This window comes from Falco cherrug, chromosome 11, assembly GCF_023634085.1.
Source record: "Falco cherrug isolate bFalChe1 chromosome 11, bFalChe1.pri, whole genome shotgun sequence".
Taxonomy (NCBI): domain Eukaryota; kingdom Metazoa; phylum Chordata; class Aves; order Falconiformes; family Falconidae; genus Falco; species Falco cherrug.
In genome coordinates, this window is record NC_073707.1 from 5,488,093 (window position 1) to 5,604,156 (window position 116,064).

The 116,064-nt window shown below is 46.2% G+C and overlaps 1 protein-coding gene across 2 annotated transcripts; it reads right to left on the reverse strand.

The window, feature by feature from the left end:
* Positions 1–39,035: 39,035 nt before the first annotated feature.
* RYK (receptor like tyrosine kinase) lies at positions 39,036–104,350 on the reverse strand. 2 transcript variants are annotated; one of them, XM_055723727.1, is made up of 15 exons: positions 103,899–104,350; positions 85,129–85,250; positions 83,256–83,355; positions 81,961–82,095; positions 79,635–79,691; positions 78,048–78,192; positions 74,101–74,202; positions 71,027–71,160; positions 67,652–67,738; positions 53,450–53,519; positions 51,309–51,441; positions 49,475–49,584; positions 45,640–45,799; positions 41,763–41,899; positions 39,036–40,088 (listed from the first exon to the last, which is right to left on the reverse strand). In XM_055723727.1, exons 1-15 carry the CDS (start codon positions 104,206–104,208, stop codon positions 39,977–39,979), a joined length of 1,914 nt encoding a protein of 637 aa, XP_055579702.1. In that variant the 5' UTR covers positions 104,209–104,350; the 3' UTR covers positions 39,036–39,976. The 2 variants fall into 2 exon arrangements, with proteins under 2 accessions (XP_055579702.1, XP_055579703.1); XM_055723728.1 differs by having other exon boundaries at positions 71,027–71,152; positions 74,102–74,202; positions 103,899–104,349.
* Between the last annotated feature and the right edge of the window lie 11,714 nt (positions 104,351–116,064).

The following is a 116,064-nucleotide window of genomic DNA, read 5'->3' on the forward strand; positions in this document are numbered from 1 at the left end:
GCAGCTCCACGAGGTTCCCTGTGGCCAGTGCAGGTGCTTTGTCTCACAGCAGAAGCAAAGGGCTGTCCTGAGCAGGCTCTGGCCACCTAGATGGGACCTTCAGAGAGCACTACTGACATCTCCCAAGCTTTTATCCCACTGGAAGAGAAGTTCCAGCCTTTGGACACAAATTCAGCTCTAGCTTTCTTACACCAACATCGCTTTTAAAAAATTACAGACCTTAGACAACAGATTGTCCAACAGCAGTAACAAAATGAGATGCACATGAGAAAACAGGGGACTCTGCCTCTTCTTGAGGATTCTCTGATGCGTTTTCATTCCCAGAGGGTAACAGCCTTGGCAAGGAACGGTTTGGCCTGCAGATGAGTGCACAGGAGGAAAATGATTTATGGTGGTGCTGACAAGGAGAGGAGAGTTGGGTTTCAAATTTTTCTCATCGTGCTTTGTTAGGGCAATACGGTTGATGTTAAGCGCCTGGCAGGAGAGATCACACGTTGACAGGGCTTGGTTCGTTTTACACAGCTCCTGGGGCTGCATGTCTTTTTCAGCCTTTGAAATGAGCTCCTCCTACAGCAGTCATGCTCTCCTGGCCAAGACATCAGCTGGAAGGAGAAGACCTTGCTGCTGCTGAGCAGGAACCAGCTACTTCAACCAGCAAAGCTGAATCAGGCCCGCAGCTCTCTATGTACACCACCAGTCCATCCTCTACCCCACCATCTTCCCTCATCCACAACAAGCCATCAGTTGAAGCCTGCCCACCAGGTGAGTTCCCCGTGGGCAGACCAAACTTGCACCGGTGTAGCTATGCAGGAACTGAGGCAGGTCCCTTTTTGCTGCCAGGGGATGCTCACCTCATTTGCAGAACATCAGAACCCTCAAAAGCTGCTTTTCACATGCTGGGGAGGAGAGTGGGTCAAATTCTTTCAACATGACCACAGCTCTTCTCTTTCCTCACACCCTGCTCCTTACTCCTTTCTAGCAATCAGTGGGTTGATGCTTTCATGGGGCGAGGACCAGACTAGCTCTGCTTTACCACCTGGCTCCAATCTGGCAGGGACTGAAGCATCTCAGTTTTCCTCCATGGTATCCCCAACCAATTCTTTTCAAGGATTCCTTGCCTGCTGGGCTTTAACAGGTGCTGTGTACCCACCAGCGCTGAATCATAGAATATCTTGAGTTGGAAGGGACACATAAGGATCATCAAGTCCAACTGAGACTCAACTGGGACGGTCTTCCTGGTCCCTGGGAAGACTAGATGAAGAGACACTGCATCCCAGCATGGAAGATGGTTTCCCGGTGTGCAGTGCACACACAGGAGGGGAGTCCCTGTTACGTTTGAAGCTGGATGAGCAGATCTTTCTTAAAAGAAGGTACTTCCTTCCCAGCAGCCTCCCTATCAGTGACTCAGGACTGAGACTTGGACTGCTCCAGTCAGTATTGCATTTCACACAGACCTGCTTGAAGCATCATCCATGGTGTGGAGCCAGTCAGCCCCGGTCCCTAGGGAACGATGGGCCACGGAATTCACGTTCCTGTCTTGGAGCTGGCCAAATGTAAACTGTGTGGTCAGACATCTCAAGGAACCTGGTTCCTGCGAGGTCAGACGTTATTTCCCCAGATTCAAAGGTGTGGATCCAGAAGACTCAGCTTCTTTCCAAACTCTTTGGTAGCTTCATGTGATCCAGCAATAGCAGGGAAGCCCACAGCAGCAAGCCTGTATGTCTCCCCAGTTCGGGAAATCCTCTACATTGGATAAAAGTAGAAGCTGGAGAAGAGACTGGACCTCAGGACCACCTGGCTCAGCAGAAGAAGGGAGCGAGATGTGATCCAAGCAAACTTCTGGTCTTTTCAGACATAGCAGCAATGAAGATCCTACCACCACCATCAGCCATGGGAAGAGATGTGAGGATGGACAGACACTTCGAGAGACACATGACCTTGGGAAGACCTGAGGAGGCTCTGCAAGACAGAGGAAGGGACAGAAGCAGGGTCAGAGCCCTACATACAGCTCATAAAACGAAAAGCCCTAGAGATTATTGCCCGAGATGTGCTGGGTCTCCTGCTTTGTGGGTGGTGCTGTCGCAAGCAGGATTAGGAAGGGAGCGAAAGGTGATCCTTGTATTTACTTGGGGACCTCACGCACCTTAAAAACAAACTTCCTGGAGCCACGCAAGTCCCCAGTTTTCACCAGCACCAGGACAGCACAAGCCTCTGCAGAAGCAAGCACAAAGCCCCCAGGCTCCTGGAGGGTTTCAGACTTGCAAGTACAAGCGTTGCTCTGGGAATGCAGATTAAAAACACCCACGTTCCCTGCCGCATTACTAGAGCCAGTCCCTGGGGTTGCAGACCAGCACGCCTAACCCTCCCCCAGAAACCCCATTTATTCTCCACAGGGCTGGTGGTTTGGCACCATGGGGGACAAGGACCAAAGGGGATGGGGTGGCAGCACGCACCAGCGGTTCCTGCCAATGCCTGTGGTTGCAAAGGAAATTACAGACCATGACAGGCTGGATTTAATTTACCAGCAACATATATTTGATCTGGAGCAGAAATACTGGTCAGAGGAAGGTACACAGCCATACCTGAAGAACAGGCTTGGCTGGCTCACAGCCCAGCCTGCTCTGGGGATGGAGAGCGAGGGCAAGGTGCTTTGCCCTCACCCACAGAGGTGGTCCAGCCCTCGGGGAAGGGGCATCAAGGTCACCACGGTAGAGTGACATGTACATAGGAGCTTTTGGGATGAGCAACACTTGAGCACCAGCATGGGACATGACACCACTTACTGTCCAGCCAAGGCCACCACCAGCCCTGCGGGGAAGCAAGCCGCACCCAGAGATTAGGAGTGAGGTCAAGGCAGGATGGGAGAGCAGGTAATTTATATTGAAGATGATGGCAGAGGTGTGTGTCAGCATTAAACCATCCCTCCCATGGTTGGCTGCCCACAACCAGCCAACTTGCAGAGGGTATTTGCGCTGGTGACTAATAAATACATTAAGCAACTCTGTTGTGCTCTTCATCCCCTACGCAAACCCAGTCAATCAAACCTCCTGCAGGGCAATGGCAGGAGAAAGGCTCGTTCTGGGGGAATAAGTGGGGAGGCAAGGGCAAGCGATGCAGGCGGCCGCTGCGCCACGGGGCTGTTGCAGAGCCTGGGAACTACGAGTCTGTGATTTTGGTGGGCTGAGTCTTCAAAAAGAGCGGAGAGTAAAGCAAAAAGCACGGGAGCTTTCAAGAGTGCTATAAGCGAACAGGGTAGCAAAGGAAATGCTTTTAAACGAGCCCTGGTGCTACTTTATGTCACTTCTCTTAAACAGCCACCTTCTTTCCCTCGGCCTTTTCAGTTCTAAGTAAGTCTTGTTTGTTATGAGGCCACTTGAGTCTTGCCATCAACTGAATCCCTTTTTAAATTTAAATCCTTTTTATACCAAAGGCTCTTTGGTTAAGCTGGAGATGACTCGGTTTGGGTGGAACCAGCCAGCTTTCCTTTCTCCATCACACCTTTTCCACTTCTCTGTAACATCTCTTGGAGATGCCAGCCCCCAGGTCACATCTGGGGCCTTTTGCTCAGCAGGTTCCAGAGAAGAAACTCTGACACTCCTGGTAAAAGCAGGAGGTGGGAGATTGGAATTAAGATTATTTATTCCAGCCCCTCCCCAGCTAGTCATTTGCATGACATTTGCATGCACAATAAATGCTGCCCCACCATAAACAAGAGCAATCGCAGGCATGGCAGGTGATGTGCATCACTCACTGCAACGTGGGTGCTGTGAATAGCAGGGGTCAGCACCCAGCAGGGCTGTGCCAGCAAGGACCCTGCAACCCTCACACCCTCCAGCCACCCCTGTAAAGCCTTCCTGGCACTCCCCGGGTACAGTATTCAAAGTAACCAGATGTTTGTAGTTGGGCCAGAGCCCTGGCCTTTGCTGCAGGATGTGTTCCACAAGCCCAGAACAAAGACAGTCCTTGCCTCGAAGGATTTGCAATCTAAAGCATCAGTATCCTGTAGTAAAAGCAATTAAATGAGGCAGACAAGGATCTGACTGTGCCATTCAAAGCAGAAATGTATTTCCTTGAAATTGCTTCAAGTGATCATGAGACAGTCTAATTTAACTCTGCCCACTGCCAATATACTTTACAGTTGGTAAATATTTTAGGAACGGTGCCCCTAAGCAAGGCTTGTGCAGCCTGAAAAGGCAGAGTGTCAAATATTTTTTGTAAAAATCCTTAACCCTGATTACTCCATGGGCCTACATACCCAGGAGAGACAGACTTTTCCAGGCTTCTCCTGTGCCTTGATATTGGTTGCAGGGCAAATCTGTTATTTCACACCAAAAAGGTTGCATCCAGCAGCACCAAAACCTGCCGCTGCTTGTAGGGATGTTGTTAAATCCCTGGCTGCAGGTCTGCAAAGGTGCTGTCCCAAGAGGTAAGGGTCAGATATGTGACTGAATCAGACCTTGAGCAGCAAAAGGAGGGTCCTGTCCAGCAGGACATCCCACTCCCTGGCTGCTGGCAGGTGGCACATCCCAGCACAGGGGAGAAGGTAGTGACATCTCAGCATCACTTACCCCAACAGCTGCTCTCCGCTGGGTGCAAGCTGGAAGCGCTGGCCTCCCCAGCAAGAGCGCCAAGGGACAGCCCGTGTTTCAGCCTCCTCCTGCTGTTGCGAAGGTCCAACCGTGAGCAACGCGGCACCCTCTGATCTTGTTCACTCCTGGTGACGAGTCTCTGCTCTTTGACAGATCAACATGGTGAGAGTCCCCACAAAAGCCCCAGGATGGGGTGGAAGGGCTGAGGTGGCTTTCATGGTTTCAGAGATGGGGAGACCCATGTACCCACATCTGTCACATCCCACCAGAAACCTTCACCTCCTCAAAGAGCTGATGCTTGTCAGATATATTGACCTTTTACCTTGGAAATGATTTTATTTAGCTGTTCTTTGACCTCTAAAGGACATCAGAGTGTTCTGGCAGCCACCATTCAAATGGAAATTAAAAAAACCCCAACACTTAAGTACACAAAAGCTTTTATGAATATTACTCTACTACATGAAAGGAGCTAGTCCAAACATTGTACGGTGGTCATAGCTCTGGTTTGATCCCTCCTGAAGTTGTGGTAAGGACAGTTAAACCACAAAGTTTGGATGCTTGTCCACTTCCCTCTGGAAAAAAGGTTAAACTAAATTAAAAGAGGATAAAAGAGAGTGAGTTCAGCACATCTCATTCCTAATATCTGGCCACAACACTGTACTCATTACCCTGCAAGTCCTGAAGCTCTTGGGGACTCTTAAATGTGGAGTGAGAGTTATGTGTTTGCAAGGAACATGGTTCAGTCTCCACTAATATGCAGCAAAATATTTTTATTGTACTATATATTGATTCATTTAATGACTATGGCAACAAGAGTGCCAACACAGTTGCATAATCATCCGATATTTTTTTTCCAGCTACTTCTAAGTTTCATAAAAACTCCTTGTTTGGTTTGAAATCTTCCAGATTTCCCCGATACTGTGCGAGCGTGTGCGTGTGGTTTGGCTTCGCTGCGTAAGAGGCGGCCCACTAAATAAAACAGCCTGAATTTCAATAAGCAGCAAACCAAAAACAAACCAATAAAACCTGTTCTCCTCACATTCGGCGTGAGGCAGAGGCGGCTGTGAGTAAGATGCTGAGATTTGGCAGCCACCAGCCCCTGCTGACATGTGTTTTGTAGAGCTCTACTGGAAATTGGTTTTGACAGATGCATTTTTGCATGCCCAAAGCAGTTCAGATCTCTCCATTCCCCTCCTCCTCCTCCACAGAGGCTTTCCCAGACAAGACCACTGCCTCACGCTCCTGACGTCCCCACGCAAAATACCTTTGCAGGGTGCCTCTTCCCACCGGCATCGATATTTAGCGGCTAGAAGCCCGAAGTCAAGGTGAAGGCTTGGCCGTACCTTGCTGCTGGCAGCTCTGGCCCCATCCCAGGTTGCAGAAGATGACCCAGGCGTCAGCCAGGGCAGGATGGAAAGCTGCAATGTCCGCTGTACAAAAAGCGCTGGGGACTCTCTGTTTGGAGAAGCTGGAATAAAAACAGCGAGAAGGTTTTTGATCATGACAAGATCCTCTCCTAGCTCTGAATGTGCGGTAGGGAAGGGCTGATTTTGAGCTGGTATCAGCGTCAACCATTTCAAGTCGAAATGTATTTGTTTTCCTTGGAACAGGCAGGTTGAACTGGAACAATGGCTGGAACTGACACTTTGCAAGGAAAGATTTTGTTTCATCTTGAAAGGCTGAAACACCTAGAAATATTTTCCAATGGAAATGACATTTTGTTTCTGCTGATGCACATGGGAACCATCCCATTAGAGTTTCCATCCTCCGCCAGCCGCTCCTGCTTCAGCAGGAGGGACCCAAGGAGTCACCGAACACACCCACGGCACAGACCGAGAGTGATGGAGAGCTCATCCAGCCATCACGTCCAAGGTGACAAACAGCAATCCAAGCAGTCACCATGGTCACAGCTAATGAAAACACCCTTTTTAATGAGGAAAATGGAGGGGCGAGACATCCAGTGAGATCCGTTTTGGTCCACATGAGCAAATTATGAGGGCCATAAGACCTTGAGGGAACGCAAACAGATAAATTATTCACTTATAATCTAAATGGGCTATGAGCAAGAAAACCTACGCACTAAAATGCAACAAGACATCTCAATTCATAAAACAGGTGGAGAGCAGACCTGGGAATAATTTTTAAAGCTCTTGATTTCTACCTGATGGGAGGACACTGCCCCTTTGCATCTCCTCCACAGGCTGCCAGAGGTGGCGAGGGCAGCAGCAGGTCCCTGTGAGCGCTGTGCCCAGGGGCCCTGGTGGGAGGCTGCTGAAGGTGGGAAGATCCTTGGCTTCATTTTTGTGCAGGTACCAGAGGAGCACTGGAAAGGAGTCAAGAATCCTGTCAGTTTTCCATAAAGAAGTGGGGGCACAGGGGAATTAAAAGGGAGTAATTTGAAAAATCTGAGTGCTGCTTTGTTGTCGTCTCAGTTTCTCATACCTGGAGAGCCTGAGGAACCTCAGATCTCTCCCATCTCAAATCCAGCCAAAAAGCCCTATTCTTGAAAAGCTTCCTCCACAGAAGAAAGTTCCAGTCTCAGATTGGCTGCAACATTTCCCTTTCACAATTTCAAAACATTTCCTTTAGATCATGGCTTTTCTAGTACTATGGGATTAGCTCACATTCCTAAACAATCATTTCAGAGCGAAGTAATCTGCCACTGTTTCCTTTCAACAATGGGTTGATGACTGAAACTTTTTTTTTTTTCCACATTCTAAATTAACGTGAAAAGTTTTGGGTTTGAAACAAAACGTGCCTTTTTTTTTTTTTTTTTTTTTTAAATAGTCAAACAGGTTGGAAACAGGATCCTTTCTTTCCTGTTGTCCTTTATTGTGTGAGGACACCAAGCTGGGGAGATGCTCGGGGTCTATTTGCAACAAGTTCAAAACCAGCCTGGTCACGCAGCCCGCGCTCCCCTGCCTTTAGCCACCACTTCAACCCACTTGGATGCTCTGAGTGAGCATCCCTCTGATACAGCCCTCTGAGCATGTGTGACCCCAGGGAGAGAGGGTCAGAGCTGGGGTTGCAGGAGTGGTGGACCTGAGCCTTAGTGTGCTGCAGTCCCCAGCGTGCTCATGGCAAACCAGAGACATAGGGCACAGCAGGGCTCATTTTCCTGCTTTCATTTTCAGGTTCTAACCACGTGACCAAGGTTTTGGCCAGCATCTGAAGTTCTTGGTACCCCTAAGAAGAAGGTGCCCTGAGTCTTCCCCGAAAACTACGCCATCCACAATGAGTACGGTCAGGCTCCGACATCCCTCCCAGAACAGCCTGATGGAGAATGCGCTTTTGCTCCCAGGCCACCTCGTGACTCGTGGACCGCTGTCTCTGCTGAGACAGGAGTGACTCACCCACCGCATCCTTGGACCAAGTCCAGCCAACGCAGTCCTCCACCTCACAGGATTCAGCACTACGAGGCCAGCTTAGATTTAACGTCAGCAGAGAAACCTGGCTATTTATAGCTGCTCCGAGGAAAGTTACGATCATTGATTGACATACAACCAGGAGAGCAGAGCATCAAGAAATAAACACATCTGGTGAAGAGCTGTCAGCTCTGGCGATCCCTGCAGCATGCCTTCCCGTGTGGCTGGTGCTTGTTTCAGAGCCACCCCGTCAGATGCCTGATTGATTTCTCAGCCAGGTATGCCTCCGCCATAGCTGCTTAACTTCACCCTAGAAAACAAGACAAGTATTTATTTTTTTACAGGGCTATCAGTAAATTGTTCTGACAGCCGTGATGGAACACTCCTACATGAAAGAGCTCCTTTGACCGAGACAGATACCATGTTCCTGATAGGGCTGAATTTTCTCACCTTAGAAATCACTTGTTTTGAAGCAGGAACATTGTGTTCCTGTACCTGACAGCTGTAGCTGGACGTCAGGTAGAGGACCTGCCATGAGGTTTCAATCCCAGAGCAAAAGGCATGGCTGAGATCTCACTGGTAGGAGCTGTACTGGTTGGCTGCAGAGAGAACCTGCTCCAGCCTTCTTTGTCATCCCAACACAGAGCTGGGAACTTGAGGAACTGTAAGGGGAGGTAAGCTTCAACGTAAAAAGGATGTGGTCAACGGTGGTCCAGTGAAGATCACCCAAAGTCAACCACTTCAAGAGTGAGCTGGCAGCTCAGGGAGCAAGCTACTTTTTTTTGTTGTTTCCCTTGGAAGTGGCATTTTATATAGTTTCCCTGCACCCTGAACAAAAGGAGAGGTACAGGAGGAGGAGAAGAAATTTTCTTCTTTAGAGAAGAAACTCTCTTGAGCTCCTCGCCTGAAGGGAGGACCATGCACCACCGCTGTATGGGTGGGATGGCAGAGGCCAACGCTTGCGCTGGGGTGGGTGGTCAGCATTCAGAATTGCACAGTCCTTCTGCAGTTCCCTTCTCTCTTCAGAGCTCCTCATGGACCTGGTGTTAAGGAAGAGTAGCTTCATCTGACGGGTTGGTCAATGCCTGTTAAGGACGACGGAAATACACACGGACACCAACGTGCTCTGGGGGCCAGCTGCTGAGCCCTCCACAAACAGCCTTTGGGACGATGTCAGTGGGGGCTGTCAAGCCATCCCTTCCTGAGGGCTGTCCTCCTGCCGGTGAGGAACCACTGAAGTCCACTCAGCCCAGACGCCCCTTCCTCCGTGATGCCCAAGAGACACCAGAAACCCTGCACCCTTGTGCTCCCCTCGGCACCGCGAAAGGAAAAGCCCTGACTCACACCAAACGGTGTGCTATCCTTGAGAGTTCACCAATTTCACAGTGAGGGATCATTTCCTCAATGCCTGTTCCTGTTGTTTGACCCCTGGCTTCGCTGTTCTTTCTTTTGCAAGGGCAGCCGTTGGTCCAGGTCACACCAGTGAGAAATGTCAAACCGGTTCTGGGAACCGCTTCCTGAAACACAGCTCCCCGCATTATCTTGCACCGGCACGCTTCTGAAATGGCCTCTTGACTGGAAACATTCAACTGGGAAGAGAAACGGGTCATCCCATCCCACTCCTGCCTCCTCCCTGCTCCTTTGGGGAACCACTGGAGGAAACAGAACCCTGCCCCTCGCAGACAGGATGACCAGCGGTGGGATGGGGTTGTTCTGCATGCGGTCATCACATGATGCTCGTCTCACCACAGCACCAAAGAGCGGACAACAGTGTTCCTCGTGTGACTTTTTATTCCAAATTTAAAACAGGACACAATAAGACTTCAAAGACAAAAGTAGTGGTTTAAAGTTTAGAATAGACCGAGAGGCACCATCAACACTTCCCCTTCCAGCAACAGTGCTCCATGGCCAGGAGGAAGCAAACAAAACAGGAGAAGCAGCCAAGGGCAGCTGTAGGTTGCTGAGAAGATAGCCAAGGAAAGAAGAGATGATGATGTCTGTCCCGTGGAGACTCTCCAGACAATGACTGACTCATCGCTCATAGGCGGTATCTCTGGGCTTGGGACGTCTCCCCTGCTAGACCAAGTGAGGCAGGGGCTGCAGCATAGCTGGGATAGGTGGAGCCCAGTAACTGTTCCTCTCGCATGACTCAGGCTGTAAGGCTACCTCCTCCCACCCCCAGGGGCCCTTGCATTTGGGATCTTCCAGGGACCCCAGCTGCCCTCTGATGGCTCCTGATGCCAAGAGAAGATCAAAGGCACCTGGAGACACATCTCCTTTTCCAGTCCCACCAGGAGATTTGCTCCCAGGTGACCAATGCTGACTCAGTCTGGGCACAAAAGAAGCAACAGCGGTGGGAGGGGAAGATGCCGCAAGGAATTAAGACTAAGGCAGCCCCCCTCTACGCCCACAAACAGCAACTGGGTGGAGATGTCACTTGGTCCATCCAAGCAGCAGCAAGCAGGTTCATAACTCATCCAAATGAAGAAAAACTAACTCTTGCAGAGGTGGCTGGCGCTGACTGCTGGCCAGGAGCGTACACTCAGATTAACATCCCAGCTGAAAGAGCAGGGGAAAGTGTCCGCTGGTTCTGGTCCATGGAGCATCAGCCGGCCACCGCGTGCCCGGTGCCAGCCCTGGTGCGTGCTGAGCTCCAGTCCAGCCCCAGGCACCCACTTCTGCTCCATTCCTGCCCACCAGGGAGGACAGTGGGGCTGTGCAGGCAAGCTCGGGGCCAGAACACACAGTGCCATTGAAAACCAGCAGCTCCCCTCCAGCCTTCTCATCCCCACCGCCTGTCAAAGGCGCTCTGCGATTTTTCAGGGCAGCGATGGAGCCAGTCAGCACTAATCCTGACCCACTCCTGGGCTGCTTCGAAACCCACGCCTTTCAGAGGAACGCACGGCTGGTCCGCTGTGCCTGCCTTTGTCCCTGTGACGCTCAGCACAAGATCCTAATCCCACCCAGCAGAAGAGCAATGGCCTTCAGGGCGGGGAGACACCCCAAGCAGTGGCAGGTGCTGCTGGCACAATGCAAAGAGCTGTGGGATACAGAAGGACCGAAGAGCTGTGGCTCAAAGCTTGACCCAGGCTGGGAGGCACCGTTTTTCGTTCGGATTCAGTGCCCTGCCTTGAACGGTGCTGCCCCTCCAAGAAGTGGGGGAAGACCCACGGACAGGCACACCTTCCAGTCTAGTGCTGACTTGTCCTGTCAGCCAGGAACTCTCAGAGAAGACACCAAGGGTGCGATACAAAGCTGGGCATAAGCAGAAACCAAACGGGCCTTAACAGTTAATTAAATCTGGAGGAAAGAGGGGGAAAGCTTACAGCCTGGTGTGAACACAACCCATTGAATAAGCACCTGCGATGGGTACAGGCAGCAGCTTGCCTGCGCTGCAGGTGGTGCCATCCAGACGGACAAAGCAGCTGGCCTTCCCTGCGGTGGGGTGCCCTGGCCTGCCGTGTAACGGCCAAGAAACAGATGTTTGGGAAAGTAAGTATTATATCCCTGATACAAGAAACCGAGCATCCTCCTCACAGGTCTTCAACACGAGAGGTGTTGAAAGGGGCAGGGGTTCGAGCTGCCCTCCCCTTCTCACGGAGGACTTGGCTCCCCAGGCAAGGACCCCACGGCCGTCTCCTGCCTCCTCCAGCCCGCACCCCCGGACACAGCCCGCACTGCATCAGCGCAGGCTTGGTTCAGCCAGGATGTTTCACAAGAGAGCCCGCCAGCACTGAAACGGGAGAAATCATTCTGTAAACAGCCTGCTGTTTGCATCCCCAGCTGGAAGCTGGCCCGGGACTCCTCGTTCCGCAGTGCAGACCTCCATCGCCAGAGATAAGAGGCTCAGCCACTCGTAGAGCGCTGAGCAACAGCCAACGTCTCTCCTGGAAGGACCAGCCATGGGAACCTCATCTTCAGCACCCAAATCCCTTCAGGAGGGCAGTGGGTCATGCCCCCTAACGTGCCTGTGGTGAGAAAGGCATCACCCTGGCACCAGCCGCGAGAGCTGGGGGGCTGCACTTCTCCCACCTGTGTCCCTGTAGGTTGTTCCCCTCCAGGAGCCCGTGGCCACCTCCCTGGGTGCTTCTGGGTATGGCTGAGCTCTCCTGCAGGTAAAGGACAATCTTGCAGGGCAAGAGGTGCGGGGCTGGGGTCACACTGAGCGTAGGCTGTTCCAACAGCCTCTGGAACAGTTTAAAGATGCTTAACAGGGAGGGTTTGGTGCAGCTGCAGCTGCCTGGGGCCGCGCAGGTGGGTTGGGGATGCTGTGCCTTGGTTGCCAGCTTGATCTTGCAAGCACTGCTGGGTGTCGCATGTCAACAGCACGGACATAAAGACCTGGAGTCTTATCTGGGGTTTGATTTAGTATGCTTGATAAGATCCTTCTACAAGCAATTTGTCATTCATTGCACAACAATGTACCCTGGCAAATCCAGCCCCTCTCCTGCCCCTGCCATACTGGCCAGGAGCACAAGACCTCTCCGGTGGGTTTCCGTGACAGCGTTTCCCCCTGCAGCACACAGTCCCTTTCCATCTACGAGACAACACGACTTCACAGAAGCAGCATCTTCTTATGGCACAGAGAAAACCTGACATATACAGGGTGAGAAGATGGAAAGAAGAGCAGTAGCTCATTGCAGCAGAGCCTTCCCCACCGCGCAGTGCCAAGTCTCAGATGTTTCTTACCCTCTTTCGCAACCTCCACCCCAGGAAGCCTCACCTGTACTGCTGGCATTTCTCCACTCCAAGTGCCAGGTCAGGGTCTTACTTCAAGCCTTCCCAGAGTAACTCCCCTTTTTCTTGGGCCAGGTGACACTGGGACATCTCTCACCATCTCCTGCAGCCTGCGGAGTCCAAGAAGAAAGGTAAACAGGACACTCGTCAGGCTCAAACAGAGGGTGTGTGCCCTTCATCAAAAATGTCTTTGGAAAGGATGACTGGAATGCTGGTATGGTTTCCTCTGTTTGTCTGACGGGGGAATTTCCCCTTATCGCTGACAGGGTTTGGACCAGGACCAGATGAAGAGGTGGCTGTACGCTGCCAGGTTGGTTAACACAGCTGGAAGTATACATCTGGGTGCTGGGTTTTATTTACTCCCACCAATACGTGTGTACAATAAACACTCGTGAGAAGGGTGCTCCTCGGTGAGGATTCAGCACTCGTGATGGAAATCAGTGATTGCAGCAGAGACCCAAACCAAGCATGCACCCAGGTAAAAGCGGGTCCAAAGAGGCATCGTTTTGCCACCAAATTTAACTCCCCAATTAAATGGGAATGCGCTGGGCTCCAGCACAATGGAAAATAGCAGAAATGAGACCAAAAAACAGGCAGAACTTAAGGAACACAGTGTGAGCACACACACCTTGGAAACAAGTGCCACAGATGCAAAGAGAGGGATGGAAATGGAAACCAGTGACCCAGTAGCACAGCAAGTGAGGACCAAGGATCTACCACTACAGCCACGTTCATGCCAGCCTGACGGTGCAGACAGCATAACAGACACCAGAGGGGAAATCCCATCTGTCCCCCAGCAGGACATCCCACGGGTTTCCACAACCAGGGTGGGCACCTCCCATGCCTACGTGCAGTGGGGCTCCAGCACCTTCTGGTCCTGCCTCCCAGTGGTGGCCGGTGGTGGCCTCATCCAGAAACATGATCCTGGACCCGGTTTGGCCTGATGCTGCCTGTATCCTACCCAGCTGGTCCGACTCCAGGCAAACGGGGAATGCACAGGGGGTGCACAAGGGCGTGCGGTCCTGACGTAGAGATGGAGCGATAGGGATGTCACCGTGTTTTCGGTTAAGCATTGCGCACTGGGCAATTATTATGCCTCGCTGTTTGAAATGTTCATTTCACGCGTGTCTTGAGCTTTGCCTGCCAGAGCAGAAATCCCACTAACGCCAGGCGGTTATCTGTGCTGCCACTATCACAGACCGCGGGCAAATCACCTCCCCATCCTTCCTCCACTTACCGAACAGGTCAGGGCCGGGAAGACGCACAGGGATGCGATAAGAAACGCCTGCACGCCGTTAGCAGGGGCGGAGATGCAGACTCCCCTGCTGCTGCTGCAATCTTGCCTCTGCCACCAGCAGTGGCCCCAGCAGCCACGGGTCACCATAGGAATCTGGCATCCCCAAAGGACCGGGGCTGAGATGCTGCCGCCTCTAGGAAGTGAGGGACTGGAAGAAATCCCAGCATTATTTTTTGCTTTGGGAGGAAAAATGAAAACACATCATGGAGACGGGCTATTTTAAACTCACTCCAGCCTCTCTTGCCAAGTCTGGAAAGTCACTGTGTAGCCCAGAGGGTCTGGTGGTCCTTTCTTTTCTGTGGCAGATGGAAATGAGTGCAGTGCGAGTAGGATATTTTCCCTGCTTCATTGTTTTCAAGCCATTTTAGAAGCTAAGCAAATTTCCAAATAGACGGGTGGATTGGCATCACCTTAATGAGAACTAATTAAACATAATTATTTAGCCGGTTGAAAATATTTGTGCTCCACCAGGAACACCCTGCAGTTGACTATTAAAAGGCAGGAAGAAAGAACTTTTTCCAAACCAGGTTTTCACGTTGGTTACCCTGATGGCCAGAGCTTCTCACCGAGGCTTTTTGTGTGTTGTCCCTTAAAGAAATCAGGTTGGCAAAGAGTCTGTACAACCAACCTGAGCCTTGAATTTCTGGGGGTACGGACCTCCCTTCAGCACCCAGTTTTTCAGTTTTAGGAAACAGGCAGGCAGGTGAGTGAGGGGTGCACCTTTTGTTGTCCCCCACCTTTTGTTTTTTCCCTGAAAGCTGCTGGATTTGGGGGTGGAGGAGGGCTGTTTTAGGGTAAATTGGTTGCTCCCAAAATGCATTCTCTGCTAGAAAAAACTCCAAAGCCATGCAGGCATACAAACAATGCAATGGAGTAATTTTGACTAAGTCGGTAAGTCTTATCAGATGATCTCAGTTTATAGGGAAGGCCATTTCTCAGAAGCAAACGGCAAGGGAGATGTCGGCCCCTGGCCTGGAGAAATGGATGAGCGCTGAGGTAAGCTATTAGTTATTAGGAGGATTAAGCAGCTTGGTTTGCAGTGAATTTGTACTTATATACATTACTTTCCTCCTCTGCATCCCACAGCTCTGCCTCTGTTTCCCTGCAATCCCCGTCGTGACAGCAGGGACATGGCAGCATGCCACCGGCAATACTTGGTGGCCCAGGCAGCAAACGATGGGGAGATCCTCCTCACCCCTCTCTCCTTGGGATGCTTCTGCATCTCTTCCATCTGCTCAGTCGCTCTGTTTTGGGGAGCTGAATTATCCCTGAACCCTCTGCAACTCGATCAAGGGGATCTCTTGGCATCCCGCGTTCCAGACGGGCAGGGCAAGTGTGGCACACTGGGGTCAGTGCTGGCCAGCCTGGCAGCTCCGGCAGAAGAGAGGGGAAACTGCCTGCGCACGCCCTGGGGCTGCCCAAAACGGGGGGAGCCATGAGCAGAAAGGCTGGGCTGGGTTCTCAGTGCCAGCTGTGCTCTTTCCAGAACTGAAACAACAAGAAGAAGGAATTGCACGTTGCAAAAGGACTGAGGCACGCAGGCAGAGCGCACCAGCGAGCACCCCGGCCTTGGGCAGGCTTTGCCTAGCAAGACGCCTGGGACCGGTGTGAACAACAGTGAAGCCAAAACGCACAGATCCTCAGATCTCAGGCTCTGCACAGTCCACCCTCCATGGAAAAAAATACAATTTTTAATGAAAAAAAAAAAAAAAATCTCCAGGTCGCCACCCCTCCGACATGTGGGGCTGGTTTGGGACAGGACCTGCTGTAGCCCCACCTTCCGCAGAGATCTCCGGTCACACCAGTCCCCTTCTCCCCAAGGCCACCTACACCCCATCCCACGGCCCTTGCAGCCACTGCCTCCCCCCGCCCGTCCCCTCTCACCCCAGGCACAGACCCCCTCTCAGGGCAACAGAAGCCAGGCAAACCATGGCTGATGCCCTCAGTTCCCTCCTTCTCTGTTCCCAGAGAATTCACAACCACCACGCACATGTGAAGCCTCGTCTTCCTTGGCCGTTGCTTAGAGCAAAGAGGTACCGCTGCCTGCGGAGGGAAGGAGCCGATGCTCCAGCCCGGGCACCCCCTCTCCCCAATCCCAGCTGCTCTCCCTCCCCAGTTGCTGCTCCGAAGGCTTTCAGCTGCCCTGACTCCCTTATTGGCTGCTGGATGAGCTTACGCAAGACTTCACGCAGGCTTGCTTCTGATGAAGCCCTATTAAAACTAGATAAAATAACCAAAAATAATCAGGTTTCTAACTCTATTACAAAAGATAACAACTTCCAATCTGGCTGTCAAAGGCTTTCAGTCCCTTCTCCAGTCTGGCCGCAGTATCCTTGAAAGGTGAGGGAGCTCCTGAGGGAACAGCCAAGCCAAACCTCCTCCTGGGCTCTGCCCATCACCTCTGGGCAACAAGCAGCCCTTAAGCAAAACTGGCATCTTATTCCCAGTACAGACCTGCACCAGGTACCCCGTAAATCTGGGGGTGCTGGCCCTCATGGCCAACCGGGCAGTTGCTAGTGGCTGGCAAAGCAGAACATCCTTTTTCCACCACACCTCAGCCGTTAGGAAGAAGCTCTCCGAACCAGGACGGGATCGACAAACAGGGACCCGGGTCCCACCGCGCACCCAGCCCAGCACCTCTTCTGAGCTGCACGCACCAGGTCCTCACCGCGGGCCCTCCATCAGCGGTGCTGCCCAGCACCGGCCACCCACCTGCTGAGGAAATCTCTCCGAGGGCAGGTGGGGCTTGGCCAGCCACCACGTGTTGCCTGCCCTGGCAAGCACCCTCCGTGCCTGTGCCCTCCATCCCAGCCACCCACCCACTCTCAACACCTCCTGTCTCCTGGGGCCAGCAAAGCAATGGGAGCTCCTTAGTGAACAGTCGAGGGCATCTCAGAGCTTTTGGGCAGACAGCATTTCACAGAGGGGTTTGGGACCACCGGTCCCTGGCCACCAGGGAGATTGCATCTGCCACTGTGACTCAGAGAGAAAGCCAGATCCTGATAAGACCCGGGTGTTCAACAGTGGAAGCGATTCAGCCATCCTCCCTCCCGCGTGAGTGCCACGCCAAGCCTGGCAGCCCTCCTGGGGCAGGCGCAGGCTCAGCCCTGACCCAGGCTGGGGGCTGTTTTGGAAAGGAAACGCTCCAGAACCCCTTCAGCCTCCGCAATCCTGCCTGCACCAGCAGCAAGTTACCCTCTGCAGCGTTCAAGGGGGTCGCAAAAGATGAGCCAAAAAGAAAACCTGAAGCACAGATCCCACTTCGTAATGGGCTCACAGGGATTCAAGAGGAGGCTATACAAATTCACAGAGGAAGAGGTAATTGCCACAGCTTTGCAGCTGGGGAAGAACACCATGGTCTGTGAAGAATGTCTTGGAAGGGAGCGTAGGATAAGGTGGGACAGGCAGGAGGACCTCGGTTGACCTTCCACACTTCCCCTGTGGGTAACATGGTGATCTCACGAGGTTGCAGCCAGGAAAAGAGGCGTTAGCTGTCATTCCCATGCCAAGACCAAGTGTGTAAATACCACAGCCTTGCCCCTAAAATCCAGGAGAAAGGATGTAAAAAAAAAAAACACCCAAAAAAACAAAAAACCAAAACAAACCAGACCAACTGATCCCTTGCTTGCATGTGAAAACACCTATCTGATCCCATTGTCACCCTCCTCTCCTGTGCACTCCTGGTTGCATCTTTCCAACATGATCACTCAGTTCCCTGTATCATCTTCCCTGATGCTTCAGATGAGCACAGATTGCTTAAGTCATGGATAAACCACGGCACTTACCAACATTATCAGAGCAGTGGGACCAGGTCCATAGAAGCAAGCAACATCTTTTATTAATATTTCTAAACAAAACATCACCTCTCCTCTTCTCTTAAGCCTTGTCTTGCTAAAGGTGTGCATGTAACTTCCCATACGTCTTCCCAGCTTGGTTTCTAGGGAAGGTTCTTGCACACTTATGGTAATTTCCTCCTATTTGTTAATTATGCCAAGATATTCATCAAACTGTTTGCTGAACGGTCAGAACTGGTCATGGGTCTCCGAAGCAGACTGGGCAGCTGGAGCGTGTCCTACATCCAGCATTCATCCCCCGGCTACAGAAACGTGCACGCATGAAGCCTCGGCGGGCACGTTAGCCAGAAGGTATCGCTGGGTTATTAGCTAGAAAATGTTGGGAGTGCCACTGACCCCCAGGGTGCCGGGTGAGGCACCGGGCTGGGCAAGAGAAGGTGACACACCAGAGGCTGCCATGGCCTCGTGCTGTCTTTCTTAGGGCTATGAACTCACATGCTGTTTTTCTTGATGCCTCCCTGTTTTAAGAAAAGTGATCAAAGGAGGTTTTTTGGTGGTCAAGCGCAGTTTTTAGGTCTATGAAGAAAAACTTGGAGTTATGCAGTCTGAACGTACCCTCTGGACCAGAAACTCAAGCAAGAGAAACTCCATGCATACTTCTGGATGCCTCATTTGTTGGGGGAGGGCTGAATCACAGGATTTGACTAATCACATCGAGGAATCCAGCTTTCTACAAAAAAAACGCACCATGGCACAATCACCGTTATTTTCCCTCCCAAGGAATAGTCAATATATTTCTCTGGAGATCTGAAAACTCAAATGCTTTGCTAAAACTCTTGCCTGGTGGATATCATCCAACTTTCAGTTTCCAAAGCCTCACAAATACATAGTCAGGAAGGAACACAGACCCACGCCAGTGGTGCAAACATAACGAAAAGGCAACCTAAGTCAAGACATTAAGTAATCCGCTCCAATGGCTACTTACATGCTTTCACACTCTCTAGGGGTGTGGGGCAAAAGGAAAGAAAACAACTTGGTTTGAGAAGTCAAAGCAGCAAATTACAGAGTCCTTTGGCCCTCCTGGCCATGGGCTTTCAGCTCTATGCACAGACCCAAAACGGCGTTCAGGGTTTCCACATCCCAGGTATGACCCAGGTTGAGCTTCAGGACAATTTCCACCAAGTTGCTTTCTAAGCCAGGAAAGAAAAAAAAAAAAAAAATCCCTTCAAAGCTACTTATGGTAACCCCTGGCTTCCTTCTCTTTTGTCTCCTCACTCCCCAGTTTGTTTTTATTTTTTTTAGTGAAAAACATCGAAGGGCATTAAACTAGTCCTGCCAAGCAGCCAAGCCCAGGGAGCAGAGCAGCTTGTGCCAGAGAGGTGGCTGCCACCGAGCAGCCGGGCGAGAGTAATTTCCCTTGCGGGAAGGGTTGACTGCATTGACCGAAGACCTCAAGCTGCTTGGGAGCACAAGTGCTGCGGCAGAGCGGACAGGATTTCCAGCTCAGAGAACAATTGCCATCAGGATGTGTTCTTAAGGTCACAAGTGGAAGCAGAAGCGTCAGCAGCTCAGCCTAGGAGCCGTGGTCTCCATGCCAAGACTCCCCAGAGAGCCTTTTCCAGGCTCTAAAGCTAAGCAAGGCTTTGCAAGACAGACACACAGGAGCTGGACCCAGACTGTTCCTGCAAGCAGCAACAACGGGTGCTCAGCCTTCCCCAGAGCGGCATGGGCAGTGTGGTCACCCTTTATATCTGCTGATGCATGGAGGAAGGATCAGTCCATAGCAGACCGAGGGTGTTGCTCAAACTTATTCTCCAGGAGAAACACAACAGGGCTGAGCATAAGATGGCCAATGCCAAAAGCAACTTGGGCACAGCTCCCAGGGAGTACCCCGAAATGCCCCCCTGAGGCAGGACAGCAACGTCCCACAGCTGGCACAACCTGGACAGGGCTGAACAGCTTCTTTAATGAGATTATAAAGGACAGGACAAAACCAGACCTCTGCTCTAGGCCTTGAGACAAGAACAAGAGCAGAGCAGCAGTAGAGACAACGTGCAGCCGCCCGGGCCAGCAGTCTCAGCTGGCGGGAGGGGACCAGAGAGGCAGGTGAGATGCTTCCAGTGCACATACGGACCCTCAGCACGGGCAGGAGAAGGGAACCAAGGAGCGCTTCCCAGCGAGCTGAACGTGGAAGGTGGCATTTTTGCCCCCCATCAGGGATGTTGCCCAACCAGGCAGACCTGGGTGTGAGTCAGGCAGCAGCTCCCAGGGCTGGGCCATACTGCTGACGGGCAGCATCCCTCAGAGCTGTGTCCCCCTCTGCATTTCTTCTTCTTCTCCCCCCTCTCCCTCTGTGGTTTCAGCGCGATGTTTTTCTGCTAAGCCTGCAAGCACACGTATGCGGAGACTTGCCCATTCCTCCCCAAAAAGCCCCCAGAGCCATGGGATTGACGTCAGCCGAGTGCCAGCTGTCAAACAATGGAGATTAAGGCTTGGCAGGCAGCACCCAGCCATGCGAGCACGTGTGCCTCCCCGGGCAGGTGAGCAACATTCCCCGCCGAGCAGGAACAGGCACATTGCATCAACCCAGCTGCCTGCACCTGGACACAAGACCTAACCTGAGCTTCAGCGGGGGCCAAGTCATGCCCAGGCAGCCGATGGGGCTCGGCGGACCCCCCGTGTGTGCCCAGCAGGACCCCCCCAGGGCAAGGGCACCCCTTGCCCCACGCAGGGCTGGGAAGCAGCAGAGCCCTGGCGCTGGTGGCTCGTGGCTCCAGCCCACGTAGAAGGTTAGCCTGCATGCCAAGAGATGCACAGTGCCGGGAACAGGCCCGGGGCACGATCCCTCCCTGTTCTGCCCAGGGCAGGGACGGAGGCGATGACATGCTGCCTCTTGCCGAGGTGTGGCTCAGCCCAAGCCAAGTCCTCACTCCACAGAAACCTCGAGAGGTTCAGCCCCAGGGTTAGACGGGGGCTTCTCCTGGGGCAGACGGACATCTGCAGGACACACGGTCCTGACCCGCGGCAAGAGCCTGGGCATCAGGGAGGGCATGGGACACAGCCAGGCTGGCACCAGCTTTGGGGAGCAGCTGGACCTTGGGAATGGGATGGGAGCTGCTCCTAGTTGTCATGCTTGACCGTCCCATGGTCCCGGCTTTGCACACTAACCCTCCCGGTCTGGCCACTGGCACACGGTGCCTCGCTGCCAGCAGAGCTGCCAGGACCTGCCTTTTGCCAAAACAAAGGCAAGAGGACCGCAAACACAGAGGTCACCCAGCACTGCCTATGGTAACTCCCTTCCTCACCACTTGGCTCCCAGGCTGGGCTCGACCTGGACACAGCTGGGGCTGGGAGCCCTCAGCAGACAGGCAGAAACATCCCCGTAACCAGAGCTGAGCCCAAACTGAAAAGCAGAGCACCAGCCTTCCTCCCAACCAACCAAGCAAACCCAGGAGGGCACCTGAGGTTGAAGGAACACCATCTACCATGCCCAGAGATATGAACACACCAGGATTTGACAGTTCCAGCATGAACTACAAATCCTGCTGGGCTCGTGCCCTGCTTGCTGGGAAGATCTCCCAGCCTGGCGTGTCTGCAGCACAGGAGGTGTGCCCGCTCCTGCTCCAGGAGCCCGCTGACAAGCTGAGTCTCACCAGATGCACGAGGAAAGCATCTGGCTCATCCAGGCAAGACCAACATCGCTGCCTGGGGACAAGAGCACAGTGTCCAGATCTTGCCCCCTCCCCCAGGCTGGGAACCCCCAGACCCCTGGGGCAGCAGCAGGACAGCGAGGCTGCGGTGTCCCCTTGCTTGCACTGGCCAGGGCTCCCATAACTCAGGCTGCCCAAGGGAACATCCTTTGATGAGGTCCTGCCACTAATGATGGTGACACTGCGAAGTGACACAGGCTGGCCCATGCTTCCCCAGGGAAGAGGAGGAGGGGAGGGCAGTGGGGCAGAACCCAGGGCAGCTCAGCTGGACCAAATCCAGAGCATCCTGCCCCAAAGCCCCCAAAAGCTCTGAGGAAGGAGGACATGGCCTTGAAGAAGCAGCCCTGAACGCTACGGCACCCTCCCACCTCAGGGTTTAACGAGGCACACAGCTTGGAAGAGCCACCGGTCAGTGGCTCGCTGCTCTCCATGAGTCGGCTCAGCTGATCTGTGGGTCTCGGGGGGTGCACACCACTCCCATGCTTGCCTTCTCCACACCTGTCCTGGGCCCTGGAGCTGGGGAGGTCAGACCCAATCCAGACTGGCCATGTTTGCTGGGGTCCCTGCCCTACAGCCCCGCTGAGGTGGGCTCCAGGAGATCTACCGAGAGCAGAAGGCAGAGGTGGCCCAGGGCAGGAGCTGCTCCAGGGCCAGCAGGCTGGGAGGGACAGCAGTTTCTCATGGGCTCTGTTGACTTCTGCTCCCCAAGACCAGTCCCTGGTCTGGTGGGATTTGAGAGGCCCCTACCCTGCGATGCTGCACCTTCTCATGCCCTTCAAGCCAGACCTCCTGGCACGCTTTGCCTTTCACCCAACGTTATCACAGGGCCTGGCCCAGCATGGCCGGATGGGAGGGGAGCAGATGGCCTGTTCAAGTCCTTCCCATTTGTTCTCCCTCAAGACACACTCAAAGGAAAACCCTTGAGGTCACCGTTCTATTTTCATCAGGCAAGGGCATCTAGCACGACTTGCGTTAGGAGGGGCTGCACTGAAGGCAACCACTCAAGGAGAAAGGTCTGACCAGAGGCTCAGATGGAAGAAGCAACCCAAAGTCAGGACAACCACAACTCACCCACCTGCATGGAGTATCTGCCCACGGCTGATGGGATACCCTAAATGCTCTGCACCACCTCCACCAAGAGGAACACCCCACCCCCCCACCCCCCCCAAACAAAACCAAACCCCCCCCTAACCCCCCCGTCTCTGCCCTCTGCGACCCATCCCGGCAGACCGCTCACCAGCGGTCACGGCTCTGCCTGTGCCGGCGGAGATGGTGCTGGAGTGACTCACACACGGGTGGCCTTGCAAGCAGCTCTGCTGTGCCCCAGACACCTCAGCCTTGTGTGCACCCACAGGCCAGGCTGCCTCTGCCACCCCGCAGGCGGTGGCCCATGGCACCGCAGCATGCGCAGGCAGGCAGGCAGCCAAACCTCAGCCAGCTCCGCTCCCCCACCGCGCTGTCACCACCGCGCCAGATTGCTCTGCAGAGTGTTAAGCTGGCAGTTTTGACACCGCAGACCTTTGTCGTGTGCTTCTCAGTCAAGATGCTCCCAACCCACACCAGGAACAGCCCCAGGGCTTGGCTGAGAACCCATGTGAAGTGTCTGTATTCAGCCCCAGCTTCTGTAAGTGCCTGGTGGTGTGCTGCTCCTCTCCCAGGGCGCCAGTCCCACCAGCGTTACTGCGTCAGAGCTGATCTCTCCCACCAGGTTCCCCCCAGGAGGTGGGATGGCAACAGGGATGGACAATGTCACGAGTCAACAGCCAGGCCCTCCTCTCTGCAGGAACGTCACTAGGGCTGCTGGCCTCCGAAGCCTAGGGCGGGGGGAGGACAACAGCAGAAGAGCAGAGCTGCTAACACAGCTATAGCTGCCAGCTCCTTGCCCAGCCACAGAAGTAGTGCAAAGGAACACCAGGCATCTTCTGCTGAGGTACTAGTCCACCAGCAGAGCAGCAGATGACCCACCGATGAGATGTACAACAAGGACACCATCGCCAGCAGCACGGCAAGGTGGGCTGCTGCCAGAATTGGCCACAAGTGAGAAAACTCAACAGGGCCATAAGGGGGGGGTCCCAACAACAGCTACATAATGGGGGGGGGGGGGGGGGGGGGGGAATAAAAGGTGTGGGACCACCAGGCCTGCAGACCATGATACCTCTAGTGCAGGGAAGAGCAGCAGCTGCCACCAAAAGCCCAGGGCAAAATTTTTCAAAGCAAGATGCAGTGAACGGGCCAGCCCCTCGCCGAGGCAGAGCTGCAAGTAAGACCCGCTGCACCACAATGCAAAGCCCAGCTCTGTCCTCCCCGCTGGGCTTTGGGTCACTGCAAGGTCCTCAGCACCCCCGCAGAGCACCCACCCCACCACTGATGCCGAGAGAGGCCTTTCTGTGCCCGCACAGCTCCCTGGATGGAGATCCCTCCCTGTATAAAGACGGTACAGGGAGGGACCAGACCCTTACACAGCCGTTCAGTAAACACCAGGCTCCATCCCGGGGCGCGGTGCAGACAGGTGGCAGCCAGCCACTGAAACCCCGGGGCTGTGTCACTTGGGCCGGGACCTTTGCGGCTCCCCAGCCCTCCCTGTGTGTCCTCAGTGCTATCTGAATTTCCCCAGATCCAACTCCATGCTTCCCTCATGTTGCCCACGGGGTTTGCCATCTTTAAAAAAATATATCAAGTGTACATCAACAAGCGTTTTGTGCTGACCCAAGTTTTCCTCCAACTTCTCGGCTGAAGTTCTCCTGCTGGCCCCAGGAGATGGACCAATTTCAGCCCTTGCCAGGCCATACCAGCGCCACCTCCTCTGAAGCACCCGTGCAGAGCCCAAGCCTTCGCTAGACCCTCCTTCTCTAAGGGCACAGCTTTCCAGGAAAAAGCTTAACCAAAATCTGTGGTAACACTGACTTCAGCCCATTAAAAAAAATTTTAAAAAATCAGCATTTCCACTAAATGTACAGGGAGAGATGAAGGAAAGAGGAAGCAATACAGTTTGTTTTCATTCAGCCAGGACTTGCGCAAGAGTGATGTCTCTGTAGCTGTATAAAGCCCCCGTGCACAGCAGTGTCTCCGCGCTGTGAGCTCATGCTGGCCTTATCTTTGTCAGCAAATAATGGAACAGTTGCCAAACAATTTACCATGGAGGATGTTCTGCAGCTCTCCCTTATCCCTGAGCACAGAGTGAAACCATCCCGCTGACGTGAGCCCCATCTCCCTCCCGCTGGGACACCGGGAGAACACTGCATCTGGCACAGCGTGTGCCTCTCCAGGGTCACAGCAGGGAGGTCCCCCGGGCCCGGACTGGCGATGCCGTTGACATCTGCCAGCTCTTCCGAGCCCAGACCTGACCAGTCTCAGCGCTGCTAGGTGGGAGCATCCCTCTGCCCGAGGGAAAGCCGATGGCCTCTCTGCATGGCGGGGGCAGCTCAGAGAGATGCTAGGAGGGGACCACGTTTCCCACACTCCTTGCAGAGTGGGGACCGCCGTGCTGCCTCCTTGCAGACTGCCCCCACCAGCCCCACCGCTCTCGCAGATGTTTCTTGGGTTGTGTTCACAGCACAGGGGACTGCACCCAGCACGAGAGGCACAAAATGGTCCAGGACCCGACATGCAGAAGGTGCTGCTGCATCCTCACTGCTCTGCTCCTGATGGTCCTGGAGCGGCCCTGGATGCAGCAGCAAGGACAGGTTACTCAGTGCTGTGCTGGAAGCCTGGGGGACATTACGGAAGCAAAACATCTCTGGGGACTCTCACATCTGTGCCAGGGGCAGAGGGTAACGTAAAACAAGTTTCACTCCAGGTCGTGACAGTCCTGGGATCTCAGAAACCAGGTGCCTTCAACCAGTAAACCCTCTTGCCTGCTGTTACCTCAGATGCTGCCACCCAGGTGGTGCTTTGTTTGGCCAGGGCATGTGGCACCATTCTCCACGACCGATGGAACTTCCCTGTGGGCCACCGAAGGTATACCAGCTGCTCCCACCTCTCTCCAAGACCTGCCAAAGATTCAGACTGGTGAGCAAGCTGTTTTGTTTAGGAGGCCCTTACCATAAAGGTTACAGCTCCCATCCCTTTATTTTCTTTAGGCTGACCTCTGAGCATCACTAGCGCTTCCTTCTCTGACCACGTTAGCCACCTGCCTTTGTTTAAACAAGCAAGGCAACGCGGCTTTGCAGGGCTGGAGCCTGCCAGGCTGCCATGTGCCTCCCAAAGGGACAGCTGCTTGGCAGAAACTGCAAAGGGGAAGCAAGTGTTGAAGATATCAAGCAAGTTCATTTGCCTTTGGTGGCACTAATCCCTCTGCAGCAGGACCAGGATGAAGCCCAGCAGGGCAAAAGTGCCCTGCGTGGCCCCAGGGCAGCACAGAGCACAAGGTACACAAGGACCTGGGTATCCCTTCCTCCTGCCTGCTGCCCTCCCCAAAGAGAACCAAAGGGCTTCAAAAATTTTAGATCTCTTGGCAGGGGAATGACACATGACGCTAAGGGCCCACACAAGCAAAAAGCATTTACAGCTTATTTGACATATTTGCATGGCTCAATTACAAAATAATTTATCCCAAAAGATCCCTAATGAAGCAAATCATGGGGTGGGATGCCCACAGCCAAATCTTGCAGAGGATTCACAGAGTCACGAAGAAAAAGACAAGGAAAAGACACTGCTCTACAGCACCTCCCATCAGCCCTGCAGGATTCACACATCAGCTCCCCGCTGTACCCCTTGCTGGGTAACGTGCGTTCACAGCGGGGTGGGAGAAGGGGGAACCCTGTCCAGCCTTTTCTCCCCCTCCTTCACCTTTAGGGACCACTTGGAGCATCACCTGCCTACAGGCACAGCTGGGGAACAAGGGCTTTGCTTTACAAGGCACAGGGATGCTGCAGGGCATCCCTTTCCCATGGCACGTGCTCAGCTCAGCCCTCACCGCTGGCAGCAGCACAGCAAGCCTGAAGCATCCTAGGGGTGGATTTCCCAAAGGAGGAACTCCTGAAGCAGCTCCAAACGCGGCCTGACAGCAGAAATCCCCTGAGGGGAGAGCTTCAGGACAAACCACCCCCCTCCCAGGACATGTAATCCCCAAGGATAAGCATCATCTGCTGCTAGCAAGGAGACACACACAGATGCTTCTCCTCCTGTGGCTTTTGAGTTACACCTTGCAGCTCCTGGAAAGGCTGTAGGGTTTTGCAACAACAGACAGACACACCAGCTGAACGAAGTGGGTGGCCTGAGCAAGTGTCTTGCACAGGGAAAGAATGAAAATTTGAGATTGGGAAATTAAAGCATTCAAGACAAAAAAAAAACCCTCAAGTCCAAGCAATTAATCAACACTTAAAACCACTTCCTCCACCAAATGGTATCAAAAGATTACAGTATTTTTGCAGTTGAACACTGAGCAGCAACAATTTCCTGATTTCCTGTACTAGTGCTGTCCAAGCAACTGGGGCGAAGCTGAAGGATTTACATGTTACTGGTACATACTCCACGTGTGACTGAAAACACTTTTCCTTCAACATGGAAAAAAAAAAATTAAAGACTTTTTATGCCAGGGTGAAAATAAGACATCTCCCCTGTTAGAGCCCATTTGCTTTCCAGTTTTCAGTTCTTCAGGGCTAGAAACCTGCTGCAGTACCTTGAGATATGTTCACGTAAGGACAGGACTCCAAACCTTGGGATTTTAAAGAAAGCAGGATTTGAAGAAATGCTAAGAATGGTAATTTGGCAGTTTTATGCTTTGTAGCTTCCCCTCTGCTCTTGCAGAGCTCACAGGGACGCTGTGCTGGGCTGTCATGGGCAGTAACACCAGTTCACCAAGTGTGGGCTCTTGTCCCTGGAGCAACCTGGCCGTGCAGGGACAGGAGAGCCAGGAAACCCTCAGGCTTCTGAGCCTTAGAGACCTGCTAGGCATCCCCACCAGATGAAAGCAGCCCAAATTCACTTTTAAAGCAGTAAAAAGAGATGCTGCTCCTGGCTGAGGAGCAAGCAGGTGGGTTTCTGCCTGGGCCAGCACAGCAGGATGAACACGGACGAGGTGCTGTGCACACACCAGCCAGATACCAGCTTTGGGGACAGCCCAGCCACAGGCTTTTGGCCGGACAGCTGGGGAGCCCGGGGCCTGCACCAGCACAGGACAACATACAGCTGCTCCACACCACTGCTGACTACGGGGGTCCAACCACCAGGGCTCCTGCTGCACCCAGCTGGAGGCACATCTTCACCGATGCCAGCAGAGCAAGGGGACGAACAGTTTCTGCTCCAGGGAGCTGGAAGAAAATGTGAGCCCGTCACCAGTTAAAGTCAGATGAACTTTGCCAGGATGCAGGAACAAGATAAAACAGAAGTGGCAGCACTCAAGCTTCCTGCAGCTACACGGCATCTCATCAACGACTTGCAAAGAGGAAATATATTCATGGGAGGGACGACTGCCTAACGCGCCCTCCACCCACCTCTCTTTCCTATGGTTCCAAATTCCCCTGCTGGGATTCAGCGTCTATTGCGCAGACATGTTGAGAAATACGATATAATCCACTAAAACTGAAACACCAAACTGGTCTGTTCCAAAGCAAGCAGAGGTTTAGGGAGGGGATAGTGGTAAAAACATTACTGCTTTTTTAGTGATCACTATGTAAGGACAGAAATCTATAGGCAACCATGTAGTCTGGTACCACACTCAGAAGCGCCTAAGAATAAATGTAAAAATTGTTTTAATTAACTTAATTTTTTTCTTAAAAGCTCACAGATTTCAAGATTAGAGAAACACACCCAGAGTGGCTCTCGCTATCCAAAGGAACAAAGGATCTTTGAAAGAGTTATGTGTTTCTATAGACTCAGAGACAATATCCACAAGTCCCTTCTTGTTTCAAAACTTAGAGCTCTGCATGTACAACCAAGGTCATTAAGCTTTTTATTATTGTTGAAAGTGTTTTGTTTTGTTTTTAACTTGTTTGGGAGTCATACTTAAGCTTTCCAATACAGATAATTGTTCATGATGAGATGCACTCATTACATGAGTGTTACACAAGGAAAAAGGGCAATCCTAACGCAGCTCTGCAACCAGGTATTAGAAACAGCGTTTTAGTTTATCCCCAAAGACGTCGTGTACTTCCAGTGCTCCATGAAAACATCAGGCCACTCCTCAGCAGGAAACAGCGTGAGGTGTTGTGCAGAAAGGATCGGGGGGTGGGGGGGGTGGGGGGTGGGGGGAAGGCATCACATTTGCTTACCCTGCTAGGTAAATCTCCAGTTCAACCGCACCAGGAACTGTGTGCACATCTACGGCCCCCAGCCCTTGCAAAATGGGCAACTTAGATATCCAGAGCTCTTCACACTCAAGAGGGGGCCATGCTCACAGCCTCCTATGCTACAGCTGCTCCAGGGCAAAGGAGATGAGAAGGCAAGTTCAGAGCAAAAAAGAACAAAACAAAACAAAAAAAAAAACCAACAGAAAAAGATAATTCTTCACTCAATAGCTGAGCTGCAGAGCTCCTCGCTCCAGAATGTTGAGGATGTTAAACACACACAGGGTTTCAAGAGAAGATTGGACAAGAGAAATTAATGTCTTAGTAAACAGAAGTGTCATTTGGCTTGGAAAATCATGCAAGCTGGAAAGGGCTGGATGCTGCAAGAGGTCTCAAAAGGATGTGTTGCACAAGCCTGCCCTGCTCTTCCTCCTCTCCATACATCTGCTTTGACCAGGGTTGAGGAGAAGACCAGGACCCTTGATCTGCCCCAGTATGGCTGTTCCGAAATCTCTAACTGGGGCGGTAATTTTTAACATACAAGGGAATGGGACTGTATTCCTTAACTTCCTACAAGGAACAGAACAACAGCCTTAACTTCAACATTTGCCCGAGACAAATACCAAAATTGTTAACAGGTCAGAGTGGAAAGGTGAATTTTTATCACTGAGCTCTCCCAAAAGAATCAGCCTTTTGCCAAGACTCTGTGCACATCCTGGCAGGGTTGATAGATTCATTTACTAAAGCCAAACAATAAAAAGAAGATGTTCCAAGGAAAGCATCAAAGCATCTGAAGAGGTGAGCTGGCATAACCCCCACTGGGAGGGTGGAAAAGACATGGCCCCACCAGCACCATCACTGAATTAAAATGCAAATTCACGCAGCAAATACAACACTAAGCATCTCCTCTGCAGGTCCACGAATCACGCTGGGGGTCCACTGTCACAACTGGAAGAAACAGTCTGCTACAGAGACGGTCCTAGCCTAAGTGAGCACACGTCTTAAGGTTTGTGACATCAATGTGAGGGCAGTTTGTTCTGACCCAGGGAAGCCCTGTGTTTCTAGGAAGAAGTGCTCACGTTGCTCCCAAGTACGCCCTTCTGGCTGAGTCTTTGGAGAGCACAACCAAAAAGCCAAGGCCCAAGCTGCGCGCACAGTCAGATGTTCTGCAAAGCTGGCACTGCGGAGAGAGAGACTGGGCAGCAGCCAACAGCATCCCAAGCTGCATCAGTGCAGAGGAGGCAAGCACACATCACCACAGATTCCCCGAGGCACAAGAACTCCCTGCAGAAACCCAAAATTGGCTCTGACATACAACAAAACTGTTTTCCCCAAATGCTGAGCAGAGCTGGAATTAACAGCTTTTTCCAGAACCCACGTTGTCATATTCCAACACTGCCAAAACAAAGCTAGGAACAGTCTCTGCAGAGAGGACCAAGATATCCCTGTTTAAAACAACATCGGAGAAGGAAAGGTGACTGACCTGAAGTAGCCTGACATTTAACCTGTGCCCCAAGAACAACAGCTACAAGCAGCTGAGATTGCTGCTGGACAGACTGACCCTGAGCGCCTCTTTTGATGGAGATGGCTGTGATTCACACCGAGCTGCTGCAATCCCCCACCGCAAACGGCATTTTCTGAGACCAGCTGGACCCGTAACTCAGCTGCCAGCGTCATCCTGCCTGGAGAGAGGACCAACTCAGATGAAAATAGTTTTACTAGCAAGTTTGTCAACAGGTTTTCATCATCCCAGTGTGTTGTTATAACAAGCTCAAGGGCAACTGTCTCTCATCTCGAGTCCCTCTAATAACCCGCTCCTTTGTTTTGGAAGCAAAATTTGGCAGTTAATTTATGATGGCACCCTATGGAAGGGCCACTTGGAGATGCAGTACAGGTTTCCCCCTCCAGCTACTCCCAAAGAAGCCATCAGCAATTCCCTCTTCACATTTTTTTCGCCCCTGTGCCATTACCAATTAACAAATAACTCTGACTAGAAGCTGGGAGCAACTACTGGTTTTCTTCTTTTTTTCCTTTGCACAACACCCTTGTGACACAGGCTGGTGCTTTCTGAAGGGGAAACCAAGGTCTCAGGAGTTTGAGGGAGCTCTTTAATGTGGCAGAAGTGTGGAACAGAGCAGTTAAATGAATCTAGGCGTCTAAACCACGGGTTCTGTCATTTTTCTCCCCTCTGCCCTTTTGCCGAAGGCAGACGCTGATTTCTACTGTTCCCCATCCCTGAGTAGCAATTTCATTGCTGATGCCCTTTGCTATGTCAGCTCTACCCTTAGACGTTGGCTGTACCGTCCAGGCTGCCTTGATACCCCACCAACCCCCCCTGCTCTTATCACCCTTCAGCAAGGCAGCCTCAACCACACGTTTCTTTATTATGTAAAATGAAATAATTTTTACACAACCTTGCCCTTAGTGACTGATGCTTCTTGGGAGCCTGAATATTGCAACACAGGGAACACGGCTTGTCCATCAGCTGCCAGCACTTTGTTCCTTCTCAAAATCCTCCTCTTCAAAGAAAACTGAAGGTTTAAAGCTAGCGAAACTAAAACCAGCGCTACTCTGCCTGAAACCCTCCCTCAGGGCTCACGGAGCAGACACCACCAGTCTGAGCACAATGAAGCACACAACATGTGCGTCACGAGCGGGGCCGGAGGGGTGCTGCTCTCCTCCCGGGCAGCAGCAGCCCTGCCTCCCCCCTGCCCGCACCTCCCGGCTGCAGATGCTCCCAGTTCGGGGCAGGGCACCCTGCTGCTCGCTCCCAGTGCCCCTGCTGCTCCCCGTGCCCACCCTGCGCTCCCTCTGCCCGCTGCTGTGGCCCCACCGCAGCACCACCGAAGGCCTCTGGTGGAAGCAGCGATACCCACGCGGGAGCGTGATGTGCCCCCGAACGTCAGGAATACCCCGACCTGCTTTCACCTGTTGACGGCAAACCCCTGCCAGCTGAACACGGGCCTGCAGGGCCTGGATTTTAGCCCTCTGGCCAGCCCTCAGCCAGGCACGGAGTCCTGCAAACAGAACCTCAGGGCACGTTACCTTCTTGACAGTCCCTTTTTCATTAAATTGCTTTTGTTTTTACGCAGTTCCGCTTTTCAAACTTAACCGCCAAGTTCAGTTTGGGTTTTCAGTTGTGGGATTTTTCTACTGCTTGTTCCCCACCCCCGGGCCTTTGCTCTTTCGCACCAGCGAGGGCTCCAGACACAAGCGCCGTTTGGTGGCTGGTACACAGCAGCTCCCCAGGAATTTCACAGCTGGTCCTATGCGTGTCCAGGACCAAGATGAACTGGTTTCTTTCTGGGGGGTGTCCTGTCCAGCTGCTCCATGAAAACAGCAGCTTATGCATCAAAAGAGAAACTCCACACGTGATATTTACCCAACACAACAGACTGAAGCCTCCTGTCACACCAACAGACCTGTTCTCACCTGAAACTTGACTGTCTCACTGCTGCTGGTATCATCCTTCACTCACCATGCCCAGCAGATCAATATTCTCTTCCAAAGCCCGCATGCTGTCTCCTCACCTCCAGGCTTACTCCTAAATGTTCTGACATTTCTGCAAAGACAAGGGTAGCCGGTCCACTTCCCTATTCCTTTTAGCCCTTTTTCAGTCAAACACTGTCATTCAGTCTGTTCTTCAGCACTTCCCCGGGAGACGTTGCCAACATCTGTCCCATCTGCCTCACTAAGGACAGACAATTCAATTTCTTTTTCCTCCCAGAGCATGAATCACCCCCAGCACTGCACTTTTCCTGTCTGTGGGGTTCTCTTAGCTCAAAAACAAAGCTTGGAGAACAGTTTTATGGAAGTCTCACAGCTCAGCTCCATTTTGATCAAGAGGAAGGCCATCACCGAGGGGCAGCCTGCTTCTCTGCAGGCAAGGGGGGTTTGAAGAACCAAGAAGTGCCCACGGAAGCGTCAGACCAAGGCTGCCAGGCCAGAGGTGCAGGACACAGGGTCTGGGCATGCGGCTGAGCAGCCCTAAGCAGGGCCTCTAGGACCAGGTAAGCTTGAAGACAGCTTTTACATGTTAGCCACAGCATTTGACTTGCATTCTCCACAGGCTATCACATCTCAAGCATGTCCAGAAGAGATTCCTACTTGCTTTTGCCTGGGTTTTGCGGCAGAAATGCACTCAGCACCTGGGGCTTCACCTTCCCACCACTTCTCCGAGTCTATTCCAGAGGCTGAAGCACCACAGACATATTGAGGGCACCCCCATAACTTTCATCCCTAACCCTCATGCTTAGAGTGATCAGCGTTGGCTGGGCAAGCAAGCCTGGGGCCTGCATAGAAAGTGGCTTTAAAAAAAAGCATTAAAATATTGAAAATGCATCTTTGGAAGGTGTTGGACAGCTCCGAGATGATCCCCGAGCGGTCAGACTCTGCTACAGGTCTCTCCCCCTCCAGCTGCACAGTGCCACAACTTCTGCAGCTTTCAGCCTGCCAGGTCAGAGACAGCCCCGACCTGCGTGCCAGGGGGCTACCGAAACGCAAGGGGGCTTTCACCACCATCTAAAGAGGGGATCTGAGGAGGAAGGGGAGCCATTCCTGTGTCTGCAGGCAAGAAGGATTCCATCAGAAGTGAGCCTTCCAGCTGGAGGACAGGATGGATACAGGGGACGTGGCTGCACACCAAGTGACTCCCATCAGGCAAGGTGACAGGGAGACAGACACATCCTCACAACAGCTGCAGTATGTCTCTGGACATAGGTTTTCGCATACATCAGGACATAGGTCCAAGGCATTTCTGTTATCTGGACGATTAAATGAACTCCTCCACTTCAGTACTTCCCTTACAAACTACGGTTTCCACAAGATTAATCTTGTCTCACTAAGGAGCCCAAGCTCTCGGGTGGGGGGATCGCTCGCAGCCAGCGCCAGGGTTTCTGGTTGCTTGCTCAGTGTTTTGGCTCCACAGGGATGCAAGGCATAGAAAGAGTTCCTGCATCCTGGAGGGTTAAACCCAGAGAAAACCCAGCTTGTCGGGCCAAAAGCTATGGGGACAGTAACACAACAGGAGGCAAGAAAAGAGGCTGATCTAAAACTTATTACGCAAAAGAACTAGAATGAACTAAAGTGAAGTGCGTCTCATTTCAGCGGGAGAAAAAAAGGTGGAAGCTGAGTCTACAGATGAGACTGAGCTGAAGAAAAGGCTGGGGCGCAGGAGGGAAGGAGAGAAGGAGACAGGGTTATTTGATGCATCCAGCCTCTCCCACCCTAGGAATGCACAGAAGCCGACAGCTGAATCAGAAATACACTTGGGGTAATTATTTTGTTTAACTCTGCATATTTCTTGTGTTTCTTAGTGGAAAAATGTTTTGATTTGAAGCTTTTGTAAAAGCTGACACGTCTGGCTGCTTCAGCTGCTGTGCAGCCCTGAAAAGAGGATCTGCTATCTGGAGCATCAGAGTTGGAGCGAGAGCTGGTCCTCGAGTTGGTGAGCCACACTTGTTTATGCAAGTGAGAACAGTTTCTGTGCCATGAAAGGAACGAGACAGAACTAACGCTATTGCCTTTTCCAGCCAAGGGAAGCATGACAGCAAATGGTTTATAAAGGGAGACAGTGCAATCAAGGGAGCCCTCAGCTGCTGCAGTTCTGGTGGCGCTGGAGGACACCAAGATAAGCCAGCACGAGAGAGCACATACCAAACTTTCTCAGGTCCTAAACCTAGTATACTCAGCCCCAACCAGGCCAATAACTGACCCCAAAACCCACTGAATCTCACAACCAAACCTCGCCTTCTGCTACAGAGCTACTGCGCAGCAACACAAGCCTCCTCTTTTTATAAAGCTGGCAATAACTGACAGCAGCACTATACTGGACATGTTGCTCCAAGGCAAGATACAGTTAGAGATCAGGACAGGCAAGGTTCACTCCTTACAGGAATGAGATGAGCCATCAGAATAAAGCACATTCCCTCCACCCCCAAAATACTCCCTCCCTGTAATGCCATTTCAATCTAATATTTGCAAGGCGGCACCCCACAGAGAAGGTGCATTCCCCACATCCTTACCAGGGAGGAAGCAGCAATTACCAAAAGCATCACCACGTGGAGCACACAAATGGCTGCAGGGATGTCCTTATCTGGTTGTAAGAACCTGGATGCGCAAGGGTGTCAAAGCCTCACTCCCCCAGCAGCAGCACTGCAGATTTCAGCTGCCAGATCCGCTCCTTATCCGGCACTCTGTGGCTCTGGTAAGCTATTTGCATCAAACCTCATTCCTATCAGTTCTCAGCAGGCTGCTAGCCTCAGGAAGCAGCCCGCCCTTTTTCGTATTTTAATCAGATTTCATAGAATCATAGAATTTCTTCTATTTCTTCAAATGGTTTCTCACTAAAATGCCTGTGCTGAGATCAAAGGCTACTGCAGGACTCACCTCGCATCCTGCGATAACAACTCGTCAACACTAAGAGTTCACTTGACAAACAGAGATTTCTTATGCTAAGTTCACACAGCCTTGAACACACAGGGTCCTTGGGTCACAGATCATTTGCACTACAAGTCACATGGCATGCTGAAAAAATACAGCATGTGTTAGCCAGAAAACACACCAACTTCTGGGCTGCTTCCCAGAACACTACAGCAAGGCTCGCACAAACACCCATCACGCACGTTCATTTTCCTGTGTGTCAAGCGAGGGGGTTTTTAACACTGGCATTTGGGTTTGTGTGTGGCGTGTGTATCTGGCTGCTTTCAAAGGTAAGCATTTCAGAGCTGGCATCACGGGACTTGAGGACTGAAATGGAGAAGACAGCCAAATTTACACCTGGCCCCAAGTACGCAGATTTACCTGCAAGGAATGTACTCACGCAATATGAGGTTGATGCACTCATACCACTCCTTTCACAGAGGACTACTATTTATTTTTTTTTTTCTTTTTTTGTGTTTCTAATCCTCCTTTTCTTCAAAATGATTCATATCCATCAGCTACCACAAAAATGCTCAAAACTCAATACCATTACAGAAATTCCACAGTCTCGGCAATATTTCCACTTTCTTCTGAAAAGCACCAGCTGACTCAAGCCCTTTCCATATTTGCAGTTCAGAGCACACCACATGCGTGTCTTTCCAGAGCAAACAGTTGAAAGCCTTCTCACAAATCCTAGCCCAAAGGCTGTCAAACACTTTGGGGTGGGGTGCCAAGTTTTAGTGCCAAACTCCAGGGAAAAAAAATAATAATTAAACTTCAATAAAACAAGGTCACCTCTAGTAGAAACAAATGGCACCATCTTCACATGCTCATTTTGCCATGCCAGTCTCACCCTTCGCTGAAAGCGGTATCAATTACAGCGGGAAACAGAAGGACAACCTGAACATGAAGGCTGGCCAAGAAAAGCGCTTTGATCCTCCAAGACATCTCTTGAGTTACACGGAAAAACTGCCCATGGAGCAGCCATTCCCTCAGCATTGCTTTCCAGGTGCCATTCACACCCCTAATTCAGCACCCCCACAGCTCTCAACTCACCACTGCTGCCGAGTTCATTGCCTGCTCTCAGGCTTCTCTCTTACCATTTTTTCTCTCCATGATTTGATCCCCTCCTTCACTCCGGAGCCCCACTGCATCAGAAGCCCTTCCAACCAACTCTGACCTCTGCCTTCGAAGGGAGTCCCATGACACCCTGCACTTCAGCAATCTTCTCAGTAAGCCACCCAACTTAATGTTCAACACCTCTTGCCTTTCACCTCTTCCTGTCTACTTTTTTCTCCCAGCATCACTCTCCCAAGAAAAAAAAAAAAAAACGGGGACCCACAATCTTCCCTGTTTTCTCTCCTTCCTGTAACCACAGCTTTCTGTTCTTGACTTGCCTACCAATCGAGCTCCACCTAGCTCTCCCAATGGTCACTCCCACACAGTCTCCTTTACTGGTCTCCTCTGGCTTTTCCTTAATACAGGAGCAGCATAATTTCCAAAACCCACCTTTAGCACACATGGTTTGCTCATTTTTGTCTTTAAGCCCACCCAAGACAGCTACCGACAGCTGCTTCCCCAGCCCTCTCCACAACACCTCCCATTCACTTTCAGCATTGACACTCCAACTGAAATGGCTCTTGCAGAAGTCTCCAGTGACATTATTTTACAGAGAGTTCACAGCAAGGAGCTATCATGCTCCAGAGGGCTGGGAACAGAGAGGACTGATATATCCTCAGCCTGTTATTTTCCCCAGAAGTATGATTAGGGCTTTCTCAGCTGGTTTTTTCCCCTTTAACTCCTGTTTCCTGGCTCTCCCACATACAAAACATCTTTTCTATACGTCAGGTCCAAGGCTGTACCTCTCCACCAGCGCCTGTTACCTCCTATTCGAAGTCAGACATGTGGAAAAAAAGATTGAAGAAAGACTATTTGATATGTTTAGTATGGCCAAAACAGCCACTCTTCTCTCACCCTTTTCTTGTCAACACAAAACACGCCTCCACCCTAGTCTGCCAGTGGGGCTTATAAGCCTGAGGACTATCATCAACGTGCCCTTGATGCCTCTCCAGCATGAAAGAGTGCCATGAGCGTTTATTTGTATTCAGGTAGCAGGTACCAATCAAACCAAACTCCAACACTGAAATTTTTCTCTGTAGTTTAAGAGAAGAAGCTACTGATAATATTCTCCTTCCATAAAGTCTGTATTTTCAATCTTCTACTCAAATGACGGGCTCAAGAGCTTTCCTAAAAGGCCATGGAGCTAAGATATATCACAAGCAGCAGCAAAGCAAAGCAAAATGCCAGCATGAAAGCTATTTGCAATCTTAGGTATGATAAATTATTGGCAAGGCATCTACTTGAGGTAGCTCTGCTATCGGCAAAACGCCTGTCTTAGCTTTAACCCCTGTGGGTGAAGCATGTTCAAATGACAGCAGAATTTCCCAAACGGATAGCTTTATACTTTGAACACCACACTAAACCACTTCTCAGTTTCCACTGATGCATACACTCATCTGGGAGCAGACGAGAAAGACTACCGAAGGGAAAGCTGATGGAGTTTACCATTCCCACAGCTCACGCTGATTATTCCCACAGAGCAGCCTGAATTGCAGTACATCCCTAACCCACCCTAAGACCGTAGCGGTTAGATGTCACTTCAGATACCTATCAGACGTGAACGGATTTTGCAAGATACACACCTCGTATGCACATGGCTCTACCCTGGGAAGCACATACAATACACATACCATTTTCACCCTGGGCTGTTTTCCAATCTCAAGTACATCTTACAGCTATGACCTTTGTAGATCCCGTTATAACACTGACCTAGATATGACATAACACTGCCACTGATAGCTTTAACAACCAAGTCATCGTAGACAAGTACTGATGTTGGGTAGTTCCCCTGGGTCAGAAAGGAAAGCGACCACAGAAGTCCACACAACCAGCCTTGCTGCTACGCTCAAACTCAGTGACTCCAGAGCCAACCAAATGAAACCGGTTTCAGTTCATTCAAGCAAACACGGCCCATCAAAACATGCCCAAACTTGAGGCAGAAGGAAAATTTCCTTCGAGGATAAAGCAAGACTTGGTTCACTAGCCACAGATAACTAAAGCTGAAATACAGACAGGAAAGCTCCTGCACTTTGAGGGACACTCCGTTTTAGCTCAGCAATGCAAAGGGGCAGCCTGCAAGACTGTAAACAGACCGCACAAAGTTCTGCTTCACATGATACTGATCAGAATTAAAAGTCTTCAGCAAGGTTCAGAACTCTGGAAAGAACAAAAGCTGCACATCCGCATGACAGCCAAATCCAGGCAGACAACACAGCCAAATCCAGCTGCTCGTACTTGCAGACCAGAGTCTTCTAAAATGCTGCGATCGCTACAGAGCCTGTCAGGGCAAGGATCCCAAGCACGCAGTTGCACAAACACTTGAGGCTACACATGCTTTACTCCAAAGATGGCATGAGACAAAAGGCAATTTTTCACATTTCACGCTGTGCTGAAGTGCAACCCACCTCACGGAGCCACCACATAGAGGACGTAACCTACAGTTCACTTGGAGAACTGGAAGTTACTCTACAAGAAAACTTTGCTATATACAGAATATGAAAGTTATTGAGGCTGAATCAATGGATCACCACACATCTTCCTGAAATACCTTGTTCAGTCCTCTTAAGCAATGTTCAACTCAAAATAAGCTGGGGTGGAATGGATACTTGTGTTAAAGGTGGCAGCAGGACAATATAACAAGTCTCAGGCACTAGTTCTGCAGGGAGGGAGGCCCGCAATCCACCTTGTCTTCATGTCAACTCCAGCCCAACCACCACCACCACCAATCTGCACGTTCAATACACTGGGCAACGTGAGGGACCAAGCTTTCACATTAGATGTAATAGAAAAACATTCTTTACTCTGCAAGTGTCTTTACAAATATATATTTATATATTTAAGCCCATTTCAGGCCATAAAAGCCCATAAAAAACAACCAGTACCTTTTTGAACAAGAGAAACTGCGATCCAGAAGTCTGAGGTGAAAGACTCCCACACAAGGGCTGCTTTGGCGCTTCTCTGAAGGCCTCTATTAGCACATAAAACCATCTTAAAAATCACATCAGCCTTTTATCTGAAAGGAGGGGCACCATTTTTACCCCACCTTTTCTACTCTCTGTATGAGGTAAACTGGAATCACTTTTACATAATCACTTACTGCTTTGAAAAGGAGATATTGTATCCTGAAGACCAGCTTTTCCAGAAAACATTTGTGAATGGGTTAAAAAAGTAAGATGCCGCTTGTGGATCTAACCACAATGTGCTGTTGTCTCAAAATAGAAGAAGTTGATACTAAAAAGCTATTCCAGATACACACAAGTACAAACACTAGAGCTGGTCAGAAATATTCAGTTTCAACATTTTAAAAAGCAGGGAAATTTTTCTGCAGTGTGGCTTCTGCATTAATTTCCCCCATCCTCACTTTTCTACCAGTTCCATATACCCTTCAAAAGAATCACGTGTCTGTTGTAAGAGTGCAAAGTCCATCCAAATCTTGTGTTTTAAGTTCACTATCACTACACTTTAAAAATCCTGATGGCAAATAAAAAGGTCTCGATTTAACTTAGCAAAAGTGATATCTAGAAAATATTCAACATCAAGAGGTCTTACAAAAAACTTCAGACTACTAAGGCATTCTAAGGCACAGTTTTTGGAAGAAGTGCTTTCTCCCTTTGGTGTTGCTTTATACACATCACGTGTGTGAGTCCAAGTGATGCATGGAGCTGCAGACGTATGCCGTGCCTTCTCCCAATCAGTGAATTAAATCATCTTCTGCAGTTTCAGACGTAGGCTCCCAATGCTGCATGAAATTCAGTTAGACATTGCACCAGCTGCTGAAACTTGGGTCTTTCTTCAGGATCTAGGGCCCAACAGCAGGCCATCACAGCAAACCTGGAAGACATGGGAAGGTAAGCTAGGAGACCACAGTCCCAACCTGCAAGCGAAAAACAGCATTCCCAAAGAGCGGTGGGGCATGGAGTCACATCCCGCTGGCGCCGGGCACACGGGGGGTTCCCCAGGGCTCAGCGCCGGGGCCCGTCCTGCTGCGTGTCTGCACCGCCGGGCTGGGCGAGGGGAGCGAGTGCCCCCTCAGTCAGGGCAGGGGGCACCCAGCTGGGGGGGGCTGAGCTGCTGGGGGGCAGGGGGCTCTGCGGGGGGGCTGGGCAGGCCGGGCTGAGGGGCCGAGGCCAGCGGGTGAGGGTCGGCAGGGCTCAGCGCCGGGCCCTGCCCGTGGGGCACAGCAGCCCCCGGCAGCGCTACAGGCTGGGGCAGGGGGCTGGGAAGGGCCCGGCGGGACAGGGCCTGGGGGGGCTGGCTGGGCCGGCTGGGCGGGAGCCCCCCGTGTGCCCAGGTGGCCAAGGCGGCCAGCAGCGGCCTGGCTCGTGTCCCAGGCCGTGTGGCCAGCAGGGCCGGGGCAGTGCCCGTCCCCCTGCGCTCGGCACCGGTGCGGCCGCCCCTGACTCCTGGGCTCAGGGTTGGGCCCCTCAGGGCCAGAGGGACATGGAGGGGCTGGAGCGTGTCCGGAGACGGGAACGGGGCTGGGGAAGGGTCCAGAGCACAAGTGCTGTGAGGGGCGGCTGAGGGAGCTGGGGAGGTTTAGTCTGGCAAGGAAGATGCTCAGGGGAGACCTTATCGCTCTCTACAACTACTAGAAGGAGGTTGTAGGCAGGTGAGGTTGGTCTCTTCTCCCAGATAAGAACTGACAGGAGAAGAGGAAATGGCCTCAAGCTGCACCAGGGAAGGTTTAGATCTGATACCGGGGAAAAAGTCTTCACTGAAAGGGTGGTCAAGCATCAGAACACGTTGCCCAGGGACATGGTAGAATCACCATCCCTGGTAATGTTTAACGAACACACAGATGTGGTGCTTAGGGACATGGTTTAGTGGTGGACTTGGCAGTCCTGGGTTAACAGTCGGACTTGATGATCTTAAAGGTCTTTTCCAACCTAAATGACTCTAGGATTTACCACTAGAAAAACTGCTGACTGGAGAGAGAAAAGGAAGCCTGTATCTTCTGATTTGCTATGCTGTACGACTCCTCCAGAAGGCAGATACCTGGGATGATCAATAATGTGCTGTGATTGGAAGTGCTGGTTTGATTAAATATACAAGTCAGAGGCAACCCCGGAGGAAGCAACACATAGTTCATCAGAAATTGCTCAACTATTGTAAAAGTATAGTTCAGTGTGTTTCTGCCATAGGTTTATGGGAAGGGGATGTGGAAGAACATGCGAGGCAATAAGTAGCGCCTGTGCACTTGCATCCTCCTATACCATGAGGATTATGAATAAACACCTCAAGCCCTACCATTTAACTCCACTACACTTCTCCATATTCTTGCTGAGAGAATGGAGATTCCCTCTGCCTACAAACCTCATGGCTTCCGACACTGCAGCCCCACAAACACCAAGCTGAAAACCTCCGGCCCCTTTGCCTCCCTCCTCCCATTATCAACCCCATTTCCTTATTTTGGCACATAGGAGAAGAGCTGGGTCAGGATAAGGCTGGCTAACATGCCGATTACAAAACAGGTATTTTATCTGCTCTCCAAAAACATGCACTTACAGTTCATCAGGGCAGTTGATTGGCTGAGCTATTCGATAGCCATCCTTTAAATAAGCGGCCATCTCAAAGGGGTCGATATCGACATACGGAGTCTGTCCTAAAGTCATCAGCTCCCACAGCGTTACTCCAAAGGCCCACTAAAAAGACAGAGCATGCAGCATTAAAAGAACATGCTGAATTTTGAGCACTCCTTCAAGAGTTCCACAGAATCAGTCATAAATAAGACTACACAGAGAAAGAAAGCTTTACATAAATGCTATATACATATCCAAGTTCAACATGACAACGCTTTGTCTTTGAATAGAGACAATTAAGAATCACAGAACAGGTGTTGTGTTGAACTAAAATTAAACTCTGTGCACTAAGATTTAAATTTTTAAAAAAATCATGTGTTTACTGCATTTTTCTAGTATGACATTTCAAAACACTTGCATCTAAGGAATATTAAGCACTAAACCACTGTTCTAAAAAAATTAACAATTTTATATTACATTTTACCTCTTCTACTACTACACCAAATTCCTCAAAAAAGGTCTGTGAGATTCAAAGCTTCAGAAGAGCAGACTGAATGAAACCATTTTTTAAATCAAAGTAATCTGTAAATTTTGAGTCAGAATTATATTTTGCTCACAAGTAGGACTCACGGGGAAAAATAAAGATTTCATCTAAGTAAATCTGACAGCTGGACCAGCATTTAACACATTCAGCTGACAATACTTGCCAAAAGGAGCTTAAGATGATGAAAAAAGTAAATCAATGAATTCACACGCAAGCAACGTACAAGTACAGTGATTTACTAGCTGGTATCAAGAGGCCCAAGAGAGAAAACATAGATGGTGGTGATACTGCACACTGATGAGTCACTGCTGAAGTTACAAACACTGCAAACATAATGATTTATTACAAAGGGGCAGAATTCAGCAAGCCTCGAAAGATTCTTGGTTTTAAACAAAAGAAATCCTGGCCCCTGGCCCCTGCCCCCCTCCCCCCCACGAGCCTTAAGGGATGCTGCCAGTGGCCACCGATGGGAAGCTCAGAGCTGGAGAACTGCAGGGGCCCAGATGCAGCCCCACTCTGAACAGCCATCTATTAGCAGTGTGGTGCTAAGGGGAGGACATCCTTTTTATTTGCAGGTAAGAAAAATGCCGAGGGACAAGTGGTGGTGCACCTAGAACATGACAATGAAGGGCAATTCAAGCAAAACTACTTTGAGAATATAGCTATTGCTACTGCCATAAGTAGCTGCATGAACACTACATAAGGAGATGCAGAGCTTCATGTCCAACAGAGGGGAAAAAACACAGAATTAAAATCCAACAGGAATCCTGTTTTGTTTTTCTACGCTTTGGCTGACTGGTAAGTATTGGCAGAGGAAAAGCACATTAGGAAAGTTTCAAGCCAGCAAAACCACTTTAAAGAAATGCATCCAAAAAGCAAGCCTAGAACACATGCCAGTTGCATCTTAACAGACACCACCTAAATTGTTTTTAACAGATTTTTATCCCCGATAAGTTACGTGCAATTGATAACTAGATTTGGTCCTAGCAAGCAGACAAAAACATATTACATCACATTTGTGAAAAGTGTCCTGGTAAACGCAAAGACAAGGATAGTATTTTCCACATCCAAAAACACAGTCTGTTTTTGCACACTGCAAAACTCATACAGTTCTTAATTTCGCATATGTAGCTATGTATTGGAAGCTGAGTTGCATTTATCCCTATATAATGCAAAAAGGAGTTCAGTGTTAAAATCATGAGAAATATAAGTTGAAGCACACTAGAGTTTTCTGAAACGGTTATGATGCTGAGGTTCCTTTATCTTAATAAAAGTCTGCATTTCACTGCCAGCGTTATGTAAGTTTTCATTTCCAAGTTCAGTATTACAAATGGGGAACACTTTTGGGTTCTCAATTTAAAAAAAAAAGACAGCAAGTAAGAATAAGAAAGTCAACATTTATTTGACCTCATTTAGTACTATAAAACATGATTTTACAGGCAACTTCTATTTCCTGTTCTATGTTCAAGTTTGGCGTAACACAGAACTCTACACATTTTCCAGTGAGTACAGAAGTATTTCTGGAGCAGAGCTGACTCCTTTCCTATCTTCCTTTTTTTTTTTTTTCAAATGTGGCTTGAGCACTAGTACAAAGACCACAGCAATGAGGAAAAAAACCAACAAGGACTCTCAAGAGATTTTCTAAACTCGCACATTTTAGGGTGCAGATTACAATCTCTGGATGTAACCATGTTAAGGAAAGTATCATTACCAGAAAATACCCCCTTCGCAGGAAGACACAGATAAGTGCAAGTGGTTTACCATTAATTAGCGCTCTAATTGCCACCGGTTGATTTTAAAGGACAAGCTCTTGTAAGCACAAGAACAGTCCATTCCGATGTGTAGGAAGCTGAGCAAGCACGGCAGAAGGTGCACTGACTACGCTCAGACACATCAAGGCAGGAAAGGGAGGGTGGAACCAGGAGAAGGCTACTCCAAGAATACAGTGAGAATCCATCAGCATGCAGGGATGGAGTCTGGAAAACCAAAGCTCGGAGTTAAACTACCAAGAAATGCCCATAGGAGGAAAACATTTAGGCTGCACTAAAGCCAAGCGTATCAGATGGGATGCATCCAAGAATGCTGAGGGAGCAGGCTGAAGTCATTGCAACACTGCTTTCGTCATCTTTGAAAGGGTACCGCAACTGGTGGAGGATCCTGACAACCGGAAAAAAGGCACTCTCTTGAAGAGATGGGCTCCAGGGAACTACGGGCCAGGTAGTCTACCATCAGCTCCTGCTCGCGTCAGGGAGCACATCATCCTGGAAGTCACCTCCATGCATACAGAGCACAAAGGTGTCCAGGAAGAGCCAAAGTAGATTTATCGAGAGGAAACTGTGCCTGACTAACCCGACTAGTTCTTTGAGAAGACAGACTTAGTGGACACACGGTGAGCAACAGATGTTCACCCTGACTTCAGCAAGGCCCTTGACATCATCTTTCATAGCATCCTTACAGCCAAATTAGTGAGATGTTGGCATTAAATGCTGTACTCAAATTGCTGTTACCAGCAGTAGTCATCCAACTAGCAGCCAGTTACTAATGGCATGGCTCAGGAATCAATACTGTTTTATCTTCAGCAACAACCTGGGCTCTCAGGAAGTTCATGGATGACACCAATCTGGGCAAAGTGGCTGACAGGCTGGAGGACAGCATTCTGCAGAAAGACCTCAAGAAGCTGTAGAAATGGGCTGACAGGAACCTCTAAGTTCAAGGAAAGCAAATGCAAAGCCCTGCATCTGGGACGGCATAGCTCCACGCACCAGGCCTGGCTGGGGCTGACCACCTACAAAAGGGCTTTGCAGAAAAGGACCTGGGGGTCCTGGGAGACAAAGTTGAACACAGCAGCAGCTTGCCCTTGAAGCAAAAAAGCCACCTGCATTCCAGGTTGTATTAGCATGTGTGTAGTCAGCAGGTCAAGGCAAGAAATTCCTTCCCTCTTTATCTGTGAGACTGCAACTGAAATACTCTGTTGTAGACTCTGGATCACGCTCATTCCAATAGCGGACATGTCCCAGTAGAGATCGCCCACTGAATTTAACTACCTTTTCTGCTAACACTACTGAGGAGAACAGGGTGCAACAGACAATTTTGCCATGCAAGAAGGGCCTGCTTGAGCTTTGAACTATCTGCCACAAGCAGCAAATGAGGGAATCGGGTGTATAGATGCTGTTCTGGACAAATCACTGTTATCTAGTCAGTGCCATGATTCCCCAATAGCTGAAAAAAAGGGCAGGGAGGTGAGTGGGAGGATGGTGAGGAATCAACAAAATACAATTTACAAAGTGTAAGAGGGGAAAAAACCCCAAAACCAACTTACCACGTCACTAGCACTGGAAAATTCGTTATTAACCAGGCTTTCCAGAGCCATCCATCTAACTGGTCTGTTTTCATTATCTCCAAGGCAATGGTAGTCCATAGGAAACAGGTCTCGAGATAGCGCGTTGTCTGTAATCTTAACCTGAAGTGCATCGTCAATGCTAATTTCAAAGAACAGAAGTATTTAGCAAACTTGGCATTACATTTTACAGAAAATATTTATACTCAACCTGAAGTTTCAGACTCAGAATTTAATTGGGGAATGCTAATCACACTATCAACATTTCAAAGGACTAGCGTTCTTACAGATGGAAGACACGCTTACTCTGTGATTATCAAATATTATCAAAGAACGTATTTATTCGGTGTTAACAGACAAGCACTAGAAAAACCATTCTTAGATTAAATAAAATCAAACATTTACAAGTGCAAAAAAAATATAGTTAAAGCAAACAAACTCACTTAAATTATTTCTGCTCCCTTGAAGTTCTCCTATCAGGTCAATTAAACAAATTTTAGCTGTAATGTCTGTGTAGCAATAATGAACCAAAGATTTAAGCAAAACAAGATCTAGTAATATCTTGTTAAAGCAACCAATATTATTTGTGGCCTAAAAGCTTGTCTCTAATCAAGCAATCAGGTAAGATACTATTTATTCTCCTCAACATGATTCATTCTGACTGTTGTCAGAAACAGGATACTGGCTAAGGGAAACTTAGTTTTAATCAACAAAAGATGACTCAAAAAAAGCACACGGAGCCTACTCATTTTTCTCCCCTCTGTGATGTTAATTCATATTCTACTGAACTTAAGTGTGTAATAAAGTTCAATATTCTCATAAACAGCTGACTTCAAAAATATGGGTAAGATGCAGGCTTTAACATCTTATGACAAAACCCCAAATATTTGGGTCAATGGAACTGTAACAAAATGCCATTTGCTGCCTTTTCATCTTGTCAATTATTTATTTTGATGAGAAAAGATAGAAATGCTCAGTTTGTGTGTTTTCCGCTTCACTATCTCAAATACCTTCTTATTTATCCCATTTCTATGCATTTTCAGGACAGTTCATTGGACTCAAAATTTATAGACCAGGAAATTTCCTTATCTAATCACTCTTCAGAGTTCAGAGAAATTCCTAGACCAGTCTATAAATGAATACAATACAAAGGGTAATTTCCCAGTGACGGGAGAGCTCTGACTTGTGTAATTTGTATGTCCACTCTAACTGGGCCCAACTGTGCCACGGGCACATGAGACCCAAACTATTTCCTCCCATAACAAGCCTGCTAAGACCACTGCAATCCTGGCTCTCTTCCCAAAATTAGGGCACAGGTACATAGGTCTGACACACTTGATATCAATTCCTCCCAGCCTTTCACCTCACAGGAACAGACCTGGGGAACAAAGGGGTGCAGATGAACCAAAGCCCTTCAAGGGATCCTGGCTACTGACACCCCCTTTCTCTTGATAAACCTAATGCTTGCCCAGGATTTCTTGTACTGCAGCACAGATGAGCAGATGCACAGCTCCTGCCTGCATTTCCCACGCAGAAGGAGCACCTGGTGCACTATGAATTGATTTTTATTGCTAGTACTCCAGATCACATGTATGGTAATAAATTGAAATCTGAACTTTGCCACAGGAAGGCAAGGAGTCAGGCAGTCTGGACTGCCGACCCTTTGCACAGCAAGGGCACTAGGCTATTGATTTGCTGCACAGAAATGAGAGCCTGTCGCAAGGTAATTTCCCTGGAGCACTGTAAGATCTTTGTCTCCTGCAGTACCACTTCTTCATCAACATGTCCACCAGAGAGGAAACGAAGTAGGAACTGGGGAGAGTGTCTCTCAGAAACTGTCAAACTGAGCACTCTACGTAGTGCAAGAGCCAGGAAAGATTCTGCTGGACCATCTTGTTCAGAAGCACAAGGGACGGCTTCAGTGTGGATCTCAGTGCTCCCTCTGTCCCAGCTTTGCTACACTGCCAGTGCCTGGTGCCTGCAGTGCCAGTGTAACAGGTGCAGTAGTGCATGAGTGCTTAAGTGTCTCCCAGCTTTTTTCTCTTCGCCTCCCGGCTGCAGCATCAGGAGCTTTGCTGGCCCTGGCTGGGATCTTTGAAGAACTGGCCCAAAGGCTGCACCTCAGAGGATAGAGTGACTTTGTAGACAGAAACACAAGGGACAGAAGTTGCAGCAGTAGCAACCCCTGACAGCCCTGAAGGGCTTGGCAGGGAAGTCAGGAGCAGAATCTATCCTGGTGTGGGAAACGTGACTCATTTTCCTATTAACTGCTGAGCCAGACATGCAGAGCTCTAACAGACACCAGCAGCATGGCCCCAAGGCGGACCATAAACTAGAAGTGCGTGCTGTCCATGAAAAGTGCAGAGATAGAAACTGGGCTTCCACTTCAAGGACTATGTGGGAAGAACCAAAGCAAACCCCCATCAAAAACAGGTTCAACAACCATGCCTTGAAGATATTGGAGGGACTGAAGCCTTCAGGCTCCTAGGAGTCATTCCCAAGGAAATACGGAGGCAAATACGGAAAAACACATTCACAAAGGTGGCAAAAAGTTGAAAGAGATGGAAGCCAAAGAACAGGAACTGAGACAGTAACCCACGCAACTCCTTCCCAGGCAACTGGGGAACCTGAAGGTTCGGGAGCGTGCTCCAGTCTTTACACCCTTGCTCTGGCAAAAGACAGGACCTGAGAAAACCCCACAGGTGCTTCCTAAGGGAAAAATCCTCTCAGATCACATGCCCCAAGGTCATCAAGAAGATGTGGGCAGCAAGTATGAGAAATGAAATAGTTAATAATATTTTCATAAAACAGACACAAGAAGAATTGAGCAGATAACTAGACCATGAGGCACTTTATTTTCTCCCCAAAAAATAAATGAAGCATCATAACTGAAGGAATGCAAGACATGCATTCATTCCACGTGATACAATGATGATGCACTGTTTCATAAATGAAATTTTTTATGATAAAGCAGAGCTTATCAAATCTCAACATCACCTCTAATAGTCAATTTCAGATTAAAGACTTTATCAGTAGTTCAGTTACTTCATTAGAAGGTACTTGTACTACACAGCTCTGGGGTATAACCCAGAGGTTGCTTCTTTCTGCTTTTCTTTCATTGCTAGTTCAGTAACAAACTGGTGCATGTCCTTGGGTGGTGGCACAGAAGAAGTGTCTCTCCAAACGAGGAACTTGGATTCAAGGCTTCAAGCATGGCCTTGAATTCTAAAAACTAACTGTTACTCAAATTATGATGTTATCTGCAGATACCATAGAACTACTCAGGACTAACTGCCCCTTTTGATATTTTCACATGTTTAGTTAAGTTTAAGCAGAAGGCTGTATTTTCTGGTTCCCCTTATTAGGTATTAAAGCAGATGGAGAATGAGCACAGCTGGTGGTCTCCAAGTGATTTAGTTTATAGAAAGCCACCGAACACATCAGTCCCTACATTTTGAGGGTGTACATCAGTCAGAAGATGATCTCAAACCCTACTTTGGCATTCCTACCATTACAAAGTGCATTCATATCTAGCCATCACTTGACCACTAAGAAAGCTACCAACGAACAAAGTCATTAAGCCATTTTTTAAGAAAAAATGAAGAAAAACAACTTCATACAAAAATCTAACCACTGATAAAATGCCAAAGATAATCCATGTTTTTATTAAAGCTTAAGGGAAGCTTTAATATTTTTCAAGCCTTTGAAAGAGTGACAGGCAAAACCTAGCAGAAGTATTTAGAATGAGGATGTTCTGCTTCCTTGAAAACCACGCTTTCCGGTTCACCTTATTTTTAGAGGAAAACAGAATACTTACACACAGTTTCTAGCAGCCAGGTCTTTGTGAATGACCTCCCGTCTGGCCAAATAACTCATTCCACAGGCAATCTGAATAGCCATATGTACAAGATCCTGCTGGGAAATTGCCTGCAAGAGCACAGAACAATCACTGCAAAACTGCCAGCCCAGCACCTGCAAGGTTAGTGTTTTCATTGTATCCTACTACCCTCTCCCCTCACCTTCAGCAGCTGATGCTTTCTAGTAGCTACAGACACTAGCACCTGTTGAAAACTTATGAAGTCTCTTTATTCTAAACTTTTTTTTTTTTTTTTACATACTAGCAGCAAATTTTTCCAATGTGCAACTGCCTCACTGCTACACAGCTTTTCCTTTGATTAGCGGTGAACATAGGCAAAACCGGTCAATTTTATCCTTCTTATCACATTTTTTCAGTTTGTTTCCCTGGGAACCAACTCATTTTCAGGCAGCAGAGCACAAACAGCAGTCAAAATTCTTGTTGCTGTCTACTGCTGAAAACTAGTATCAAAGGCTGTTGTTCCATCTACTTTTACAACTTCACAGTCCTATACAAACTAAACCCTTGCATCTATACCTTGGGTTCCCTCTTCCATTTCTACAGCGTTTCAGAAACTTCAGTATGCAGGTGGACACACTGAAGCTTCAAGACTGGGATTAAAAGAAACCAATTAAAACAGTAATTAACTGGTTTCTTCATTAACAGGTTGTTATTAAGAACAATAGCCAGGTGTTATTTCAGAAAACTTGAGAGTTTGCTTTAGGTGTTTGTAGAAAAGTTCCATCTTAGAAGTAGTATCTAGGACACCAAATGTCCCATTTTTTGATAGCTAAATACACTCGTACCTAGTTACTAAGAGGCAACTCCTGTGTTACGTAATACAGATTATAAATAGTGTTTCCACCTAAATTCTTGGAAAGGGATATTGGTGCGATGCAAAGGTATTTATAACTCAGATTAAGCAGCAAAACAAGTCGAAAGATCCTAGCAGCTTATCAGAACTTGTAAATTAACAGAGGTAAGTGGCTCTTGCCAGTTTGAAATCTGGTACATAACATGAATAAGGGACAAATGCTGACCTCAGGAAACAAGATTTCCTTTTGTCTAGAGACAGAAGTCAAAACAAGATGAAGCTGAAGAAAAGACAAGGTAATCCCAGTAAGAGGGATACTTTTCCTCCATATACACATCCATCACTAAACACGTATTCAGATTTTTAAAAGTAAGCAAAGTATGTTCTCATCTAGGAATATTTTCTTTCTCACTTCATGAAATATATTCAACAGGTTCCATTTAAACACAGTAAAGCTATGCATGCTAAAGAGCACCCACAGCAGTAAAAAGTAAAAAAGTTAAATAAATCCAGTTATTTTACTTCATAGCAAATTTACAGCAGGACACTAAAAGTTTAACACAAGTGCTTTATGCTTACTATAAAAATTAAAAACTACAGTAAAGAGATAATCTGTTAATTATACCAAAAATAACCATCAGTAAATCTGAAATTTCTCCATACAGTTTTCCTCCGTATATTCTAACTTAAACCCACAATCATAAACTATTTTCTCCAATATTTTTTTAAGATGTAGTGACATACCATACTATTGTAATCAGAGTTTAACTCAGCTTCATGCCCTCTGAACATGTGTGATAAATACAGCCAAGAATGTTTTCCTTGTACGAGTCAAGACAAACACTTGCTAGGGATCCTGCTTGCCAATTCTCTCATTGTCACAACAGCTGAATAGCACAACTATTTATTTTAAGGCACATACACAGATGACAAACCAAGTCTAAGTTTAATGGGCAAGAAGTCACAGATTTCTGAGTGTACCTGAGGATTGTTGGCCTCTACCAGCTTGCACTGTCGCAAGAATAGTTTAAGATTCCCCCAGTTCATGTATGGCAGCAGCACCATTGGTTTCTCTCCCTCTTCTATACAGACGTGAGTGATAGGTAGCAGATTCCTGGAAGACAAGGAGGGCAATTCCCGATTTTATGAAACTGAAATTTCTTAAGAATCTTCTAGATCCCTAAACATAGCAAGTAAAAGTAATTCAGCGTTGAGGAAAAGCATTTACTCTTGCATTATGAACTGCAGAGCACAAGGTCTCCAAACAACTGAAGCCCTAGACTTTTTTTTTTAAGGTGAGATATTTGAGCACTCTCCTGTTAGGAAGAATGCTCCAAACTTTGCTGCTTGGTATAAAAGGGCTTAAATAAGTTTCTGTGAATACAGGTTATCGTTTATATTAACCACATATATATAATCATTTATATATCCTCAACTTGAAAGTGTATCATTCTAAATGCAACTATAGGTACAAAATACATAGCCCCATTACAGTTTTTTTAAAAAAGGCAAAACATCATGTTTGATTTACTTCAAAATGACAGAGCAGAAAATTTTAGGTTTGAATCAACTAAACATTAAATTGCACTCAAAGCACAAAAGTATCTCAGGAGTTTTATCATAGGTGTTTTAGAATCACAGATCATTTAGGTTGGAAAAGACCTTTAAGATCACCAAGTCCAACTATAAGCCTGTAACTGTCAGCTCCACCACTGAACCACTTTAAAGGTCCCTTCCAACCCTCCTTAAGGCTCAGATAACCCCCATACAGTAGAGTTGCTAAACATCTTACTATAATATCACCATATATATTTGTAGAAGCTTGAAAGAAGTTTCATGGAAAATTGAAACTATATGCAACTTTTTTAAAAAAAGTTTATCCTTCTATTGAAAACCTATTAGTAGTCTCCAATGAGTTACAACAATTTTTAAAAGGGAACTTTGAAATTTCCTGTTCTTACCTGAAGACATTCAACAGTCAGGTGTCACATCCGTGAGATCTACCTTTGATCAACATAAAGGTCCCAGCTTTACAGGCAGTGTGCAAAAGAAAAGCTTTTTGGACTATTTAAGGAGTTTGACTTGTAAAAGGGAGGATTAACAGCTGATTTTGAATGACAGGAGGGGGGGCTGTTTCATTTTGTTTTGATTTGAAGTATGTTTCCCTAAGAACCTGCTAGTCCTTCTAATACAATGATGTATTTTAGGCCTTACCTTAATTATAACTACTCTTAAAAAAGCAAGGCACTGTATAACTAATAATTCTGCTTGAACTGTTTTCACTTCCTTCACATTACCAGTAAAAAAAGATCATTTACCAGTCCAGGGAGTTGATGAGCACAGGCTTCTCCTTACTTGCATCCTTGCCAGTAACGAAGAGCTTTGAGGCCAGTTTCAGCCTTTAATCCAAGCTGCAAAACTGCCACTACCTCAAGCTGCTTAGGGCATCAATTTAAAAAATTTAAGCCATCACCCAAAAAAACCCATGCCATTAATTCTTAAGGAATAAATCCCATCAGTGATGTTATGATGCCATATCAAGACAATACGTGTGCAAGAGTCCTAAAAAGCATTTCCTTGTGTTCACGTAGCACAGTACCTAATCACCATACTTGTGTCATGTAGAAAGTTATGAACAAAACAGACTAGTAAGTTAGCTAAACTGACAATGAACCTGCATACATACTCTCGTCATCACTAAGACCCCACCACACTTAAGAACTAGCCTGTGCTAGAACCAGCATAAACCAGTACATAACTGTAGCACCTTTTTCTGTAACAACTAAGAACATACAGAAGAAATATCTACCCACATTTCACTGTGAGGACGGGAACACCAAAGACTTTCCCCATTTTCCCACACACTCCCACCATTAGATTTTACAGACTGCGTAGCTAGGAAAAAAGCTTATAAGCACTCTTTGCAATAAGAAGCATATAAAGAATTCTGTATTAAAGTTGCACAAAAATTGTTTCAGCTCTTTATGGCTTAAAAAAAAGATTTCAAACATACAAAATGTTGAATTCTGAAACAATTGTTTCCTTTCCCCCTAGGGAACTTTAAGGACAATTATTTCAGCTCACACAGATATAGTTCTGTCTATAAACACTGTTTAGCTTACCTGTGATGAAGTCCTCTGAGTTTACAGCTTTCAGTCAGCATCATTGTCACCTGTACCTCTGAGGCTTGATCTAATTTTAAAAAAAAAAAAAAAAAAAAAAAAAGAAATAAAGAAACAGCAGATATAACTTTGGAAACAAATCAACATATTAATTAAAATTTGGTCCAGATTTCCAAGTCAGTTAGGTTCATTTGAGCACAAACAGAACTTGTTTGCCTACTTTTCTAAAATGGAATTTAAAAAACCCCAAACGAGTAAGCCAAGTTCTAGGGCATATTTCTGCTTAAACAAATCAGGTGAAGCCAAAAAAGGAAATAAAACACACTACAGGTGCTGACAGACTGAACTTCTGCTACTTCCTGACAGCTTCTGGGCAGGCACGAACTGCCTGCGCTGCAGCATGGACCACATCCTGACACAGGGCCAGTGCTCCTGGAAGAAGGGGAGCATGCCATGCGTTTCCCAACAGTGCAGATGTGCTCAGAAGATGCCGGTTTGTTCCTGAATTACCAGTATAGGCTTCTGCAGTTTACTTCTACATAGGTGGAGACCATTTATTTCTAGATTTACTTATTTACTTGCTCTCCACTTGACACTTGGCAGCTTTAAAATTGTTTGCTGTTCTCTTCCCCACCTTTCAAAAGAAAAGTAGAATCACTGCTGCAGCTAAAATTCAAGCATCTGTGGCAACTCCAGTAACCCACAGCAATCACATCTACTGGGCACAAGTGTTGCCTGTAACCCCTTCCTCACAAGGAATTCTGTTTGGCTCCCTGCCTCTGGTGGCAAGAAGGAACAGTGAAGCTTAATGCGATGTAAATCAGAGCCCTCACAATCCCACCCTCCTCATATCTGGGCACATTTTCCATCCCTCCTTTGTGCTAGAACTAGTACCGGTGTGCCTAGGCAGCAAACTGCCTCACAGGAGAGAGCCCAGCAAAGGCCCATCAGCTTTCCTTGCTGCATTAGGATGGATTTACGTATAACAGACGAATCACACCAACGTTTTACTGCCCTGGGAGGAAGAAGAGAACTCATTTGCTCTTTTCGCTTCTTCACGGTCTTACCCTCCTCCCTATACCAGCTCTGCCACCCTTTCCTAACCGAACTTTAACCCTGCAAAAGAAAATATGACTTTTGACTGAGTTAAGAGCCAATGTGGTCAGTGCCGGTGAGCACAAGGTGGGGAAAGAAAGCACAAAGGCCAGAGGGAGAGCATGGTCTCCCCACCATGGCAATGGCAAGCTCTAACCATACTACACAAACTGACATTTAGCTTTCCAGATCTGCTGGAAGTGAAGACAGCTTCAGGCACGCAGGTCCTGCCTGAGGAGGGTTCATCAAAAGAAATCACGCAACTCAAGAAACTGTGAGCTTCATCAGCTGGATTGAGAAGGTTCCCCTTAACCAGAGAAAGGAATGATATCCCAAGACAAACTACTCCAAAGGCTGCTTACCACCCTGGCTCAAGAGAAATTAAGGAGGCGGCATGCCTTCCTGAATGCATACAGGCACTATAAAAGGAGGAGATTGGGAAACAGAGGTTATAAATGCAGAAACAGGTCCCAGCCAGAGGCACTGAACCCTGAGCATGCTTGGAAACCCCTAAGAAGCATCGCTGCCTAGACCCTGTACAAGCTGGAAGGACAGAGACCACCAAAAGCCAAAACACGGTGCTCTACAGAAGTCCAGAGAGTGAGGTGCCACTATATTAGTGGCAATTATGGCTGCAATATATTATGCAATGCATCAAAACAGTGCATTTCCTTGTATTTGATAACAAGTACATATGGGGGGGGAGGGTACGGACAGGTTCTTGCAGTGCAGGAGACACTTAAGTAATGGTCAGCTGAAGCCTCTAGTTTGCACTCCAACAGAGGCATGAGAAACAGCAGGTCCTACCTACTGTGCAGCAATAGCACTCGAGTGTTTCATATTTGATGAATTTGATACATAGGAGACAGACTTCAAAAAGCTTGTAAACAAGAAACAAGATACTGTATTAAAATGAAGTTATATAGGCATGAATGGCTGAAGCATCCAACTTATAAAGGGCAAGAAGCATTAAAAATAGAGGTGTAAAAACATATTATAAGAAGTTAGAAGAACTGCCAGCAGGCTACTAGTACACGGCTTCAGGTTTAAATACATTGACTACTACAACTGAAAGTCCACAAGCTCTTCAACCCAGCACATAATGAAGGGAGGAAACAGATTAGTAGATCTGAGTTTAAACTCTTTGGCCCTGTGCTCGCGTAACTGGTTTGCTTTTAGTTATAAGAGCCACCATGCAATAATTTGAAGCTCTAAATCAAAGATTATTTAAGACTGGCTTTAAAATCTACGGAACAAGTTAACCTGGTCTGGACAATGCACCTATTCATCCCTTCACGCTAACACTGGGAGAGATTACACTCTTCTGCCGATGCCTTTCCCTTTCCATCACACAGAGTGTTTTTCAGCAGGTCACTGTTACGTTTCATTATTATTTTTTTCAGCTCAGAGACACTACCCTGTAGTTGTTGAGCACCCAAAAGCATGATTGACTCCCATTCAAGTATATACGGAAATCAAAATCTTATCTTGTGAAACAGTCCCAGCATCCGTATTGTGTTTTCTTATCAATATTATTTCCTTGTTTTCTGTATGGAAAAAACTTACAGAACACCAACAAATTCAACATACTCGGAACAAACAATAGCAGTACAAGGCTAATCTTCCTCTAACTTAGACCAGTGCCAATTTAGAACCACCACACAATTTGATTATTGTGCTTCTGTACTAGATATAATTCAAAACAGAATATAAATCACCACTTTGAGTAATTTAGTCAAAAGTGGGTAAAAAAGGCATCAAAATAATGCTACGGCAACAGTCCCCACTGCAATCAGACTTCCTTTTAAGGCCATTTTATTTAGTTACACATCAAAAAGTACATGTAAACAAACTATGTCACATTTGGTACATTATAACCACTTTTCAAACATCCAACAGACAGGTTTTCATAGCTTAGGAAGACTGTGACTTTGGTAATATTTTTATTTTTAAATAATTTTTTGAAAATTATTATTATTTAATTAATTTTAAATAAAAAACTGAGGAATCTGACCATCCTGCACTGAAAACCCTTAAAAGCAATCCAGAAAAACCACAGCATTTCTGGCTTCGGTATCACAAACAGGCAGTCCCAGAGCAAAGCCAGTGACAGCCATGACCCAGCAATTCCAGCTCGCTGAGACTTTTTCCAAGGACATATTAAGGTGAATCCCACAAATTTCATTTTCCTGCCTGGGCCAAAGTGTAATCCTGTGCTGACACCATATATCAATCTCTAAGCATTACACGTAAGCACACACACGTGGGCACTTTATTCACAGAATTGTTTGTATAGCCACACAAAACGAGACCTGAGGAATGATCTTGTCAAACACACAAGAAGGCCCACAGGCTTTTGCGGTTCACTTTTTCTGTACTGGATCCATGAAGTCATTTGATACGAACACAGCCACACAGCTAATGAGGCGGGAATAGGGAGAAAGCCTCCCACAGAGCCAGAAACCTTTTTAATGAGAACAGCACCTTGAAGCCATGACAGAGGAGGTCATAGTCTCCCACATATTAAATCAGAAAAACAAGCCCAAGTTTAAGTCAAACACTCCAGAGCAAGGTAACAAGGACTTGTTGCACAACTTTTTCAAAGCCCTAAAAAAGCTAAACTTCCCTCTGAGATACCAACACTATTTGTGATTAAGAATACATCAGTGGAGAACAACTCACACAGCTGCAGCCTGATGATCATGAGGTGTAACCAGGTCAGTACTACTTAGCCCTGAAAAACTGTCATATATTTTTCACAAGGCTATCACACACCAACAGCTGAGTAACTGAACAGCAAAGACTTGAGGTCACATGAGTGAAGAGAAGGATTTAATACCCAGTAGTATTTCTAGATGTTCAACTAGGACCAAAAAAGGTCCAACTTTCAGCAAGTGCTTAAAAACAAAACTACTTGAGATGGATGTAAACTCATTCCAGAACTAGGAAGATGCTTTTAAAGCACTGGTTTTACCCTTTCTGTGCCAAGAACCTGGCTGTGAAAGTCTACCCTAAGGCACAGAGAAGAACAAGCTAGGATTTCAAGAAGCCTTGATACTGCTGCAAGTTTATCTCATGATATTATGTTATTTGTGTATAGCCAGGCACAATGGGGCTCTTGGCACTACTATTTTTATATAAAAGCTAATCTCTCCACATAATTCTGGCAAGTGTTACATGTGCTGAGGCCCTTCCTGGTTCATGGGAAGAAAGAGCACCTATTCGATTCTTACCAACTTCTCAAAGTCCATCTACAAAACTGCATTTTACAGTCCTTCTTCATCAAAACTCACCAGTCACATGAATCACTGCAACACTACCGTGAAAAAAAAAACATCTCTTAAGACGTTTTGCTATGACACTAACATTGCAGCAATTTGATTGCTCCGAGACTGGGCACTCATAACAACTGCAGAGCATCATGTTCTACATTCACTAGGTGGTAGTTTATCAGAAAAGAGTCACTCCACCTCTCAAATTACTTACCAGAGATGAAAAGCAGCAATTACCTGGATATTGCAGTGGGTTACCGATTAGTTGGATGGCTTTCAAGAATAACATTTTAAGTCAGACCTCCTAGAATCTCAAAATAGCAAAGCACAGCACTTAAAGACTTTAGATTGTAGCACAGTCACTGAAATCTGTTTCTTCAGACAGAAGACAAAGCAGAATCTTAAAAGCAATATAACCAAAAGTTTCAACACCGAAGTCGTTCCAGAGCCCTTTCACAGCCTACTATGGGCAGTAACACACAGCAATTTCTTTCAGCACTCCTATCAGAAGCAGCTCCACAAACACTGTAGCTAGGAAGTCTAAGGCTTCCAACAAACACATTTCCCAATAGAAACATTCAAAAAGCTGTTTTACCCAGAACTTTCTCACCTTTGGACCATTTGTAACATCTTGTTCCCACGCAAACTTCCTTCCATCTCATATTACAAGCTAATATCCCCTAACATCAGAATATTTATACAATCCATTTTCTATACGGCTACCTGTTTTCACGAAGCTTGTATTACCCTTATTATCTTTCAGACCTATGAGCTTTGCCAAATACGCTGTGACAAAGTCCACAAGCTCAAGTTATTGAAGGGTGAAAAGCACAGAGGCAGGCACAATGGTCACAGACTGTGTCCACAGGAACTGAGGTGTAGTACTAGAACTACCCTAAATGTTCCGCTTCAGGTAAGAAATGCTCCTAGTACCAACACATCCTTTTTAATTACAGCTACTTCAGCACAGCAATTAATTACGTACAATTCCTCCCGAGGCAGAATTCAATCCCAGTTCAAAGAGAATACATGCCTGAATACTGCTTTAACCCTTCTACACAGTCTTTGGGTTTTTTTGGAAGAAATTCAACCCTTAAAGACTACCCCCAGTTCATGCCTGTTGTGTATGACATTTTTAACGCTGCTAGCGGCCATTCTTCAGAACTTTTCTTCAATGCAAGGACGAACTGCTTCCGGAATGCAAGTAGTCACAATCCAGTCTGCTTTTTGATAATTAGAAAGTAAAATAAATATACAAAAATATTTATGCTTTAAAACTTCAAGAAGCCCCAACAGTTAGACAGTGAAAAGTTACTGTGGAAGCCAGTAGCGCATCTGCCTACCACAGAAGCGAAGGAAAACCACCTTGCTCCTGTTTGGCAGCTCTACTGCATATGCAAGTCTAGATCGATGCAGAGGCATTTGGGTAATAGCTATACTTTCATACATTAACCGCTATCTCTTTACAAGGCATCCATGCATCCTACGAAATTCTGATCTCCTATATGTCAAGAGTTACATAACAAATAACAACGTAAGGTTACAACATAAGACACTGTGCTCAGTCTTGTTAAAATTTCAATAGAGCAGGATTTCTCCTCCGATCTTAATATCAAGGCTATTTATAATGAAATGTTTGTTTCCACACCACAATCGCGAAAGCTTATTTTCCACAGCAAGGCAGTTCAAATCCAAGCCTAAATTTGGTAAGTGATTCAACATGACATTGCTAAAACAGGGAATGCTGTTCAGGTTTTCCTACATTACAAATGCACACGCAATTTTAAATCACAGAGAAGGGCAGAGAGAAGCATGGTTTGGGAATACTGCTATTTCCCTACATAAAATACCACCAGAATCTAAGTAGCGGCAGTGAATAGCAACAAGTAAAAGGCTCTTTGCTTAGTAATCCATTTAACTTAAAACGAAGCCAAAAGCATAGGTAAATGTCAAGTGAAACTGGGGCAGAGAGAAATTGCTGATTTAATGTTTCTAAGTCTATCTAAAGGGCAGCAGCTAGTAAAATTGAAATACAGGTAGTGATTTTAATTAAGTAAATGGAAGCGTACTGTAGATTAGTTTTTCCTCCTGCAGAAGCATAAGGAATAGTAAATCTTTAAATTATGGACATCAACCTCTGAAAGCTGCTACACAATAATTTTTTTGATGTATAAGGTACTATTTTAGGTGTCTCAGGGTATTTTCTTCATGAGCCATGACTGACAAATACAATGCATCTCTAAGCTGGTATTCAGAAATGTGCTACTTTACCCTAATTCTTTACATTTAAGTATCTTCCTTTATGAAGACACTTAAGAATTTAGCTGAGAATTGAAGCAGCTCTTTTCTTGAAAACTTTGTCATCAACCTTCTTCTACAGAACCAGGATCCTGTACTCTTGATAGCGGAAGGTTAAATACTTTTAACAATTAACTTAAATACTGTACATTTAAGTCATGAACTTAAACTTATAAATATTTTCACAAGGCAGCGCTTTTAAGAATGAGCTGCCCAGAATAATAAATTCAATGCAATTTAAACTGGTACCTTGGGAACAACTGTGTATACTCCAGGTTGTGGTATTCTCTATTTCTAACACAAACAAGAAACCCTTCAACTAGGTTAACACAAAGCTTATTATACACACTTCAGTCACCTAAGAATGCCTAAGGCTTTGCAAAGCAGGGGAAAGCTAAAGTTCTCAGGATCTCTACTCTTGCACCTCCTAACTGTGCTGAAGTCCTCAGGGGTCACCAGCTTGCACTTGGCCTGGTTCTTAAGCTGGCGAAAACAGACACCACGTGAATGAAGGCAGTAACAGGTCTGCACACTATGGACAGATAAGTCTCACTTGTTTTAACAAACAACATTTAACATCGACTAGGTTTCCTCATATCTACAACTCAGCACAAACCCACACTGCAAAGTGCATGTTTTGGCTCACAGTAGAAAAGTCCTGTGTACTACAAATACTCTGAGGGCAGCTGCAGTCCTGAGATGTACCAGAGGAATTCATGGTAAGGTCCTTCTCCCAAGCTTTCATTACAGCACCATGATCTATAGTCTATGTGGGTGTACTTTGAGCATCTCCTCTTAACTAGATTAACAATAAATAAAATTTTTTAAAAGTATAAGTTACAGGTAGCCAAGAATGCTGAAAGAGTTCTTTAGTGACTTAGGATGACATGAACAAAACTCAAAGCTTTGTTAAAGTTGGTAAAATGATGAACTCTTAAGAGTTAATCTTCCCTCACATTATGACTTTGTTTCCAGTGCTTTTCATGGGTGGTTTGTTTTTAAACACTCTTTTCTTGTATGTAAGAAAAAAAAAAAATCTTAAGTGGTTACAAAATTAAATGGAAGCAGTCAGATTATCCTGAACAGCACCATTAGTTGTTTTTAACAAAAACATACCTTGGCCAGACCATACTAAATGAGTCAGGGCTCTGCACAGCTCAAACTCACCGCGTATGTTCCTGGAATAACACAATTCCATTTGTTCTGCAAATAATCTTCTCCTTCACAGGAAAAGCACCATTATACAATGTGTTCTTTAAATCAAACGTGAAAATGGTGTGTTTTCTTCCTCTTCTACCATAAGAGGATCTAAAAGATTCACAGGAAAGTCTGCTTCACACCATATAAAGGCAGAAGAGATCTATCAATCACTGGCAAGATACACAACGCCAGCTTTGAGAAACATGCCAACCCAGACACTTCCCAAAGTTGAAGGTGATTGGAAACCTCCTATTGGAAAGGAATGTGAAACATTATAACTAAATAAAACAGTTCTACCATAGAGCAAGAAACACAATGAAGAAAGCAAATGCCAGCTAAGTCTCTCAACTTTCTAACAAAGAACTTATTCAGGTTGTGTTGATCACAGAGTCCAATATCCCAAATATAGTACACACATTTTTGTTCCTACTGCTAATGAGACATACATCCTTATCTTCATGAACGTCCACTTAAAGCAAGAACAAAGGCAAATTATCCACAGCAAAGTCTAAATGTGAAAGAAGGTAAAACTTAGGATGACGACTAGCAAATTAACACAGAGAAACTAAACTGCAAACAGAGAAGAACAACTAGATAACCAACATGAAGGATCTAGAGGAAGTATGAACAAGTGCCATCTTTTGCCCAAGGCTTATGATCTTTGTACTCTCAAAGTTATTAGACCTTCCAGAAAGCTACTTCTAATTTTGCCAACTGATACCCAGTTTTTCCTTTTAAGCTCTCCTCTTTGGCACAGAGCACCACACGTAATGGAAGACTCAGGCATCCAGAAGCACTCTGAAGTGTTAGATGATATAGCATTAAAAGAAAAAACCCAACAGTACAAATTAATGTATTTCATGAACATGCAGGTAGAAGCTTTGTCACTACCCAGGGCATGTTACAACTTTCCTCTGGAGTGCACTACAGTTAGGTGAAAGAAAAAATTCTTCTAGGGATCTGGAGCGAACTTCTGGCACGCTGGGATGAATTCTGCTTTCACACTGTATCTTTATAGAAGACGTGGTGCTCAGATTTCAACAGAAGCATCTCCAACTTTTCAGTCATATCAGCTTACAAGCTATGGAACAAGTAATCACGGAATCAGTTGAAAAGTACTTGAATGACTTCAGGAACGGTTCAGATGAAAGATCCCAAACAATTCTGTGGCATAGGAGAAGCTAGTCAAATAATGCTAAACTAGCAACTTCCAATCTATTTGCCTCCTGCAATGATGTTGCTTTATTAGGATCTAACTCGCCCTCTCAGAGTCTGACCTAACAGGTCAATCCCAGCTTGAGAAAATGGGGAATACAATACATTCCCAGAAACTAATCTCACACTCTCTGAATGGCCTCTTTCACTTAAAGAGTTTCTCTGGACAAAGGTAAGCAGGTCCAGACTTTCTCAGTTCTTACCTATTACCAATTCCTTTAATAGCAGATCACTTCAGAAGGGAGAATAAGTAGTAAGTCCAGAAAAATCAAGGCTTCTTGATTTCAGTTAGCACTCTTCTGTGTTTATAGTAATGCTCAACACCTTACCAAAGGGCTAGAAAACGTCAGGGAAGGAAAGTGGGAAGGGATGCTGCAGTTACTGCCATAACCAGTCAACCATCTTTGCTTTTTGATCCTCTAGGGAAAAGGATCAACCCCAGCGGGAGGTAACTAGATAGGAAAGGAGCAAACTGAGAAGGCTACAAACACACTCCTCTCAGAGTGGGAAATACACATCTAACTATTGTCTGATAAGCCTGTCAGCCACAACTTCCATCTTCTCCAGAATATGAAATGGGAGAACTGACATAACCCATCCTGAAAGGTTATGGATCCTATAATACATTAGCAACTGAAGGAGGAACCCAAGAAAGAAGAGACTCATTATGATAGGCACCTGCTGTTTTATCTATGGCACGACCTTTCTTCACAGATTTTCCCAATGAGCAATTTTTCTCTCATTTATCTCTCTGAATTCATCAAATTCAGAAACCATTACTTGAATGGCACAATAACCCTTGACACCTTTCCCAGTACAGGCAAAGGTCATCTAAGAGCCAGCATACATGTGCTGCCCATGGCACAAGGAAGCCTTCCAGTGCCATGTATACTACTTGTTGGGCCTTCTGAGGCACGTCCAGTGGATAAACATTACCCCACTAGCTTCACCACCCTGCACAATGCAACCCCGCCATGATCAGCAGCTTGCAATGGTAACACCCAACACAAAGCCACTCGCATGCCAGTACACCGGTGTTATGCTGCAGGGGGGAAGGCATTGATCTGGTGACACAGTAGACAATTGCACCAAGGTCATATCTAGACAAAGCTCCCAGGTTGAGGGGAGGGGATTCTCCACCTCTATTCTGCCCTCATGAGACCCCACCTGGAGTACTGCACCCAGCTCTGGGGTCCCTAGCACGAGAAAAACACGGACCTGTTAGAGCTGGTCAAGAGGAGGGCTGTGAGAGTGAGCCGAGGGCTGGGAACACCTCTGGTATGGAGAAAGGCTGAGAGAGCTCAGGTTGTTCAGCCTAGTGAAGAAAACACTCCAAAGAGACCGTACAGCAGCCTTTCAATACTGAAAGGGAAAGGGGGGCTTACAACAAAGACTGAGAGACTTTTTTTTATCATGGCCTGTAGTGACAGGACAAGGGGTAACAGTTTTAAACTGAAAGAGGGCAGATTTAGATTGGACTTAAGGAAGGGTTTGGGTTGTTTCCGTTGGGGGGCATTGGGTTGGTTTTGTTTGGGGGTTTTTGTTTGTTTTTTTAAGGTGAGGGTGGTGAGGCACTGGCACAGGTTTGCCCAGGAAAACTGTGGATGCCCCATCACTGGAAGTGTTCAAGGTCAGGTTGGATGGAGCTTTCAGGAACCATATCTAGTGAAAGATGTCCCTACCCATGGCAAGGTACTACTCCATGATCTTTAAAGGTCCCTTCCAACCCAAGTGATTATGATTTTAATATGAAATTCTAGTTTGGGCACAAGTGTACTGATCATATTTGCCATGTCTAGGTGTTCTCCTTCCAAAGGGTTTCTTCTATTGGCAATACCAGCTTTAAAGCCACAGCAACCACCCTAATGTCAGAACAACATCACAAGTTTCTCAGGCTCTGATCCTGGTAAGAAAGAGGTGGTTTTCCACTCAAGAAGGTTATTCTTCCTCACAGCATCTGCCGAAATAATTTTAGTTCACATTACCTGAAACAACCCACGCTCCTTCCCCATGATTTTCTGTCATTCAGGGTACCACTGGACTTTATTTTATTAATTTCAGAGTGTACAAGACAGTTCTGGAGCAGCTCATCCTTTTTTTTTTTTTTTTTTAATTTGGGGGGAGGAGGGGATAACTTGGCTATACAGACAAAGCCTTTTTACCTTGTTTCTCCCTTCCATGGCCCTCAGCTCCTTTCTTGCCTTCAGCAACAGAGATACTTAAGTCAGTTTAATAGTTCTCATATCCATCTCACTTTTGTGGTCCTGCCCTACTCCTATGTTTGTGCCAAAACAGCAGTGTGTGTGGTCACAAAATGAACAAGATCAAGGAAAAAGTCTGGTTAAGAGAATTTTTGCAGGGTTGTGGGTTTTTTTCCCAAGCAGATTAGATTCCCAACTTATTACATGACCCAGCTGCACACACAGCTATCACAGCCAGGGTACGAAGATCAGGCTGCTTAATATTAGCACTGCAAATGAAACGCTCTAAGAAAGTGGGGATGTTTACAGTTATTTTCCTAGCAACGTTCTGCGGCCCAAACCAGTATTATTTCACAGGCAAGTGTCCCGCAAAATCTATTATAAGCTTTGTCCATATAGATCCTTTTTAAAGCTGAAAAATTCCCTACAGACAACAATTACATGAATACCATTACTCCCTTAAGACCATCCTCCAGTTCCACTGCAGCCAGAAAATCCTTCCCTCGCAAAGGGAAGGCTAGAGAAATCAAGACATGCACTGTGTCAAAGATAAAAGCCACTGCAAGGGAGAAATGCAGCTTTAAGAGTGGAGTGAAAACCCCACTCTGGTAAAGCAGTTAGATAAATGGTGATGGGAAGCAGCTAAATTAAGATCTGTTTTCACAAATGTTATCTTGTCATTTAATCCAGTGCTATAAAAAGCAAGCATGCTTGAGTAGTGCTGTACAGATGTCAAATTGCCCTAGCTCACAATCATTTTGGGGCTCACAAGAGCTCTAGCATTCGTTGACTCTGAATTGGGGCAGAGAACCACCAAATATCACAGTGAAGGGGAGCACAGATTAAGGTAATACTGGTGAACGATGCCCAGGTTAGACTGCCTCATCAGGAGCACCAGGCTCACATGATAAGGGATAAGTCTTTGGGGAACTGTCAATAAAATCAAAATGACAGAGCTGTTAAGCAAGGAGGAGCAACAGAGAAGGACAGAATTCAGACAAGTTGGCAAAATAATGGAAAGAAGCATACTTAGCATACTTTTTGGGGTGGTGGTTTGTTTTTTTTTTAATAGAGGACTCTGCTTCTTGCTAGGAGTCACTACAGGAAAATGCTTGCCTTTATATAAGGGGACCATTACTTTCGTTAAGGCTGTGACTACTTCTGCAGACACTGTTCTACTACCACCATGCTAAATGTTAGCTACCAACATCTTCCAAAGGGGACAGCATATCTACTTTTCACAAGTCCCCCCTGGACTCAACAGGGAGAGGTGCTACAGAATGAAAGCGTGCCATCTCAGAGGCACTCCTGAAGAAATAATGCAAGTATCTTGTGACTACAAGAGTTAACTGTCCCTCTGAATCTAGGAATGCCCACGAGGATGTGCAAGAGGAAAGTGCAGGAAAAGTGAGAGCAGCAAATCCTCATTGTTAAACCCTCCGTGAATCACGTTAGCAGAAACACAAACAGCTGTTCCAGAGCCCAGATCACGCTCTGCTGGCCGACTCGATGCCCAGACAGGTTACCCTGCTGCTGCCCAGAGCACAGGTCACTGTCGTACCCCTCCCACGTTAAGAGTTCAGCCATGCCAGACAGATTAGGAGGTAAGGATTTGTTAGGCAGCAAAGGAGGCTAATTTCACACTGCCTATGTTGATTACACACAGCTGGGACCTGGCTCATAGTAGAAGCTGGACCTTTTAAACTCAACATAGTTTGTTGGAGTGGCAGGTATCGTATCAGGCACCGACCTGTCTTTACAGCCAAAGCACGCCATCCTGCTAAGCCTGCATCAAGAACAACGTGCAGCTAAAGCATGCAACAGCATCCACCCCAAACTGCCACTCCAGACTGTTTCAAGAAATACGGACTCCTTTTTTTCAGCTATTTTTACTCCAAACCAGGTTGTCTAAGAAATTCCTTCCCTTGAAGTGAACGTGAATAATCTCCTAAGCGGCTTTCCACAAAGAAACATACCAAGAATAATAAAAGCTTGCTTTCTTAAAACAATAGGTTTTTCTTAAAAATGGCACAGAATAAATAGGTAGCGGAATAAATTCAACAACAACAAAATATAGCAGCTTCACTAATTCCCACCTTCTTTAAAATGAGTATATTTAAAAATTACTAGCCAAGCAAAGAAACATTAAAACAAGTTGAAATTCTTATAGAACCTATTTTTTTTAAGAAAGAATTAAAAGTTGTAGAATGAAAAAACAAAGGCAATAATACACCCAATTGAAATGACAAAAATAACTACTGAAGCAACTACTGTACAGGGAATTTAGCAGAACTGTTGTGAACTACTAGAAAACTCTTACAATTATGAGTGTAGGAGAAGGGATATATGTAATATGGTTTTCATCTATAATTACCTTGTTGTTTCTTAAGTCTACCAGCCATGATTTAAATCGCTTCAACAACATGTTTCTTCTGCAAAGCTGGTGTATTTGTATAAATTAAGTTCTAAGTGATAATTCTCATGCCTCAGTAGCAAAGTCTAAAAATGGCAGAAACTATGCCGTATCTTTTGTACAGCCAGCATGTTTTTAGATTTTTAAGAAGAGTTTTGCAGGTGCCTTTTTCAGCAACTCACAGGGGAAAGGGCTGTGGATGGAAAGAATAATGACATGCTAGAGGAAAAAAAAAAGCCAAATATAATTTTTACTTATAAGAATAAGCTAAAGTATTCCAGACACACCAATTGAAGGCACTGGTGGAGAACACATGCATTTTTCTTCCATATAAGATTTCCGTTCTCTCTGGCTGAAGGCACATCCAAATTGGTTTTGCTTTTTAAGAAGTAGCCGTTTTCATATTTTGGAGAGGGAGGGGTTTGTTTTTAAAGATAGTTTTGATACACTCAGCATGCACCACAATCCACACAACGGGATATAAAACCACTACTTTATGTAAACATACCTTTAACAGTTTTGACAAAAACTTGCTTCTCTTTACTGGGGTCTTTTTCTTCTATAAGAATCCCATGGAAAATGCGCCCAAATGTGCCTATTAAGAGAACATACAATTAGTACATATTATGTGGTTAAAACACACTGGTAACATTATCAGAATTTCATATCTATTAAGAAAACACCACCTTAAAACCTATCAGCCACAGCAGAAAGTTAGGAACAACGGCAGTTAAAGCAGAAGTCCTGAATGCCCTATTAATGCAACAATATATAACCCAACCACCTCTCCAGCACGAGATGGACTCACAACTATACGCAGTAAACGCTGAAAGGTTTAGGTAACTAGAACTTAGGGGGGCAACTATGAGAGAGTGAACTAGTGACAGCAGCAGAATCCAGTTAAATTAAGCATCAATACTGATGAGGGGTCTATTTGTGGCAGTTCAGTCTTTGTCAGCTGTCTGCACTAAACACTCTAGCTCCATCCTTTTCTCATCCAGCCAGTCTGGAATTCTCCAGTCAAAACATTTCTCACAAAGATGAATTTTTTTTTGCAATGGTCAGGAGGAAATAATGGTTTCAGCCAACCAGTACATATGGAGCAGTTTGAAATAAACGGTATCACATTGTTCAATTATTTCACCTCAGTTGGAAGGTGTTGGGTTTGTTCAAGGGTTTTTTGTCTCCAGCATTTTTCCATTCACAAAATTTTAATGATGCTGTTTGCAGGAGGAGGAGCTACATTAACAGCTGGAGTAAGAATGATTGCAGTATGGCAACACACACTTTTTATAAAAGTCAGGTTGACAACGCTTTTCTGTCACACTATTACCATGGCACCAATTGTGTGCCTCATCTTCATGCAGTCTATTCGCATGTTACATCCCTTTCCCGTTGATTTGTCCTGTCTGATTAGGTTGAAAGATCTTTGATAGGATTGCCTTAGCCTGGTCGTGCATCTTCTGGCATGCAGTGCGGGTCTCATTATGGTTTTAAATACTTAGGCAGGGACAGTACAACACTTATATCACCTATCCTAGGACTGCAAGTAAACCCTGCAAGACTGGGGTCTTCAAATTGTAATCTCACTAAGCAGGAATTTAACCAAGGAGACTGCAAGGCAACCATAAATATACAGCATGAATTATTTCACAGTAAACTAACACACACACCCCCCATCTTGGCTCTTGAAGACATCAAAAAAGTGCCTTAAATACCTATTTCCAGTATAGAGATAGACATAAAAATCAAAGGGAAGATAGCATCTTGTACTGAAACATGTTAGGGTATCAAGCTACCCATTTGTAAGCGCTGGAATTAAAGAGAACGTGGAAGCATGTAACAGCAGGTATGGCTAGAAAGTAATTTTACACGATCCATTATCTCAACATACTAAGACTGTAACATAGCGTGTCTGTATGGTCCACCATTTGGGGTTTTGTTTTCAGGGCTGTGTGGGTTTTTTTGTTGGGTTGGTTGGGTTTTTGTGGTTTTGTTGTTTTGGGGTTTGTTTTTGTGTTTTTTAAACAGCACCCTGAAAGACTCCCACCTTAGCAGGAAGTGTACATCACTGGTGTGCTATAACTTTCAGACACAGCACCATGAACATGCTACTTCTGCCTTGCTCTCCACTGAGCTTTTTTGCAAATTAAGCTGTTTGCATTCCAGACTGGACATTTAAGCTGTTTCCCTGTTTCACTAGAAAACAGTAAAGGTCCATTTACTGTTAACATCTGTTCCATTTGCTAAACCATAGCTATTCCATTAGAACCCTTTTTTTCTTTGACACCTACATTTTTGCCTTACATCTGTTACAGCGTGAGCTTGAAGCAGGTTCAGAATCACGTGCTGTATTGCTGGGCTTGCACAAAAGGCCCCTACAGATCCCTCTTCCTTTGCACACTCTCACACCTGGTGCTTTGCATTTTCCAGCTGGTTACACCACAGCAGAACCATAATCTCCTAAATTATTAAAATGTTAAATAAGCTAGCTACATTATGGAAAGTTTATACTTGAAGTTTATAATGAACCTCTGACCAAAATCTACAAACTGTTTAAGATCCATTGGCAGCACTTCGGTACTGCCGAAAATTTTACGCAGACATTTCTATTAGTTGCTTCTTCCTCTCTGAAACTCTTTTGTTCTTAGATGACAGAGGCTCAACTCTGTTATGATCATGAACTAAAACTGATGACTGTTCATCAGGTTCCGTCTTCTAGTCCTCTGACTAACTTTTAAAGATTCCAACAGACTCAAAAAACAGCTGAGGCCAAGAAACAAGATCCCATTATTAACTGGGTCCACAATGCATTTGACAGCTGTTTAAGCCGCATTTCACACAACAGGGCAGCTCCATCACTCAGTGCTAAATGGCTGAAGTATAGCTGTGGCACTGAGTCACTTCTAGTCATCAGATGACTCCTAACGTCACAGCTACAGGCAACAGACAGCACAAAGGAACACACTGCGTATCCAGCATGCAAAGGAAGCTTTCTGCAGAACCAACATTGGAGCTGAGCACAAAGCTACCTCCTTAGAGATTTAGAGACATACATTAAATGGGGAGTGTTAGCATCCTCCCATTGTTCTGCAGACAGTAACGCAAAGCATTTAGCAGCTCTACCTCCAAAGGATGAGTATCTCTGATCTCCAGCTATGGAAATTTTGATTTCTCATGAGGCTCAGGGAACACAGACTTGAAGTTCAGCAGTAAAGATTAATGACAAAACCCCCAAAATACTTAAGCTCATTTCCCAAATTCAGCATCAACAGGATGCAAATTGTGCATCAACATGCACAATGAATGTTGTGCATGAACATTTCCAAAGTAAACATTAAACAAGACAAAAGTATCAGGTAATCTCTGAATTTTTCACATCAGAGCTGTAAATGTTGCATCTGCTAATTAGATTTCCAAAGAAGTGATCAAATTGTGATTATGAGTTTAGACAACTGAGGTTTTTCTGGGCTTTGTGGTTTTGTTTAATTTGATTGTTTTTTGGGTTTTTTTTTTTGGTACAGTGAAGCTCTCATGCAGTAACTCACCCAAGTAAGTTACTTTGCCACTTAAAGCCCTAACTGATTACCTCATTCCTTAGCCATCTAACCCTTTCCTTTATTTAAAAGACCAGATTATTACGACAGACAAGCTGAATGATTTACTGAACACAATTAGTCGCTCCCCCGTTCTAATGAATTCTGGAACCTGCTTTCCCCACCCCCACACACCCCAAATGCAAACATCATTCATCATTCTCCTCCAAAGCTATGAAGATCAGAAACGTCATCCACGATTAGTTTCAGAAAAACCTAGCTGTAACTGTAACTATATATATATATACACCACGTTACAGCAGCAAGTGGCTGAGTCTTGTAAATACCTTCTTGGAGCACATCTTTTAGAGTTATCCTCTCCCTGGAGATGGCTATGTCCTTCACTTTGGCTTTTGCTTCCATTAGAGTGACGCTTTTAAGATCATTCTTCTCTATCCGTAATGTAGGATAACCTGAGGAGCCAGCAGAGCCAAACAAACCAATATAAATACCCTTATAATGAGAACACAAGCACATTGCCTCACCTCAGCACCACCTACAGGTATAAAGACATGCAAGCAGCATGTACTTTAAAAGATTATGTATTAATCTTAAAAAGATTATAGTATTTAACAACAGAAAACACAAGAGAAGTCATGTGTGAACATAATTATCTGCAGGGAAACAAAAAAAAAATCACGCAGGAATTCTGTGGAGTGTCGCACAATCAAGACTCATTATTAACAACAAGTTAACAAAACTCCTTACGTACTGAGGCCAATTAACGCAACACTGCACTGCCCTTAACAAGGAAATGAAGACCTCGGTCAGAGACTGTCAGAAGACTTGGAGCGAGGAGGATGCCTTACCGCAGCAGGACATAACCAAAACTACCAGTGCCCTCTTCTGGTACTTCTCGATATCTAGAGACACTAATGTAGTCAGAAAGGCCTGAATATTTTTGTGCAAGTTTAAGAATTATTAGAGAAATCTTGAGAATTACTTTCATGATTTTTTTTCCCTCCATAATTTAAATATTACTGAAAACAAAGTTAATATGACTGTGGAAGGACTAAGAATGCTCTTCCGGTTTATTTTATGCATCCAACCTTTTTTCTTCTTCTATTTGTTTTCACCATTTCCTCTGCGACAGGGGTGTCCCAAAAAAAGGTAAGAGACATTCTGAAACAATGAGGACTGAACACAGCAAACAGGTGCCATGTGGCATAGTGGTTACCACTCTTGCCAAGGTGAGGAGGGTTTAATCATCACTATGGGCTTGGTCTTCTCCCCTTTTGTCAGAGGCTCAGCTAAGGAGTTTCCAGGGATCATATTCAAATTAATCAAATGGCGGTCACTTAGAGGGTAAACCCAAAAACCCAAGGTTGACAGGACATCAGCAGCACAACATGATCTGGGATAAGAGGTGGAAAATAAAAAAGCTGGGAGATGACTTCAGGTGGCAAGAGGGAAAACCAGCTCAAAAATCAGTTGCATGCTAAGGTAGGTCTCTTCCAAACTCTGTGGAAGAGTTTTTCTTGATATATATATGTGTGTATACGTTTTTTAATATTTATATATGTATATACAGATATATATTTATATTAATCCTTCTACTAAATAAATTTTAAAGGCAGCTCTTTGAAAGGGAAAAATGAACTAATGACAAAAAAGGTCTATTTTTTTTTTCAGGGGATATTGTACAGCTTAGAAGGCAGGCAAAACTTTCCCAAAGTTACAGTCCATTCTTAGGCTAACACCTGCTTCCACGCCTGGGAAGGAAACAGGAAAACACAGTAGGGATGAACAGTAATCATGACATTTCTGCAGTGCTGCCTCAGGAATTGGGATCATCAGTACCACTACTAAGTGCAACCAGAAGACAATGGGAGAGATTTTTGGGTCTTATTGGCTGCTTTTTAACAAAAAAAATAAAACCAAAAAAAAAAGGAATTAATCATTGCATTTATCTAGCTCAAAATAACAGATCTGTCTTGGGTTTTCTACTCATTAGATTGCTGAACAAAGTCACTGCAGCTAATTAATGCAAAACTCAATGATCTTAAAGGTTTTTTCCAACCTAAATGATTCTATGATTCTGTTGAGCATTACAGAACAGAAAAATCACTGGTGGCAGCAGATGAAAACAGGAATCATTTAATTTGTACTTCTGACAAGGTCAGGAGTGCCAGGGTACTAGTATTCCAGTCTGGTAGTTCCCACCCTGAGAAAAACAGCAATTTGAACTTAACAGAGAGATAGTTTGTTCCTCTGGCTGGGCTTCCCCATTTTTCTCACTCTGTAACATAAACCCTTACCTCACTTCAGATCTTTTAACGCAGGCTCTCCAGCAGCTACTCAAGCCAGTTGAGTATGGGCTAAGTCCTACCCTCCTCCATTGCTCAGCCATGTAGACCTGTACCCTCCCAAGCACCAACCTTGGTGCTCATACAGTTAGGCTACAAGCCAGTTCAGAGACCTGAGCCTACCAAAAACCCATCACTCTACAAAAGAAGTCAGTTTTTGCCTGGTTCAGCAGAAAAGAAAGGCTCATGGTCAGTCCAATGAGACTCAACTGCCAAGGAACTGGGCAACCCAAGTGTCTCCCTGCACTGCCTGGCTTCCCTACAGTCTGAACAGTCCCTTCCCTGGAGCGATGCTAGAGCAGACAGACAATAATTAGAGGAGCAAACATTCCACACATAATAAATACCTTCAGCAGTTACAGAATTAACACTGAACACAGCTAGTATCTGGTACCAGATCAGTCTATCAGAGTATATAAACCACTGCCACCCTTCCTTTTAATTCACTCTCTTTTTTACTATTTCATGTTCTTTGAAGCAAACTGTAAATAAAATGATATAATGAATGTATCATCCTTGTAAAGCTTTTTTGCCCATTCATTTCCATTGCGCATTGCAGCAATGAGATGAAAAGAATAACACAATCATCAGTAATACATATGATGACATCACTTGCTTTGTTGTCCACTCAGGAACTGATCCTAGGGCTAGGTGGATACTTCCACTTGCTGTTATCTCTTCCAGTTCTATACCACCCTCTGCTTGGACTACATAAGGCAGCTTCTTTCCAGTGTTAAGCAAACAGATGCTGCACAGATATTGGTGAAGCCTTTCTGGCTGACTGATCTGTGTGCAGGGAGAATACCCTGTCAGATAAAACACAGTATCATGCTCATATGATGACTGCTGGGCCCCAGAACTTAAGGAGGCTTCAATCTTGACTATGGCATGGCTGGATAAAACCACACAGCACATTAACTCGAGGTGCAAACTGACAGAGCCAGATTATTTATTCTCTTCTACTTGATACTGAATTGGTGTGACCCCTATCAACAAATACTCCAGCTGTGTCCAAGAGTGTCTGTTGCAATGGTCCGTAATTAGATTAACACTTACTGGTTACTGGCGTTGCATTATTCGGTGTGTCAGCGCGCAAGTACTGTGTCGTCTGTGTGGAAGGCTGGGATAACCCTTGTGAGCTACTGCTGTCACTAATGCTGTTTTAAAAGAAAATTGGACACAGACATGACTGCTTGTCACTGTAATGAATTCGAAGTTAAATAATCAAAGTTAAAACCAGAACATTTTCCAAGCTAGATTTTGAAAGAATGGCATTTTTGAAGTCTCTCACACATTAAAACGTATTTCAGGTAACTCAAAAATCTTGGCACTTCTGTTATTTAAGCATGAACAACTTCCTCCTATTTGCTTTGCAGAATTTGCTCCATTTGCCAGTGCTTCTTCCCCACATTTGAAAAATCAAGGTGACAACACATTTATGGCAAGAACCACTGTCATACCAGAAGCAAAAAACCTGTTATGTCCCAGGGAAGATTTATATGCATTTATTTCATGGTACCAACTTCCTGTTGAGAATCAACGACTACAACAGTTTGAAAGCAGTAGTCTCAGCCAAACCGAGAGGCACCTGTAACACTCCGCAAAGCTTAACCAGGTTTTTCAGCCAGAGTGATCTCCTCTTGCTTGCTCTGGGCATGCCAGCTGCTAGCTCCATCTGCTGCCCTTTAGTTCCTGTGCTGGTGCAAATATCAAAAAGGTATTCCCTAGTTCACTGTTGCAAACGGCCGTTTGCCCTGTACCACTGTACCTCTCTCAGCTCTCTGTTACAGACCAAATTGCCTTAGCCTACTTCGTCATTCCTCCCTCTACGGATACCTGTTGCTCCTTCCAGGGCCACTTACAATGTGCTTTTGAGATATTTTGTTTGAGTAGAAGGACCATAGCTGCACATAGTATTCAAGAGACTGGGAAACCATAGCTTAAACCACAGCAGGATGTTTTGTCTTATCCTCAAGACAAAATCCTACAAAAAAGTAGTTGTAGCTGCAACAGCCTAAAAACAGGTGAGAAAGTTTGCAGGCAAGGCAGTATTTGTCACTACCTCAGACGGCAAGGCCAGGAAAAGCTTTTTTGATGTCCCTCCCAAACACACACAATCATCCCCGCCTTCTTTGGAACTCGAAAGCTTCTCCACTACTGCTGACTGCATTGGGAGAACAAAGAAGAGATTGGGTTTGGGTATAACCCTCTGCCTTGGCAAATGATCAACATTCCATTTGCTTCTTGGGCTGCTATTGAGCACTGACCAAGCAGTACTAGCCATCCTTGTAGCATTTTTAGACATGCTTGGCGATGCCCTTAAGGACCACTGATAGCTCTGAAGCAAGACTTCATTTAAAAGAAAAGAAAGCCAAGTCAGCTCTTCCACACTGTACCATAATTACAGGTGCACCTGCTGAATTTTTTCTTTAGAACAGAATCTACTAATTCTCATAACACAAATGTCAGGCTTACTGATTTATAGCTGGCCTCAATCTCTCTCTGGAAACCTTTTTTAAAGTTCTTCCCACATTCACTCTCTTCCAGGTGTAGGGTTCCAGCACAGTTTTTAGCATGTAAGTAAAAGCTGCAGTTGGTGGCCTAACTACTCCACTTTAAATTCCTTTAGAGTTTTTGAATGAATATTCTCTGGTACCTGCAACTTACTACTGCTTCTTTTAACTGTTCACACTATTGCATCTACAAGCTGCTTCAATATGATCCACTCCTCAGTGAGTTCCCCAGAAAGAAGCGTCCTGGCATGGTCACTGCATTAAACACTCATGCGGAACTTGCATTTCATTTCCCTGCTATGGCTGGAAACTCCTTTTGTAACTTGATCACCTACTAGCCCTACAGATTTCTTTGGCTGGCTTCCTGCTGTAGGCAAGTTTGAAAAAGGAATTATTCCTTTTATGCCTGTTGCAAGTTTGACAAACTACCTTTTGGGTTGGCTTCATTCCATTTCTTAGGTTTAACTTGCTCACGTTTATGAGCTTTCTTAGTTTTCTCACTTGCATACTATGTCAGCTTTTTGAATGGTGCCTCCTTGCTTTTAATAACCTCCACTACCCCACTGTCAAGCCATGCCAACTTTCTTTGGCACTTTTTCAAGTGCTTTGATAGGAGGCATGCAAGCATTCGCTCTGAACTTTGAATACAACGTTCTTAAATAGTCCATGTGCAGCCTGTAAACTCAGCTGCCTGGCTTCAGTTTCTATTTAACAGCCTTCCTCATTTTTATTTAGTTCTGGTTTTTGAAATTAAGAGCAACAGCAGTGGGTTTTTCAGCCTCTGTTGCTCCTGGGAGGTCGTTAACCCTAATGATGTTATCTTCGATGCAGAACCCCTTTAGATCAACGTTTTGGAGCTTGTTATTCAAAACCAAATCAAAAGTTGTTTCTTCTCTCACGAATTTCTTGACTAGATGCTACAACAAGCAGTCACTGATCATATGTAATGCTAGTGCCTAACACTGAGGTTAAATTCTGAACCAGTTTCTCAACAAAGCAGGAAACATCACCTCACAGTCTCTTCATTGGCTCCTGTGCACACCACCCGTTTGGAAAACAAAACTCCACAGATCCTGATTTTCAGGCATATTTTGCCTCTGTTACACCTTTGCTACCATACTAGTTGACTACAGCTCTTACCCAGGAGCCCGTGCAAGGCTTTGCCAGGTCAGGCACCTTTGGGCTCAAAAAACCAAGTCATCCCATTGCTCTCTGAAGAACTAAATCTGCACAAATACCACAAAAATTATCAGGCAGCCATATACTGATGTAGAGCAAAGTCTTTAATACCTGCAAACCACAGAGTATTAACATCAGATTAATTTTTAGCTTGTATCTCCTCAGAAATCAAGTACAGTGGAGTGGATGAAGGGACATCTGATCACACTGCTAGGCTAAGAGTCTCTCAAAAACTCATAGATGACACTATTCACACACTCTATAAACGTAATGCTTTTCCTTTCTGAATTAAAGCAAGCTGCACATCTCTTAACACCTATTTATTAAAAACCCTTAGTAGACAGGCACAAGTGAATTGAGGAAAGCTGGCAAGTCATTCGGTTAGATCATCAGGCCTTGAGAAGGCCTTACTACTTAGTACACCGACATCCCCCAAAAACCAAGTGGTCTGGGGACACCAGAGGAGTGAACGGCAGAAAGAAAAACGAAAAGAAACAAAACAGATGAATGGATAGAGGGGAAGTCAAAAGATAGAGGTACTCTGAGAGACTGCAGGCAGGAACAGAAATGGTTCGAAATATGCTTTCAACACAGGTGACCACCCACAGGACTGACTGTTTTCCAAAGTATTCAGTTTCAAAACTGGCTGTTTCTGAACAGTTGCATCTGACACAGCCTGTTCGCACAGCCTCAGCGGAGCCTCCACCTGCCTTTTCTGCCTCCCTTCCACCTTGGTGTTTAATCCCCACTCAGCTGACCGCACTGCCCTTGGGTTCATCTTACAAGTCCTCTTCACAAGCACGTGCCAACTTGGTTTGCCTGGATTGAAAATACATTTGGAAGAACACCGCATTTTCTGCTTTATAGCCAACCAGTGGTAATCCCCAGACTTAACCCTAAGGCCAAATACTGGTAAATCAGTCAAAATAGAGAAGACTGAAATTCTATCTCTTGTAGAAGTCAGTAATAAACAAATACTTTCAGTGAGGCCAGGCATCTATCAAATCTTTCTTCAGTCCTGACAATCCCTGTAGATCTGATTCTGCCCAAATTTCTTCACTGTGTGTCTTCCACACAACTATTCTGGCAAAAACTCAACAGCCACAACCCTCCCACCCCACAAATCGCAGAGCACCTGCGACTGCTGCCTTTCTGCACTACAGCGCTTACCACAACTCTACAATGGTAGTAATTGCTACAGCTTGACACCAAAAGAGCAAATACTACAGAATGCTCATTTTGCGACCAGAACTCCTACAAATCTGAGTAAACATGTTCCAGAAATGCACTTGAAATGCTTGAATACATACCTGTCATCCAACTCTATCCTTTTCATGCTGTGGAGATGCAAGACAGCTAGTATTATGGCCACCAGGAATATAACAGCACAGCATACACCTACACTGATATAAAACACACGGGTAGAAGTGGTGGGAGCGGCATTGACAGGATCAACTGAAATAGAGAGGTGTAAAGTTAATGAACTTTTATCAGAAAAAATCCAAATAAAAAAAAAAGACAACAAAAAAACCCAAACAAACCACAAAACAAACAACATTTTGCTAGCTCCCAGCAGGCTGACATGTCAGGAGGGCAGTGCTGCTGTCCCCAGACTTGCCCCTGGTGTCTGCCACCCAGGTCTGGCAGAGCAGGGAACAGCAGCTGGCCGGCAGAAGTGACCCCAGAAGAGTGGCCACCACAGCTCCTGCTGCAGCAAAGCAGGGCAAGGCCCAGCAAGCCACCCTATGCCTCCATTTATTCACTGAGACAAAAGGAAGGTTCCTACTGAAGGATAAAAGCCAGCCAGGACCCTCCTAAAATGCTCTAAAAGGGACTTGTTAGTCCTGCCAGTTCTACCTCGCACAACCCCTCAACCCTCCTCCATGGCTCCCATGCTGCAAACACAGTAGGAGCACGGACAAACCTTGCCTCCAGCTCAGCTGAGCCCCAGCGCAGCAAGTGGCACAGACTTGCTTGTTGGGGCTGGAAGAGCAGGAGTCACCTGCACTCCAGGACACACACCGATACAGTAAATAAAATGAGATTAATACCTAGATGGAGTGTGATAGCGTGCTTAGTCACTGACTGAATGTACCAGAGCACACAACATCAGCTTCCCCTCCTGATTTTAGGGTACGATGGGTGGATTACAGCCCCCTGACCTGAATCGTAATGCAGCAGTGTTAACAGGGCAGTTAATCCTCCTTTTTTGAAAAAGAAATCTCAACTGCTGCGCATTTTAGGGCAGAATTCTGCAGTTGCAGCTGGGCAGCAGAGGGCTGCCTGCTGCACTAGCCCTGAGCTGGTGCTAAACAGCAGCGTGCGCAGCGGGACTGGAGGCAGGAAGAGGCAGTAGCCCCAGCCAGCCCCAATTTTAAATCATGCATCGTGGAGAACAATTGCCCTGGAAGAGACAACAGGTGGTAGAGAGAAAACTGCAATGCGCTCCACTGCTTTCCAAAAGCGTCCTGGCAAAAACGTTTACATTTTGGAGTACTGCAGAGGCAGAGCACAAGTCGATAGTATTTTCAGCTAGAGAAGGAATGACTAAAAGGAACTACCTCATCCTATTCATTCAATACTGGCAATTTTAAAGCAGCAAATCGGACAGGTCCTAAAGTCAAGAAAATAGATCACAGTCATGTACAGAAACCAGAGCACCTACCTAAGATGTGATTAAAAAAAAAAAGTTGTTAGGAGACTTGGAATAGGGCTTTTTCCCCTTCAATAGTATATATACCCAGTTAAAAGAATTAATTACAAACAACTCCACTAAAATACTGGGTATAGTACAGACTACCTGGGGAACATTTTCATAGGGAAAGCTGTGGAAACCGAAAGAACATCAGAAGTTTTTCATTTTTTATACCCAAAGCTGTACACTCTGAATTACTTACAGATAGCCTTGCTGCTGTTTTTATCAGATGTCGGAGATTTTGCTTCTGGTTCAAGCTCTAAACAGATCAGAGAAAACCATTAAGTCTGGTATACATTTATTACTGTAGCCCTTCACAGGAAGTCAATTGCCTTATTTATGGAAAAACAAGTCTGCTTTTCCAAATAGGTGAGCTGACTTAAAGACTACAGTTATCTCTAGATTTCCGTTTTGAATACCTAACCACTGTATAATAAAAATCACACTTAAGACACATGGGTCAGATATATTTCACCACTGACAGACATGTCCATTGAGGCTGTGCTTGAACCTACTGAATCCACCTACCTCAAAAAACCCTCCAGCTCGTCCACCAAAGCCCAAAGCAGCAGACAGCAAAAAGAGGAGATGCAGGGTATATGAGTGTATGCTAAGACACTAAACAACAAAGACCTCACAGAATCAGTTACTACAGTATAGAAAATAACTTCTTGAATGTTCAGTCAATACTACCCTGACCTTTTGGAAGAAATTCTGGCTCCAGAACTTATCCTAGGAAGAAGTTAGAGTGCTGCCATGGGCACTCTTCCTTCTCAACTGATGCTACAGTTATGAGTCTTTTGAAAGTGAAGGATGAAAAAGGTAATGCCTATTTAAATACCCATAAATATGGAACGAAAGGCATGAGGAAAATACTCAGGTTCCTGTGTGAAAGTAGTCCTTAAGGAAGATTTATCCCCCTTCTAAAGTGACCAGACTCATCGCAACCCAAAAGGAGCAGTGGGAACGCAGGCTGTGGAGTTTACTTCACATGAATCTCACTGAGGTTCACACACAGCTGAGGCACCACAGTGGACTTCTGTGGCTGTGAAGGCGCAGACCCACTTGCACAGCCCCCTTCTTGCTCCCAGCTATGAAGAACTGCTTCCTCCCCAGCACAGCCTCTTCCAACTCCTTAGTACACCCATTCAGCCTGATAAACTTGTGAAAAAAGTAATCTGGCGGAAGGGAGGGAAAAAGAAGTATCTGGGTTTTTCCTCCTTATTTTCCCCTTTTTTTAACTGTAAGAGGAACTATTATGAATGCCTTAAGCAAAACCGCTAGCAAGTTCCTGCATACTGTTAACTTATGCATTAAATGAAATCAGAAATCCTCAGATGTTCTATACCAATCAACACACATCAAAAAAAGTCATTGACATTTTTATGAACCCACAGAAACATGGTCTTTGTAGGAATCACTTCTGCATAATTTAGGAAGTGGCTCACTCACACACCCAGATAACTGTGTGGTGCCTAAGGAAACCTCTTCTGCACATTCAGCAGCACAATAAGGTATGAATGCGTAAGCAGTGCCGATTTCCCCCACTTAGAACATTTTAAAAAGTACCTAGGAAAACATGACAGTAAAAATGTCAACATTATCAGCAAGACCTCCATTTTCACTAGAGATAGACTTCAAATTCAGACTGGTCTTCCTGTACCATCCATGCATGAAACATGATTATCACATGTGCTAAAACAGCCAGGCTAGCTCTTTCACTCACACCTTGCAGAAGTTCATCCTTAGACTTCCATACCTCAGAGCAGTGACAAACCTGCCTCCAAAAAGCCAACTACTGTCCTCAAATGCTCCAAGTAAACTGAATAGAGCCAGGAGAAGCATGTAAATAGAAAGGTGGCCATCCTCAAATGCTGCCTGAGAACAGAACACCACAGCCATTTTTAAGGAGGGTACAGTTCTTGGCATTCTCCAAAATAATTTTCTTCTGATGCCTACGAAAATACTTCTAGGAAGCAGCAACAGGAGATAGCAACAATCCAGGAATAAGTTGGGCTTGCAGATTCCCAAGGCAAAACACAGAAGAGTCCATCGGGGCTTTCTTGAAGTCTGCATTAGGTATGAGGATCACTTTGTACTCCAAGTCTGAAAGACGAACACCTGCTTACATTTACTAATAGCCAATTTTTAGTTTATCACACTTTATAAACTAAGTAGATTTTGATGGTAATTCTTAGATCAATTTCAATATTCATGAGAGTGCTGCAGTTTTGAGTAAACTAGTTCCTTCCAAGCACAACAGGGAAAATGCTTTTTGCTACATATGTCAAAAGGTCAGTCAATGCAGCAGAATGCTTGGGGAATTGCTTCATCCATCAGCTTCTGCTTTTACCAAACGGCCCCATTCATCTCTGAAAGGCAAAATGTTACCTGGTTTCTTCCCATCCTTTCCGACATTTACTCTCAGGAACTGTTACTCCTGTCCTGGATCATATACCTTAACACTCCTTTTTCCTAAGATACTTCAACAGTAAAAGCTTTTTAGTATTTGAAACTTAATGTCTTACTTTTGTAGCACATTTTCCTTCGTTTGAAATTTAAAACTGTGATGTTTTTTGATGAATTAATTGTCAAGTTGAGCTGCATTAGTATTGTGACCTCAGAGTCAAGTCTGCCAGTGCAGGAGAGTTCAACACGGAACACTGCAAACAGAGAACATATCAGCATTACAATTAACTTCAAGCACTTATCAGACATTGTGGTGAAATAACATTTAAACAATAAGAGTCTTTTCAAATTATGTTTATAATGTACATTTTTTAAGAACCTGCTATTAAGAAATGCTATTCTAGTCTTCAGTGCCTTGTCATTTCAGACAAGCATTAAAGGGCACATAGTTTAAATTAATATGAGTTATATTAAAAGTTTACAGATTACTAAAACTGTAATTGTGGATAAATGACTGTTAGTCATCCATTAGTTAGAGTGCCGTCACAAGAGAAACCTCAGTTATCACAGAAAACCAGAAAATTTAGTTTTACAGTTTTACTCATTGCTTTTTCAAGTGCTATGAAGATGAACTTTCTTCACAACCACTGGGTTTAAATATTTTGGTCTCTGCAAATCTGACTGGAATCAAAACTTAAAACTAATATGACATTATTTAGTTTCCAGTTTATATACCAGTACTATTTATGCCAACAGAGCAGACAACAAGCCTAATTCCCCAGTGCCTACTTTCACAAAGAAGTGGTACACAACCAAAACATCAATATATTTTATTGCCCCTTGAGTATCTAAAAGAGCACAAGACAGTGAGGAATCACACTTGAACAAGAATGAATTTGCACATTTTCTGAAAAAGATGCAACTGTATCCAGTATAAATTCTATGGAGGAGCTGGCATAGACACAAAATAGTTTTCTCAGTCTTAAACTTACCATAAACACTTTAATGTATTAACTCCCACCCACACATCCTGAAATGTCATCTTTATAAGCTAGAGAAATTAAAAGGTGTGGATTTTAAAATCCATGCAATTGTTGTTTATTATTGTTGAAAAGAGAATGGGAACCTTGTGTGTGCACTTACACATCAAAAATCATGTTTCCCTTCCAGGAAAATTTCTGTGCTCCAATAAACAAGGTGAAAAAATTATCATCTCAGACTAGTAGTCTCACTGTAGAATACCCTTTTAGCAATGTCGTAACTGTTGCAGAAGGCCTGTAAACATATTATGTTTACTAGAGAAAAATTATGCTCTTACACAGCACTACACACATCCTGGAAAAAACAAAGTACCACCAGAAATCAGTATTAGTATCAGCACTAGCTGTGCACTTTTGGAGGGTGGGGACTTTACCTGAAAGGCTGCGAGGAACTTCTCCTTGTAGAGAAATGTTGGCCTGGGGCATAGCCATAGCCATGGGATTATCTACCTGAAATCCCAGTTTATACTCAACCTGTAACGACAGTTGGGAGACAGAAAACACGTAAGAAATCTCTACAGTAGTAAAAAGAAATGCTGCGTACCTTTTCATAATTCCTCTTGAAATTAAAGAAAAAACCTGTATCTTATTTTCAAAGAATGCTGGTGATTTTAGGTGTCCATATCCAAAGTTTCTTGTATAAAGTCTAAATATCAGACTTCTGTGACAGTTCAGTTTAAGAAATCCAAAATAGAAGCCAGTCTTGAAATCATTCTTGAAAATTTGGGGCAGAATTTAAAGTGCTGTATTAAAAAAAAAAAAAAAAACAACAACAAACAAACCCACACACCACAAACCTCACTTGCTTTAAACTTACTTGTTTGAAAGGCAGTTTGTGAAAACCATAGGAATTAAAAAAAAAAATCTCATCCTCTAGTCAGTTTTATAAACTACACAGCCAAAATTCTTACAAAGTTTATTCAACTACAGTCAAGATTTTGTTTCCACTTAAAAGAAGCTGATTCTGCAAATACTCATTCAAGAAAAGTATCGGATCTATTGTCATAAGCTCCTGTTGGAAACTCATACTATCCCTCCACACTCAGTTAAAGGAATTTGGTTGGACTTTCTTTGCCCCATTAGTTTCTCCGCCACCCCTCCAACACATAATAGGATACAGTTATGTTATCAATTTATTCTTCAGTCAAGATCCCAAGGGCAGAAACATAACCCAGTTTCTGAGCTCCTATAAACTGCACTACACCCATCCTACAAAGTTAGCACAATGTCAAACAGTGCAATCACAATAATGGAATCAGGACTACAAGCTCAAAAATTCCTATTCAAAATTCACAGGCAGGCCAAAGGAAACTCAGGATAAGGACAGTGATGCAGGTAGTTCATGGCTGAAGTTGTAACAAGGAAAATCCTTCAAAGTTCTTACTCAAATGGCAAGTGACTGAACTGCCTGCGAAGGAAGAATACAGTGTCAAGTAGAAAGGGCTGGCTTACACTCTACCCAATGTCTCTGCAGGCCAAAATTCACCTCTTGTAAGAAGTTATACCTCAAAAAGAACACTGGTAGAAGGGATCTTCAGAAATTGCATTGGTGGGGTTGTTAAATATTACTGTTCCTACTGCAGTCTTTCCTACTTAAAAACAAAAGAATAACCATCCCTCAACTACTTCTTTTAAAAAAAAATAATATCTGCCAGAGACTAAACACATCAGTTCATATACAAAAATAAATTGTTAAGCAACTGGAAATCCTTCAAAATGTAAGAGCATACGCAATCTTTATGACAGCTGTTGCTGCATGCTCCAGCCATGGCGATTAAGTGAAATAAAAATCCCTTCCCATTTAACCGGGGCTCGGTAATAACATACTACACACTACTTTTATAGGTTCTTCTCGTCTCCAGACATATGTTTCTAGAAAACTCTGAAACATGATAGCCCTACATTTCATTTCCAGAGGCTTCACTTCATAGTTGCCCCTCCTGTGTGTTCAACGCACCACCAGAAGTGATTCCACTGCCAGTAGCTTGTTTGTATATACATGTAGCTTGCCAGAAACAAGTATAAAATACTCCAAAAGTAGTGCTTAACCTTTCTAAAACAAGAAAGGAACAGTCTGGATATATATCATCTTAACTTATTGCCTGCAACCGTATATAAATAATTCTTTAGCACCTAGCATATGCTAATTTTGCAAAGAAAAAAGCCATTACATTACAACAGCGAGTATTCACTAAGCAATACAGATCATGCATCAAGTACTCAAACACAGAAGTTATACCTGCTTACCTTGGATTTAGCATGCCAGCTGAAGTGAAGATTATTGGTCTCACTGGGTATTAAGAGATTGAAGGACAATGCATAGTGATTAACCACGTCATTCCTCACATAAGACAACTCTGCATCAAGACCTGCAATGAGAAAGAAAAGAGTAAGATGAGGAAGAACAGGACCAGCAGTAACACACTGGAAGAAACAACTCTCAGTGCCACCAGCTTCACTCGCATTTGAATGTTTAAGCAAATACTTCCTCAAGTTCATAAATTCAATCGCAGGTTTGGAAATCAAGGCTCATGCGCATCAGCATTAAGCAAAGTGCTTCAAGTTCTTAGAAAGCAACAATTTCAGAGAGACGCCACAGCCTAACAAACAGGAAAAACCTGGAATGTAATGGAAGGAAATATGACTTTTCATGCAGTTCTCCAGAAGAATCATTACCGACCCTCCTGAATGCACCCCTGTCTGCTGCTGGGCATCAACAGGTCTAGTTTTGGTCTTATTTACAACTGTGTACAGTCTAAACAAATTGCTTAGGATTATCTAAGCTTGTTAATTGCAGGTAATTCTTCTTGAAATAGCTCACTTTGGAGCCTGAGTCACATAAACTTTATGGAATTGACTTCAAGGTAATATAGATCAAACAAAAAGCACACAGTGAGAGAAGGAATGACATTTGTACACCAATATTTTGTGTCTACCCTTTGCCTTCTAAACATTTTAATAAACTTAAGAGAATTGAAAGACCCACAAAACCATTTATTACAGAGCACTTAGCTGCATTTTTGCAAGACATACTCTAATATAATAAATACTAAAGCTGCCATTATCTTTTGCAGCACACATTCCAACATCACACTAAATGCAGGGTAGGACCCTAAGGCTTGCACTGGGTGTCATCAGCAATTAGTGGTAAAGTAAGCACTACAAGTTAACCCCCTTCCTATAAAATTAATCCCAACTCCGTATCCTCAGGACAAAACTGTACTGTATTTGTAATCAGTACCATTATTTGTTTCATACAACTTTTCCTCCGTTGCTCCCAGTTAAATGTTATCCAGGCTCAGCAATACAGCAACACACTAAGAAGACAGACACAGGTGCACACTCCAAGCAAAAGCTACACAGAGGGAACTGAGTCCAATTAAAGTATTCACAGTACAACTGGGAATGGAAATACTGGAGCTATTTTTATTATGGCTAGAAAGTCAAGAAAACTGGACAGGTAGGACTCCAAGATGACAGTATTCAAGGCATGCTGAAGTTATTCCAAGAATCTAGGGAATCATGAAAGTTTATTGGTTTGGGGGTTTTTTAAGAAAGAGACAAAAAATATCAAAGATAACTATTGAACTGTCTGGACAATCTGCATTTGAAGGGAGAATTAACTTGAGAGAAATAATTCCTCCTGTTCGGTGCAAAAACTGGGCACAGATCAGCGCAAAGCGATAAGTATTCTCTTATTCCACAACGTGATTTAATCCACCTTGTTTTCACAAGATATTGAAATACAGTCAAGACATTTCTCTTCACTGTCGTGGCTGTTAACCACTTTTACTCCCCACTGGCTCATTAGTGTCCTGAAACTTAATCACAACGCAAGAGTATATAACCACAGATACCGGGGAGTGGCAAGTGGGAGAACCCCAGAGACTGGATGCATAAAAGGAATCAACAGAACAGAGTAATCCCAGGAACAAATGCTCTCAAACAAGATCTTGAAATAGAAAAAGACACAGGTGATGCCTTAAGTGCTGAATGTAATCAGCCTGAGACAGTATATATAAAAAAGTTAAACCTTTCTACTCCAATTTGTCTGTTTCCACTCAATAGGTGGCAAATGCAAAAGCGTATCCACCAGCAAAATAGGAAGGAGGAACCACACACACACACACCTTGAAACAAAATAAAACTTTAAAAAACACATGAAACCGCAAACATCCAGAATAGCTTGCCTAGATAATTTTGGCTTGCTTATACGTGAAATCTGTCTCAGAAAACATGGAAGGAACGTGGAGAAGAGCTCACAACCATCAGACAATTACCATTAGATCCAACCAAGAAGATGGGCATAAACTTACTGAACAAAGTATTGAAATCAAACCCAGGAAGTACAAATTACTAAAAAAAAAAAATCAGGAGGACAAAAGGATTTGCAGGTAAAACAATGAAAGTGTAGCAAGGGAACTGCTTTTGGAATAAATAAAAACTTGTCTTGCTGATAAATGGTCACACCAGTGATTAGAGGTTGACAAAAGCAACATTTCAGAACTTGTAACACCATGAGATTTTCAAGGTGATAACCCTTGATTTAATATAAACTTTGCAAAGAAACTAGTCATAGAAATCAAATGGGTACACAGCAATAAAACTGCCTGTTATAAAAACTGGCCTTTATAAAAGTCACGTAAAATGCAATCTTAATTGAAGTTGTCAAGCATAAATATCTTGGTGTAAAATACCATCTCAAGGTGTACAAAATCCAATTACCCTACAGAAGATCAGTCAAATCTTTAAGTTTTAATAGTGTTACAACACTGAGCGATTATATAGACCACTAACGTTTTAATGCCTGTACCGTCATAAAAAACTACACATTAACAGGCGATGCTAATTATATGAATTTCAATAGCATCATGGTAAAGCAGCATGAGAATCAATGTCAAGTTTTATTGCTTAAAAAATTATGCTCTAACTAAAAGACTGGCATATAAAAATAATTTAAGAGGTTTTGTACCTCTTAACTCATAAAAAAGGCAGAATTGCCAGGCTTGGTACCCTGTTTCTACTAGAGGTCTACAGAAAACGCTCAGGGAAGAATATAAAATGAAAGTAAATACACAGTGACACTTTACCAGTAGATCCCATGTGCTTCTAGTGCTAGTTTAAGAAGCTTGTGATATAGAAATGGGCAGCATCTTCCAACAGCTTCTCACTAGATTTTTTTCTTCTATGAAATTGGACAAATGCTTTCTCAAACCCTTGAATCCGATAGACGCGTATTTGGGAAATGTCAGCATTTCAATACTGCCTGGTATTTTTTTTCATATAAGTTTATCAACAGTTAAAATACTTCCTCTGTAGCACATCTTTTCCCATCTGTGAACTACAGACAAAATTTGATGTGCCATGCACAGCTAAGAACCTCTGTCCACATTAGACAAGCAAGCTCCCATCTCCCTATCTCCAATTCATTGCAGTAAGGGTTTGCTTCCAGATCATCCTTCCATCCCTCATTTTTCATCCCCTCACTGCCTCCCCCACTTCAACCTTGAATTCCTGAAGCACTTTGCCTATATACTTTATCTCGACGAGGCCAGGAAAAGACACCAAAATTGCAGTTGAACCTGCCAGTCAAAAAAAGCACCTTACCTGTGCTCCAGGCAGGCAGGCAGGCAGGCAGGATGATGTGCTCTGCCTGACACAAAGGAGCCCAGGTGCCAAGTGCCAGCGATGCTGGGAGCTGCACCATGTCCCAGCCACAAGGGTGGGCACCAGAAAGGTACGTACAGGTAGGCAAATCACACAGGGCACTGTGGCAAACAGTGGTGGAAGCCAGAGCCATAGCTCGCTCACTCAGCTGCGTGATCAGAGTATTCTTGATGCAGGCTGCTAGTGCTTTACTCGCTCCATTCCTGGGCTTCTTCCGTTTTGTAAGTCTTCTGCTTAGAGGAAGAGAAGACTTCCCTATACCCACAGAAACTGCCTGGGCAATACTGCAGCACCATGCGCACTCCAGAGCTCCACAGCGGATGGACTTCAGACTTCCAGTTAGCAGGTTTTAGCCGAGATCAGGTATGCTTTTTTCAATGCCATGTGGGTTGCACAGTTTAAATTCTCAGCAACAAAAACCATGGCACAGCCGGCCAGGCTCCATCACCCCTGCACTGCTGAGGACAGAGGACAAAGATACCACTGCAAACATGCCAGGCAGATCACATCCAGCACCCCTGTTCCCACAAGTTCGGATCAAGAGGACGACAATCAACCTCAGTGAAACATCAAACATGCTCAGTTACATTCACTGTCAAACAGGTTCTCTGAGGACTGGCTGTGACCTACCTCTATTCAACCAGGTATTTTGTTCCTTGTTATCTACACACTTCTAAAAAAAAAAAAAAAAAAAAAAAAAAAACCCAACCCCACAATGAAGTTGTGCCTCCTGCTTCAATTTCCAGACTGGTTAAGTGCTATTATTAGCCCTCTCCAGAGTAGACACTAGAAGTGGTTAGGGAGTTTTCAGAAAACACTATAGGCTTCATTACCATGACAGTTTAAGTCAAACTCAAAATTGCTTTAATTCTGCATTCACTATGCATTTTCCTCAGACATGCATACTTACACCTGCTTTGCAGCATTCCTTATTTAAACCTTCAGCCAGCCAAGTTCAAGAAGTCAAGCTGGCACTACGCAGGGGGAAAAAAAGCAGGGGAACACTCCTCAGTTTAACTCCCTGAATCAGTGAGGATGATGTGGAACACCCCACATGGAGGGCAAGACTGCAGCAGCACTAACTTAAATGAAGCTTATACTAAAATAGTACTGTTACCATATCCAGATAGTCTAGGCTTTAATTTAAAGCATGCTTTGGGCATAGGTGGCTTTGAAAGATGGTATCAAATTAAGCAAGTTGCTGTCAATAAACAGCCTAAACCAGTAACCTCAAATTTTTTTTACTTTTTTTTAAACATGTAAATGTCTTTCAAAGACAGTAGCAGCATAACATGTAGCTAGCCTATGTCACAGGTTGCTGAGGAAAAGTAGGTAAGAAACAAGGTTAGTTTTCCCCGTTGTTTCAGATTTCAGGAATGCATAGTAAACTACTAAACTACTATACTAAAACCTGACTCGGGGGGGAGAATGTAATTCTGCAAGACATTGGGTTCCTCCTAAGGTGCTGAACACTTTTGCCACTTCACACTTTTAAGATTGGCAAATACACCACCATCCTGGAACGAACCCAAATTAGTATGTAATGTTTTATGTCATATATGGAATGATCAAAGCAGAAAACAGGGGGCTCAAGAAGAAAAACACCAGTGCATTACAAACAGCTAGAGAGGACAGGCAGCTCTTCAATAGCCATTTTTGAGGCAAAGCAATAAAACAAAGAAAGGGGCAGAGAACCTTACACAGAAATATGGAAAACCTGTTGTGTTACATAAACTATAAAGGAGGAAAAGAAGTTCTTCAGAAATGCTTCTGTTGGTTTAAGCAGTATATTGGCGATCAACGATGAACAGTTTTAAAACACCGGTTGCAGTTTTGCTTTGGCAAGCCTCCTTAAACAAATCCATATGCAGACAATGCGTAACGCTAAAGGATCTAGTTTCTCATTACTTGGACTTGACTAACCTACACCAACCCGTGCGAAAACAGTAAGACCAATGCTTTGCTTTGATTTCAAGGCAAAACCGCCACCCCTTTACCCAGGCAGTCCCTAAATCTCATTATTAACTTCCACATCTTTGTATCTCCCACCATTGGGCATAAACTTCAAAGAATAACTTAAAGTTGAATACAAACAAAAAGGTAAATTTAAGCAGCACCACAAAGAAAGTCTGTCATTCTTTGCACTGTTTAACATAACAAAACATCTGAAGAAGCTCAGAAAGGAAGGAGAAAGGCTAATTTTCATTCTCAAATGCAAAAGATGGTGGGCAGCCCTTGTGTTCCTGACAAAATTGAATCATGTCAGTCTACCAGCCTAACAAAACACTTCTTTTCAAATGTCCTTGTGCAAATGCAGTCTAGCTTCAACTTTTTTCCCCCCCCCTTCCTAAGCACAATATACAAAAGAAACTTGCCTCTACCAGCATGGGAAAAATTATTCTTATGAAGCAATTCTATCCTACAACATGCACTCATAATAATACATTCTTCTTAAAGACAATGACAGTGTTTAGCAGTCTGTTACCTGGAGTTACACTTCATTACTTAATTACTTCAAATCATCATTCTGGCAGATTTTGTCTAAAATCAAGAGACAGATAATGAATGTGCAATGTAAGAGTCAGATGAGATCACTATTAGACTAGGGCTAATATTTGTATTACAAAAATTAGTATTTCATTAAGAGCAGTCTGGTAACGATAGCTGACATAATGGACTGTCCCAGCTCCTACCCAACCCTCTGGTAGATTCCTGTCTGTGTACAGGAATGACTGAAATTAATGCCTGTTTTCTTAATAGTGTGCAATTTGAAGGAGTTTCTTCACAGGCAGCCGAGAAATCTCTGCAGTGCAAAATCAAACCACTACAGCCCTCACACAGCAAGACACTCCTGCTGACTCACAGCCACTGAAATAATTTCAGAGGTACACAGTTAAACAAGTCATTATCTGAACAAATAAAATATTTATATAAAGAAGTTTATGTGCTCCAGAGAATGATGCCTCCACTCCCCATCTGGGGTTAGCTCTCTGGCCAGACCAGAAGCTTCCACTCCAGTGTGACCATCCACATGAAAGAGTATGAACCTCAAGCTTCAAAATCTTCCCCGCCATCTACTTCCCAAGTCTGTGCAATCTACCCCACAAACACACCAGATTCTCCCAGCACAGGACTATTTACCATGTCAAAGAAAGCGCACCATAAATCTGAAACACTGACTAAATCCTAAGCTTTCCTAATTTTTGCAACAGGATCTGCAAGCACGCGCTGCAAAAATTCTAGTTTCATACCATCAGTCTAAGCACAAGGAAACATGGCTGAAGAATTAAAAATCAGCTCTTGACTACTGCAACTTTTCTTCAGGGTAAAGAGACCACCTTCCCAGAGCAAGCCACCTTAGTTTGACTAGATTTAATCAGTTCACTTCAACAATCAGCTTACACAGGGCTGAAACTACAACTGTGATGAGTTAAATGAGGAAATCAAATACAAACTGACCCACATGGATCAATTTCATTTAGAAAACAGAAAACTACTGGAAATGTAATACTAAACATCTCTGAATATATATATATACACACACAAAAGACTTTTTCTATCCTGTTTGTACATATCCAGTATATATGACAATGGAAGTGAACTTTCCTTTAATCAAACAAGTAACAGATTAGAGCCTTCTACTTCCATTTTTACTTCTTAAGTTTTCCACAACACTCCAGCCTGCTAGTTAGAGCTGCTGGGTCAGGAATTTGGGCTGAAATATTTGCTCTTAAATACATTACAAGCCACGAGTCTCTCAAAAAGGCAACTGATGAAAAATAGCACAGGAAAAAAAGTTAAATCTTGAGGAACACAGAGATGATGAAGAAACAGCTTTTCACTCTCATAACACATGTCAAAGGATGTTGCTCAGTGTCAAGCTTGAAAGCCAAAACAGAAGGCACAAATCCATCAATACTCACTAATACGCCTATTCCCCTCTGCTTGGAAACATTTCCTCCCTGATGTTGAACAGTCCCTCTGCTCACCACCCACCTCACGCTTAGGGGAGGGCAAAAAAAAAAAAGAAAAAAAAAACCCACAACACAAAGACAAAAGATTCTTCCATTTTGGGGGGCAACTTCCTACCTCTACATAGGAAGTTCTTCATTGCCTACATGCGTCTCTCTCACCAGAGCACTCTCCAATCCACTTCCCTAAACTTCAGTCTATGCTTTGCTAGAAAGAAGCATCTTATAACACAGTACCATAGACCTTGAAAAGAAAAGCCACATCATCGAGCGCATGGAAAACTGACTAGAAATAAAAATCACAGCTTGACACATGACCAAAGCATACGGAAACACACAAACTCTTAGTGCAATTCCACCAGCATTAGCTTGTTAACGTAACACATACTGATTGGCAACACTCCAGAATCAAATCCACTCTCACCTCCACAGAAACCTCTCCCGCCAGAGACTGATGCCTCATTGCTAATAGCACAGTTGCTTTGTTAACTCACCTAACTCTACCCAGCAGTAGCAGGGAGCATATGGACTGCAGTTATTTACACAAATGGCTTTGTTACCTGTGCAGAGTTAACTTTTCACAAGCTGGAGATGGAATGCAATACACAAGGCACTCAATTTGAGGAAATACTCAACATAACTTCAAGGCAATGACTTGGTCCTTGAAAGCCAACCAAGACTCCCTAGCAGGAAATCTTAGTAGGAAGCTTCCCAACGTCTAGCAAACAAGACTAAAAACTTGGCTGAGAGCTCTCATTATATCCTCATCAATCTTCACTGACAGATCACCCACAATTCACCTTACTGATACTGTTAAATACAATTTGCAAGTACAACACCACAGGCAAACAGGATTTTCTCACTCAAAGGCGTTTCTGAAAGTCACAGAGCAGACTTCTTCCTTTCTAAAGGAGGAGGCTTCCCCCAGGAGACGGCACTCGCTGAAGTGAAAGCATAAGGAACTCTGCAATATTTAACTCAATCCATACTAAATAGACAACAGTCATTATGAGGACGCAACTGCTTACCCTTTTGTTTGTCTCTGAACAGCAGCAACAATTACATTTCAACAGTCTGCCTGCTTATTCTTCTCTCCTTCACCTACAGAAATAATCTTCACTTTTCCGATAGGTTATAAAGACCACTGTGAAAATGCTTAGAAGATTATACTCTCCTTAATGGGGATTAAAACAAAAAGCAAACCACAAATCTTACCTCAAAGCAGAATACAAGTAAACTCTGCTCCTGAGAACACCTTCTAACTGAAATTTGCCCATTTGAAACAAACAAAAAAAAAAATCACACCAAAAAAACCTTCATAAAACTTCCCAACAAAACCAGCAGTCACTTTGCTATTAATAGCCAGAAAAATGCATGTAAGTTACTTGAAGAGCTGATGCCAACGGAAGGATGCAGCAGAGATGCACAAGGCATACATGAAGGTAGAAGAAAATTAGTGCCAGTGACCTGAACAGCAAGCAAGGGGAAATGGGACAGATGGGATAGGAATGGTGCAAATACAGGATTGGAGGCAACTGAGAGGGAAATCTATAATATAAAAAAAATTAAAACGAAATAAAACTAATTATAATGACCAAATTAAACAACTTTATTCTTAGCACACAGAATATTTATGAAATAAAAATTTAATTTATGAGTAATGGTAAATGGTAAATTTAACTTACCAGTAATGCAAATGTCTCAATTATTGTAACAAAGTTTGATGCATCTTTTGAATTAGAATGAAAGTAAACACTGAGAATACAAAGCAAAAAGAAAAGTTCCATCCACACGAACAGCAGTTGCCCAAGAGCACACATCTCAAAATAAAGTAACTTCAGACCAAAACCTCACAAAGGTTTTGAACTGAACTACTGTAATCTTCCGAGCCAAAACTCAATCACCTAACAAAGGCATCAAACCTCATTTGGACTCATGAATAATATGCATTTGCTGTATTTTAGTGTCACCTACTCACAGAAGTTGTGCCACTTCATTTTCTTTAATTTCTTTTTTTCCCCCCAGTTATAGTAAAGCACCCACGCGTAGATTCAGTTATCCCTGTCAGCAAGACGATAAGGTACAACAGCCTAAGTCACTTTTAGAACGGTGTCCCTGCCAATGGCCATGACTATTTCTGTAACAAGTACCCAACTGAGTACAAATTAAAAAAACAAAAGTTTTTTTAGAAGACACACACCCCGCTCTCTGTAAGAGACTGCCCACCTGCGAGACCCACCACTGACACAGCAGATGTTTATCTCAGCATTGTTACAGCAGGAAGCCAACACCACTGCCAGAGCAGAGGTTTATCTCAACCATGTTATGGCAGGAAACCCACCGACTGACCACAGAGCAACTGGTGGAGCTAATAATGAGAAATTTAATCAAATGCTTGCACATGCACCCAGACAAGGGGCCTGGAGACCCCCCGAGGACCACCTGAGGTACTGGCCATGCATACCACTGCCAGGTGGAAGGTGTGGATAAGCAGAACAGCTTGGGACAACCCTATAAAAGAATGGAATCAACCAACATCAGATGGAACATTCCCCCACCAGACGTGGAAATGAATCAGGCTGTCGGGATGCTGCACCTCCAGGGTGGTAGCTATTGCTGTGAACTTCCTTCATTCTTTCCTCTTTTTTTCCTTCCTTTTTCTCTTTGTGTCTTGCTTTCTCCTTTGCATTTGCAAACCTGTTGTCAGGCAAATAAAGTTCCCTGGCGCTTGACTCCATTTTGAGTCTTAATTCTGTTCCCAAGAACACAAGCAAAACCTCGCTCAGGTCTTGGACCGGCACGCGACGCTCCCTCAATGTACCAGACCTCTCAGTCTCGAAACTCATGATTCCAGTTCTGTGACCGACGGGACTGCTGAAGGGATAATGCACCCTTCGCATCTGTTGAGACACTTTGGTGCAAACAATTAGTTTCACTAATTCTTTAATGCAAAACCAAGTTCCACACAAACTAAAATAGGTCTGTTCACTTCTATGGCAAGCTCTTTACACAGTAAAGCCACGGAGCTTAATATTTTTCTTTTATTAGGAAGTATTCTACAAGGCCATCAATTAACTTCATAAAGGCTAAAACAGTTTTGAGAGGATAACCATCTTTATCAACCTGCTCAGCTTCACTGGTACCACTGGCATTACGTATTCTGAGCGGCTGCAGCTTTTCAAGCCTACTAAGCAGCAGCTCCAATGCTTACATTACTGCTCTTATCTTTCCCAAGCAACATGGTGAAATCAATATACTGGTTAATTTAATTACGGCTATTCAAGACTCGGTAAGTGGCATTGAAATTCTAAAGCATCACATTAGTTTCATGCTGTTGCTTCTGCTCCCAGATCTCCAAAGCAGTCAGTGCAAATATGTGAGTTATCCGCTTGAAAGAAGGACAAAGGCAGAGATGGAAGAGAAATAATGCGTTTGAAGCCTCTACCATCACGCCCTTTGTACCGCCACAAGGCATTTTCAGAGAGTGTTAGCATTCATTCTTACATGGGATCTGCTGGCGCTGCTGCCATTCGGAGGGGGTGGGGGAAGGAAAAAACCCTCAATTCATCAGGCACAACTCATTAAATGCACTTCACCCTTTACACACTCCCTGCTTTCACAGTTGAGACCTCAAGTACAATTTTAATACTGCACACTAAGTTACTGTAGGAACAGCCTCTAACTAAAGACCCTTCCGCTGCAAGAAAAGTAGGAGCCTCAGCGATCTTTTGAGTCTGGATAGTTTTGTGTAGGAATTGGTCATCAAGCAATCCCATCTTGCTAGAGCTCAGAACAACTGTGAACCACAATACATTTGGAATTTGTCTAATTAATTCAGCTTCTCCAGTATCCAAACACTGAATAGCAGAAGGGGAGGAGAAAAACACAAAACTTCCCCCACATACTTCACCTTTTAAAGTACCCACACAGCAGAGTGTACAGTATTGTTGCCGCCACAGCCCCCACTCCAAGGAAAACTCCACCCCGGGATTTTTCATGCCTGTGAGCATGATCCTTATCTCTCGTGTTTCCCTCAGCCCAGGTAGTGCTTAGGAGCAGTTTCAGACCCTGCCTTCCTCCCAGTACTGGTGAGCCTTCTCTTGCTGGCTTTTTTCATGCATGCAGGGAGCTCTGTACCTCCACTTCCTCTCTCTTGCTCCTATTCTGTCCACGCACAGGAGGGGGAAAGAGCATGTATTCAAAGAGGCCAAACAATCGACTGTGATAAATAAGATGCCACCAAACAGAACACAGGTACACAGGTGTAAAATCACAGCAATGAGAAATGCAGCTTTGGGATTCCCCTCCTCTCCATCAGGGCAGCCTCTAGTCTCAGAGGTCAGATTTCTTCCAAGTTCCTGACACACAAACGTTACAAGAGCCACAAACATTTATCGCCAGACAGACCTTGGCCTCTCGGGAGCCGAAATGGCTGCTTCCTCCCAGGCCTGAGTGCAGAGAGCTGCAAGAGGAAGCCAAGCCGCCTGCTGCCCATGCAGTCCCTCCTGAACCGCCAATCTGCAGAAGCAAATTGTTTTCTCCGGGTAGGGTTCAGACAGAGCCCCCAGCATTTTCAAATCCCAGCACAAACTGGTGTGACAGAACAGCCACAGAAATCAACTACCCATCTCAGCAATGCTGAGCAGATCAACACACACAAGGACTAAAGTATTTCCCAGACTTCCCTCTCAATGGCAGTCACACAGAAGTTATTTGAAAGCAATCCTAACCCAGGCTAGAAGCTGCCTCCACTGGTATCACTCCCAATGGCCTTCCACAGGCTGTTTCAAACTTCTAGAAGCATGTTCTTCTGCCAGTTTGCAAGCATTACAAATATTGCAGTGGGTTTGTATGTCTGCACCCGTCTCCAAAGGAACGGCTATCCACATGCCATTTGAACTTTGCAAATTAAAAGTGAGGTCATAGAATGCAAAAGGGCAGAGGAACCCCAAATGCAGCTTGTTCTCATAAACCTCAAAACAATATTGACATGAACCATGGTACTCTAAACCAGACGGACAAGCATCCAAGCATCCTGAAAAGCTCCAAAACAAAAACAGATTGCTCAACAACATGATGCAAAGAACTTGTCACAACGTGCTGCAGCTAGCAAGCAGCCAGATGTTGCTGCATGCGCCCTCCAAATGCTTCTATTCCTCCAAAGCAAACTCAAGGGACATTCGACTGCAATACTAAAAAGCCCATCTAAAAACCACCAGTCATGGACAATCATTAGGCTAAAGGGCTTTACAGGGCAAGGTAATAAAATAATTATCCTAAAAAGAGCACTTCCACTTAAGTGGAACAAATCAGAGTATTTTCAGGCCATCATCAGAAATTCAGTTCTGTTACAGTGCATGGCATCTGTCAAAATTAGAAGCTTGCTTTCCATCCAGCATTGCAGGCCTATGGTATGCTTTAATTTTAAGTCCCTTTCAAATGGTAAAATGAAGCATCAACATGCAGGTTTTTGCACTTCTGCAAAGACAGGCGTGTGGACCATAATGCTTATTTTTGCATACAACATGCCAACAGCTACTGTTCTTCAGAGTCAAGCACTTAAAAGCTAGAAAATCAGTATTTAAGAACACGTATACAACAGAACCAGATTCTGAACTGTCAGTCACATACCACACAGACACTTGCTTCAAGACCTTAGGGTACACAAACATTTGCTTCTTAGTGGACATTCATCTTCCTGCAATTACACAGAGGCTCTTTGCTGTATTTTTTCTGGCCTAAAGAGGCACCATGTACACCCCCCTGTAACTTACTCATCTCATGTGGAAATTTATCTTGGGTGCTGCTAACAAAACTCGCTCGGAACACAGCACTAGCTCACTGATGGTGCTCTGCATTGTGATGCTCTCAAAGACAGACATGAGTAGGCTTTTAACATGGCTCTGAAGCATTTCAAGAATCAGAAGAAAGAAATACTTCAACCTTTCAATAATTTGAACATCAAGCTCACCCCTGCAAACTGATTTTCAGCTCCCTTTCATAACAGGGACAACTAACCATGCAACAGACAAAGGAAAAAGAGGATTTCCAGTCACTATAAACTCAGTGCAAGTAACATAAAGCACTTTTGACGTGAACTCCTGTTGGTAACTCCTCAAAATAGTGATATTAAGAAAGCTGTTTCACAGTGTAAACTGAAAACATCCTAATTAAGATCAACTGCTGCAATAAGTAGACCTTTAGCCTCCATCTAAAATATCCAAAACTGCATTTTGCCTGTAATCCACCAAGGCTCTGCTCAGTCCTTCTGAAAGCACACCTGGAGTACTGGCTCCAGTGCTGCGTTTTCCAATACAAGAGACATGGAACTACTGGGGAGAATCCAGCAAAGGACCACAAAGACTATTAAAGGGACTGGAGCATCTCTCCTATGAGAAGAGGCTCAGAAAGCTGAGGCTGTTCAGCCTGAAGAAGAGATGGCTCAGGGGGATCTCATCAATGCATATAAATACCTGAAGGTGTGTATACAAAGATGACAAATCCAGGCTCTTCTCAGCAGTGCCCAGTGACAAGACCAGTGACAGGCTACAAACTGGAACACAGGAGGGTCTGTCTGAACATCAGGAAAAACTCATACTGTGAGGGTGACCAAGCACTAGCTCAGGTTGCCCGCTGAGGTGGTGGAGTCTCCATCCTTGGAGATCTTCAAAAGCTTCTAGACACAGTGCTAGACAACCAGCTGTAGGTGGTCCTGCTTGAGCAGGGGGTTGGGCCAGAGGACCTCCAGAGGTCCCTGCCAGCCCCAACCATTCTGTAAGTCAGCAGTACAATTTAAAAACAAAACCCCAATCCTCTGTTATAATAGGTTTTGCATCAGGTTCACATCTTACAATCAGACAACTCATTTTAGTAAGCTGCACACTGGCTTCAAGTGAAATTCTAGGACACCTAAGAAGTCATCACATAAATGTTAAATCTGTAATTAAGCAAGATGCAAATATAAAACCAACAGAAGACAGCATTCAATACGTTTACTCAGAAGAAACTAGGCCAAAGAATACTAAGTTTGCCAACTCAATGCAAACATCCTAGGACTTCTGACTCTCCCACAATACTAATTTACCCCACCCACCACCATCCCAATATGTATGCATTATGACAGCCCTTAGTTACATGTTAACATGGTATCTTTTCCCCCCATGGGACCAAAGTCTCATTTAGCATTCAAGCTAGACCTGTCTCTAAAAAGAGCCAGAGCCACATGATGAGGAAGGCTATCCACAAGACCAATTTCACACCTGAAAGGTATGTAGTCCAAGGAAAAAAAAAAAAAGCCTTGCAAGAACAGAAAGGATTGTCCTTGCTGCTTAAGCATCTTGTTGCTGCTGTAAACAATTATGTGCTATCTCATGAATGCTACAACAGAACTGCCTGCAATGCAAGAAAAACCTGTTTAAGCCAAGTTTTCCCATGCAGCTGTTGATTCTGGTCCTTGTACTCAGAGGGTATAACCCAGGTCTTCCTGTGAGGCTAAGCTGCAGAACGGCCGGCAACTCACAGCTGGAGGTCTAGGAGATACACCGTGAATGCATGAAGTGCTAAATAATGCTATGTACTTTAAATAGACCAGATCAAATCCTTAATTATTAAAAGCTAGCTACCTAATCTTAATGGCTATTTTTTACTTTTTTCTCCAAACCTTAACTCATTACCTGCAAAGCAGGGATACACATGCCTTTATATCACAGGATCCTGTGAAAAGCCACTCAGTGGAGCATTTCAACATTATAGACAAACACCATGTTCCGATTTCACAGGAAAATCTAAATGGAAGTCACTAAATCAAGTACAGACCTTCTACTAAGTAATTCATCACCAATTTAACACCACCTGCCCTGCATGCTTAGCATCACAGGAAGGTCACTGGAAAACCATGATACGATCACAGGTGGCTTTATCATGTCTATATAGTTAGTGACTCTGTAAGACCAACACTACTTTCTTCACGTTTATGTGCAGGCCCAGAAGAGGTTCTCCATATGAACCAGCTCCAAAAAGCTATGGATCGCAGCGCTGTGTTTACAGACACCCCTAAAACGGGTTGCAGTGCTCGGGATGTCTCTCCCCAGCAAGGTAACCTTCCTCCTCCCCGACTCTCCATCACTCTGTACCTCACCTCTACTCTCACTCAAGCACCTCTGGCTCCTGCTGCCATCGCTGAAGTCATTTCAACCAAGTCCCCTTGACTAACTCCTCTCTTTCTATCTCCATCCCTTCTATCGCTGAAACCTGCCTGGTGCAAGTGGAATCTAACACATTCAAGTATGTGAAAGCCACAATTATTTTTTCCCCCCAAAGGCTTATAGTTTGGATGGCTGTGAACATTTTCCACAGGAACAGCAAGAGAGATTGCTGACGGAGACACCATCTGCCTGCCATATAGCAAGTCCTGCTTTCAGACCATGAGAACTCTGTAGCTTTTCAAGATACAAATCCATCTCACACAACAAGACAAGCCAGTTTACTCTAGTTTTCTTCTCTGTAAAGTTCTGAAGGTTTCAAAACAATTCCTCCTAAGGCAGACACATGGTCAGAATCACATAGCCTAACGGTGGAAGCTTGGCATAAGCATACAGAAAAGCAGCGGGCAGTTTTCACTATAAATCATAGTATCTGTCCTGCCTCCATGCCACAGAAACAACAGCAGCCACAAATAATCTTAAACAAGTCACTATTTCATTTACAAGAGCCACAACCTAATTAAAAACACAGACCACGGTTCCATAAGACACTGAACTCTGGTTTTGAGGAAAGCAGTACTGCTATGCTCCACTGAACTGGTTCAGCCTCACTGGTGGAGAGACCACACGTGGGTACAGCCCTGCAGACCCTGCCCCAGACCCTGTGGATGCTCCAGTTTTGCATGGAGAACACCATTGCATCACTGTCTATGGCCGATTCAGCAGACTCACCATTGTGCGCTTACATTTGTTCCAAATCAAATTTGTGACCTAAAGATGTATGGGGACAATATTAAGAAGCAGGAAGACACACCACAGGCTGTAGTAACTCCATGTAACATTTGGGTTTCCAAGCACTTCAGAAAGTCTTAAGTATTTTCTGTTCAACCACAGCAAGACAGTAGCCGTGAAAGAAATGAGCTTCTATGTTTATATTAGCAGCTTCGCTGAACCTAACAGTTGGCTTCACAAGCAACGTCATTTTCCTATCTGCTGTGAATGCCTACCCTAGCATCCCCTGAACCATGGCTTTTTTCAAATGAGTTACAGAAGCTGAATCATCTCCCTGCTCTTCAAAAGTTCACACACACCGATAGGATCACTTAAACCATAAACTTGCTCGTACATAAACACAGTTCAGATACTACAAAACTGAACATTTTAAAATAGCTTGTTTTGTTTTCAGAACTGTGAAGAACTGGAATAAACCTGTCTGTCCCTTTGGACTTTCTTCTGCCAGAGGAATACATAAAGCAAGCTGAGATTTGATTGCCTGTGCCTAGATGCCTCGCCAAACTACACCTTACCCACAACAGCTAGTACGTGTAAATACCCCTAAAATTCAATTTCATGCCAATGACGCAAGGTGGATCCTAAAAGTTTAGTTTAAGACATACTGGTAGTGATCTGAATCCCACCAACTGAAAAAAAATGCCAGTTTATCTCCACATTAGACTCCAGTTTATCCACAAGCCTTTGGAGTCGCAGAAGCAGGAACAGATCATTAAGCATCAGATACTTAAAAGCAATATAAAACAGCTCCAGACAGCTTGAATAATAAGTTACTTCAACCCACACTGGCAATAGACACCCATAAGGGAGGTCACGGGATGTAATTTAACTTCAAAAGTAATAGTAACAACAGATCTTCCCTCCTCAATTGTTACTTCATGATGAATAATTATGCTAGTGGATCATGGAAGTCTGAGCAAATCCAACTAACACAGATTTCAGGTGCTAGAGTCGGGATAGCTCAAACTTTACCATTCACTACATTCAAGATGAAATACTTGTTTAGAAAATCGCCTAAACAGCAAGCCTGACATTTTTATCCTCTATCTGTAACAGAGCATCTGGCAGCAAGCACATGCAATGTAAAAATGACGGCAGCAGAACGCTAATCACCAGAGCAAGCCATAAGGGAAAGAATGTTTACGGTGTTATTAAATCCCTAGGTCCCCTGACTTTGGTCAGCTACGTGCTTACAGAGTTCAACTTAACTGGTGATATTTTTGTCTATTTGGTGCAAATAAAGTCTTTCACTGCTCATTTTTCAGTTTATGGAAACACAGGACACTTGCTGAAAAACAAATCACTGGGGATACCAACATATTTGTTTTGAGACTCCAGTCACCAACTCTAAATAAGAGCCTAACCAAGCCAAAGCCTACAGAAAGCAAATCTTTCTTTAAAATCAGAGACTCTCCAAGCACAAAACTACTGCGAAAGCCTTCTGCAGCGGGCCAGATGGGGGACTTCATGAACTGCCTCCAAGTACTTGCGCAGCAATTGTCAGCCTGCCTAGAAATTAAGATTCCTTTCACACACACACCCCGAATTATTGCCAGGTCTCCTCTCTGCCCTCTGAGTGTCACTTGCCTCGCTAATTAAATCACAGGCCTGAACTCACCTCTTCCAGGGCTTACCCTGCTCCCACGGGGCACCATCCCCAGTCACTTGAACCTAGGGAACCCCCCACCATCAGGGTAAAGCCCAGGGCTCTTTTCTCCCCCCAACCACACACACACAAGGCAGCACAGAAGCTCTCCTGAGCCCTCAGACCCCTCCATTCTCCCCATGGCCCTCTGCTCCCCCAGCCCTACAGAATCCCACCTGGATCCCCAGATTCACCCAACCCCACTCCAGTCCCGCGGCCCCCCATCCTCTCCTGAACCCCAGGGCCTTCGTCCCCACTCACAGCCCTCTCCATCGTCCCCTGCACCCCAGACCTGCCACCCTTGCGGCAGTCCCACAGACTTCCCCATTCCTCTTGGAACGCCACAGCCACTACCCCTACCCTCCACTCCCACTGGCCCCAAGCCATCCCCACCACAGCCCCACAGACCCCCCATTCCCTTCCAGACCCCCCATCCCCTTCCAGACCCCCAAACCCCACAGAACTTCCCTCATCGCCTCCTGAGCGCCCTGACCCCCAACACCACCCATCCCCAGACCCCCCATCCCCTTCCAGACCCCCAAACTCCACAGCACTCCCCTCATCGCCTTCTGGGCACCCCGACCCCCAACAGCACCTCAGCCCCACAGACAGCCCCGCAAGCCCCCGGCCCCACAGGCCGCCCCCCCGGCCCCCACCCCGCAGACCGCCCCGCCGCCGGCCCCAGCCCACCTCCCCGCCGGGCCCGGCGCGACCGCGGCCCCGGCCCCGGCCCGCACTCACCGATCAGCCGGCGCACCTCCTCCTCGCTCAGGTAGAGGCTGAGGCTGGGCCCGGGGCCGGCGGGGGGCCAGTCCGGGGGCCCCGCGGCGTGCGGGCCGGAGCTGGGGCCGGCCTGGCCCTCGGCGCCGGCGGGCAGCAGCAGCAGCAGCGGCAGCAGGCGGAGGAGATGGCGGCGCGGGCCCCGCACCCGGCACCACCACGACGACGGCGGCCGCCGCCGCCGCCGCCGCCTCCCCGCGCCCGCCTCCCCCGGCGCCGAAAGGGGCCGGCCCCGCCGCCGGCGGCCCCCGCCCCGGCGCCCCGGCACCATCGCTCCGCGGGGAGGCAGGCAGGCAGGCAGGCAGGGCCGGCGGTGGGGGGGGCGAAGGCCGGGAGGGGACCCCCCCGCCCCGCCGAACCCCTCACACGCCGCGGCCGCCAGCCCCCGCCCCGCCGCTCATGGCTGCGCGCGCCCGACGCCGCCGCTGGCGCCGCGCGCGCCCCGCCCCCGCGCACGCCCCCGCCCCCGCGCACGCGCACGGCGCGGCCACCGGCAGCCCCGCGGCCTCCTGAGGGGAGGGGGCGAGCGGGGGGAGCGCCGCGGCCCGGCAGCGCGCCCTCCGCCTCCTCCGCCTGCTCCGCCTGGGCTGCCGGCTCCTCGGGCCCTGCCCTCCAGCCCCCCGGCCTGCCTGGCCACCTGCCGGCTGGGCCCGGGCGGCTCCTCCACACGGCGGGGAGCGCTCGGCCAAAACATCCCGGCGGAAGATCTCCTGAAGTCACTGACCGGAAAGTTACCCAGCTGGAAATACCTCCGGAATACCAGCGCTTTAGTTTAAGAAAATTTCCTTTTTTGGTGCTTGTTTTTAAGGCTCAGTGTAGCGATGTTGTGTTTAATGCTCTAATCTGCTTTTTGCTTGTCTTTGGGCGCTCGGGCAGCAGCAGCGTTGCCGAGGGCTGTGCCGGAGGAGGGCCCTGGGCCCGCCAAGGATGGGTATGGCCTCCCAGCCAAGCCCCTGCTGCTGCAGGGGTCCCAGAGTAAAACCCAAACTATAAACACGTCTGCTGTTCCGTACCAAGTGCCAGCAGCGGCGCTGCATGGCAGCTGATGTATTTTGTAAGAACGCTATGATAATCAAGGCAAACGATGAAAGCAATGTTACATTCCAACATAAGACTTTGAATCAACTATACAAGCATCCCTGACCTTTTCCCGAAATCCTTTTCTGCACAGAATTTCAGAAGTATGTGTTTCCGTTGCAGTCTGGCACAAAACCCCGTTCCAAGATGTCCACCTTTCCCCTGAAATGCAAAACCTCTGGTGCTATCAGCTCGGCAAGTGGATCTTGTTTTTCTGAACTGACGTTTCACCTAAATGCGCCCGGTCCCTCACCCCTCCGGGCTGATGATGGAAGAGCCGCCTCCATCGTCACCTTCCTACCTGCTTTCGGGTCTGGCTGCTTTCCAGCTCCTCTGGACTCCCCAAAGAGCAGTAACCGTGTCAGTCTTTGCAAATTCATCGCTGGTAGCTGCCTGCTTGATTGAGATTTTCAGCAGATGTGTCACAATACTCAGTTATGACCATTAAATCAGTTAATAGCTTTGAATAATACACTCTCTTCCGACCTGCCAGGGGGAATTTAGTACCTACGTGGGTGACCATGACAGGAGGATAGTGCAGGCTAATTGGCCACGGAGGGGTTTTAATCAGTGAGTCTTTCAGCTCGTAACCATAAGAGAAAGCGCATAGGAGGTTCTGCTCTTCTAATCACTGTGGTGAAAGAGAAATTGCTCGCACACCTCCCCACAATAAGCATCACTCACTTAGCAATACGAGGCATAAAAAAAATAAAACAGCAAACTGAAAAAAATAAAATGGCAAACTGAAAATGGAGTTGCAAATTACATGCAAGTCTTTAGTTGTGTGGATGTGGACCAGCCTGAACAGCGCTGGTTACTGAGGGCAAGCCCTCCATACCACAGGTTCTCCACAGACCATTTCCTCAGCCTCTAAACCCAGAGGCTGGGCATGTGTGTTTATTTGCTGTTCAGACATAGTCTAAACTTCAGACTCTGGGTATTTTCTAATGCACCTCACTTAGGGACTCATAGACAGACAGGCAACTTGCGGTGTCTGATGTGATCAAAACCAAAACCGAGGCTCATCTTTGGCTTAGGGTTCCTGAACTGCTTGATAAAGTCATTGCAAAAGCATTCACAAAACTAATGCGCTAAAGAAGCATGAATTTGCACCAAGCTCTGAGAAATGCGGAGAATAAAAAATCAGAATACAAAACAAAATTGTTTCAGCAACAGTCCTCATTTAGTCTCTGAAACAAAAGACTCTGTTCACAGCAGCAATAACTAACCATGCTTCAAGTTGTGAGAACGTGAGAACAGAAGGCTGTTAACATCCTAATAGTGTATCACTGAAAGATAACTAGTGCAGTGTTACTCTGCACTTGCGGTGTGTTCTCGGCCAGAGCCACGCTCACCTGGGTTTCAACAGCGTGCCCCCTGACAGGCTTGCCTGGAGACCAAGCAAAATATTAGTAGCCTTCTCCAGTGAAGTTAGCAGGCAGCCTACATGCTGAGATGCTGCCAAAGCCACCTGAGTGTAGCTGAGGATTTATCACTTTGAGAAGGCCCTGCTTCACTCACTGTCTTTTTGGTGCAAATGAGGGAACAGCAAGAGATTGCTGCTGCTCTCTGGAGGTAGGATGAGCCCAGCGAGACTGAAAAATGTGGTGCAGGCACCATGCAAACAGCTCTGTTTTTCCACAGGCTTGTCAAAGACATGGCAGAAGAGACAGGAAAACACAGGCTATAAAACAGCCTGTAACAGTGACAGCACCCATAGGAAGCCCCACATGGTGGCGGTGCCCCAGTTCCCCCCATAACCCATTTCTGGACTGCCATTCTTCATTAGGAACAAGGGGACAAGATCTGTACAGCCATCCTGTCCACCGATAACATTGCTTTAACCTTAACCTCGGTCATCCCTGCCTTGGACACATGGATTCAGCAGAAATGTAATATTCAGCAGAAGGACCCATGCTAGATTATTTTGCTGCATTTCTTTTTAGTGAGTATGTAACTTGCCTCCTGGAAGTCGCTGGCAGATTTTAACAAAAGGTCACCAAAACCACATAAACCAAATGCAAATAAACACATTCTTAGGATGCATCTGCCAGCCTGCACACAGACACTTTTAGGGCTAAAGTCATTGCTGGTGTGTCTGGTCTGTTATGCCTGTGAAGCTGATTGCTTGCCGAGCCCTGAAGTTATAATTAAAATGCAGTCTGCTACACTTAGAAGAATAATTGGGGGTATTAGAAGCCAAATAGGAGGTTTCACGGACATCAAGAAACACATTGTTTGAAAAAGGTGAAAAATGCAACTCACAGGCCAGCTCAAATGCTAAAGATCTTCTGCTGATTTTTTTGGCTGCACAGACTATTTTTGGCAGTATCAAGTTCATGGTCTTTCACAACCATTCTGGGTAAGATTATATTGCAAGAGATACACTAAGTCTCTCCATGGAAAGCTGCTAGCAATAGCTGTGAATTCACAGCACTCGTATGGAAAAGTTTTGCTTGGCTAGGCAGTGGGATGCATCATTGCTTGTGCTCTGAGCATGACTGTATCAGCGTTTACCACCACTGTGTCCCAAGAGGCACGGAAGAGCTGGTATTCATTTCTGGATGTAAAACAAATCTGCAAAAGCAAATAGCTGACAATTAATGGCACTGATGAGAATTTGATACATTAGGATCTCATGGAAGACATACGATACAGGGATATTTACGTGGGTGCTGGAAGATGGGAGAGAGGGTTTTGGTAATGATTGCTCCATGTCCAGACTTGCTTGCACATGCTGCTGCAATAAAGGGTGGCTTTTCCCACCTCCTTTTTACAATTGTAAATGACTGTGTAACGTTCCCTTTAGAGGAGAACCGGCCCCTTCACGTAGACACAGGAATGAAGTCCTTCTGCCTCTTTCAATCAGTCTTCCAACATTTTTGCCTTCAAACAGTTTCTCTTTTTTGCAAGTACCGGGTGACCTCAGCACCTGGATGGCTTCCAACAAAACTGCACATTGGTTACATGGTGCACAAGCCTTCACCTCATTGCTTGCACAAAGGCAGAGGCCAGCTAGGCTTCTCCACAGAAGTGCTGTGGAGGTTTGGCTTTGCTCATGGGCAGTCATTAGAAATGGGCAAAAGGGATTTCAGATTTAGGAGACCATGGAAAAGACATCACAGCTGAGCCTGTGTAAGCACTAGGCTTCCTAAGCTCTTCAGTATTTATCTTCTCAGGCAACTCCTAAAGGGCTCTGTAATGGCAGCAAGGACCCCTTTCCATGGGCAAGGAGGACGTGAGCATGCTTCTGAGTAGGGATAAAACCCACTCATTTACTCTGCTTCGCATGCTGCCGTTCCCTGAGGGGTGCCCCGCTTCTGTGTTTCAGGGAGCAAGGTGTCCCAGGGTTTCCAGTTCTCCTCCGTCATCTGGGTGGGACAGACTGGGGACTTACTGCTTTTTTTCTCCATCTCCAAATTTGCCGTTCCTTTTCCCACCACCCAAGGAGGAGAACCAAGAATGAGGGAATGGACTATATGTTGAATCATATAAACAGACAGATGGCTTCACTCAGGTCAGCAGTCACCCATGAAGTCTTCCATGTCAACTTTAAAGTTGAAAACGTACAGATTCCCCTACTCCACACCCCCCACCCCACCCCCCCACCAACTCTTTCCATCCCATCTCATCAACCATAAACAGGAAGCACTGGCTGCGAATGCTGGTGTCCCCTGTTTCTGCAATAGCAGAGACCCAGCACTGAGGCAAAGATAAAAAGCCTCAGACTTCCAGCCTGCTCCCCTTTGTAACAGACTTCTACTTTTTTCTTTTTTTTCATTTCTAATTGTGCACACAGGTCCATAAAGCTGCCCTTGAGAAGGAAGGGCTGGCTGATCAGTCACTGCAGAGCCAAACCACTTAGGCTTGAATATATAAAGAGAGGAAAAGTCACTCACACAGCGGCAGCGGGAAATGCCATATACAAGTTCCTGGAAATGTAGCATTTATTGTAAAAAACATCCTGGTAACATTAAGCTAACTGAGAACTACTACGGCATTAAGCAAGCAGAGAGGCTGGAGGAAAGCAAAGCATCAGAACACGATTTCAGTGTGTGGTTGTTAAGGCACATGCCATTCCTTTGCCTTAAAAGGGGAGTGTTGCATGCTATGATACTGCTAAATATGAAATAAATTGTTTGTGTTTGGGGGCTGGTGGTCTCACCTCTCCTGTCCCCAGGATTCCCGTGGGATGCTGGCTGGGGTCTGTGTCATTTGAAGCATTTTCTTTGCCAATAGATGCCAGGGGTTTGGGCCATTTTAAAGCATGGATTGCACAACAAGGCTTGTACATTTTGTTCTGCACTCAGACAATCGGAGCTTAATGCTCAATTGGGAGTTGGTATCAGGATAGGCCAGAAAATGACAAATAAAACCATTTTGATGACAAAATTGAGAGAAAATTGGAAAGATGTCTGCTGGAGGGAGCAGAGAGAATTGCTAGCAAGCAGGCACCCAAACCTGGGGACTCCCTCCTGGCAGAAGGATGCTGGATCTCGGGAGCTGGCAATGGGTACTGCCAGCCCCAGCTCGGTGGGAACACTTCCCATGTCACCAAATGCCCCTCTCACCTTGGGTCAAAGGGTTTTTCTTAGCACGGCTTTGTCTGGATCTGTGGCTGGTGCAAGCTGTCAGACCCAGCACGCTCTGGACAAACCTGAAAAACACTGGGGTTTTTTCTAGCTCACCAAAGGGCTGTTGGTGTTAAAACCAACCCCTGAGCACCCCTGGTGTTAAAAGCACCTTGGCACAAACATCCTGAGAATCACTCGGTGGCAGAATCCCAAGTCACCCAAGACCCAGATCAATGGTGCTGCACCCCAGAGAACTGCCTCCGGGGCAGCCTAGTGCTCCTGAGTTTCTGGCTCCTCTTTGGTCTTTTCTTGGCTTTTCAGTGCAGATGAACCTTCCAAATTTGTCTTCAGGGGCTTTCTTCCATCGCTGCTGAAACAAAAGACCTTGCACTGTAGTTCAGCACGTGACCCCAAAGTCAGCACCCATCCTCAGAGGGCTCAGTCCTCTCTGTGCCTTTCCCTTTTCCCTTGGGAAGTCAACTGAACAGCAGTTGCAATCTTATGTGGTCATGTTTTACAGATCACTTATGTAATTTTTTCCCTGTGCTCTGGCAGTTTGAGCTATTTTATGGCTTACCAGGGATTTTCAGAGCCCACACACGATATAGGAATGGAGATAATTAGTTGTAGGAGTCACTGTATCCCATCCTTTTTTTACAAAAGCACAATTGCAGCATTTGCCCAGGAAGTGACTTCCTTTCTCAGAAAGTATTAAGATTCCCATTTTCACTAGAATAAAAGTTACTGTACATGAGAATCAGAAAGAAGTACTGACCAACTCACCCAGTTCACTGAACCCTCTACAGAAGATGTTGTGGAGCCCCTGGATCCATGAAAGCAGGAATCACAAGAGAGCATGCCTCTCACCTCCTCTCAGAGTTTAGATTGTTCTGGGGAGCCGCAAGCCTGAATTTCTTTAAGCTGCAGAGATCTACCTTCTTGTCTTCCATGTTCTAGCCAAGCAGCCTTACAATTCTTGCAATGTCACCAGCATCAGCCGACCAGGTGGCTGGGAGGGAGTGAACCCTGCTCACTCCTTGCATGCGGGGAATGAACAGACCCTTTTGCTAGCAAGTGTTTCGGACTCTGGATCCTGCATGGATGAAATCTTTTGCCAGTGATCCCAGTTCAGATGCCCACACTCTTCTGCACACTCCGAATAAGCAGGTCCTAGGTGACTCCTACTCAGCAGGAGGGATACTTGGGAGACTTCTTGCCCCTGCACACACGCCAGAGACGTGCCTGGGCTCCAGCTCTGGTCTGCAGACTAGGCACCTATGGCTAGATCCTGCAGATTTAGCAGCAGTTAATTCATTGGTGCAACTGAATATACTAGAATAATACTAACAAACGCATTGTGAGCAACAGGAATCTTCCCATGGCTTCTGGTGGTCTCTGAACCAGAGCAGAAGGTGTTCAAACCCACCAGAACCTGCCCACAGGGATGAAGGAGAGTGCTGGTATCAATTTCCTCAGCTGCACACAGGGTCTGAGTCACCACTGTCATGGCCAAAGAGGTATCTGCTCCTCTTCCCCACACTGGGCAGCACTGCTACACTCCAAGCTCAACCGCACACCTTTTATTGAAGGCAGATACATTTTACCTCTGAGAAACAGATTCCTGTAGCTGATATATTCTGACATAGGTAAAAATAGCTCCATTTTAATCATGCTTATATTGCAGATCCCATAAGCCAACTATTTTAATAGATTCTTTCTAAGTCCTTTTCTTTGGGTTGGAGCATACTCAACACCAATAAACCAAAATACTTAGCAGGATGTTTTGCCTCATTAAAATGCTGTGTGCTTTTGACTGTATTCTGTTCTTTCAGGGCTGCTGTGTTTCCATAGATCCTTATCCTGAAAATGAGGTAAGGGTCAGGAAAAAGCCTGTGGAAAGACATCCTGGCCTCCTCCCATCCAACTGTTCCTGGGTGTTTTCAGAGTCCCTGACAGACTGTTCGTTCTCCAGCAGCTCACACAACACGAAGTCATATATAAACCACATTCAATGAAAACTCCTACTTTCAATAAAACAAAAAAAAATCCAAAACATTTTATATGTTTTTCATAAAATATCCAGTATTCCCACATAGATTTCGGTGCTGAAAAACGTTTTACAGCCCCAGAGTCAGCGAGGAGGGATCCTGTAAGCAGGCGCTTGCTTGGGCTGGGTCTCACCCAGGCTTGGACGGCAGTGGCAGGACCCTCGCACATTTTCACCAGCTGGTTCCTCCACTGATTAAGATTTTGTCACTGTTGTGTCAAAAATCCTAAGCCAGGCGTTTTCTAGGCAAGGTGGATTCAGCAGCAAGTGACCAGCCTAATGGACCGCAGAGATGGGGAGAGCTTCTCCTGCTGGGTGCCTCCATTCTCCTTGCAGGCTGGATTTTAGTCCAGCTGTGAATCATCGCCAGCTGCATGGCTCAGCGGTTATTTCCACTCCTGGTCCAGCATTTACCCTTGAAAGTCAGGTGGTGATTTATTGGGAAAGGGCGAAAGAGGAGGGGTCCCGAAGGGGCCGAGTCCTGCAGGGCGCAGAGGCGGGCAGCTGTGGGCTCTCCCAGCCGGAGCAGAGCAGCCCCTGCCTCTGCCGCACTGTGCCTCAGCTTCCCCTGCCGCCAGCTTTCATTGTCCTCAAAAATCACTGGCCGCTGGGAACGTTCTTGCTTTGCGATCACCGTGACAAGTCATTTCTCTTGCATAAGCAAAATAAGCCGTGTTTCCTTGGCCTTTCCCCATAAGGTGAAGCCTGACCTTGAATGGCTTCCACTGGTCTTATTCCAGCATTTTCCATTTATTGGGCTTTTTTATTGAGCTGTGGCTGACAGGACTGGACACAGCATCTGGTGATGGATCTCAGAAATGAATTCTACCTCCCGTTTGCTACTAGAGGCATCTCCACGCAGGCCAGGGTGAGGGCTAGGTCAGGTGGAAGCAAGCTTTCTGCTGTGGCTGCGATGCTTAACACCCCTTGAACATCACTACAAGTGAAAGGCTGCTTTTGGAATAACATCTACAGGCAATTTTATGGGGTGAAAGCCATACAGAAAGTTTACAGTCATGCAGTTGAGTTTCAAGACTGCTTTTATTTCAGTGACATTGGCATCTCACAGCTCCTATTAACAATCCCTCCTGGAGAGGGCAACAGATTTCCTATCTCTAATTTACAAGCTTTGTCTCACACGTGCAGGCAGGAGCAGCAAGACCCACGTTAAAGACCCATCATTGTGCACAGAATGAAACCAGACAGGGAGAAACGCTCCTTAATGAATCATGCGAAAAAGCGCTCAGCTGGAAACCATCATTGCCACACTGGGACGTGGGAAATCATTGACTCAAATGCAATTTTTGAAGAGCCCTCTTGGCATCTAATTAATCATAGACTCATAGAATGGTTGGGCTTGGAAGGGAGCTTAAAGTTCCACCCCCCTGCCACGGGCAGGGTCACCTTCCCCTGCACCAGGGTGCACCCAGCCCCGTCCAGCCTGGCCCTGGGCGCTGCCAGGGATGGGGCACCCACAGCTGCTCGGGGCAGCCTGTGCCGGCGCCTCGCCGCCCTCGTAATTAATTAATTTCTTCCTTATATTAATCTAAATCTCCCCTCTTACAGTTTCAAACCATTCCCCTTGTCCTGTCACTACAGCCCCTGGTAAAAAGTCTGTCCCCACCTTCCAAGCGCTGTTTCGGTGCTGGACGGCCGCGGCGAGCTCTGCAGCACCCACCCCCCCGACCCCCGCTCTTGTATCCGCAGCGCGGGGAGCGGCGGGAGGGGAACATTCCCGGGGGGTTAAGCCCCCGGAGGCAGAGGTCCCCTGCACCCAGCGCTGTAACCGGCCGGGCAGCCAAGCGCTGCGGGCCTGGCAAGGGCTGAGGGGTCTCGGCGCGGGGGGCTGAGCCCCAGCAAGGGCCGGCTGCTCCGCCGCCACCCAGCCCCCGGCCCCAGGCTGCCGCTCCCCCTCCCCGGCGCGCTTTCGGGGGCTGCCGCAGGGCGGCCGCGCTTAGCCGGGGCGCTAGGGGGCGCTGCCCGCCCGGCCTGGCCACACCGCAGCGGCCCCCGAGCGGGCCCGGAGCGGAGGCAGGGAACGGCCCCCACCAGGGCCCGGCCCGGCCCCGGCGCCCGTGTGTGCCCGCTGCGGGGGGTGGCACCCCGGGGAGGCACCTGCCGCCGGCCCCCCGCTGCTTCCCCTCGCCCACAGGAGCGGCGGGGTGCTGGGACGGCCCTTCCCGCCGGGGCGGACGGCCCGTCCCCTCAGGCAGGCTGCCTGCGGAGCCGGGCCAGGGGCAGCGCCGCGCTTCCCCGCCAGCGCGGGCCCGGGCCCCCCCGCCCGCTGGCGGTTGCTGTTGGGGTGCCGGGCTCCGCAGTTCGGCCCTCAGCCTGGCCGGGCCGGCCTTCCTCCCATCTCATCCCCAGGGAAAACGCAGCCGCGCGCAGCCGGCCCCGCAGAGGCCGCAGTGCGGGCCGGGCGGCCCCTGCGCTCCCACGGGGAGCACACACGGCTGCAGGGCTGGAGCCCTCCCGGGAGGTGCGACATCCAAGGGCACCCTACCGCTGCGGGGTGTTAAACCGGCCGGGTCCCGGCACGCCTGGCGCTCCCGTGCCAGCCCCTTCGCCGGAGCCTCGCACACACGACGTGCGGGGAGCAGTGCCTCGTGCTCCGCCGGCCGAGGCCTGCTGGTAACCACTGCCCATGGAGCGATTTTAAATACCCGCTGCAGCGATATAAACGAGTCCCTTCAGGATCAGAGGAACTAGGGATACCCGCCTGCCTCCAGGTTTGCGGCTCACCTGTGCTTGATTGATGACGGTAAAGCGTGTCAGCGAGTCCTACCCCGGCTCGGCTGCGTTCTCACGCTGGAGCCAGCCACCAGCCTGTCCTTACTTAGCCTCTCCAAGGATTTTATCTTGCTTGTAGGTTATAACCCACACTACTCCACTTGCCAGCTCTGCACCAGGTCCTGCTTCCTAGATACACCCCTGCTGCCATCCTGCCAGCAGCTCCGCTGAAAGCGGACTGCCATCTGCACCCAGCGTGGATGGGTTTCTTCCAGCACCTCTCAAATGGCCCAGGAGCCCAGGAGTAGCTTTTGATAATGTTTCTGAGCAGCACGCCGTGCTGTTGAGCCCCAGATGGTGCCAGGAGTCATGGTTTAAATAACACACAATAAATATTAGAATAGCCTGTGCTATGGAGAACTCCTCAGACACCAGTTTTTAAGCATGATCTAATACATTTCTTGGACTCACTAGTCCTTCTCATTACTCTTCTGCATTTTTTCCCCCCTGCTATTTTTCTTCCCAATAGAATGTTTTGGTTTTCTTCTTTTTTTTTTTTTTTCTGCTTGAGTCTCTAAATACGCAGCCATGGCAACAGGCTGGAGGAACGAATTCCCTGGGTCCGCCCGCGTGTCCTTGGGGTCTGCTGGGGAGCAAGGAGGGTGAATTCCAACCATTCCCTCTTGCAGAGAGCAGTGTTTAGTAAACACACGTGAGCACACACATGCTAACCCCTGCCCAACTCTGCCACGCACCCGCCAGCATGGTAAAGGCTTTTCTGCGGGCCTCGCATGTCTCCTCCCTGTCCCCCCTGGACCAAGTGGCACCCCTCTCTCTAGCACCGTTCTGGGCTGGCATTTTTTGGGAGCAGCATCAGGGAGGAATGCAAGCCCCTGGCGTCGGGACAGGAGCTGACATTCCCGGCCCTGGGCTGAAGAATGTGGACATAGTGTCTGCTCCAAAGTCGGGCGCTGGAGGGAGTTCATTCACCCCGCACCCCCGGCGGGGGGGACACTAGGATCCGAATGGGACTCAGCCCTCGGTGGCAAGGCTGCTCTAAGGTGGGGGCTGACGCACTCCCCCTTCATCTCCAGGCACTCAAAAGATATCCCCACAAAAGCCATATCTAGCAAGGCATCCAGGGAATCGCTTGTCCTTGTTTTGGTGGCTCCGTGGCCTCTGCCCCTCAATCAGCAGCTACGTCAGCTTTTTCTTGGAAAAGTTGGGAGAGCATGAGGTACACTGGATGCTGCTGAGTGAGTTGGTTTCAGTGCAGCCGGCAGCTCTAAATGTGGAGAAGGCAAACCCATCCTCAGTGGTCCAGCAGCAGTGATGCTGTGCCCAGGCAGCAAAGTGGGGACCACCATCTAGGAGCCGAGCACCCCAGTTTGATGAGTGTTAGGTGAAGACCCAAAAAAGGCAGTGCAGGCTGAAGGTCGCATGAGATTTCTATTAAGCAAAGCTGACCTGCTGTAGTGGATGTACTGTTGCAGAAACCAGAACTGAATGTAAATTCAAGCTGTAAACCCACTGCTAGCTTGTAGCTCATCGTTCTAAGGCAAACATGGGTGTTAGAATTCCCCTGCCCCTCCGACACACCCAGGCAAAGGCCGACAAGGGCTATTTATACACTTTATAATATTACACACCACTTGGATTACCGTGTGGCATCCAGTTTGTTTGGAGCAGGATCTCATGA

Coding starts and splice junctions, on each gene's coding strand:
- RYK (XM_055723727.1), bottom strand. CDS start 104,208: ATGGTGCCGGGGCGCCGGGGCGGGGGCCGCCGGCGGCGGGGCCGGCCC. Junction 53,520..67,651: donor TTTTGTCAAAACTGTTAAAG/GTATGTTTACAT, acceptor TTTTAAAATTAG/ATCAAGCCTCAGAGGTACAG. Junction 41,900..45,639: donor TTTCCAGTGCTAGTGACGTG/GTAAGTTGGTTT, acceptor CTGTCTTTTTAG/TGGGCCTTTGGAGTAACGCT.